The sequence below is a fragment of the Primulina tabacum genome, chromosome 6 (assembly GCF_025594145.1).
Source record: "Primulina tabacum isolate GXHZ01 chromosome 6, ASM2559414v2, whole genome shotgun sequence".
Lineage (NCBI taxonomy): Eukaryota > Viridiplantae > Streptophyta > Magnoliopsida > Lamiales > Gesneriaceae > Primulina > Primulina tabacum.
Window position 1 is genome coordinate 40,044,703 of NC_134555.1, and position 144,179 is coordinate 40,188,881.

Sequence of the window (144,179 nt, forward strand, 5' to 3'; positions counted from 1 at the left end):
ATTTTCGGCTCTTCATCCCAAAAGCATGCTAATGATTTGTTGAATGCGTGTCTACTACATTTGAAATGAGCATGGTTGGTGAATTACACTTTTTTCTTGGTATGCAAATCAAACAAATGCATAATGGAATCTTCTTATGTCAAAGTAAGTATGCTAAGAATTTAAGAAATTTGCAAATGAAAACACCAAGCACATGAAAACACCTATGGGCTCAAATGAAAAGTTATCCAAAGATGTTGACAACACCCTTTACCGCAGCATCATAGGAATCCTTCTGTACTTGACTGCTAGCCGCCCAGACTTAATGTTTAGTGTTTGTTTGTGTGCTAGATATCAATCCAATCCTAAGATTTCTCACTTAAAAGCCGTAAAACGTATCTTACGATACATAGCCAGAACTATTGACTTAGGATTATAGTATACACACGAAACCAACTCAAATCTAGTAGGGTTTTCTGATGCTGATTGGGCTGGGGATTTGGATGATAGAAAAAGTACTTTTGGTGGGTGTTTCTATCTTGGAAATAATTTGATATCATGGTATAGTCGAAAACAGAACTGTGTATCACTTTCAACTGCTGAATCTGAATATGTGGCAGCCGGAAGTGGTTGCACTCAACTTTTATGGATGAATCAAATGATAGAAGATTATGGGCTTAAGAGTGAAACCTTAGTTATGTACTGTGATAATTCAAGTGCCATTAACATTTCAAAAAATCCAGTACAACACTCTCGAACGAAGCACATTGACATAAGACATCATTTTATTCGAGATCTTGTAGAGAAAGGATTGGTTCGAATGGAGTTTGTTGATACAAATAACCAACTGGCCGACATATTCACCAAAGCATTGGATTTTGAGAGGTTTTCCAACCTTAGGAAATCTCTCAGCATGTTTTCTGCCTAATCATTCTTGGATGTTGTCTCAGATGTTACAACATTCGGAAAACATCTCATTTGCATATGCATCTTTAGGACTTAGACATACTGCATTGCATTTATACTGTGATATGGTGTGTTGAAACTGTGTAGCATAATTTTCTGATGCACTTGCAATTCCTTGCTATATTCTAAGAAACTTCACACATATTCATGTAAACTTAGTCACAGAAGATTTGAAGTTTGGTCACTTGACTCTAAGCAAGGTGACAAATAACCCGAGACATTGAAATACAATCATGGGTCTGTGTTTAGAAGGAAAGATGGAAAAAGCTACCTAAAGTAGCTCAATGAAGGCTAGGACTTTAAGTGTGGGAGCTACCCCTTCTAAATATTAACGCAGAAATAGGAGAAAATGGAAAAAAGCTACCTAGGGGAGTCCAATGAAGACTGTTCTTCTAGTGTGGGAGCTACCACTCCTATATTCAGAAAATTGTTAAATCACTGTGTGTGAACAATTGGAAATTGTTCTTGGAATTGTGTGTGTCGTCAGAAGATGTTGCCAACATTTGTGACAACACTTCATTCGTACACATATCTCATATTTGCTCTCATGTTTTTATCTATGTTCCATTCTGTCCTTTTGTGGCATCCATAAGTCATGTATAAACATAACATTGTGCATTGAGTCATAAGGTTATTTGTATTTCAACAAAGACATTTTGTGACAAATCAAATTTTTGCAGGAAATCGAATTAATGTGCACCTTTATGGTAAATGGAGCTATAATTCGATGTGGGTTTTATGTTTGGAATTATTTTTGAAATGATATTGCACAAAATTATTGCGATAAACTCTGAAGCCAGTAACGGTTATTTTTCTGCCCGTTGTTTTTTTTTCTTTAAAGAATAATCTGTTACTGATTTTCTTACCGTTGTATTGTGCGCTCATAATTATCTCTGTGATTTACACCGCCTAATTCATCTCTGTTTACGTAATCAGTCCTCAAATTTTCGCACCGGCATCTCGAAATTTCTCTCTGAAGAAATATTCCATCGTTTCAAAATTTTTCGACTCTCCTCCCTGTTCGTAAACTAATCTTCGATCTACCATCAATGGCAGGAAAGGGATTTGACCCCCATGATATTCGAAGTGAAATAGGATACACAGATGATGTTGCCCCCAACACAACAACATCTGTTACAACACCCACTGTGGAACCGCCTCTACCATTGGTACTCGCTGTTGAAGACGCAGTGCCCCTGGAGATTATTAAGCCCGGTGAGCCTGGAAATCCACAGGATATTGATAACCCACCTATCATTAGGGTTTTCGATCCACCCTCTCCTCCAAAAAGACGCTCAAAACGACAAGCTGGGTATAACCCAGACCTCACGCTGGGCAAACGTTTCCGATACAAAGGTCAGTCATCCACTCGCCCATCGCTGATTGATCCAGCAGACATCTCGGGTGATGATTCTGATGATGCGAATTATGAGTTTGTGGCCCGCAAGAAGAGTGCTCCTCCGCCTACGGAAGGCAAGTCTCCCTCCAGCACTGCCACTAAAACTTCTGAGAAAACAATCCCTGTTCCTCCACAAGAGCCATCTCCCTCCACTGAAGAAGAGATCATGTTGGCCCAATTTATGGCCAACCTGAAAAACCAGAAATGTGAAGCCTCTGCCGCTCCTGTTGCTTTCCACAAGACTGAGAAGTCCACTGGTTCTAGCAGTTCTGCTGATACTCCTGCTGCAGTAAATGAAGCCCATGAAGCAAACGAGGCTCTGGACGAGGATGTTGTCAACGATGTTGCCGACACCTCTGACAACACTGATCTTAGCGAGTATGATCTGGACGGTAGCTACAATCCCAAGTTTTATACTGAGAAGTCATTTTCCCACTGGGATCTCTACACCAACATGGAGGTAATTGAAGAGCGCAACGCTGATATGGCAGCCTTCTCACGAAACAATTTGATCGAGTTTCTAAAAACTCGCGGCCTGCTCTCTACCGTCTCATCAGTATTGCCCTATTGCCATAAAGCAAGTGGTTGAATTCTATGGCAACCTCTCATCGGGGGTCAGTGATCCAAGATCGGCCAAATTTGGCAAGGTTTTTGTACGGAACAAGATATATAACTTTGACCCGCAAATCATTAATGATTACTACAGCACACCATTTGTTCCTGAAGGCCCTCCACCAGATCTTGATGAGGTAGTCTCTGTGCTAATTGGTGGATTGATTAGCAAATTTCCTGCCCATCCACACAAGGTCTCAGCTGCAAAACTCACGACATTATACTCTGTCCTGCACAAGGTTGCCACCCGGAATTGGACCCCATCCACAAACACCACGGTGGTTACCAAGTCTCAAGCACTGACTCTGTTTGCCATTGGCAATGGCACTCTGAATTTTGGACGTATGGTATTTTACACTGTTATGCAGTATGCTGATGGAGCATTAAAGTCATCCAAACTCCCGTTTCCCAGTCTGATCTATGGGATACTGATGTCCCAGGGATTTGTTCGCAATGTTGATGAGGGGCTGTCTGATTCTCGAGAAACAATCAAAATTGCCAAAGCCATGTTCAAAGGAAACCGCAAATTTGACCTTCCATGGAGAGACTCATCCAAAGCACCTTCTGCTACTGGACCAGCTCCTGCGTCTACCTCTCGTCCACCTAAACCTGGTTTTGTGAAGATCACTGTACCTGGTGCTCAGGCCCATCTGGCTCATGCTCTTAAGAAAATTGCACAAGCTAAGGAGGACTTGGCCTACTATGAGAATTTGGCTACTGCCATTCGCGTCATGTTAGAACTGGGTGTCGTTCATGGACAAAAAGGGGGAGATGATGACCAAACTGGTGCTGGTCCATCAGGGACCAGAAATGAGGAAGATGAGGATGACAGTGAAGATGAGGATGACAGTGATGATGAAGATGAAGATGATGATGTTTAGAGATGATGATGTTTAGAGTTTTTTTTTATTTCTTTTGAGGTTCTGTTAGCTCTGTTATTATTGCTAATGAAATTGTTTCAGGTGTTATATCAAGTGTTGGCAACAATTTTAACAACACACGTACTAACTGAAGTTAAGTCAGGGGGAGAAAATTTCTAAGTCAGGAGGAGAAAATTTCTAACTCAGGGGGAGTTGATGTGAGCCAGTCCAGGATAAATGGGTTTGATCTCATTTTGTCAAAGAAAGGCAAAAATGGGAGAGATTGAAGGGAAAAATAATTTTCTAATTTTAATTGATATATCTTATTGATTTAAAATTATTTCTCAAATATCTTGTTTCCTTATTGATCTCATTAAGTTTATTATTTTGCCTTTCTTAGATAATGAGATAATCATCCATATATATTCAACGATATGTTATTTATTGATGAGATATGATATTGGTATTTCAAAAGAGTTTATTTCTAATAAAACTCTTATCTTTCCTTGTGAAATAGGTTTCCTTATGGAATGAAACTCTACATCTATAAATAAGAGACCAAGGACATCATGGAGTCGCTTCTTCCCCCGGTCAATATTCACTTCTGTGTGCACGTTCAGAAATTCAGAGGAAACCCTTATTCGAGAAACGTGCTGTGAAGAGGGTGATAGAGTGTTGCTGTGAATGTTGAGAACATCTGCGGACAACATCTGAGAAGAAGTTGACCGAAGATTGCTTCTCGTGGATCTACTGTTTGGCAACACGTTTTTGCTTTCTTGTTTTAGTTTTATTCTGGTTTGTTTTAGAAAGCATTTGTTTTCTCAACTTGTTGAGGAAATTGATTTTTGTCATAATCACTAGTGTTAGGTTTTTGTAAACGATTGAGTTTTCTAGTGATTAATTTTTGCCATAAGGCACCGCACAAGTATTTATACTTGTGCATATTTAATCTCGTCAATCTGTTTATTTAAAGTGAATTTGTGTTACAAAATATAATATTCCGCTGCATGTTGTATGAAATGTTGTAACATCTGGCACAATATTTAATTCTGATAAAACACGAATTTACTATTTTAAATCATATTCTGATATTCTTATTATTTCGATCATCTGTCGGACAAAATAATCCTAACACGGACAAACTTTTTGGACACTTTCTATTATCTTTTGGCTGCTATCGAGCAAGCCGAGCTGTTTCAAGCCATCCAACTGACTTTTATTGTGTTGATATCTAAGCTTTACTGGCTGGGGCACTAGACAAGGAAAATAACATACAGCAGCTGAGCTACTCAAAGTATAATCGAGAATGTTTTCAAATAAAGACAAATTAAAGTAAACTACAGTCTTTTGACTCTTCTTGAACATAATTTATTGACAGTCGAAAGCTGAAATTAGCTAATATTAAAGAACATTATTGTTGCAGTCTAATTTTAGAAATAAGACAAAATAAAAATTTATAATATTAGGATTTCAGACATTTAAGGATGAAGACAATCAAGACTATTGAAACTTTGATAATTCATAATGAGCATTCATGTTCTAGCTAGTGCATTTATCAAAAGAAGATATTTTGTTGCTCCAAAATCTTCAAAGCACGCGCTGAAGTAAGGTAGACGATGGATGAGCGGTCACTCATCATGAAGTGTCTAAGACCTTAAGCGGCCTCCTAAACGGTTTTTTTTAATCTAAATATCTAATTTTTCTTGTTCTTTTTCATATATCTCCAATAATTCTCTATATCGGATTCAAAATCAAAATCAATGTCATATTTTTCATCTTTATACAATACAAATTGATTGAAAAATATCGAACAATTTTTTTTAAAAAATGGAAAAAAATCTATATATTAAATTAGGCGGCCGCCTAGGTGACTGATTTTTAATAGCTCCCAGAGTCAGAGGCATCGTCTTTCTAAAAATCTGGGCGGTGGACGATAATAAGAGTGTTATCTGGTTCCTGGTGTGAGTACACAAACCCATCAGCTCAAGACGATTATAGTTAATCCCCTCGAGGCTAAAATCCAACTTGATGGCATGTTGCACCGATCAAATTAGAGCTGAACAGTTTTTTTACCCAAAAATTCACACTGGATAATTATTATTTCATTTAGTTGCAAAAAATTAAATGTCTGATAAAGATATTTGTATGTGTATGAAGGAGTCGAGTGTTGCAAATATTGCAAGGTCCAAGGTCAGCGAAAATGTGAGGAAATTGCAGGTATGATATCCCTCTTTAATGGTCTAGGAGTTTCTTGTGTAGCTATGAATCATTTGTCGAACAAAATTTGATAAAGCCAAGTTGTCTCTGTAGACGTTGGCTTCCCAGACCAAGAAATTAATCATTAAGTTTTCAGTCCGAATCATTTGTCTTACCTTCTTGAATAAAACTAAACCATGACTCAACTTGTTATGGCAAGGAATAAAAGTCGTCCGAGCTTTGATACTAACATTTGTGATGTTGCGTACTTCGTTTAATTAATAAGGAGAACATATAGATGTTCAAAAATACATATATACTCATATAATAAATTAATATAAAACACTCGATGTACCGATATTTAATAATTAGATTAGTATATATGTGATGAAGAGATTTTATTATACGCTAAGTCAAACATTCAAATGAGAACATATAAGATGAATTAATATAAAATCTTTCGATGCTGAAGTCAAAATCATCCGATGAAATTTCCCAAAAATGAAGAGAATAATCAAATAAAAGGAACAAGAGCATACCTACTAATGTGAGAAGAGTTCCTACTTATAGTCCCCCAAAAAAATGTGGAATCCTCCACCCCAAAGACTCTCTGTTACCCCCTCCAAGCATATAAATTACGGCGATCAAACGACCTTTCAAGTGGAAAGACAAATATCCCAGAAAAATGAACCATGTGAGATTCGAACCTTGGTCATAATCTCAAATATATCACCTGAATATCAATTCAATTACGCTCAGAACAGATATCCTACTTATAGATTTCATAGGAGGTTTAGCGGGCCTATAACATATAATGATCTAAATAATTAAATAAATAAGTAACCCAAATTAGTTTGTTGGAGTGGAGTTAGTAATTAAATTGGATCATTAACTCATACAATATAATTGATTATAACAGATAAATTTAATACTCACTATTTTTTTATTACTAATAAATTATTTTTAAAAAATATTCAAACCAGATTAATTTTTTTGAGTGAACTTAGTAATTAAATAAAATCGTAACCCATCAGATATAATTGATTGTAACGAGGAATATATAATCAATTTTGACTAGTGTTAAAAAAGTGGTAGGCGGTAGGCGGGCGGTTACCTACCGCCTAGTCGCCTAGGCGACTAGGCGGTTGTTTAGGCGGTTTTTTTAAAGCTTAAATTCATTAAGTGGTTCATGAGTATTATGTTTGTATATTAAATATATATTATTATAAAATTTAAAATTGTAATAATAAATATATATTAATAAATTTTTATATATGAATCATCCACATCAGTTTACTACTTTACTACAACAGTTGTACAATGAAAATTAAATTTGTTCAACATTTTTTCCAACATAATATATTGATATTAAACCTAAACATCTAACTCTTCTAGTTCATCTCCATATTTTTCCAATACTTCTTCTGTATCGGATTCAAACTCAAAATCCATGGCTTCTTCCTCCTCTTCATCCGATACAAATTCTTCTTCATGAAGTTCCCTTATCTCTTCAACATTTGTCTCAACATCTTCATCTCCACCATCAACAATCCATCCTTATGCCATAGTTGCTTCACTAGCAAGTAGAACATCCACTTTTTTTTCTTCTTGCCTTCTCTTCTTGTTGATGATCTTGGCATTGAATTGAACATAAACTAAATTGTTCAACCTTCCGGTATCTAGTCTATTTCCTTTCTCAGTATGGATCTACATTAAAAAAATATTAATATTGAATACATATATAAAAATATATAATAATAAGTATAGAATAATCAATTAAGTAATTACTCATTCAAAAGTACTCCAATTAAGTGTAAAATTGTTCAACCTTCTGGATTTTTAATTGTAAAATCGCCTAGGCGGCTTTCGCGTCAGGCGGCGCCCGGACCGCCTAGGCGGCCGATTAATATGGTGGCGCCTAGAAGTTTCGACTAGCCTAAAAGCGTCTAGGCGCCGCCTAGACGGTCCTAGGCAGGGATTTTTAGAACACTGATTTTGACAATGAGTAAACGTATTTTTATCGTAAAAAATCGAGGTAATCTGGCCTACACGACGACGTTTCGAGGTGGCGCTTGGCAAACGCAAGGGCATTTCCGTAATTAGATATTGAGCACCAATTGCATTGTTTTTATCCGGTTTCCTCTTTCTCAATTTCATTATTTGAAATTTTTATAAATTAAGTTAGGGTTTCCTCGTCTTCTCCTCGCATCAGTCTCCACTTATGTTGCATTTGGGTCTCGGTAATCTGTTTACGACGTCGTTTTACGATTCTCCTTGGCTGCGCAGCCATGTACAGGCATAGAGGGTAAGTTAAACGAGCCTTGTTTGCTTTTATTGTCCTGGTGCCGGGTCATTTTGAGTTGATTAATGCTCATTATGTTGTTTTTTGGAAGTCGGAATTTGAATCTGTGGTATTTTGGTTTTTAAGCCTTTTTCGTGTGTTCGTTTTATACATGTTAATTGGACGGGATATTGATTTCTTGAATATGGGGAATTTTCAGGATTTTTCGTGTATTTTGTTTTGTTTGGTTTGCGTAAACACTTGGGCTTAAGACTTGATCGATTCAGGGAGATGCTTTTGTAAATTGATTATTTAGTCTGTCGTAGAAATTAGGCATTTCAAGTACACGCAATTACTTGGTGTGAATCTGTTCCAAGGAAATTATATTAGAAGTGGTCATGTTTGTCTGTGTTGTTCGTGGGACCTCAAGTAGGGTTGTCAATTCTGGAATCACAATTTTGAATTGTGGTAATCATAGCTTGTCCTCCATATTTACCTCGTATCTTTCTATATGAAATTTGTTTATTTTTAAAGAAATTTGAAATTGCCAGGTGTAAATTTCTTTTTCTGATTGAATCATGGAATATTTATATTTTTCCTACTATTTGCCTTCCGTTTCATTGTCCTCTGGGATTGAGTGAACTAATTAGGATATTTTGTGAGGGAAATGGAACAATTTTTGTTTATTACTGGGGTAACCTCAGGGTGAAGTTATCCTTTCTTATTGGATGAGACTGGTTGGTTGTCATTTTTCAAAAGCTTTGGCAGATGATCTGAACCCCCTTTGCATTGTAAGCTCATTATCTAGACTTTAAACTATATCGATATCCAGTGGATCTTGATTCAGCAACCGAACAATTATTTAAATTAGTGGCTCGATGTTGATACAAAATTAGGTCTGCTTATTGTTTAGGACTTCAGCTTGATTCAAAGTACTAAACAATATAGATAGCATGTCTGCCTTGGGACGTCCTGTAAACTGGAAATGACAGCTATTCTAAGAAAACATATTGTGTATTTGTTAGTTATTTCAATATTTATTTATTGGTAATAAGGGTTTCAAATATGACAAATGCATTTTGATGTATATTGACATGCGTCATGCTTATCTGGATTTCTTAGAACCATTTTTGAATAGCAATTCCCAGATTGACCTAGAGAAAATTGATGAGTGAAGCACCAAGTCATGCAGCTGTTACTCTTGGTAAAGATGAGAAATCATCTGGATGTTTTATGTTATATATATGTGTGTGTGTGTGTATTGTTTTGGCCTTTATTAAAATTATGTATGATTTAATCTGTCATCGAGTTCATGAGATATGGTTAAAATGCTTCAGATATAATTAGTAAAACTAGATTATAGGAGAAAAAATGGGTTGGGATTGGCTTTATTAACAAGGTTGAGCGGGGGGATTTTCCCTTCCTCGGGTATGAATAATTGAAGGGCAATGTTTGGGAGCGGGGGGGTTTCGGACGGGTACGAGATCGGATCAAAGAGACCAAGAATGATGGAATCAAATCCCTACTTCGCAGTGAGAAGCAGTTCAAACAGCCATCAAAGATATGGCTTTGGCAGCAGATTCCAGCCGGCTTCCTTTCCAGTTGTTCGTTTAAGGGGTCTTCCCTTCAATTGCACAGATGTTGACATTTTCAAGTTCTTTGCTGGAATGGACATCGTGGACGTCTTCTTGGTGAATAAGGATGGGAGATTCTCTGGAGAATCGTTTGTCGTCTTTGCTGGGAATATGCAGGCTGAACTTGCTCTTCAGAGAGATCGACAGAACATGGGAAGGAGATATGTGGAAGTGTTTCGTTGCAAAAAGCAGGAATATTACAATGCCATAGCCGCTGAGGTGAGTGAAGGAGCTTATGACGGGGTTGATAATTGTGGATCCTCACCTCCAGTTCGACGTAAGAGATCTCCAGATAAAGATAACATGGAATACACAGAGATCTTGAAGATGCGTGGGCTACCTTACTCTGTAAAAAAATCAGAAATCGTGAATTTTTTCGAAGAGTTCCATGTCACCGAGGATAAGATTCAGATCGGGTGCCGGTCTGATGGGAAAGCTACTGGAGAAGCTTATGTTGAGTTTGCTTCTGCTGAAGAGGCTAAGAAAGCCATGTGTAAGGACAAGATGCTGATCGGATCTCGGTATGTGGAACTCTTTCCTTCGACATCAGACGATGCTAGAAGATCTGCGTCAAGATCACGCTAGTGAGCAGAAGTGTGTTGTTCCTACCGGTTCTTGAAAGAAGTTGGTTTGCAATTTTAAATCTTTCCCATGTGATGCTATCTGAGTAAACATTATGTTAATCTAATTTCTTTATTTTTGTTTCCATGGCTGGAGGATTTGGGTTTGAGATATGAACTTTTACTTTGTCCTACTTTATGTTGTGAGATATATTACCCAAGTAAGTAATGCATCATTAAATGCAAGGGCTATTCATTTACATGGATATTGAAAAAAGTACCCGTCTTCTCCCGCCAAACAATCATACCTTTGACCAAAATCTATCTGTTGATTTTTTTTTTGAGTTCAATATAGACACCAAGTAGTTCAAATACGTGGGGATTTGATCTGCGATGAGATGATATTCCTATTGATAATTTCACTAACCCGTGTTTGTGATCGCAATTGAACTGGTGTTATCACAAAATATCAGTGATTCTTCAGCAATAACTATAATCTTTCATATGTTGAATTCAGAGCAATTGGGCACAACAACTTCCAGCATCTAAGTATTCAGCTTCAGTTGTGCAAGTCGCGATGGATGTTTGCTTTTTTCTAAATCATGAGATCAGTATGTCCTAGAAACTGACATGATCCACTTGTATTTTTGGGATTTAGCTTACATTATGCATAATATGCATCTGAATATCCAACTAAATTAAAAGTAGATTCTTTAGTATATCATAAACCCATATTTTATGTGCTTTTGAGATACTTCAGTTTGGCAACTAAGTCATTTCTTGTTTATCTATGGTCAAAGTGTTGCATGATAGCGATTATGATTTAGATTCTGTTCATGTTATGTTATGTGCTGTCATGTGATCCATCTCTTGGTTCATGTGGGTCAGAATGCTGCATGTTGGGAGTATGTGAGCCACCTCTTGTTTTCCTATGGTCAAAGTATTGTATGATAGAGATTCTTATCTGGATTATATTATTTCGTTCTTCTTGAATTCTAACATCTTATCTGCATGTGTATTTATTATTTGTTATTTTAAAATATTTTATCGTTATCCTTGAGATTATTTTAGTGTTGGATGCTGGATTGTACTAAATAATTTATCTTTAGGTAATGATCCAAATAATGAGGATGAATGCATAGAATATGTGGGAATATTGTCAAGGAAAAAGACAATTTGAGACGTCAATTTGTAGGGCTTGAAAATGTGATTATTTTCTTTTGTAAGTTTCAATTAATGATATCGGGTACTTAGTGTTGAAAAATATATTTAAAATGTGTGTATTGAATATTTGAATGTTGAATATTTGAATGTTGAAAATAAGAGTTGTAAATATTGAAAATTAGTGTGTGATGATGTAGGTAATGATGTATTTTATTTTTGGATTATTTGTAAAGATTTTCTATAAATAGATCTCTCATTTGTGAAGAAAATCACAATTGAGTAGAGAGAAAAATATTATAAAGTGTGTAGTTTGGTAAATTTTGAGAGTTTGAGATTTTTACTTTTTACCATAAATTTTTACTTTTTCACAACACGTTATCAGCACGAAACTCTAAAAGTCCTCCATCCTTTTCCAAGCTCCAAACAGAAGAAAAAGGTAACAAAAGTAATAATATTTATTTTACTGTTATTTATTTATTGTGTATATATTTAATATATAATATAATGTTATTATTAATAATAAAAATAATTTTTCAAAAACTTGTTATAAATCCTGGGAGGATGTTAAGACGACATTCCACACTCCCGGTAAGGGATACGACAAGTATAAAAGCCTATAAGATTTTTAAATAAAATATCTTATGACACATCATTATAATAATATGATATGATATACATAATTATTTAAATATGTCTAATATTATATACATCATATTATTACCATAAAATTATACAAATACATACCTTTATTTTTTTTATACACCAACGGTCATAAACGGTAACAAAACGGCTAGTTTTTGCCCTATAAATATGATCTCATAAACACATTCAATCACTCCAACTTTCTCTTCTTCTCTAAAAATTATTCTTCACTAAATTTTCGAAGAAAAAAGAAGATGGCTTTCTCAAGGTTATTTTTAATTATTTTGGTTATCATACTCACGAGTCTTTTATTTATCGGAGAATATCCTCCTTCGTGTGTTTTCTTTATTTTTACAAATGCTTGTACTTGTTGTTTATCCATTACTTTGTATTGCAATATTCATTAACTAATAAAATGCATCGTAATTTTTTTTAGTACCACCATGTCAAATTTGACAAAGCTCGAATTTGTTGCGCTCGACATCACGGGAAAAAATTATATGCCATGGACTCTCGATGTAGAAATGCATCTTGAGTCATTGGGTCTAAGTGAGACAATAAAAGAAAATGGCATATCGACATCACAAGAAAAGGCAAAAGCCATTATATTTTTGCGTCGACATCTCGACGAGGGATTGAAATGTGAATATTTAATTGAAAAAGATCCAATGGCTTTGTGGAAAGGATTGAAAGAAAGATTTGAACATATAAGGGAAGTTATACTTCCGACCGCCCGTGATGAATGGAATATGTTAAGATTCCAAGATTTTAAGAAAGTCAGCGATTATAATTCAGCGATGTATCGAATAATCTCGCAGCTAAAATTTTGTGGACATGAGGTCACAGAATCAGAAATGCTTGAAAAAACATTTTCCACGTTTCATGCATCAAATATTACTCTACAGCAACAATATAGAGTACGTGGATTTGCGAGATATTCTGAACTCATCGCATGTCTTCTTGTGGCGGAAAAAAACAACGAGCTATTAATGAGAAATCATCAGTCCCGACCCACTGGATCAACAGCATTTCCAGAAGTAAATGCTGTAAGTAAAAATGAATTTAAACCTGGAAACCAAAATCAAATTCAAAGACAAGGTTTTGGTCGAGGTCGAGGTCGAGGTCAGTGGACGTGGACGTGGACATGGAATTGGCCGTGGTCGTGGTCGAGGCCGTGGTTTTGAAAACAATAGAGATAGTTATTTTTATAATTCATCTCAAAAGAGCGTCCTAAACCATCCACAGAAAAGGCATCATGGGAATACAAGTGTTAATGAGAATCACTCAAAAAGATATGAAAGTTCTTGTTTCAGATGTGGTACTCCAGGACATTGGTCCAAAATTTGTCGAACCCCTGAACACCTTTGTAAACTTTATAAAGAATCATTAAAGGGGAAAGAAAAGGAGACCAACTTCACTGAACGCAGTGACCATTTGAGTGATTCAACTCATTTTGATGCTGGTGATTTTATGAATGATTTCTCTGGAAATGATCAATATGTTGGTGGGATAGAAATGAACAATATTGATGCTGCAGATTTTCTCAATGATTTCTCTGAAAATGAACAATATAGTGGTAGAATATAAATGTACAATAATTTAATTTTTTTTATGTATCCATATAATGTTTTATTGTATAATTATGATATGTGTTATATTTAAATATATATTGCCAGTAATTCTATTTCATTGCATATTTTTTTGAAGTTCAAAAAATGGAAAATGCTATGAGCAAAGCTGAAGTTTGCATACCCGATAAGTGGTACAACGCACACTATCCTCCGAGATAAAAGATATTTCTTGGAACTAAAACCAACAAAAACAACGGTGAATACAATATCAGGTCCTGTAGACTTGATTAAAGGATGTGGTAAAGCACAATTTTTGTTACCTAATGGTACAAAATTTTTGATCAATGATGCTTTATATTCAACACAATCGAAAAAAAATTTGTTGAGTTTTAATGATATATATTCCCATAGGTATGATACTCAAACAATGAATGAAGGGAATAAGAAATATAATGTGTCTTATCACATATAAATCAGGAAAGAAATATGTGATTGAAAAACTACCAATGCTCCCTACTGGATTGCATTATACACATATAAGTCCGATTGAATCAAACATGGTAGTTGATAATTCTTCAATATTAACCAATTGGCATGATCGATTGGGACATCCTGGTTCAACAATGATGCGAAGAATTATAGAAAATACACATGGTCATCCGCTGAAAGACCAGAAGATCTTTCAGAATAATAAGTTTCAATGTAAAGCATGTTCTCTTGGAAAACTTATTATAAGACCATCACCAGCCAAAATCCAAACTGAATCACCAATGTTTCTTGAACGTATTCAGGGTGATATTTGTGGACCAATCCATCCACCATGTGGACCATTCAGATACTTTATGGTATTGATTGATGCCTCCAGCAGATGGTCACATGTATGTTTATTGTCAACTCGAAATGTTGCATTTGCAAGATTACTTGCTCAAATAATAAAATTGAGGAATCAATTTCCCGATTATACAATCAAGAAAATTAGACTTGATAATGCTGGTGAATTTACTTCCCAAACTTTCAATGATTATTGTATGTCTATGTGAATCATTGTTGAGCATCATGTTGCTCATGTACATACACAGAATGGATTGGCTGAATCATTGATTAAACGTCTGCAAATGATTGCTAGACCAATGATTATGAAAACAAATCTCCCTATTTCTATATGGGGACATGCAATTTTACACGCTGCTTCATTAATTCGCATCAGACCAAGTGCATATCATAAATACTCCCCATTGCAGCTTGCATTTGGTAAAGAACCAGACATTTCTCATCTGAGAATTTTTGGATGTATGGTGTATGTGCCTATTGCACCACCGCAACGAAAGAAAATGGGACCTCAAAGAAAGGTTGGAATTTATATCGGTTATGATAGTCCATCAATCATTCGATATCTTGAACCTCAGACAGGCGACGTGTTCACAGCACGTTTTGCTGATTGTCATTTTAATGAGAAAATCTTCCCAATGTTAGGGGGAGAACAGAAACATACCGAAAAAGAAATTACATGGCATGTATCATCATTGTTACATCTGGATCCAAGAACAAAACAATGTGAAAAAGATGTACAACAAATTGTACACTTGCAAAGAATAGCCAATCAAATAACAGATGCATTTACTGACACAAAAGGGGTAACTAAATCATATATACATGCTGCAAATGCCCCTGCTCGAATTGAAATTCCAAAGAAACAAATTGAAGATACTCATGATGTCATTAAACGCCTGAAGCGTGGAAGGCCAGTCGGTTCCAAGGATAAAAATCCTCGAAAAAGAAAATTTATAGAGAAACACGATGATCACAAAATAAAGAATGATGTTCCTGAAGAAACACATGATGATCACAAAATAGAGAATGGTGTTCCTGAAGAAACACATGATGATGAAAATATTCTGTCAGAACCACAAAATGACGAGAATCATGAAATCTCTATCAATTACATTAATACTGGAAAAATATGGAATCGAAAAGATATAGAAGAAATTGATGATATATCTTCTTATAATGTGGCAATCGAAATCATAAATGATAATGAAGATCATGACCCAAAATCTTTTGGTGAATGTAAAAATCGGCAGGATTGGATAAAATGGAAAGAAGCCATCCAGGTTGAATTGGATTCGCTAAATAAACGTAATATTTTTGGACCTATAGTCCTTACACCCGAAGGTGTAAAACCTGTTGGATACAAATGAGTTTTTATTCGAAAGCGAAATGAGAAAAATGAAATAGTGAGATATAAAGCTCGACTTGTTGCACAAGGTTTTTCTCAAAGGCCTGGAATTGATTATGAAGAAACGTATTCTCCCGTGATGGATGCAATTACGTTTCGGTATTTGATTAGCTTGGCGGTATCTGAAAATTTAGAAATGCGTCTTATGGATGTTGTTACAGCTTACTTATATGGATCACTTGATAGTAATATATATATGAAAATCCCTGAAGGATTTAAGATGTCTGAAGAACAAAGTTCAAAACCCAGAGAATGTTATCCTGTGAAATTGCGAAGATCATTATATGGGTTAAAATAATCCGGCCGAATGTGGTATAATCGGCTAAGTGAACACTTAATGAAAAAGAGATATGTAAATAATTCAATATGTCATTGTGTTTTCATTAAAAAAACAACATCCGTATGCGTAATTATTGGTGTATATGTTGATGATTTAAACATCATTGGAACGAATAAGGAAATTCAAGAAGTTGTGTCGTACTTGAAGGAAGAATTTGAAATGAAGGATCTTGGAAAAACCAAGTATTGTCTGGGTTTACAAATTGAACAAAAAGAATGTGGAATGTTTGTTCACCAGACAAATTATACAGAAAAGATCCTTAAACGTTTTAATATGGATAAATCAAATCCTTTAAGTACTCCAATGGTTGTTAGATCATTAAACATAGAAAAGGATCCATTCCGACCATGTGAAGAAGATGAAGATATTCTTGGTCCAGAAGTACCATATCTAAGTGCTATCGGTGCCCTTATGTATCTTACAAATTGTACAAGGCCTGATATATCTTTTGCCGTAAATTTGTTGGCAAGATTTAGCACATATCCAACAAAGAGACACTGGAACGGAATTAAACATATATTCCGTTATCTACGAGGAACGACAGACTTGGGACTTTTGTATTCAAAAGATGCTAATCCAAGTATAATTGGTTATGCCGATGGTGGATACTTATCTGATCCACACAAGGCACGTTCCCAAACTGGATATGTTTTTACTCGTGGAGGCACTGCAATTTCTTGGCGTTCACAGAAACAAACGCTCGTAACAACTTCATCAAATCATGCCGAGATTATTGCACTACATGAAGCAAGTCGTGAATGTGTGTGGTTAAAATCAATGACCCAACATATCCAAATCTCATGCGGATTATCATTCGATGAGAAGCCTGTGATACTATATGAAGATAATGCTGCATGTGTTGCTCAAATGAAAGAAGGATACATAAAAAGCGACAGAACTAAACATATTCCTCCTAAGTTCTTCGCATTCACCAAGGAGCTTGAGAAGAATAAATGTATTGATGTTCGTCACATTCAATCAAGTGAAAATTCATCAGATCTCTTCACAAAGATGCTTCCTACGTCAATATTCAGAAAGCATATATATAATATTGAGATGCGCAATCTACGAAATTTGTGAAGAATTGTTCGTGTCAACATGAGGGGGAGTTTACGTGACTGCAATCTTTTTCCCTTGCTATGGTTTTTATCCCACCGGGTTTTTCCTAGTAAGGTTTATAACGAGGCAGTATAAAAACACGTAATGAAGACAATCATTATGATCATCATCACAAGGGAGATTGTTGAAAAATATATTTAAAATGTGTGTATTGAATATTTGAATGTTGAATATTTGAATGTTGAAAATAAGAGTTGTAAATATTGAAAATTAGTGTGTGATGATGTAGGTAATGATGTATTTTATTTTTGGATTATTTGTAAAGATTTTCTATAAATAGATCTCTCATTTGTGAAGAAAATCACAATTGAGTAGAGAGAAAAATATTATAAAGTGTGTAGTTTGGTAAATTTTGAGAGTTTGAGATTTTTACTTTTTACCATAAATTTTTACTTTTTCACAACACTTATTATATTAAATAAAACTTTGTATTCATAACTTAACTAAAAAAGGCGTGTTCAATTAGAAAGACAACTTGAACTGTATTTGTTTCAAATCCCTCCACCACACGATTACCTCAAAAAAATTCTACCAAATTTTTCTGTCAAAAAATAGCTAATGAAATTTAAAACTTCACAAAAATTTTTGTGTAAACATAAATGTTCGGGTAAGTATTGTCAAGATGGAAGCAGACTCCCTTGATCATTATCGTCTCATCAGCCCTCATCACCTACACCAATCAAACCTAGAAGACTCAAACCAATGTCCAAAGCACTCAACATGACATTATAGTTCACTCAACTACACGTCCAAATAACTGAGAAGGAAAGTTTGCAAAGAGAAAAATACAACACAAAATTGCGACATAAATATTGAAATGGTATAGTCTTGCAGTTCAGGCAACTACACAAAGAAAAATTCCAAGTGCAGTATTCTCTAATCAGCGAATTGGACATATATGAGCGAAATTTTTTAATGTGTTTAAGTCGTAAAAGCGGTTTTGGGAATATCCTCTGCTTTGACTTTCAGCTGATGATAACCTGATCTTATATCGAGTTTTGAGAAAACATTGGCTCCTTTTAGTTGATCAAAAGATCATCTATTATTGGGAGCAGGTACTTATTCTTTATTTTGATCTTGTTTAATTCTCTATAATCAATACATAGTTTCATGCTTCCGTACTCTATGCTTTGAATACTCTTAAATGCTTTTGATATCAAGAATGTTGTAAGATCTTATCTCTTAATAGATAACCAATGATGATATTTATAGCCTTTAGTCTAATGGTTAAAAAATTTTCCTGGGAACAAATCCGATTCAAAGTACTTTTTTTTCTAACTGATAGTATAAGGGTAATTTGTAGAAAAATACATCTGTCAATCATTGTATTTTAATACCTGACAAGTGACCAACTTAGTTTTTACTACATGTTTCAAGCATTTTTACTTTTTTTACCCTTTTTAATTAATAAAAATATATATAAATCCCTATTTTTGTTGGTCTATTCTCTTTCCACTCATCATTCCCGATGCATTTGGATGACATGTACATTGAATTAAATATTTTTTATTTAAAAAAAATTCACAACTAAGCATTGAACTCTTTGAAATACTTAGTTTTACTTGCGAAATACTTAATTTCAATTTTAAAATACTTGATTCGGTAAATAACATACTCAAAATATGTATTAAAACACTGGATATTCGAATATGTAACGAAAGTTCACCAAGTGTTCGTATTTTCATCCAAGATCCATTTGGATGACATGTTCATTTCATTTAATTATTTTTTTGTTTTTAAAAAAACAAATTCGCAACTAAGCATTGAACTTTTTCAAGTAATTGGTTTTACTTGCGAAATACCTAATTTCAATTTTAAAATACTTGATTTGGTAAATGAGATACTCAGAATGAGAATTAAAATACTGGATATTCGAATATGCAACGCAAATTCACCAAGTGCTCGTATTTCCATCCAAGATCCATTTGGAAGACTTGTTCATTTCATTTAATTTTTTTTATTTTTAAAAAAACAAATTTGCAACTAAGCATTGAACTTTTTCAAGTACTTAGTTTTACTTGCGAAAAACCTAATTTCAGTTTTAAAATACTTGATTTGGTAAATGAGATACTCAGAATAAATATTAAAATACAGGATATTAGAATATGCAACGTACTTTTCAAAAAAAAAAAATGAATAGGCAACGTAAGTTCACCAAATGCTCGCATTTCCATCCAAGATGCATTTGGATGACATGTTCATTTCATTTAGTTAATTTTTTATTGTTAAAAAAACAAATTTGTAACTAAGCATTGAACGTTTTTCAAGTAATTAGTTTTTTTGCGAAGTACACAATTTCAATTTTAAAATACTTGACTTGGTAAATGAAATACTCAAAATGTGTATTAAAATATTGGATATTCGAATATGCAACGTAAGTTCACCAAGTGCTCGCATGTCCATCCAAAATTCATTTGGATGACTTGTTCATTTCATTTAATTATTTTTTATTTAAAAAAAACAAATTCGCAACTAAGCATAGAACATTTTGAAGTACTTACTTTTAGTTGCGAAATACCTAATTTCAATTTTAAAATACTTGATTTGGTAAATGAGATACTCAGAATATGTATTAAAATATTGGATATTCGAATATGCAACGTAAGTTCACCAAGTGCTCGTATTTCCATCAAAGATCCATTTGGATGACTTGTTCATTTCATTTAATTATTTTTTATTTAAAAAAAAACAAATTTATAACTAAGCATTGAACTTTTCAAGTTCTTAGTTTTATTTGCGAAATATCTAATTTCAATTTTAAAATAATTGATTTGGTAAATGAAATACTCATAATGAGTATTAAAATACTGAATATTCGAATATGCAACGTAAGTTCACCAAGTGCTCTCATTTCCATCCGAGATGCATTTGGATGACATGTTCATTTCATTTAATTATTTTCTTTATTTAAAAAACAAATTCGCAACCAAGCATAGAACATTTTGAAGTACTTACTTTTATTTGCGAAATACCTAATTTCAATTTTAAAATACTTGATTTGGTAAATGAGATACTCAGAATGGGTATTAAAATACTGGATATTCGAATATGCAACATAAGTTCATCAAGTGCTCGCATTTCTATCCAAGATACATTTGGATGACATGTTCATTTCACTTAATTACTTTTTTATTGTTAAAAAAAAACAAATTCGCAACTGAGCATTGAACTTTTTCAAGTTCTCAGTTTTACTTGCAAAATACCTAATTTCAGTTTTAAAATACTTTATTTGGTAAATGAGATACTCGTAATGAGTATTAAAATACTGGATATTCGAATATGCAACGTAAGTTCACCAACTGCTTGCATTTCCATCCAAGATGCATTTGGATAACATGTTCAAGGACTTTTTAACAGCCACAAGGCTTTGAAAGAGAAAAAAGGCTTGGAGCGAAGATTTGAAGATTTTCGGACAATGTTCTTCGAGATAATAGCCCGTGATAGGAACGAGTAGCATAATTCATGGATTTACAATTTACATATAAATATGAAGTCGGATACATGTCGATAGTCATAGTCCAGTAGGTCGAAAGCTAGGGGATTTAATAAAACAACATGCAATTCACCCTTGATAGGAAATCTCGTCGAAAGCATAGATCATTGTCGAACGAATTAAGAAGATTAGCGAGGGGTAGGTGAACCGAGATTCTCAACAAATTCATTTCTCATTGAACTTTAATCAATCATTCTAGCTTTATTTATTTCATCATTTAATCCTTGAACCATTTCATTGAGTTTTTATTTAATAATTGTAGTAGTAAACAATCATCTGAAGTATCACTGCTAAAAATTGAATAACTGAGAATAATTATTGAGAAATACAGTCCTTAGAGGAACGATACTCGTACTCTTGTACACTATATTATTACTTGACATCGTGCACTTGCGATTATTTCGAGCTTGAATATTATTAATTTTTACTAAGAATTTTACAATGAAAGTTTTGCTCGATCACTAAGCATGAAACATTTTGAAGTACTTACTTTTACTTGCGAAATACCTAATTTTAATTTAAAATACTTGATTTGGTAAATGAGATACTCATAATATGTGATAGAATACTGGATATTCGAATATGCAACGTAAATTCAGTCATGGTTGGTTTTTTCAACTAAGATTCATTAGAATACTTATTCATGTCATTTATAGAAATGAACACAGTTCATTACTGATCGTGAAGTAAGAGTAAGTTGTTTGTAGATCAAAATAAGCACTTACTTTTAACAAAAATATAGTAGCATACTTGTCCCGGAGTAAAAGTAAGTTCTTTCTTTGTATACCGAAATAAATTGTTATTTTTATTTCATAGAGAGTGATGAACAATGTATTTGTTAAAATTTCAATTGCATTGAAATTGCATCATAATGCATATTAGAAATATTCAGTATTTTATTACCTATTCTGAGTATCTCATTTATGAAATCAAGTATTTTGAAACTGAAATTAGGTACTTATCAAATAAACTAAGTACTTTAAAAGTTTCATGCTTAGTTGAGAATTTGAATTTTTTTTTTTTTACAAAATAGATATCACATGAGAAGAATATGTCGTCCAAATGCATCTTTCAAAGAAAGACCAACATTTGGTGAATTTACGTTGCATATTCGAATATCCAGTATTTTAATACTCATTCTGAGTATCTCATTTACCAAATCAAGTTTTTTAAATTAGATGTTTCGCAAGTAAAACTAAGTACTTGAAAATGTTCAATACTTAGTTACGAATTTGTTTTTTTTAACAATAAAAAAAATAATTAAATGAAATGAACATATCATCCAAATGCATCTTGGATGGAAATACGAGCATTTGGTGAACTTACGTTGTATATTCTAATATCCAGTATTTTTATACTCATTCTGAGTATTTTATTTACCAAATCAAGTATTTTAAAATTGAAATTAGGTATTTCGCATGTAAAACTAAGTACTTCAAAAAGTTCAATATTTAGTTGTGAATTTGTTTTTCTTTTAAAAATAAAAAAAATATTTAAATGAAATGTACATGTCATCCAAATGCATCTTGAATGGAAATACGAGCACTTAGTGAACTTACATTGCTTACTAGAATATCCAGTATTTTATTAACTTTTATGAGTATCTCAATTATCAAATCAAGTATTTTAAAACTGAAATTTGGTATTTCGCAAGTAAAACTAAGTAATTGAAAAAGTTCAATGCTTAGTTGCGAATTTGTTTTTTTAAAAATAAAAAAATAATTAATGAAATGAACAAGTCATCCAAATGGATCTTGGATGGAAATACGAGCACTTGGTGAACTTGCGTTGCATATTCGAATATCCAGTATTTTAATATTCATTCTGAGTATTTCATTTACCAAATCAAGTATTTTAAAACTGAAATTAGGTATTTCACAAGTAAAACTAAGTACTTGAAAAAGTTCAATGCTTAGTTGTGAATTTGTTTTTTTTTTAAATAAAAAAAATTAAATGAAATGAACAAGTCATCCAAAAGCACTTGGTGAACTTGCGTTGCATATTAGAATATCCAGTATTTTAATACTCATTCTGAGTATCTCATTTACCAAATCAATTATTTTAAAATTGAAATTAGATATTTCGCAAGTAAAACTAAGTACTTGAAAAAGTTCAATATTTAGTTGCGAATTTGTTTTTTTATAAAAAAATAATTAAATGAAATGAACATGTCATCCAAATGGATATTAGATGAAAATACAAGCACTTGGTGAACTTACGTTGCATATTCAAATATTTAGTATTTTAATACTCATTCTGAGTATCTCATTTACCAATTTAAGTATTTTAAAACCGAAATTATGTATTTCCCAAGTAAAACTAAGTATTTCAAAAAGTTCAATGCTTAGTTATGAATTTGTATTTTTTTAAATAAAAAATATTTTAATTCAATGTACATGTCATCAAAATGCATCGGGAATGATGAGTGGAAAGAGAAGATGACCAACAAAAATTAGAGATTTATATAATTTTTTATTAATTAAAAAGGGTAAAAATGTAAAAATGCATAAAACATGTAGTAAAAACTAAGTTGGTCTTTTGTCAGGTATTAAATTACAAAAAAAAACTGTTGTGTACTGAATCTTAATTAAATCATTGACAGAGGTATTTTTCTCCAAATTACCGATAGTATAACCGAAAATTAATTAATGCACGTCAATTCTCGTACTATCTTTGCAAAAATTACAGGTAAGAGTAACAACTTTTGTCTTCTAATGATATACTGATCCTCATCTAATAGTTGAGAGATATTGCAGGTCACTGCATAAGGACGGTAAACTATCAAGTCTCTTTTCTGTTATGATCTTGAACATTTAAAAATATATAAGTGTTTCCAAAATATATTAAAATAAATCTATTCAAACTATTGAATCTTTGAAAGATTATCTGATTTGAAGCTCTTCAATCATCTGATCTGGTACAATAATATGTCTTGAGAGATCTTTTACTTGACACAAGTTTCTATTTTTCTTAGGTCAGTGCTTTAATATGATAAAGGACATGAATCTGATCTGGTTCGCAATGAATACTTCTTGTTCTTCAAAAGTGTTGGAACTTTTCAAGTTCGCAATCTTGATTTTGATGTTAACAAAACTTGTTATTGTGTTTCTAACATATTTACTCAAGTGTGAAGTTGCAAACACAAGAAGCAAGCTGAATCTGAATTTTGCACAAACTGAATTTCTGGCGAGCTTTGGTATTTTGATGATATCTCTCAACTGGATTATCCAAATGACAATCCGCCAACTGGACTGATTAGAAAACTCAATTTGGAACAAATCGTATTTCGCGTCAGTTGGGCAAAATCGGATGTTATCATGATCTAACTGATCGCTCAATTACCAAACTGATCACACGAAAACAACAATCAGTTGAGTTTGAGCAGCTGCGGTATTTTGGTCATATCTCTCAGCTCGGTTATCGAAATTGAAGCGATTCAGTATGCGTTGGAAAGATAAGACGATGATCTACAAATCATCTTCAAAAGTCAAAGTCTGAATCAAAGCTTAAGATGATGATAAATGACGATGAAGTTACTGGTTCTGCACAAACTGAAATCAGCTAGGCTGATTTCAGCACACCAGCTGAAACTGAACCAACTGCTGTCCAGCTGACCAACCAACTGAACTGAACCAGCTGCTGACCAACTGAAACTGAACCAGACCAGCTGAAGACCAGTTGAACCAGACCAGCTGAACTGAACCAGCTGAAACTGAACCAGACCAGCTGAAGACCAGTTGAACCAGTCCAACTGAACCAGATGAACTGATTGACCAGTTGAGTTGACCAGTCGAGAAAATGTCCAGCATGACGAATTTGACCGTTGCAATTCCAGAAACAGTACAGAAACTTTCCAACGGTCATATTCTTGTGTCTAACGTATATATCAGTGTTGGAGCCTATAAATACAACATATTGAAGATCAAACAACAGCTTTTGAAGTGGATTTAAAGCATGGGCAGTTAGCATGAAGATATCAGCTAGTTGAGAGCACAAGCCCTTGTGTGAGGATACATTTGAGATATACACTGTAAATGATAAATTCCCCACACACAATCACTCACACATATACAAGAGAGTTGAACTTCAAAGATTAGTTGAGTGAGTCTTGCACAAAGACAATAAACTTGTGTATGTAGTCTTTGCATATGAGACATTAAACAATATGCTGATTGTGAGGTGCTGCCTACAATCTTGAGTGCTAGGAGTTCTAGTTGGGTGCTGCCCTTCCGGAATGGGTTTGTACAAGTAGTTGTATAAATCAAAGTCTTCTAGTAGATCATTCCCAAGGGGAAGAAGGGGTGACGTAGGAGTGTTTGAAATCTCCGAACATCCATAAACAAATTCGTGTCTATTTGTTTATTGTATTTGCTTATCATTTTCACTGTTTTTAAAGATGCATTGTCGAAGCATTTTATGTGTTCTTCAAATATCAAAATATTGTATACCAAATGTTTGATAAAATGCTTCAACTGAATATTTTTACTCATTCAACTTGCATATATTTTAAATGGTTTACAAAATATTTAATCGGTTTCTACGAAGGATTATTTCGAGTATCTTCCGCTTGGTTTTTAACCAAACTCGATTTAATTCATCGGTGTTCAATATTTCAAGAACCGAGCTATTGTAGCTCAACGATTACCCCCTAATAGATCCCAACAAAAAGTCTTGATAAACTCTTCACTGATTAGATTACTGGCCTGGTGCACTACTGAACAAGTATTCTAAAATGGCCTTCTGTTCTGGTTGAAGTATCTTGAATTGATCAGTGTAAAGCTTTAGATTTCATGAATACTTGATCAATGATTTAATATGACGAACACTCGTTTTTGATCCGGCGATAGAACTATGATATGATACGTTGCTTTGTTTTGATGAGCTCTGCTCTAACCATAAGTGTTGACTCTTAACCTGATTCGACCACATCAAGATATTAGTTCACCATACTGTATCCAAAATTGATCTTACAACATTTTTAAATTCAAAATTTTCCTCGAAGATAGTAATGACGAGCAATACCTTGGTTGAGCTAACGATTTTTTATTTAGTCAAATACATTGGAGATGCTATTTGTTTGCCATTATATTTTCATTTAAAAATATTAGTTATGTGTGTTCTTATATATCAACCATCTTTTTTTATGGTATTTAATTTTTCTTAAATTATATTCACAAAAACTTTTGTAAGAAAGTCTCTTGAGTTAATTTTCTGAGACGAGTATCCTATCTAGGTCATTCATGAAAAATTATTATTTTTTATGCCAAAAATATTATTTACTATTGTAAATATGATCATGGTTGACCCGGACACAAAAAAAAAATGCTCACACATATGTATATATAGATACTTAATCATAAATGTCTTAACAATCTAACATATATGTTGTTACCAATTTATTAAAAAAATATTAAAACGTTTATTTTCTTAATAAATAGGAAGAACTATGATAACATTATTAAATTAAAATGGAATATTTTAAACATTAAAAATTTATGTGAAATAAATATAATTTTTTCGATCCTTTCGTGCTTATTTAATTTGATTGAATAATATAGCATTTATATTTCAATTTTTAGATTAAAAATATGTTGTTTCTATTTTGTATTTTTAATTGATATTTTTACTGTTTAAGTTTTTTTGTATTTTTATAATTTGATAAAAGAAAATTTTATATAAAATATTACGTGTTAAAAGTAAAAATTTACGGTAAAAAGTAAAAAATCTCAAACTCACAAAATTTATCAAACTACACACTTTATAAAACATTCTCTCTACTCAATTGTGATTTTCTTCACAAATTGATAGACCTATTTATAGAATTTCTTTGGATATAATCCAAAAATAAATACATTATTACATACATCATCACACACTAATTTTCAATATTTACAACTCTTATTTTCAACATTCAAATATATCAACTTTTATTTTTCAACACTTCCTCTTGTGATGATGATCATGATACAATGATTGTCTTCATTACGTGTTTTTATATTGTCTCGTTAAAAACCTTACTAGGAAAAAGCATTGAGATAAAAATCATAGTAAGAGAAAAATAGTACAGTCACGTAAACTCCCCCTCATGTTAACACGAACTATTTTTCACAAATTTCGTAGATTGTGCATCTCAATGTTATATATATGATTTCTGAATATTGTCGTAGGAAGTGTCTTTGTGAAGAGATCTGATGAGTTTTTACTTGATTGAATGTAACAAATATCAATATCTTTATTCTTCTCAAACTCTTGTGTGAATGCGAAGAACTTAGGGGGAATATGTTTAGTTCTGTCGCTTTTTTGTATCCTTCTTTCCTTTGAACAACATATGCAGCATTATCTTCATATAGTGTTACGGGCTTCTTGTCGAATGATAATCCGCATGAGGTTTGAATATGTTTGGTCATTGATTTTAGCCGCACACATTCTACAGTTTGATTCATGTAGTGCAATAATCTCGGCGTGATTTGATGAAATTGTTACAAGTGTTTGTTTCTGTAAACGCCAAGAAATTGTAGTGCATCCACGAGTAAATACATATCCGGTTTGAGAACGTGCCTTGTGTGGATCAGATAAATACCCAACATCAGCATAACCAATTATGCTTTGACTGGTATCTTTTGAATACAAAAGTCCCAAGTCTGTCATTCATCGTAGATAAGGAATATATGTCTAATTCCGTTCCAGTGTTTTTTTGTTCGATATGAGCTAAATTTTGCCAATAACTTTACAGAAAAAGATATATCAGGTCTTGTACAGTTTGCAAGATACATAAGGGCACCAATAGCACTTAGATATGATACTTCTGGACCAAGAATAACTTCATCATCTTCACATGGATGAAATTGATCATTTTCTATGTTTAATGATCTAACAACCATTGGAGTACTTAAAGGATTTGATTTATCCATATTAAAATGTTTAAGGACATTTTCTGTATAATTTGACTGGTGAACAAATATTCCACATTCTCTATGTTCAATTTGCAAACCCAGACAATACTTTGTTTTTCCAAGGTCATTCATTTCAAATTCTTCTTTCAAATACGACACAACTTCTTGAATTTTATTATTCGTTCCAATGATGTTTAAATCATCAACATATACAACAATAATTACGCATACGGATGTTTTTTTAATGAAAACACAATGACATATTGAATTATTTACATATCCCTTTTTCATTAAGTGTTCACTTAGCCGATTATACCACATTCGGCCGGATTATTTTAACCCATATAATGATCTTCGCAATTTCACAGGATAACATTCTCTGGGTTTAGAACTTTGTTCTTCAGACATCTTAAATCCTTCAGGGATTTTCTTATATATATGTTAATATCAAGTGATCCATATAAGTAAGCTGTTACAACATGCATAAGACGCGTTTCTAAATTTTCAGATACCGCCAAACTAATCAAATACCGAAACGTAATTGCATCCATAACAGGAGAATATGTTTCTTCATAATCAATTCCAGGCCTTTGAGAAAAATCTTGTGCAACAAGTCGAGCTTTATATCTTACTATTTCATTTTTCTCATTTCGTTTTCGAATGAAAACTCATTTGTATCCAACAGGTTTTACACCTTCAGGTGTAAGGATTATAGGCCCAAAAACGTTACGCTTATTTAGTGAATCCAATTCAACATGGATGTCGTCTTTCCATTTTTTCCAGTCCTGTCGATTTTTACATTCACCAAATGATTTTGGCTCATGATCTTCATTGTCATTTATGATGTCAAATGTCACATTGTAAGAAAATATCTAATCAATTTCTTTTGTATCTTTTTGATTCCATATTTTTTCAGTATTAATATAATTGATAAAGATTTCACGATTTTCATCAGTTTGTGGTTCTGACGGAACATTTTCATCATCGTGTATTTCTGCCAGAATAACATTCTCTATTTTGTGATTATCGTGTTTGTCTATGATTTTTCTTTTTCGAGGATTTTTATCCTTGGAACCGATTGGTCTTCCACGCTTCAGGCGTTTAATGACATCACGAATGTCTTCAATTTGTTTCTTTAGAATTTCAATTCAAGTAGGGGCATTTACAGTATGTATATATGATTTAGTTACTCTTTTTGTGTCTGCAAATGCATCTGGTATCTGATTTGCTATTCTTTGCAAGTTCACAATTTGTTGTACATCTTTTTCACATTGTTTAATTCTTGGATCCAGATGTAACAATGATGATGTATACCATGTAATTTATTTTTCGATATTTTTCTTTTCTCCCATAACATTGGGAAGATTTCCTCATTAAAATGACAATAATTAAAACGTGTTGTAAACACGTCGTCTGTCTGAGGCTCAAGATATCGAATGACTGATGGGTTGACATAACCAACATAAATTCCGATTTTTCTTTGAGGTCCCATTTTTGTGCGTTGAGGCGGTGCAATAGGCACATATACCATAGATCCAAAAATTCTCAGATGAGAAATATTTTGTTCTTTACCAAATGCAAGCTGCAATGGAGAGTATTTATGATATGCACTTAGTCTGATGCGAATTAACACATCATCATGTAAAATTGCATGACCCCATATAGAAACATGGAGTTTTGTTTTCATAATCATTGGTCTAGCAATTAGTTGTAGGCGTTTAATCAATGATTCATCTAATCTATTTTGTGTATGTACATGAGCCACTGGATGCTCAACAATGATTCCAATTGACATACAATAATCATTGAAAGTCTGGGAAGTAAATTCACCAGCATTATCAAGTCTAATTTTATTGATTGTATGATCGTGAAATTGATTCCGCAATTTTATTATTTGAGCAAGTAATCTTGCAAATGCTACATTGCGGGTTGATAATAAACATACATGTGATCATCTGCTGGAGGCATCGATCAATACCATAAAATATCTAAATGGTCCACATGGTGGATGAATTGACCACAAATATCACCCTGAATACGTTCGAGAAACATAGGTGATTCATTTTGGATTTTAGCTGGTGATGGTCTTATAATAAGTTTTTCAAAGAACATGCTTTGCATTGAAACTTATTATTTTGAAAGATTTTCTGGTTTTTCAGTGGATGAACATGTGTATTTTCTATAATTCTTCGCATCATTGTTGAACCAGGACGTCCTAATCGATCATGCCAATTGATCAATATTGAAGAATTATCAACTACTATGTTTGATTCAATGAGACTTATATATGTATAATGCAATCCAATAGGGAGCATTGATAGTTTTTCTACTACATATTTCTTTCCTGACTTATATGTGGTAAGACACATATATTTCTCATTTCCTTCATTTATTGTCTGAGTATCATACCCATGAGAATATATTTCATTAAAACTCAACAAATTTCTTTTCGATTATGGTGAATACAAAGCATCATTTATCAAAAAATTTGTACTATTAGGTAACAAAATATGTGCTTTACCACAACCTTTTATCAAGTCTATAGGACCTGATATTGTATTCACCATTGTTTTTGTTGGTTTTAGTTCCAAGAAATATCTTTTATCTCGGAGAATAGTGTACGTTGTACCACTATCAGGTATGCAAACTTCATGTGATTAGTTCCTTGTTTAGCTTTGTTTATAGCATTTTCCATATTTGAACTTCAAAAAAATATATGCAATGAAAAAAATTACTGACAATACATATGTAATTTATTGAAAAATATAACACTTATCATAATTGTACAACAAAACATTATTATATGAGTACATGAAAAATAAATTATTTTACATTTACATTCCACCAATATATTGTTCGTTTTCAGATAAATCGTTGAGAAAATCTGCAACATCAATATTTTTCATTTCTATTTCACCAGCATATTGATCATTTCCAGAGAAATCTTCGGAAAATCTGCAGCATCAAAATGAGTTGAATCACTCAAATAGTCAATGCGTTCAGTGAAGTTGGTATATTTTTCTTCCCCTTTATCGATTCTTTATAGAGCTTGCAAAGGTGATCGGGAGCTCGACAAATTCGAGACCAATGTCCTGGAATGCCGCATCTAAAATAAGAAATTTCAAATCGTTTTAAGTGATTTTCATTAACACTCATGTTCTCATGATGCCTTTTCAATGGGTGGTTCGTGACACCCTTTTGAGATGAGTTATAAAATAAATATCTCGATTGTTTTCAAAACCACGGCCGCGACCACGACCGCGACCACGACCGCGACCACTTCCACGTCCACGTCCACAACCACGACCACAACCTCGACCTCGACCAAAACCTTGTCTCTGAAATTTTGGTTTTCCAGGTTTAAATTTATTTTTACTCACATCATTTACTTCTGAAAATGCTGTTGATCCAGTGGGTCGGGACTGATGATTTCTCATTAAAAGCTCGTTGTTATTTTCCGTCACAAGAAGACAGGCGATAAGTTCAGAATATCTCGCAAATCCACGCACTCTATATTGTTGGTGTATAGTTATATTTGATGCGTGAAATGTGAAAAATGTTTTTCAAGCATTTCTGATTCCGTAACTTCATGTCCACAAAATTTTAATTGCGAGATTATTCGATATCGCCGAATTGTAGTAACTTACTTTCTTAAAATCTTGGAATCTCAACATATTCCATTCATCATAGGCGGTCGAAAGTATAACTTCCCTTATATGTTCAAATATTTCTTTTATTCTTTTTCACAGAGCCATGTGATCTTTTTGGATAATATATTCACATTTTAAACCTTCATTAAGATGTCGAAGTAAAAATATTATAGCTTTTGCTTTTTCTTGTTATGAAAAGATACAATTTCTTTTAATGGTCTCGCTTAGACCAAATGACTCAAGATGCATTTCTACATCGAACGCAACAAATTTTTTCCATGACATATAATTTTTTCCTGTAATATCGAGCGCAACAAATTCGAGTTTTGCCAAGTTTGACATGATGATACTATAAAAATAACAATGCATTTTATTAGTTAAGATTTAAATTTATTAATATAACAATAAAAAGTAACGGATAGAATATAAGTACAAGCATTCTTAGAAATAAAGAAAAAACGCGAGACAAATATTCTCCGATAAATACAAGACTAGTGAGTATAATAACCAAAATAATTATCAAAATATCCTTGAAAGAGCCATCATCTTTTTCTTCATCGAAAATTTTGATGAAAAAAATTTTAGGGAGGAAGAATAAGTTTGGAGTGATTAAATGTGTTTGTGAAGTCATATTTATAGGGTAAAAACTAGTCGTTTATGACCGTTACAAAATCTTAAAAAATAAATGTATGTATATGTAAATTTTATGGTAATATTATGATGTATATAATGTTAATCTTATTTAAATAATTATGTATATCATATGACAATATTATAATGAGGTCTCAGATACTCCTTTTATATAACACTGTGACATTATACAAATATATATAATTATTATATAACCCAATAAAAATATATAAATAGTGAAATAATCACATCACGTTATTATAATAAGATGTCATGGATTCTTTTTATATAATAACATAATATTATTCAAATATATATATATACAATAATTAAACAGTAACACAATAAAATTATATAAGCAGTGTAATCACATCACGTTATTATAATGAGGTGTCATAGACTCCTTTTATATAATAACATGATATTATACATTAAATATATATACAATAAAAAAATAAATAAACAGTAAAATAAATACTCTTACTTTTGAATATTGTTACCTTTTTCTTATGTTTTGGAGCTTGAAAAAATATGGAAAATCGAATCTTCGAGTATCGTGCTGATAACGTGTTAAAAGTAAAAATTTACGGTAAAAAGTAAAAAATCTCAAACTTAAAAAATTTATCAAACTACACATTTTATTAAATTTTCCCTCTACTCAATTTTGATTTTTTTCACAAATTGAGAGACTTATTTATAATTTTTTTTAAAAATAATACAAAATAAATATATCATTACAGAATAATTTTCAATATTTATAACTCTTATTTTCAACGTTCAAATATAACAACTCTTTTTTTTCAATATTCAAATATATCAGCTATTATTTTTCGAATTTACAAACAAATATTGATGCAAGGATTTATCATTCTTCTTCAACCTTGGATCCAATGGAGGAAGAAACGACGTCGTACGCACCCATTGAACCTTCCACTTTTGACCTCATAGTCATCGGCACAGGTCTTCCGGAATCAGTCGTAGCCGCCGCGGCCTCCTCCGCCGGAAAAACCGTCCTTCACCTCGACACTAACCCCTTCTATGGCGCTCACTACGCTTCTCTTCCCCTAAACGATTTAGCAACCTTTCTCCGATCCCATTCGCAGCCCCCCAAAGTCCCTGAGACCGATGGCTCCATCCCTCTCGTCACTCGGTCTCTCTACTCCTCACTGGAAATCAGCTCCCACTCCGACGAACCCCTACAGAATTCTAGAAGATTCAACCTCGACTTGGCGGGTCCCCGCGTTCTTCTCTGTTCTGATTCCATGATCGATTTAATCCTCAAAACGGGAATAAATCAGTACATGGAGTTCAAGAGCGTAGACGCCAGCTTTGTAGGCAATGCAGACGGGGAATTATTGAATGTGCCCGACTCTCGGAGCGCCATATTCAAAGACCGCAGCTTGTCCATCACTGAGAAGAATCGGTTGATGAAGTTCTTTAAGCTCGTGCAGGCTCATTTTTCGGAGGAAAATGAGGAGGATCGGATATCCGAAGGGGATTTGGAGAGTCCTTTTGTCGAGTTCTTGAGCAAAATTGGGTTATCGCGAAAGCTAAAATCGTACACTTTGATTCTGCGCCCTTTATCTATCAATTTTTCTGTTAGTGACTGTTATTGGCTTTTCCACTTTTATGCTTGTGTTACTAATAGTTTTTCAGTTCGGTCTGCTTCGCCTAGTTTTTTTTATGAGATATACCTAGTTTAAATTACAGTATGGTTTACATTTAGTAAGATTGATGGTGAATCTCTAGTTAATTGGGTATAAAATTCAGATGCTGGACAATCATGGACCATCAGTTGACCCCTTGAGTTACACTTAGTTAATCGCCATGTATTCTTCATCATTTTCCTATTCACAAAATGGTCATATTGAAAAAAATAGTATATCTAAATATTGGGTTTGCCGGGATTCTTTGGGATAGTAGTTGAAATCTCTCAAATTTTGCTTCAATTGACTAACTAATGTGTGAATAGTCATTCTTTGTTCCAGAAACTCGAAATTTGGATGAGAAACTTGTGTTGTTCTTGTGAACGTTTTTAATGGGATTTTTTTCGTCTGTCTCTCCTATTTTTCCGAAACCATCAGTATTGGAGAGGAAAGTACCGCCAACAAGTTAGTTCCATTAAGTTTTCTCATGGATTTTTATGATCATTCCTGTCACGCCCCGAGCCCGGGCCCGCGCCTGCGTGACTGCACAATGGGCCCCTATAGCAACTACTTCGTATTCGTCCTCGTTTTACGAAAATGATTAACCCAAGTTGCTATAGAAGTCCATTGTAAGACATTATAAAGTCATTTTAAATCTTTGATTTTTTCGATGTGGGACAAGGGTATCACAATTCCTGTTGAACACGAACTTGAAAATGGATTAATAGCCTGTAGTTTCCTGGTTTGGTTTATCTTTAATTGACTTGCGTTGGTTTTCTCTCCAGGATTATTTTATATGCTATAGTGAATGCCAAGTATGATCAGGACAACATCAAAGTATGTAAAGATGTTATAAATACTAGAAGTGGGATTAGCCGTTTGGCACTTCACCACTCCTCTGTTGGCAGGTCGGTTCTTTGCCTTATGTTTTATTTTTTTTAAGAGCTATCTGGTGATCCTAAAATGCTGCCGGCTTTCCTTGAACTGCTAGAATGAATATATAAAAAAGAAAGTGTATATTAGGCCCTAGCTTCGGCTTCATATGCATGTGGTGACATAATTTTATATGACCTTCCGTTTTACAAAAAAACATTCCTTGTCAACATTTGTTTGATTCTGTTGTTTGTCCACTTCATTAAGTTCATTTGATGTTTTTACCTCTAGATTAAGTATGCCTCCCTTAAAACTTCAAAAGAATAGCACAAAGATCTAACGGAAAGATTTTATTTTGAAGTGGATTCTTTATAAAAAAATTTAAATGTTAGTGTGTGTGTATATATATATATATATATATATATATATAAAATTAGAGCATAACCATGAAGGGGATGAGAAGTCTTTGAAAAGTTCGGTTTAGGATTGATAGATTGCCAAGATGTCTTGGACATTCAATGTAGTTGGCAATCAAACTGAACTTTTGCTATGGGAGTATGAAAAATTCAATGAGGGGTAGTGGGAGCAGGATGTGTCATGCTCCCATCTCATTCTTTTCACGTTTTGAAATATCATAATGTGTATTCAAATTAAAACAGGAAGGTTTTGAATTGAAATTTAGAATTCGGGAGAGATAAATGATTTAAATAGATTCCACATGCAAAATACTTGAGCTTTAGATTTCTTAGTTGTCTTGCCAATCACAAAATTTATAGTCAGTGCTCGGTCATATGCAAAATATTTTAGTAAATATCAAGTGTATTCTTTAAGAGAAAAATTGACTGAAATGAAGATCAAAACTTTATTAATATAAGGGGAATCAGCATAAGGAAAACAAATTTAATATTTTGGTAATTGGCGTACATATTGTTCTGTATCTCAACTGATTTTATTCGTTTATGGGGACTCAGCAGTCACACAAGTAAAATGGGGTTAAAATTTTGTTAATTGACATGCATATTTTGCTGTATCATTTATACTTCATAGTTGAGATAACCAGTTGTGCCTTAGTTGTGTAGAAGTAGAAGTGGAAGGGTTAGCTAGAGAGATTGAACGTGTAAAGAAGAATTGACCTATCAGATATTTAGGGTTCCATCGTCGAAGAAGTTAACGAGTTTGAAGAAAGCGTTTAACTCTGATTTCAGCAGTGTTGAATGCTCTGCCAATGTACTTCATGTCTCTTTTTAGGGTACCAAGAGGTGTAATGGAGGTTATGGAGAGGACTATGAGGGATTTTTATGGGATGAAGCTGATGGAGATTTGCATTGTCTTCTGGTTGCGTGGGAGCATGGTTGTAAATCGAAAGTAAGAGGGGGTTTGGGTATTGGGAACATTTGTTTGAGAAATAAGGCTCTTTTGTGGAAATGGTGATGGAGGTGTTCTGTCGAGGGTGAGCCGTTATGGAAGAAATTTATAGTAAGCAAATACGTGCTACGAGATAATGGGGATGCTGGCTTAGCACGGAATGTTACATTAGAAGCCCATGGAAGTATATTTCTAGAACTTATCCGGCTTTTCACCAGTTTGTGATGTCAGTGGATAAAGAGGGAATAAGATCGTATTTTGGGATGATATGTGGTGGAAGATTCATCTCTTAAGGATGTTTATTCTTCTTTATTTCAGATTTCATTTATTCATAACAATCCTATTTCTCATTTCTCATTTTATTAGTTGGAGGAATTTTATCGTTCTTCTTTTTTATCTCGGGATTTGCATTTTCGGAGTGACTTGAGGGATGAGGAAATGAATGAGTTGAGTTCTTTGCTAGGGTCTTTAGAGAGGGGCTGGTTGTTTGAGGAGGGTGTAGATATCAGGGTTTGGGATGGGGATCCTCAAGGTTTTTTTCAGTTAAGTCTTTCTATGAGTCCTTTCTGATCAACAATTTTCCTTTCTTTCCCCTGTTTCATGTTACTTGGAAAGCATCGACCAAAGGTTCAAGTGTTCTCGTGGAGTGCGGTTTTGGGTAAGATGCCAACTTGTGATATGATGCAAAAGAGGTTGCTTACTTGTGCTCTTTGTCCGAACTGGTGTTTGCTTTGTCAGAAAGAGGTGGAGACTTGGGATCACATACTTCTTCCTTGCCCTTTCACGAGATGTCTTTGGTTAAGAGCTTTGAAGGAGATGAGTTTGGTTTGGGTAAGTCCTAGATCTGCAGCAAAAAGTCCAAAATCTATGCACGAACTTTTTACTGCAGATTTTGGATGTGATCTTGGCTGGAGGGGTAGAATTTTTTGGACTGTTGTAGTTCATTGTATTTGCTGGTCAATTTGGCTGGAGCGGAGTAGAAAGATTTTTGACAGTTTAGAAGAGTAAGTTGAAGAATGCTGAGACAAGATTAAGATTTGGGCATCTGGTAAGATTGAGAAGCATTTAAAGATTAAATAATATCTTGATTTCAGATTTAGTGAGAGATTGAACTTATATTTGTTGTTGATATGATCATTGATTAGTGCTTTTGTTTTTCCTTTTTTACCTTGCTGTTTTTTTGTCCGCTTTTTGTAATTATTAGCTTTTAATTATTTAATATAATATCATTTCCTATCTAAAAAAGTTTAGATCACTAGTAAGCTGTCCCATCTTTAACTATTATGCATATTGACTCTAGGGATTGGGAGTTAATGCTGAGTGAGGTAAATTTTAAGGGAAAATACTCTAGAACCCAATAAAAGGATTTATATCCAGAAAGCCCTAGCAATTTTAATTTAATCTTAAAAAACCATTATATTATTTTTAATGCCAAAAATCCCAAAATGCAAACATATTGTTTTTGTTTCCAGAAATACTCATTTCAACTTGATATAAAAACTAAATAAATAAATTTTCAACTTTAAAGTTATTATATCAATATTAAATAAAATAAAGTTATAATTAATGAAACAACTTAATTAGGTAAAATTCTTTCTACTTCTCAAGGTATAGTGACAGAACTGGAAGTTCGACTAGAATGAATTAGTGGAAAAATTTATTTTTTAATACCAACTTATTATTATTTTTTCAAATATTAATTTTTATTCAATTCAGATTTGATTAATTATTTTGTTAATCCTAAGTAAAATAAATCATGTGCATCTAAAAGTGCTGATAAAATTATATAATTAAATAACAAATTAAAGAATAAAAAAAACAAATATAATTAGCATAATAAAAATTTGGATTAAACTTATTTGTCAATGGTAAAATATGATCAATAGTTTATTTGACATCTAAGTTAGGGGTTGTTTTGGGAACAAAAATAAGGCATGTTAACATTTTGGTTTTTTGTGATTAAAATTGTAGAATGAGGTTTTCAGATCATTTATAAGTTGGTAGGATTTTCTGGATATAAAGGTTTTATAATGGATTTTCAGGTAATTTTCCCAAATTTTAATTATCTTCTTGAAGAAAATTCATAGATTCAAATGGAGGTCACCACAAACATTTAAATGCTAATTGTTTAAACTTATATTATAGAATTGATTTTAAAACCATCTATTCAATTTTATTGACTCATTGTCCAAACATATGAATATCATTCAATTTTTTTATTTGAAATTATAATTGATATTACAAACGAGGTTTGACACGTGTCCGTGAAAATTTCATAACATCTCTTGTGTCATTCAGTTATTCTTTTTTCTTAATGTTTTTGGGTATACGAGTCTCTGATTGGTGAATATTATCAGCTCATAAGTGATTTAAATATTATTTATTTATTTTATTTTTTAACGAATAACATCCATTAAAATAAGATAAAAAGAGTTTTGTACAGGTACACTGGACATCCCTAGGAGATCGAAAAAATAGAACCAACGATACTATCACCAACTACACGTGGCATACCCCGGTTCTAGAAACAAGCAAAGATGATCATATCCACACAAAATATAAAAAATTATAATCAATCAAGAGCCTATATCTAGATGACTTCGCGAACAACGAAGAGTTAGAATCTCGATTTTCCTAATGATATCCCGGGACACGATATTTCTTATTAAAAAATAGCTCGATAGACACCTCGGAAAACTTTCAAAACCGATGTTGGAGATCCCATGATTTTATGCATTCTTAGCCACTCTTTGATGCCATTTCAGATTCTCTTCGACACACCACAAGTAAAGAAGAGATGACCAGCTGATTTCTCACTGTTATTACAAAGTACACACATCTTATTCTAATATCGCATTATCTAACTTTAGTTAGGAATTTACCGTGTGCAAGCAACCACATAGAAAAACAACGCTTGGTGAGTATGCTATATTTCCAAATGATAAGTTTCCATGGCCGTCGCCTATCTTTTTGAACAAAGAAATCATTAGCTCGAGCAAGACCACCATGACATCCGAACCAACTCTTGAGCAGCATCCCTTCACTCTCAGCCGAGGTTTGTCTAAGTAGAAGAACATCTCAAATTCTCAGAGTTTGTTTAATCAAAGGAGACTCATCTTTTTCCAATTCCATTCCCAAACAGTACCTAACCATACATGGATCTCATTCATCCATTTCAACCACATGCTATCCTTCTTCATATGATTCTTCCATAACATTTTTGCAATCAAAGCATTGTTCCAAGCAAATAAATTCTTAAACCCCATGCTCTCATCTTCCTTTGGTCTACAAAACATGTTCCACGAGATATTATGCTCATACGATTTAGAGTTTTTCTTAGAGAAATAAAAACTGAAATGGTTATGACATGTATTATACATGAAATTAGATACTTGACTATGTTTTCATTAATCTCGTTAATCCTATTATTAAAATCATATTAACTAGCTAATTATTTAATCAAAGCAACGGCCCTTGATAGCGTTTTGCTCAACTTTTTAGGTTTGCTAATGCAAATGGCGCTATGATCTATCCCATTTATGGTCAAGGGGAGCTTCCTCAAGCTTTTTGTCGTCGTGCTGCTGTAAAGGGTTGCATATATGTAAGCATAAATTACATCTTTTGGATCGTCAACTGTGTGCGCTTTGTTGGCATTAAAATTGACAAATAATCTCTCTCTCTCTCTCTCTCTCTCTCTCTCTCTATCTATCTCTCTCTCTCTCTTCTCTCTCTCTCTCTCTCTTCTCTCTATCTCTCTCTCTCTCCTTGGTCGATCTATTTAGCCATTTAACCTGTACTTTTAATACCACGAGAAACGGATGGCCTTTGTCTAATATCTAGCATGAGACGTCTTGGAAGGAAAAAATATATAAAAGAAATGAAACTCTGCAGAAAAAAAACAAATAAAATAAACTAATGATAAGCTAAAGATAAATTACCAGACATTATTTCTGTGTTTGTGCTTTTATTCCTAATGTTACTTGTCATAGGATCATGATTGCATTGTTTTTCATGAAATATGCCTTCAGCGATCATCGTTGTCAGATTGATAATGTTTTTTGTGTTTTCATGTTTGAGATGTGTGGTTTTCAGCCTCAGATGAATCTGCTTCAATGACAATTACAAGCCTGTCCGTCTTTTAATCGCCGTCTTTCAGCAAACTATTTCTTGAGTATTAACATTTGAAGGAAAAGGATACTAAAAACATGGTGCCTAGATAAGCAAACATTACGGGCTTATAAATGTTGCTAGTAGTGTTACTTTAGAATTTGAAATTGACTGTGTATCAAAATGATGAAGAAGGGCATTGTTTAGGAAGCTTCATAAAAGGATTTTGTTGAAGCATTATGATGTTAATGAATGTGGTAATTCTGTAATTGTATCTCAAGTCAACATGTGTAGTTGTAGAATGAAAGTCAGAAATTATAAGAATTGGCTTAAAGAAGAACACACCTTGAGGTGGTCAATGAGACTGGGATGTTAGGAAGGGTAGAGTGATTATAATTTCTAATGTTGCAATATCTTAACTTTACCAGGGCACTACCATCTGATCATTTTCTAACGATGCTCAAGGAGCATTAAACCCTAAAATGTTCTGCCACTGGTAAATTATTTCGTGTAATAATAGGGACAACATTAAAATTGAGAGCTCGTGACAATTATGGAATGACCTCAATACTAAGCTGAATCTCTGACTTTTTTCCAGTTTAGTTGTGCTCCCTGCTTTTGAAATAAAAACATTCAGTGAAAAGCAGACTTCAGGTAAAATTATATCACATTTTTTTGTAAACTAAGTGAGGCGAAAAATGTGCAATCAGAACTTGAAGTAAAGAACAATTTCGAGAGAAACTCTTGACTGAAGAAATCAGCGATAGCAAATACTGTGAAATAACAAAACAAACACCTTGTTCATTAAGTGAGTCGTGACGCAAGGAAGAAGCCTCTAAAAAAGAAAAAAGTTTGGAGAGAATGGTGAATAAATAAGGATTATCTTTGATGTATAGCTTTGCATCTTATCGGTTCAAGTCATTCTTATTTGTTTCTTTAGTAAAAATATGTCCCTTGCCTTTTTGTAAGATTTTAAATATGAAAAAATGGCACAACTTATGGTGATAAATATTTTTCCAGCTCTCTTTATGTTTAGTTATCTGCGAGTAACTGATATTGGTTCTTGTTTACCTTTCTTCTCTTTCGCTTTCTCTAATTCTTTCCTACATCAATTATACTGTACAGGTTTTGCGGATGCCCATAGTTTCTGTGCTCGTGGATGAGGTTTGAAATGATTTTGTGTATAATAAATTTATCTGGAGAGTGCACGAATCTAAACAAACGTGACATGTACATGTGGAAAGTTTGTTACATGGCATATCATTTTCAGTTGTCACATTCGTGCACTTGTGGAAGTTTGTTTTCATGGGATAGAGTGTATTTTCATACTACTTCTCATATGCCAGTATGAATTTTTCACAGGAAGATGGAACTTATAAGGGTGTCAAACTAGTTTCTGGTCAGAAGTTATTCAGCTCTCGGTTGATTCTTGCTCCCTCTTTCACAATTCCATCGCCATTGGTTCCTTCTGCTGCACAGGCATCAAATTCACGTGATGCTGGCCATATAGAATCCGAAGAGAAGGCTGCCCGGGGAATATGCATTGCAAATAACTCAATCAGACCTGAAGTTTCAAATTGTCTGGTGTTCTTCCCTCCCAAATGTAAACCTATAAAGCTTAACGTTATTTGATTGACCTGAACTTTCCAATTTTCCTTTCATTTATATTTCATATTTTTTAATTTGTTAGTTCTTCTCTATATGTAGCTTTATACCCTGAACAGATAGCATCCGTCCGTGTATTTCAGTTGAGTAGCAATGTCGCTGTTTGCCCCCCTGGGATGTAAGTTATACTTCACCTATTGTTTCCTTATGTCCTTCCAAATTTTGATTATGATTTCATTCTTCCTTCCTTATATTATTGTTGAAGAAGTGCATCAATTTTTATCCGGATGCTTCATTTTTTCATAGTGTTAGGTTGGTTTTGACAGGGTCAGCATACTTAATAATGCAAATCAATCTCCCTTGTGCTGATTCATCTGAGCAAATTTTAGAGTATTTTGGCGTGTTTACATTGACTTTCAGTATACACTGTGAAATGAAATTCTTATTCAGTACTTGGATTCTCATGCAATGCGAGTTACATCGTCCAATTTGTCATTCAGGTTTGTGACTTATCTTTCAGCAACATATATTGATGCTGTGGAAGGGAAGAAGTTATTAAATGCAGCCATAAATGCACTGTTCTCTATTCCTTTATCTGGTAACTCAGAAAGCAGTGGTGTCGATAATTCAAGTGACAATATAGAAGTGAAACCCCGTTTGCTTTGGAGCGCCTTGTATATGCAAGAGCTGACCAAAGTATGCTTCTTGTCTTTCACATTTTTTCCCATGAGAAGCTTAGTTGCATTATTAGTTCCATTGACCTCGTCTTTAATGTTTTTGTGATGTTCTCTCTGACTCTTATGATGTAATATTTTTATTTTAAAAATTTTCTATTGTGTAATATTTTGCTATCATTTTATGCTATTGTCCCTTGTACAGTTGTCGCAGATTGGGTGGGACAATTGTCACAAATAAAGAAAATTTGGATTGAATTTAATTTTGGGAAATAAGCATTTTCGCAAAAAAAAATAGGAGATAAATTTGTTACTCATTCATTGCTATGTCACTTTTCTACTAGTCTGTCGACCGTATCTGGTAGTTTCAAGCTCGAAACATATTATTTGTATCCTTAACCTTCGGAAATTCAATTTGTTGGATAAATATGGTGAATGATCAAATTCCGGATCTTTTTCGTAAGCAAAAGAATGTCAGTTATTTCTAATTGTTTGTCTTTGGAGTAGTTGAATCTATCCCCTTTTTACTTGTCTACTCTCTGTCAGAGATCCTTTCCAAGTGCAGTTTTTTGAGTAAATGGAAATTATATAATGTCTTACGAGCAATGGTTTACAGTAAAAACTGATGGCAAACACTAGTCCTCTGCTTCTACCAAATTGTCAGATAGAAAGCAGCCTTCTTGCACCTTTATAGATAATATACACTATGTGGTCATGATCGTTTATGGTGAAAAAGATGTGTGCAAGTTTGTGAAGTGGGATATCATTCTTTCCCAACTTGGATATTCTCGTCCTTTGTAATTCTGATTCTTCTTGTTTGTTCCGTGCTTGTAGCTTATTTTTTGTTCATCATTGTCAGTTTCAAGGAGCTTTGGATTCCATCAGCTCCACACCAATGCCAGACGAACATCTAGACTATAATCATCTCCTGGACGCTACAGAAAAGGTAAACAAACGATTGTTGTCTGTACTCTGCTCCTGGGTGGAAATAGAATACTTAACTTTCATAATATGACCGACCGCATTTGAGCGCATATGCGCCTGGATATTCAATTTTAAGTAATGGCTAAAAATAGCTAATTCCAGAAAGGCAATTCACGTATAAACAGGATCAGGGGCATGACATATTGTTTATCTTAGCTCCTTTCTGCTACATGTCAAGGTTAAATTCTGAAAACATGATGAACGTTTGCTGAATCCTGGCCAGTTATTTCAAGAAATATACCCTGGTGAAGAATTCCTTGCAACAACAAGCTTGTTGGATGAGAATTCGAATTACATCGACTCCGAGCTTGATTCATGATGAAGCATTTCTAAGACTGCTTGAAAAGTAACACTGCCGTTCAATATTCGTGGGAGGCTGAAATGGCAGAGTACGCCTATCGTTTTACCGAATAAAATGAGTCATTTTGCCATTTTTTCACTTGTAATGTTAATCATGTAGAAGGATAGGTGATAATTAAGTTAATATTTTGGGGCCGGAAAACTAAGTTGGCCTGATTTATTGATAATTTCCGTATGTACTATAGGCTTGATTTGTGATAATTTACTTAATTTACACAATGTATCAATTATCTAGGATTTTTTGAGCTGCAATTCTATGCTTTCTATTTGTTTGCAGCCTGGTGTTGGATCCGTAGTCAAATCAAATTTGGGGGACTCCTATTTTCAAAATAAAAATAAAAATTTGGGAGACTCTTTAAATGCAAAATCAGTTGCAATATCCCTCCAAGGAATGATTATTTCTTTATATTTTATAACATGTTCTCAGCCACGAATGAATGATAAACTCATATAAGATGAAGGTAGTGGCTTTGAATAAAATCAATTTGATTTTTTGCAGTGAGATTTCCAATCTTCTTCTCCCTGTGTTCCACGAGCCTTCTTGGAATTGTGGTAATAACTTATTTAAAATTAATCTGAAAAATCGAAAATTCAGTGAGATTTAATGGCCGGAGAAACCTAAAATACGCACAACAGAAAATGACACATTTAAGAATTATTTAGTGTCTCACTTTGAAACAATCTTTCATACTGAGTCAAAGTCTTAGCATAAAATCCATTTATTTTAAAGGCACTTCTCATCAAAAACTACGTACCACAATGATGGGTGGACCAAATATTGTAGCCGATGACTTGCAGACATTATTAAGATCTTATGTTTTGGATGAGTCTCGAACTTCCTTCCTCGTGCTAAAAAAAATTATTATAGAATATATTTAAACTTAAAAATATTATTTTTATATAATACTTTGATTTCTTAATTAGTTGTATTCTACCCGAAATCCCACCATTAGGTTAAATTCAAATAATTATATAAATCATTTTTAAAATTTATAATTTGGGGTAGAAAATCATATGATATGTGGATATATACAATGTGGGTACATAAATAAAAATCAATATATTTTTTAATAATTAAACTGACTTAAGATTAGGGATGACAACTTTCCCCACGAGTTTGGGGCCCCGCGGGGAAAAGCCCGAAATGGGGATGGGGATCCCCGATTTTTTCGGGTTCGGGTTCGGGTTCGGGTTCGGGGATTTAAAAAAATCCCCGATATAATTCGGGACGGATATGAGATTATTATCTTCATCCCCGAAATCCCCGAACCCACCCCGAAAATAATATCAATAATAATTTTAATAATAATAGATAATAATAAGTTTTGATATTAATATTATTTTTAATAATAATAGATAATAATAAGTTTTGATTTGAGAAAATATCTGAATTCGTCATCGTCTTGCATATTAATATTTTTGAAACGGGGATGAGGGCGGGGATGAGAAGTTGATCCCCGAAGTTTCGGGTTTGGGGATTCCCCGAACCCGAAAAAAGCGGGGATTGTGACGGGTATGGGGGTGGGGATGGAATTCGAGGATGGGGATGGGGATGGTAAACCCGCCCCGCCTCGGCCCATTGCCATCCCTACTTAAGATGGCTTACATGTTTAGTGTTTTAAAAATTGAGAAAATTAGTCATTTTTATTTGTTTTCACATGCATGCTTTTATATTCATAGTCAATGGAATCAAAAATCTTTATCAGAGTAGGTGTCCAACGAGCTAACTTTATTATAATAATATTTTATGGTTTTATTTAATTATGTCATTTACCTCATGCAAACGACATTGATAAAGTCTTTAAATAAATTATAGTACCATGAAGTCTATCTCGCAATGTAGATCATGAAATTTATTAGGAAGTGTATTGTGTATTCTAGAAAAGTTTCTAGTTGATTCAGTCGTCCAAAATAAGGATAAAATTCGTTCGAACTCGAGACTGACATATGTGATTAACGTCATGTTTCATTGGTATTTGCATGAAGATGACCAATCATACAGAGGTGTGATCATATGATGATTGTCATGAACAACTCTCCCTCAGACTTTCCAAATAATTATCACTTATCGAGTAGATTAATCCGTAATTATGGTTGTACATCATTTGTTCTTTGACATGGGACAACATAGAGGCTCTACGTACTATAATTACATTTTGATTCATTTACCGATTCTATGAGGGTCATCAGATGACGAAATTAAGTGTAATTTCGACCTATGTAGGAGCCGATGCGTTATAGTCGATGATTCACCGATGCATTATAGTCGATGATTCACCGCTCACCTACGGGTGTGCAGATTCTCTTTCATATGATAAGTTCATATTAAATATTCTCTGACCATATTAAGCGATGTGTATTATGGAAAGTTGTTCCTTAGTTGCACATACATTGCCACTATGATTACACAAAAATATATCTCATCGTTATTGAATTCATTAGCAACTATCGATATATCAATGATTGCATAGTTGATCGGGATATATGTGTTCAACGGACCATATTGTCCGCGACCATAATTTACTTGTTCTTGCGGTCACTATAAGTGATGTCTATGAGATTATGAGACAATGCTAGTAGAAGCTCTCACCAGTATCTGATTTGTACAATCGGAATTGAGTTCTGACGTTCTTGATCAATTAGTTGATGAAAAGAATGTGACTAATTATTATAAGCCTGAATAAGGACAAGTGATGTTCTGAATCACATGAATTTGTGAACTCATGTCTAGTTATATCCCCGAACCATTTAGAGTCATATAACTATTGGATTTTGTGTTCCCGTTGAGATATTCAAATTTAAGGAGTTGAATTTGGCTACTGTAGTTTGATGAAGATCAAACAGATTGCTTATAAAAGAGTTTATAATTGTATTTCATATTTGGAAGTTGTGGAAGTTAGTTTGACTGCTAATTTAGTAAGGACAGTGCAAGCCTAATTTAGTGAAGGGGTTACAAAATAAGAAGCAGCCAAAAATGAGTTAGTTTTCACTTTGATCTTTGAAATTTTCATTTTTCGTCATAATAATGATATTTTATACCATCGTCACATCGACGTTGTTTGATCGTCGATCAGAATTATAATGAAGTCACAATTATTTAATTAATAAGTTTTGTATATGCTAATTAAATATCAATTAAGTAATTTTTTCTACTATGTGAAATTTTTATGAAATATTGGATCTATAATTCATTAATTGAATAATAATATTTAATTATATAATGTATTATCATAAATTGAAAAAATATTACATGAGATTTGAAGAATCGAGTGTGCTAGTACTTTCGAAGGCATTTCAAACACTATATTCTGCAATGAGCTGCAATAGCTCGTGTTCTAAGAATATTAACACCGATGAATTAAATCGAGTTTGGTTAAAACCAAGCGGAAGAAACTCGAAGTAATCCTTCGTGAAGAAAACTGTTATATTAGAAAATATTTTAAGTTATGTAAACTGAATAACCGAAAAAGGGTATATTAGTTTTTGCATTCATCAGTTCAGTTATGGTGACAACTGAACTGACGGATACTCTAACTGATCCAAACAGTTTGAAAATAATAGTTAATCAGTTAAATACACAAGATATGTTTATGGATGTTCAGAGACTTCAACTGCTCCTACGTCACCCCTTTTATCGCCTCGGGTAGGATCCACTAGAAGACTTTGATTTATACAAACACTTGTACAAACCCACTCAGCTAGTACTTACACTACTGCCTAAACTGAACTCCTAGCTACGACTGAAGGCAGCACCTTCCAGCCAACACTTCTTTAACGTCTATGTGTCAAAACTATATACACAAGTTTAACGTCTTTGTGTAAGGCTGTATTTGAGTGATTGAGAGTGTTTGTGTGTGAGAACTGAACAAGTAAGTTCTCACACACCGAGGGAAATAAGCTTCTAATCTAAGCTGCTATAACTGTGAAGAGTTCCCTCTAGGCTGATTGCTTCTGAAAGCTGATGTGCAATGAGTGTGCCCTTTCTTTTCTCTTGTATATGCTTAAAAGCTTCTTTTTGCTCATTCTTCTTATTGAGTCTTCACTGATCTTCTCTTTATATAGGCGGGAAAACTGAAAGTACAGTGAGGTCATTTGTTGTATCCGTTGCATCTTGAATTCGTTTCTTGGACTTTGTGTCTCGACTTTTCGACTGCCCTTCTGAAACGCTTTGTCTTTAATACTCTGATGCAACGTCCATTATTGTCCTTTGACTGGACAATGGCTTTGTAACTTACGTACAGTTGGACTCCACAGAAATAGTTTGTCTTCTTCCATAACTGAAAGATTCTGACTGATGCTTCGAGCTGGTCAGCTGAACTGATCTTCAGCTGGGCTGGTGAAATCAGTTGACTCGTCAGTTGAACTGATTTCACTCTTGTTCAGTTGAACTGATCAGCTAGGTTTCTTCATCAGTTGAACACTCATTCGGCTGGCCAGGCTTTTGAGGTTCTCCTGCTGAACCACCTATCAACTGGATAATCAGCTGGACTACTCAATTGACGTAACAGTTAGACTGATTCAGTTTGTGCGATCAGTTAGGTCTTCAACTTGTGATATAAACAGCTCGTGAGTGATCCTAGCTACTGCACACTAAGGTAGATTATTAGTAACATAATTAACAAGTTTTGTTATCATCAAAATTAAGATTGCGAACTTAAAAAGTTTCAACAAGATTAAAACTCATCTATGGATTATTTGATAGGATCAAAGAATCTTAATATAACTCTAATTTGTAGGAGTGCTAGTTAGACAATTAAGCATAGTGGGGATTTTTGACAAGGTGAAAACTTCAAGTAAGAGTCTTATTAGGATTCAAACTTAAAATTCCCGATAAGATAATAATTTAGAGACCTAGTATGGTTCTAACTAAGGATGACAACGGGTCAAGTTCAGTGCAAGTTTGGCCAAACCTACGATCCAACCCGCCAACCATTGGGCCCGCCCTGACACATGAAGCCGACAAATCCAATCTTGGTCAGACCCGTTGACTCGTCAAATTTATTTATTTATTTTATATATTTTTCAAATATAAAATAAAATTTTTAAAAATAATTAATCATTGAAGTAATTTTCAATTTTTTTATTAATAAACGTTTAAGAACAAAAAAATATTATCAACAAGTTAAAATCTATCAAATTTTTTATTCATTTAATAATTAATAAAAAAATGTGTAATTACATTTTTTCATATTAAATATATTTATTTCAATATTAAATATTATAAAATAAAATTTGAATAAAATAGTTATTACTAAATATAAGAAAAATTATAATTACATTAATAATGATATATATTTATTTATATAAATATATGTACGGGGCGGGTCGGAGCGGGCCAGACTAACCAGCTTGGGACCCGTTTAGGCGGGTATAAACTCTTTCTACCGAGACAAGTTTAATAATACGAATCATTGTCGTCCCTAATTCTAATATAACACATGAAAATTATAAATGTGACAATATAATGTCATATTAAGATGTTAGAATTTTTTTTCTCTTCTCACAACTCTCAAAATCATCCACCATCTTGTACAAAACAAAGTCTACGGCTGAACGTCGCCTACCACCGCGTCGTCGTCCAATTCCGACGATTGATTCTCAACACAAATTTGTCTAGTTTTCTAGTAGAATCTAGACAAGGAACTCAGTCTTTATCGTTGACCTTATTAGACGATTGAAGAACGACGTTACTTCTAGTTGAGCGTTTGTAGGGATTTACAAGAAGAACTATCTTCGCTTAAAATTCATATTAGTTTGATGTCCACCCTTTAGATAAAAACTCTAAAACATCCTTTGCATAATTTGAATTATACGATTCTCAAGAATATTTTGATTGTCAAAACAAAATTTTTTTGAAAAATTTTAAACTGCCACCGCGTCATTGGTGCGATAAAACGACACTCCAACAATTTTGCATACAAAAAGGCCACCAATTAAAAAAAGTATATAACATCATAAAAAATAAAAATAAAAAAATTTGACCAAATCATGTGTCAAACTAACGCAATCGAATATTTGTTCGTGCTCTTTTTCTTTTCTTTTTTTTTTCTTTTTTCTTTTTTACATTTGTTGAATTTTTTTTAATTATTTCTGAAACCTCTCGGCTCTCTCGTTCTACATGTAGAAAAATCTTCAGACTGTATATATATGTTAATTTGAGCTCAACACGTCGGTCGACCCAACCGACCATCAAATAATGGCAAGTTGGGATATTATTTTAGCACTCGTTTGAACATTGATCAGACCAGGTTAGTCTGCTCGGATTGTGGGCTGAGACGAAACAGAACGTTTAGGCAGCTCCATAAAATACACCGTCGTTATAATCATTGTACCATATTTTAAAAACAACGTGGTTGTTTTTTTGTAAAATTAAATTTGTGGGAAGTCATATATCAACCTTTTTTTCTTTCTCAAATGGATTTTATTTTCTTGATCTACTATTAAGGATAACTGGAATACTAAGTAAAAAATCGAAGTAGATCAAATAGGGCAATCCATAAAAACATGACTTACATTTAGATAAATTCTACCACAAGAAAACATATATTATCAATTGACTTTACCTAAAAATGTTATGTTTACTTGCTATGATAAGCATATGACTAACGAATAATTTTATCAATTTCATGTTTATTTTTTTTATGGCACATACTAACTCGTAAAGTCTATCCCTACTTACCTAATATAGTCTTTAAAACTTAATGATTTATCACAAATAAAATATGTGATTAATTATCATTTTTTTCCTAATACTCGTTGGAACTAAGAAAGATTACATTAATACCTTTTACTTCCAAAAAAAATAATGTATGAAAAGCTAATTCATAAAAATTATAAAACATGAATAAAAAAACCAAATAATTTAATATATTATTTAATACATTTCATTTGATTTTATCCTTATTCAAGGAATTTTTTTAACTCAATTTAATAATTTTTATTATTAAACGTCTATATATCCAATAATTTTGTTAAATTAAAATAATGTACATGTGAATTAATAATAATTTATATTTTTCAATAAAAGTCACAATCTTAAAAATACAAACTAAAAAATATGATTATTTATTATAAACATGAGACAAATTGTAACTCGTCACTTAATCATAATCTCAATAATAAAATTAATCAGTAAACATGTTATTGTATTCATCATTATTTCACATCCTATAATGTTAGTTTAATAGTTTCGATATAATTTATCGACATATAATCACATCTAACTAAGTAAACGCAATCTAACAATACATAAACATCATAACTCAAGGTTCATGCCTTAAATTTGTTTCTAATTGAAGATATTTGATATAATAGTCAGATTATAGTTATATTCTAATATGAGATAGTAGTGTCTCTTGTGAGACGATATCACAAATCTTTATCTGTGAGATGTGTCAACCCTACTGATATTCATAATAAAAAGTAATATTCTTAGCATAAAAAGTAATACTTTTTCATGGATGACCCATATAAGAGATCTGTCTCACAAAATACGACCCGTGAGACTGTCTCACACAAGTTTTTGTCAATATGAGAAATTCAAATTAAATGAGGAATAAAACTTCTTGAGTTTAGAAAATCGACCAATAAAAAAGTTTAAAAATAAAAATTAAAAATAGATTCCTAATGGATGGTGTAGAGGGAAAATTACACTTGGCAAACAAGCATTGTGCACAAAATTTATATGAGACAGTCTCACGGATAAGTGTAAAACATTCGACAAAAGATAAATTTTGTATGATAATTGAATAACTTGAAATTTAAATCAAAGTGAAGAGTATTATTTATTAATTAATTTTTTTTTTGGAAACAGTTTCAAACTAATTGAATTTAAAAATAAGAAATAATGGCTTGTTTTAAATAAATTTGAAATTTATTTACTAATTAGTTGTGTTTATGCTTATGCAACTACAAATATCCCTAGTTATATAGCATAGGCATGCTATAAATTATTTGGTCTGAATCTTTGTTTTTCTTCCCTGCTATTAAGTCAATAAAATTGACTATAATTCTTTTTTTTTTTAAAAAAAACTAATTTTACAACATATAAAAAAATAAATTCAAATAATTTTATAACATATTAAAAAATAATTTTTTAATATTATAAAAAAATATTTATCATGTAATTATTTTGATATCAGTTAATATATATTACCATATCACATGTATTTGGATTTAAAAAAAAATAAAAAAAATTCTATGTGATCGTTTTAACGAATTTATTACCTGAAATAACGACCTTCTTTATTTTAACGTTGTGATAGTGATGAAGAGAATTTTGATTTCAAAAAATAAAATAATATAAAATGAAGAATGGTTAGAGTTGATTGAAAATCAGTCCACCATTATCTTAAGTTGGGGGTCGACCTTATACTAAAAAAATAATGACAAAAGTTCAACAGCAGGGAACCAATATATATATGCAATAATGGATTTGAGGTTCTAAAAAGGAAGCACCTTTACTGATTCTTATATATATGTATATATATTATACACACACACATACATACAGAGAAATAGCAAGTGTTTTGTTTTTTGTTTAGCAATTGTTTGTTTATTTGTTTTAGCTGCTGCAAATGATGCTTGTTTTCTGAATCCCGTTGAATTTTTTTTGTGGGATTTGGTTGGAGAGAGTTTCTGATGGGAAACTGCTTTGGATCTCAGCCTGCTGTTGACCCTAACCCGAGCTCCACGATACCCTCCACTCAAGGTGATATTAGGAATCAATTTTTAGCTCAAATGCGTTCTTTCTTTTTTCCGGGTTGTTGGAAAGTTGCTCAGACTTTAGTTGTATTTTAGCTTTGAAAAGGGATCAACCTCTTCTTGTTTTTTTTGTTTTTGCTTAAATCGATGCTTTTGTTGACTTGTTATTTTCTTGTTATTGCTTATCGCATTTTGGGGTTATCTTTAAATGTCTTACCTTTTTTAACATGTTGTCCGGTTTTGATTTTAAGAATATAGACTTTGTGTCTCCACAAAGGGAGTCGACAATTTATTTAAGAGTTATCAGGTCTGTAATGGATTGTATTTATGGTGAAAGTCATGTATTTCGAAAAATTGCATGTGAATTGGGAAATTTTAAAGTTAAGTTCCAAGCTTGCTCTGGGGCTCATGGTCTTGGTATTTGTGCTTTATTTAGATCAAAGTGAAATATTACGGTGAATTTGATATTTCCTGTGCGATATGTTATTTAGGGACATCTCGGAATTATAGTAATGGTGGAGGTTTTTCTGCCACGAGTAGCAGTCCTGGCCAGTTTTCTGCTGCTTTGAGTGATGATTTGCATATGGTCGGAGAGATATTACCCACTGCCTGTATGAAAATTTACAGCTATTCTGATTTGAAGAGTGCCACAAGGAATTTTAATCGTGATATGGTGTTGGGAGCTGGAGGTTTTGGGACTGTGTATAAGGGATGGGTAGATGAGAAGACCCTGGAGCCTTCTAAACTTGGAACTGGAGTTCTAGTTGCTGTCAAGAAATTGAACTCAGGGAGTGTCCAAGGTTTTGATGAATGGCAGGTAATACAAATGCCAGTGATAGATTGAAACATCTGCATCTTATAGTTGCTTTGTGTGTCTAGTTGTGATCATCGTGTGACTCGATGGTCAAAAAGGGGACTACGGTGAATTAGTACCCAATTGAACTTTGATAAAGTTGCAACGGTGATAAATATTAGTTTGTTTGGTCTATTTGGACAGTCATTATATGCAGGTATAATAATGAGAGTGGCCTCGACCCTGGTCCACTCTTTGCCTTAAGATCTCTTGTTGATTGCTTATCAAGTGCGTTAAATTTCAGAATATATTTTGCAATTACAGACTTGAACTTAAGAACAACGATTTATGTAACATTGTCCGGTTCAAGTGACTTTCATTCATTGACCAGTCACTATATGATATATGTAACTGTGCTGCTTTGAGACCCAATCTAACAGAACTTATACTTAAGGTCCATCCAGGTCTCCTTTAATAAGGTAATTTTTAATTAGATCTCAAAGGTCTAAGTTAGCATGCAGGTGCCCATACATGAATTGATAAGAAAATCTATTAGAAATCTTTTACTTTTGTTGTACTAACTATCTTATTGGGTTGGTGAAGCAAAAAAGTAAACAGCGAAAAAGAATAGCATTTCTATCCAATTCGTTTTTCAATGGTAACAAACTAGATAATCATAAAATTTCTGCATCACTACTCTTCAAATGCCATTGTTTGTATCTATTGAAAACATGTTGAGCTGGATTTGATGGCATTATTTTATTTATTGAAGATTTTTAATATTCATTTTAGTGCAAACCCAAGTACGTGAATATAATTGGCAGTAGTATGTGGTGTGTTGCTTTGGTGTATGTTTTGACTGATCTGTCTTAATTCATTTTTTGTCGCATGTTTGTTTTGTTGATTAAAAACGTATATGACATTTATGTATGATAAGTATTTTCTTTTGTATTCTTTCTCCATGTTATTGAATTCGGACGGCTTAGTTGATTCTTTCATCGCTTAATTTGAAAGTGCAGGCAGAAGTGAACTTTTTGGGAAGGTTCTCACATCCTAACCTGGTGAAGCTCTTGGGATACTGTTGGGAAGATAAAGAGCTGCTACTTGTCTACGAGTTCATGCCAAGGGGAAGCCTGGAAAACCATCTTTTTAGAAGTAAGAACTTGTCTCTTTAAATAAGGGTAAGAAAGACCAGATAAGAAGGATTTGCTTAAGCCGAAATCTGTCTTGTTTGAAAATGCAGGGATTACTGCCACAGAGCCATTATCCTGGGATTTACGTCTCAAAATAGCCATCGGAGCAGCAAGGGGCCTGGCTTTTTTGCATACCTCAGACAGGAAAGTCATTTACAGAGACTTTAAGGCCTCAAATATTCTTCTGGACGGGGTAAGATTCTAGCTAAGGTTTTTCTTCTGTTTCTTGAGGTTTTTCTTCTATTTCTTGATGGTCTTTTACCATGTGAAACTAGTGTTGTGAATTTTGCGTGTGTACTGATTGGGGCTGGGGTGGGAAGAACGCGTCCTTTCATGATCCTCTGGTGGCAAAAAATAAGTGGATGTGTGGGGCTTCTCTTAAAAGTTTAGCTGAAAATAATTCAATTTAGGGTGATAACTCTTTTTGACACTCATTCTATTAAAGTAATTTCTTTAGGTTTATATCACCAGGGGGACGACTTGTGTTCTGAAATGCCGATTCGTGTCATTGTTTTCACTTTTGTACTAAATTCGATATATCAACTTTAAGGATCCATTAGTTTTTGCTTTTCCCATCACCCTCTGCCCAACGTACCTTTTCATTCTTTTTTTTTTTCTGCGTGAAAAAGTTATAAGTTCTCCTGTGGTGTTTTTCTTGCTTTTATAGGGTTATAATGCAAAAATATCAGATTTTGGATTAGCAAAACTGGGGCCCTCTGGAGGGGATTCTCATGTAACAACCCGAATTATGGGAACACATGGATATGCTGCTCCTGAGTACATTGCTACGGGTAAGTGCCTGACTAGATCTCATGTTACATGTGTTGCTAATAGATGATCATACCGAGTAAAATTGTGACTAAAATCGAACGTGCTCGAAATTTCATGGTATAATCTTATGAAGTTCCGTGCAAAAATGAAAAATATCATGCTTTTAACATTATTCGTATTCTTTTTAGTTGCAGTACTCACTGCTTCACCATGAAATGTGCAGATTTGAACGTTGGTAATGCTGTTAAATTTTTTGCACATGCACCCGCTCTTGTCATCTTGTGTGACGCGAACGGCTTTACTACTGGGCGAATTGATTGGCCAAAATACTTTTACTAATTTGGTATTGCTATTGCCGTAGAAAAAATATTTGCATTGTATTTTGCCTTTATTCGCATTTTTTCATTGCTACCGGACTCAGAAGCGCTGAATACATTTCCTGGATTTTAAAACCAGGGCATCTATACGTGAAGAGTGATGTGTATGGCTTTGGTGTGGTGCTGCTAGAGATATTGACGGGCTTAAGAGCCCTAGACACGAGACGGCCAAGTGAGCAGAAAATTTTGGCTGACTGGTTGAAACCCTCTCTTTCCAGTCGACGAAAAGCGTTGTCTATTATTGATCCAAAAATGGAAGGGCAGTATTCATCTAAGGCCGCACTACTAGCCACTCAGCTCACTCTCAAATGCTTGGAACAAGAACCTAGAAAACGGCCAGCGATGAAGGAAGTTGTGGATGGTTTGGAACAAATTGCAGCTATGGTAAAACAGAGAGAATCTAAGAATAAATCGAATCGTTCTTCTTCTTGTCAACACGGGAAATCGGAAAGAACTCTTATCTCGCCATATCATGGCACTGGAGTGGGAGCTAGAAGATGACCGAGCCCTTCTATTATGAGCCAGGGGTTGGTAGTTCTTGATTCAACAATTTATATGTGATTAGATGAGTTCTCTTTTGAAATTGAAAGAAGCGAGAACAACTCTCAAGGGGTGTTTGGGTTGATGGAATAGGTGAATGCTTGGACAATGACCTGGAGTTCAATTCTCGTTACCAACAAGACGAGTTTATCACACATGGTTTGCCTAGTGTGTTTTACTTTGCTAACATGGTTTGCAGGCTATTGCGTTCGTGCAAAAGTTTACTCAGTTAACACCAAAAAATAGCGTGCGACGTCATTAAAAAAAGAAGAAAAAACGAGAACACATAGTTCGATCAAAATACTTATGTCTACGAGGCCACGTCAAGATATCGAGCATGTCTAATAAATTTGAGTAATTAAAATCATAGGCTTAAACAATAAAAATACTTGTAATCTTACGACACCTTTAATATGAACATATTTAGTAGATTTTTCTTGGTGAACACCACTAGGCTTTAAAGATTCGCTTAGTCGAAGTCTTTTTTATGACAAAAACTTGTGTGAGACGATTTCACGGGTCGTATTTTGTGAGACAGATCTCTTATTTGGGTCATCCATAAAAAAAATATTAATTTTTATGCTAAGATTATTACTTTTTATTGTGAATATCGGTATGGTTGATCCGTCTCACCGATAAAGATTCGTAAGACCGTCTCACAAGAGACCTACTTTTTTTTGAAATTGCATATTATTCTATCCTGATGATTAAGCCAGGAGACACTAAAGTTGAATATGCACCATCTGGAATGTTCTCACAAACTCTAATATGGTGGCTTGAAATCAAACCCGTCACTGAATATTTTCAACGGAAAGTAGTGACAACTTATAATCTCTCAATTTTGCATTCCAATCACGTCTGCTACTTTGTCACTTGTTAACTCACGCAGCAAGAATAATAGCATATCTTTTTCAGAAAATAGAATTTAAAATCAAATCTTACCAATGATAAACATTTACTATCCAAAATATTTTAATAGAATTATGAAAATGTCAGAAAGACAGTAAGCAAATTTTCCATCAATCTCATGCATGTCGCACGTCCACCAAGATAAAAAGGTAGAGGGTTTGGTGATCTATTTCAGTGGATAGTTGATCACGGGCATGTTGAGGATTCGGAAACTTTTGTTCTGATTTGCTGGAGTTATGGATAGAACACAATCTAGTGGTTTTCCAAAGTAAGATTCAAGATTGGGAGGATGTGTTAGCTCGTGCTAGAAGAACGAAAGCTCAATAGCATGTATTCTTGGAAATACCAGTTGCTTATGGAACACAGCCCAGTTCACATCATTCTTAGCCACCATCTAATGGAATTCTAAAAGTTAATGTTGATGCAACCATCATTCAATCTTCGAACCTGCAGGTTCGGGTGAGAATTGTGGGGCGGGGCGTGACAACAATGATATTTTGATTTTGGCTGAAGGTTGGATTATTCATGGAGCTCTATCTTCTCTTCTCATATGGCAGAGATAATGGCAGCAAGGAGGGATTGAAGAAGGCAATCAACTCGGGATGGTCGAAGGTGATAATCGAGACAGACGCAGCCCAGGTGGTGCGAGAAATCAGTGAGCTGTGTTCTCTCCTACTGAACCAATTGCCGAGCAAATACGCAAGCCTAGTTTCAAGACTTTCGGAAGTAAAGATTCAACATTGAAGAAGTAATGTGAACTAAGTGACGAAGGAATTGGCTTGACATAGTTTGCAGAGTCATCGACATTTTGTGTTTTCAAAAGCGATTTCGTTTTTTTATAGCTAAATTTGTTTGTAAAGATTTATCAACTTTCTAATGCTAATGATTTTTTTCAGAATAAAAATAAGTGAAGGTTTAGGGCACCAGCTAACACAAATTATTAGAGTTTAAAATTTATTTTTAAAAAATAGCTGGAAAATTGAATTACGAATCAAAAGAAAAATGTTATTTAATAGCTTCTCTCTCAGATTTTCTCTTCCTAATGATAACTAAGTTCTTTTTACTTCTATGTTAAAATGTAAACTTATCAGGTTTTTTTTTAAAAATAAATTTTTAGTTGGATGTAATAATTATGTATGTTAGGTAGAGTAATTGGAACATGATGTTTGAGCTGTTATACGGTTTAAAAGACTTGAGTTATACAGTTATCACCCGCTATAGTTTTTGATAAAACGACGAGCGTTCGATCCTACAATTTTAAAAGGTTTTATCCGTGTAAACATAACCTAATAAATTTTTTTTGAAGATCGTAACCTAATAATTGAAGGCGATAAAAATGTGGATTATTTATGTTGTGTCATTTGGTTTGATTTTAATGTCTAGAATTAATTTTATATTTGACCTAAATAATCTAGCAATTAACAAAGTATCATATTTTATTCCAACAACCCTTGAAAAATGTTTTTGCTTTATCGTTTTATTTCTTCTTTTCCTTTTCGTTTAGAAGGATATGGGCTAATTCTAATGCGGCAAAAACTTGTGTGAGACGGTCTCACAGATCGTATTTTGTGAGACGAATATCTTATTTGGGTCATCCATGAAAAAATATTACTTTTTATGCTAAGAGTATTACTTTTTATTGTGAATATCGGTAGAGTTGACCCATCTCACAGATAAAGATTCGTGAGACCGTCTCACAAGAGACCTACTCTGCTAATGCAACGAGGTAGAATGGGGTACTTAACCCAGACCCGATGCTGTTATTTCGAGTATAACACCAGATAAACGGATATTTGGTCGGGCTTTTAAAATTAACTTTTATAACCAAGCTGGTACGGGCCAAATCTCGTAGGATCCGACCCATTATATATTCGTGAAATTAAAATAGCTTATATTGTTAGCTTGGGAGATAATTTTATTGTCACTCTGCACCTATCTAAACTAGTATTTTTCTGGTTCAATGGATTTATTGCCTGAAAACATCCGCTTCACTAATTTCTAGATATTATCCTCCTTCCCACACTTGACCTATTTTGCATATATTTTTATTTAAATTTATTAACTAAAATTTAAAGATGTCAATCAGACCCATTGCTCGGATATGGGTTGGGCGGGTATAAGAAATGAGCTCCCACACTTGACCTACTTTGTATATATTTTTATATAAATTTATTAGTTAAAAATTAAAGATGTTATCAGACCCATTACTTGGGTACGGGTTTGGGCGGGTACCCACAAGGAATGAGCTCTCAAACTTAAACAGAAGAAGGGATATAAATAATCATTTTTTTTATTATGACGATGACCAATAAGCGCCCTAGTGTCTCATACTCGGCTTCCTCGATTGATGCTTGCAGAGTGTGCATCAATCATTTTTTTCAGCAGGAGATTGATTTTTCAACACGACAATTTGGCAAAAAAAATTATACGTCCAGGATAAGCTTTGAAATACAATAAAAGGCTAGTTAGTACATGTTAGATAACAACTAATCTATATCTATCTATATTATTACCTATAAAAGTGTAGATACTTGAAAAGTTTTTCAATTGTGAATGGACATAATTACCCTTTCACATGTTTTATTATTTTCATCATCAAGTAACATATGTGGTAACTAATACTAATTAACCACATTTTATGGTTATGGTTTTGTGTTTTTGACTTTCTACCCTTATCTTTTTTTCGTTATAATATTTAATTATGTCATATTTCGTTCTATTTCATTTTTAAAAAAAATTTCGTTCTATATACATATAGTTGTGTGGATTTTTTCAATTGTAAACGAGCGTAAGAGAAATAAAATTGAATTATATTCATAATGAAATGACTCATTATAAAGTATATAGATTTTTAAAAGGGGTGGATCATTGATTTATTTTCCAATCCAATCAAATCCAATTGTGAAAAGACACAAATGTCCTTATTAATAAAATCTCAAAAACTCAATAAGGATATATATGTAAAATTCTAACAAATTGCTAATGGATTATCACTACAATTACATTGATTGTAGTAATTTATAACATTTCAAGAATAAAATGTATATCCTAATTAATTTTATCAAATAATTCATCTTTAAATTACCTTTAAATGTTCTATCTTTTTCATTTTAATCCTTATAATAAATATAAATTATAAATATCATTGATTAACATTTTCAAAGTATTAGAACTTTTACGTATGATATTTTAACGTCTTTATTTATTTTGAAATCAAACTAACTAATTCAACAAATACAAAATATAGCATTTTTTATGCAGGTTTATTTCTTTGGTTATATTTCAAATTTTTATTTGAAAATCATACCAGTAGTTTAAAATATATATTTAATAATTATTCTATGAGTTTATTAGATTTTATTTGATATTTGCCATATAATCTTATTTAAATGTGTATTTTATCACATATGTTTGATTTATTTATTATTTTAAGTTTATATTTAACAAGAAATTAATAATCATCGATGTAGTTTATAAAAGATAGACTCTGATATAAAATTAATTATCTATGATATAAAATTCTAAAAACAAAAGTAAAACAATTATGTAGGTGTTTAACTATTATATAAATAGAATATTATGAGTTATATTTTACTATCAATATTATTATTTCATTAGTTTTGATGTTATTTGGATGAGTTAGTCACGATATTTTAAATTGATAATTATTTATCGTTATTGTGCTTAATTTATGTAAATTATTATTTATGTATTGATAAAGTCCATAATTTGATTGAGTTTTAGTTTATTATGCCTTATATATGGTGTTTAGATATATTTTTTTAAAAATTTATTTCAGTTGATTTTATTCTATATATTATGCTAATTATAATTTATTATATATCATAAAATTAACAATTTGAATTTGAATTTGGCAAAATGTTCGAAAGTAATTATATAAGTTTTTAATTAATTTATTCGTCTAATATAACAACATATTAAAATCAAATAAATAACAAAATGATTCAAATTATTTTTTAGAAAATCAATTTTTTTTATTTTTATCATATAATTGTTATTTACGTGCATCGCACGTGCTTCATGCTAGTATGATAGGTGACTATATTTGAAATACAAAAAATAACAATCGAATTACCATGAATCTCATTGTTAGCACTTGGTGTTGCAATTTCGTACGACATTGATTGATCAGAATCAACGCCTAGGTTGGTGCAGACGAGGACGATTACAGAATGTGCGACCATTGGTCCTCACGAATGCTGCTAAACCCAAACTCATGCTTGCCCACATGATTGAAAACAACAAGTTCCACATGTTATATTGAACTGCAGACATATATACAAGTAAAGAAATGAATTAGTGTAACTTCCAAGAGGAAATTAAGTAAATCATGACTTCAATCAATTTGCAAATGGTTTTCAAATATGTAGCCGTATCTTTTTTACTGAACATATGTATTGAGTCGTGCCTTTACATGCAACACATCTCTCATGATAGTAACTATTAAATTTAACAATGACCCATAATCCATATTTACCAAAATACTAGTACATCTATGTACGCACATCTACATAATGTAGGAGGAACTAGATGCAGTTATAACTGTTAGAATAATATTTTTGTAACCATTTTCAGTGAAATCAAAATCTTAGAATTGTAAACTGCTGTATTTTCTTCGTATTTTGTTCTCTACAAATTCAAGAGACTGAAGCTAAGCAAGGATTCTGGCTTAGACGTTCAATTTCAGATAAGATAAAAACAAGACTTGAGAATTGTCATAGATATTAAAGAATAAGAATATTTAGACAGCAAAGAGTATGACTAACAAAGCCATTTCAGTAGAAGTAAAGCTGAATAGTTTAACTACTTCAAGAAGCTATCTTTAAGCAAGGACAAGTATTTCCAACAGAGAAAATTAAATTGGCATAGTTAGTGTTTCTCCTTTCTAGACTTACAGTTCCATCAGACAAGGAATTTCATCAAGGATGTCAGTCCAGAAATTCCAATTGATAATGTTATGATATTTTTAAAGAAATTAACGTCAAAAATTTTATGCTGAATTGAGCTATAGGACAAAGACTGTTAATGAACTCTGCTAGTTAGTAAGTCGTTACCAATATAATACACAGTTAGTCGCGGAATTAGTGTATACAATTAGATTATGTCAAGTGGATCTTTTTTTGTGAATGTTGATGATTACTCATATCCGTCTATCAATAGCCAAAGAATTTCAGAGTTGAAAGCTAATGAAACAACCAACTAAAAGAATGATTCACGAGCAAACATGAATTATTCAAGCATGCATAAAATATTTTGTCTCTAAGCTGTGAAATCTGATACTGAGCTTAGTTGTTCTAGGACTTAGAGATTTTACTCCTCATTGATTATTGTGTAAAGAGTTTAAATCATTTTTATGTTGAGCTTTATAGAGATAGAGTGATTCTTGGGTCATTTTTGTCGACACATAAACTTTTGTAACTGAGTGCAATACTGATGTAAAGCCAGAAGTTGGTGGTTTGTACTTGCAAATTGTACGTAGCATTTGAGTCTTGCAAATTCAGGGATTGGTGAAGGCTTTGGAGATCGGTGTAGATCAAAGATTACCAGGAGATTCCTTGCTATTGGAAGAGAAAATGTAAAAAATTACTCACCATCAAACCTCTATAATATTGCGTTCTTTTTGTTGTTTTCAACATCATTACTTTACTGCTTTCATGATCGCATACATTTTAACTTCCACGCTGTTTCAAATACTTAAATGAGTTTTCAGAGGATTAGTTTGAGTGTTTTTCACTCATGTTGAATGAGCAAACTCAATCTAATTGCTCGTTGTTTTGTTGAAGATTGAACTTTTCAAGAATAGGGTTATTGCAACTTGTGGCCCCTTCACCCCCACATCGATTTAATGGTAAAAAGATATAGTTGATAAGAGTGCGAGGTAAAACAACATTTCAACTATACATCGATCCCAGCATTGTTTTTGACAAAAGACACCTGTTTAGTTGGGACATACTTCTCCAAACAAATAAGGGAACAAGTTTAAGATTTTAATGGTAAAAAGATATAGTTGATAAGAGTGCCTTCTTACCTCGTCTAAGTGAAATTGTGGCAAAGAAGAACCCGGTCATAATCATCGACAAAGCTAGTGGAAACGACTGCAGAAATCGAATAACATAATGCATATTTGATATGAAAAGGTATCATAAGAAAACTAGAGTGGAGTATCATTGTAATCAGAGGGAAACTAGATTTTTATCAATGCCTACGGAAGAAAAATGGGGTTAAGGTGGCAACTGTATGTATTGCTTACAGCTATAGCCTCAATGCCACCTTTCTGTGTTGTAGGGGGCATGCTTCGGGAAACAGAAACAATATAATGTCCTTGTAATAAATCAATTGCATCCTTTAGAAAAATGAAAGGAAAATCATCAGCATTTCAGATGAAAAATAAGTAAGACGAAAAATAAATTTCAGTGCCTAATAATTTTACGCCCAAAAATGTTTATGTTAAAAATTGTAGGCGTAATTTGCTAATTTTTTTCTGAAAAAGTGAAGCACAAATCCTACATACTTGGTGTTCAAAGAAAATTTTGAAAAAGAATCATTAACTTCATGGAAGCATAATTTGTACACAAAAGAAGAAAGAACGTCAATTGGAGAAATCCATCAATACCATGATGCAGAAACATCAGACGTCACTAGTATACTATAAGATAATAAAACTGAATTCCACAATGATAGCTGAACAACTGTACAACTTCAACAATCTGCAAGCCATAAATAACAGAGAGGCAAGTATGTGAACCTGCTTTGTGCCATCACAGAAGTTGTTTAAGTAGTAACGCATGATAGCATTCCATCCATCTTTCATAATACCTTGCATTGTCCTATGCCCAAATCTGAATGTAAAGAAAACATCAACCTAGAAAAATATATTTCACATTGTTGCCACATTAAAGTTAATGGTGAATCATAAAAAAGATACAGCAAATCAAATTTTGGTCAAAAAAGGAAATAAAAGTAAAGGGAGATGAAACACGTGAGAAAGGGTTCTGAAATGAACTGATTTATTTCTTTATTCTCAAAACAAGTGCAGAACTCAAGCTGATTATTGAGATTTATCATCCACAAATAACTTCAGAAATTGCTTAGCCTGGTCAATTGTTCCAAAAATACAATGCTACTATTTTTGCTACATTGGAAGTGAAAGAAAGTGACTAAGCATATAGGTAGCCCCACAGCCAGAGTTCCTACTGTGTACGAGATTCATATTCATGTATGTCTCGGCATTCATTAATCCAAAGGGTGAGAGTTGTGGAACAAAATCGAAGTTCATTTTTAAAAAAATATTCAGAATATTTAGTCAGAATCATCAAAATATTTCATGCGATTAATAAAAGCCAAGATACATTGAATGATTGTTAGCTTAAGACATTTGTTTATGAGAGTGGTTCCATGGATCAACAAGAAATGGAGCAGAACTAACAGCTTCTCTGCCAATTTACTCGTCATATATGACAAATAAACATCAATGTTTCTCCGAAACACAGTCAAAATCAAGTCATGTCATAAAGAATAACATTTAAATAGATATAACTCAATAAAGTATACCTGACAAAATCTCCTTTTAAGGCTGGAGTACCAGAGTACTGAATGCTTATGTCATCCCCATGGTCAGCCCACACTGAAAAGTAAATTTCAAGCAAGAGAAATGTGCAAAAAGAATAAGCCATCAATAATCTGAGGAAAACATCAACATCAAATCCCCACAATTGCCAGTGAAGCTAATGAAAATTAATAAGTCATTAAAAAAATTATTAAAGTTAAAGCAGTACTGACAAATTTTGAAGTTTTCATCAAAATTCGGATGTGTAGCAATAGTTTCCTCGGCACTAAAAATACCAAGTCTGCGAAGTTGAAACTCAAGCATTTTACGCGCTATCATGCTCTGCAAACAATAAAAAAGGATGAAAAAATATTTCGCTGAAAGCTATTGAACAAAAGAATTTTATCCGTAGGTAGTAACTGTATTAGATTATGAATGACATCCTCTACAGAAACAAAATAGAAGTTGACGTTCAAGCTAAGCCATTCCACTAGATTAATCTGTCAATATTTTATCAATGGAAAAATGCATAACTAATGTAATTAGCAGACTGCAAACTGCAGCCTAGTTAGAATTTGTCAGTGGTTGTCGTTAAGAGTATAACTGGCACCAGTAATGATTTTCTTTTGACCCATATAAGAGAACCTACACTAGGTCTCTATTCATTTCAATAGTAGGGGAGATGATGATCTCCACAGATATTGCACGTGCCACATGCTCTTATTTCCATCCATCAAAGCACACCTTAGTTCCATGGTTGTAAGTTGACTTTGTATTCCAAGTTGCACAATATTCCTTACCTTCGCAGGGAGTTCGAGGTAAAACAATCAAATCAGAACTTGTCCTAAGTCCAGCAGGGAGCTCTAGAAAAAAGCTAATATGAAACTTGTTCCAGTTCTATAAATGATGCCTCTCAAACTAGAGGGACTTAACGAATTTGCAACCTCACACATAGAATGTTTATGTGCAGACCCTCACACTATTTTCTCATGCGTAACATTCTTACGCTTACAAAGAAGGAAAAATATGTATCGTGGTTTCCTCATAAACAATGGATATCAATTGTTCACATTTCTATTTTAGAACAAAAAAGAACATGCTAAAAACATCTCAGAGAAATTGGGCAGTGCTGATTTTTATTTTCAGGTCTTTGCGGATATTTTTCATATTTCTCTTCAAATAATTGGTAAAAGAAAGCCCTGGAAAAGACAAGTAATTTCCTACCCTGCAGCATTTGTATGAGCTCATATTCAAAAATTAAGTTTCAAGTCAAAAGAAAAACAAATTATACCTGGGTGACATTTGTACGGTCCAAGCAGTCAATGCAATTTGTCCTCACAATTCCAACTTGCCCCTCAACTTTCTCCCCCTTTTCATTTAACAAAAGATACCTATCATCCCCAACAAGTCCACAAAGAATTTGAGCAACACAACCATATAATCGATATCAGACAATGACTAAATGCCGAGTGTTGGCAAGTTACTATTTTTTATATATAACCAATGCAAAACTCAGTAAGTACGTCCAATATTTTAGAAAGGATCCATATACTGTACGAAGCAATCCCATATTTCAAAAGAATTAATAAGAACTGTCCATAACATTATTCACCTAATGAATATGGTGATTATGTATTTGATGGAGTTCATTGAATACGGTGTAAATTGTAAATAAAGCAAATTGTTTTCGTGTTGGAAATGAGAATAAGATATTTAATTTTTGTTAATGAAATCCTTGATTTTATGGAGTGTCCGTGTTTATTTTTTCTATTTTGATGTATTGGTCAATTTATGGGAACTGCTGTATACAGTGCAGTTTATTTCATCCAAAAAACAGAAAACCATTCCTTCCTTCTCAAAATACTTAAATCACAATTTGAGATAAAGTATGCAGACAATCTATGGAGCAAAAATTATATGTTTCTTTGGAATGGAAAAATACCTGTTTTTAATGAGAAAATCCTCACTTTGATCATAAAGAATGGAAAGGCGTTCAAAATGAACATGGCCGCATACTTTATGAAAATCGAAGTGAAGATATCTGCAGAACATTACAAAGTTTTGGAAAAAGTCAGATGGCATTAATGCGATCATTGGATGGTAAATTGACAAGATTGGTCGAGCACATCTACCTTATATCATCACTAGCAACTTTTTGCATTTCATCACCAAACTTTTCACATAAGCGTCCCTCACCTCCATGCTGTTAAAAGTTTAGAAGAAAAGGACAATATACCGAGAATAACAGCACACAAATATATTGCATGGAAGTTATAAATGACATGGACGAGTTAGGTACCTTATTGACAAGATCAACCGCTAGAACATTTCCATATTTCTTTCTTAAATCCAAAAAATGTCGCTCAACTACTCTAGGCTACAGATGTTGAGTAGCGGAAGAAATTAGCTAAGCAGAAAAAAATACATCACTAATAAGTATAGTTCAGATTTCAAAACATTAAAATCTGGAGACTACTCACTGCTTCCTCAGGTGTCACGATTTCAAATTTAGGCTTGTATGTCAGATCAACAACTTGATCCCAAAGTAATGGGATTGACCCTCGGACCTACAAGAAGAAATTACCCAAAAAAATTATGTAATGCATCAGAAAAGGACAATAAAATTTAGAAAAATGAATGAACTTAAAAATTGAACAGTTATTATTCATACACACAAAATGATAATCACATCATATATGATCACTATATTCAGCTCCTACTAACAGGAGGACCCGATGTACTAGTAAGAGGATTTTATATAAAGTTTTGAATTTTTTTGGTATAACCATGCCCCGGGCTCAGGCCCGCGCAAGCAAGTGCCTTGTATTTGTCTTTGCATTAGGAAATGTTTAACTCAAGTTGTTATACGAGTTCATTAAAACCATTTTAAACTCTTATTCTCAATCAATGTGGACAAGGGCATCATAATCACCCCTCATTCAGATCTTGACGTTCTATTGCTGCCTAACAGACCGATCCACCATTGTAAGGAATTTAAAGGCGGCTTCTACAATTTCAAGATGTGGCTCTCGTGAATGTAGCAATTTGCCCTGCCGGTTTAAGAAGCCAGCTCGCATTCACGTGGCACATTGTCCCGAGGGTTCAATAGGCCAGTTCTCATTCACGTAGCACTTTGTCCTGCAAGTTCAATAGGTCGGCTCTCATACATGTAGCACTTACCTCTTGGTGTATTTCTGTGGATGTTCATCTCTAATACCATTCTATCATGCATCAACTCAGGCCAGTGCAGGTGAGGCTACAATGAGTTCATGTAGCAACTACTTTGTTTTCGTATTCGTCCTTACTTTATTAACCCAAGTGGCTAGGAGTCTGTTACAACCACTTATAAACCATTTTAAACTCTTATTTTCAACTAACGTGGGACAAAATCATCATGCGTATGAGGTCAATTAATTCACACAAATTATGTTATATAATCAAGGGTAGCAAATGGATGCGCAACCACAAACATCTTCCTTTGGTGATTGAAAAGTGGGTAAGGTCACATAGAGGTTGTCAAATCATTGAATCACTCAACTTCATGCTTTTGTGACATTTTACATTTCGAAATAGGTCCGGTTTAGGCAAACACACATAAAATGAATGTGTTATTTGTAGGAAGCAAATTGCATTACTTGTAACATAATTAATCATACTAAGAAATTACACCATTACACGCAAGTCATAAGCAACCTACTAGAACCCATGCTCGTTCCAAATAACCAAGGATTAGATCCAATTTTTATGAGATCTTTTCACAATCTAAAAACCAGGTCTGACTATGGTTCGAAAATTGATGGTTCTGGTTCTAGAACAGACGGTTCTGATTCTGTGAGGCCCAATAACTATAATAGGCCCAGCCCATTTCTATAATATATTAATCAACCCATTTGAGAAATCAGTGAGCGGCTCAATCCAGAAAGTTTTTTCATCCCCTGCGTTGCAACCCGTCGCTTCTCTCCATCTTTCTGCTTCAGTGCCGTCGCGCTGCCAGCTGCCGGAATGTTAGTGCAACAGGTTAGAAATCTTTTTCCTCATTTCCATTTGCTTATTTCCTGCCATGAATCGGAAGGTGACGAGCTCGATTTGGTTTGTTTTCCAGCATCAGTGCGCGTAGACTTTGATTTGGTTTTACGTAAGCTTTTGGCTTCGAATTTTGGTTGTTCTTGGTGTATTAGTTTATAAAAGTGAAGTTATTGAGCTCGATCAGCCCTGTTTCCAGCAACTGTTCGTGTGAGCTTTGATTCGGTTTTAGGTAAAGATTTGATTTCAATTCTTAGTTGTGTTTTGGTGGATTAGTTTGTGTAGTGGAAAATTAAGCTTTTCCCCTAATTTTCAGCTCGTTTTTCAGATCGTGAACAGTGTTTCCGGCGGGCCATCTTCGCGAGATCACCATTGTGTGTTTTAGTTTTGATTCTTGAGGTATTAAGCTTGAATTTTAGTTTTTATAAGGGTTTATAGGCTGCCGAAGATTCGAATTTTAACCGAGCCGATTTAATTTGTTTTAGTCGGTTAGAATGCAGTATATTGAAGTGTATAGCGAATTTATATTGTAGGTTATATCGTTGGACGAGTTCATCCGATATTCCTTAAGATTTTCTGTGGTATTGTAAGTTGAAGTTGAGGTACGCTCAAACCTATATCATTATGACGCTTATATTGGTGTGTAAGAATACTCGGTGAATGTTGTTTGCTACTATGTGCCTTGAATGTTTATTCAGTTGCATTCATGCATTGATTGTGTTGGCATAACAAATTGAGCCTTGACTCCTTTGACGGCGATTTATGTTGATTCTGTTGAGATATATTGAGTCATCAGAGTGATGAGTGGGTTAGGATTAGCCACATTCCCAGATGACAGCTAGGGACGAGCGACTTAGCTACTCGCATTCCCGATGCTACGTGCATGGACGAGCGGAGATTTGATGCTGCATTCTTGGCACGGGTGGCCACTGTTACTGTTGATGATGCTATTCGTTTGGAGTCCATTTAGTATCCGTTATTCAATGTTACCATTCATGCATCGCATACCATTGCATTTACTTGGTATTATTACATGTCTTTTATATACGTCGTAATTTTACTGGTTTGTCGTACTTGGGTCCGACCCCTGTTTTCTTTTTATGTTGTGGTTGTTTTTTATGACATAGCAGGTCATTCCAGGGGATTTGACGCGTCAGCGAGTGGTACCCAGTACTCAATTGGTTTGTGTCAGAGTTCCCAGATATTTATATATATTATGCTGGTTTAATACATTTGCCAGGGAGATGCCCTGTGTAGCTGTATGGTTATGTTTGAATGTTGTTTGGATTTTATTTGTGGTATGTTGTGTCTAGTCCTGGCCAGTGCGGCTATAGGATATTTGTTTGGTTGATTGTGAACTTGATGTTATTTTCGAGCGTATATTATTGTTGTTGTTGTGTTTTGAAATTTTTGGGATGTCCTACTTACGGAGAGGTCATGCCGAAATTTCTGTAGGCCCAAATGAACGTTTTAAACTCGTTTCCGCTGTTTACACCATTTAATTCTTGTTGTTTGGTAATTAAATATTAATTAAGAGCACGGGCCCTGACAGATTCTAATGTAAGGTGGAACAAGAACCAAATGGTTTGGATATGGTTTTTATTTTGGTTCCTAATGGTTTTTATTCCTATTTAGTTATGGTCTGATTTCTTTTTGACTGAAATTTATTCATTTGAGTTTTAAAGGTCAAGGAAAAAAATAGGGATATAATTCATAGAGGTAACCAAACTAACTAAACTAATTGTTTGATCATTATATTATAAAATATCATGAATATTTAAAGTTTTGCTAACAATGAATAAAATTAAAAGATTGAATTGAATTATATAAACTGAGTATATATATATATATATTATTGAATGCATTAACTACAAGATCTTACAATTTAATATTAAATTACGGTTACAACTACGGTTCCACACAGTTGCAGTTTCGATTTCTTATGTTTAGGATTCAGAATTGAACCATAAGTCCTCATTTCCAGTTTCTGTTTTGGAACCGAACAAGAAAAGGTTTTAGTTTCAACTTTTAAGAGATGGATCCAGTTTCAGATTACGATTCCGATAAAAACCACAGTTGGGTCTACTAAAGAGTGTATCTTCATCCATATATTATGTTATTGGGGGTATAAGTAGGTAGATGGTTGTTGATCGGTTGATCCATATCACCACCCATACATAATGATAATTAAAGTCCATCTAATAAATAAAAATAAGATGAATAGCACATGTTTCACTTTCAGGACCGAGAATGGCATTCCGAGGATAACTACCATAATTAATTATTTTGCGAATTTGCAAGATATATGAAGGTGATTTCACATTAGAGGAAAAAACCTTCAGTAGGTAAAATATCAAGCTATCAGAATCATTGACACTTGGGTTCATCATGTGACACTAAATTTCTTATTTCGGATTTGTGGCATCAACTAACATATCTGATCAGAAACAATGCTATATGAGGACTTCGAAATCAAATAGGATATATTCTTTTCATTCCTCGTGAGCCACTTAAGGTCCGACACTCAATACTAATGCCTTTGTTTAAAGGCACTTAGCCAGTGCTATATTTTATGTAAAACAAGAGTCTTATCATGGTGATGTATGTACAACCCAGAAATTAATATTGCAATTAATTTTTTTTTAAAAAAATCCACATCCGAAGTATGAACAGTATAATGTCGAAATAAAGCAAAATAAAATATAGTCAACATCTCAGCTCTAAAATAGTTAATTTCAGCCTCTAAATTTACTAACATAACAATGACATTTTCAACACCATAAATTCATGAAAGATCTATGAGGAGATCACCTGAATAAATGATGCAGTGTACCCGTTCAGTTGCATGATTTGTTCGGTTTCCACAAAGTTTGCAACAAAACCATCAGAATCAGCTCCTCTTCTCCACATGCGGGTACCTTCGGAGAGAGGCAAAATTGGAACCACAGGAAATATATAAGACATCATGTAAACTAAACAAAAGACTGAAGAATGTGTATATGAGACAAATCACACAATATACCACCGATAAGATTTAATGGAATTTCACATACAACTAACAAAATATCCACAGCACCTTTATGAAGGTCTAATGGGCAATAAACAATAAAATACATCAAATAAGAGGGGAAGTGGATGGAGGTGGAGGCACAAGGCTATGAGAACTACAGTTGCCTCGACACCTGTTCTCCTTGTGCATCTTCGTGCAATAAGTGTAACATCAAGGATATCTTTCACAATGGCAGTCTGGAAGTTTTGAAAACCTGATGACCAATTAAGGCTAAACTTCATGAGCAAAGATTGATGATATGGATTATGGACTGTATGGTATGATGAGCCAAATGAAATAAGGTAAAACGAGGTGAACTATAAAGGATACTGCCTTGCATAATAGGAAGTAAGTATGGGTCAAGCTGCATAAGGCAATAGCATATCAGTTATTATAATATCAAAAGGATGTTTCCTGTGAAAGAATATATAACTAGTTTAATTCAATTGGAAAGCTGACCTTGTTATCTATAAGCACTTCCAACATATAGCTGTTCCAAAGAAATCTAGGATCTGCCTGTAGAAAAATTTTAGTTGCCATGTTGATGTTTGAGACACTAAATGCCACACACGTTGCAACAGTGAAATAAGGCCAATAAAACAAAGATATATGAGGACTAGAAGCTAGTGAGTGTGATCTAGAAGCTAATGAGTGTGATCTACATTTTTTACAGTCAATGGAAACAAGCATATAGTAATGTTGAGAAAACACTTACTTGTCTCCAGAGAGGAAGCAACTTCGATTCGTCACCCAAATCATGCAACCGCTGAGAACTGCAGGATGAGTCAAATTTTATAAACTTAAAATAATTGCTAAAAGTATCAACACATGTTTCAGATATTAACAACAAAAATCTTTAGAGCCCTGTAATCCCATAAATAAAAGGAAAAAACTTTGAATATAGAAGATTATACCAGATAAATACCTCAGCAAAAACAAATTAAAATATTATGCATTAGAGGAATTAGGCAATACTTAACCAAGTAGAAAATTCGCATGCCCAAGAAATAGTCATCTCCTATGTCAAAAAGAAAGAAAGGAAACCGTGTTTACTATAATCCTATCAACTCACTTCAACTTAGTGGAAAGGCATTATGTAAGAAAAAGTAGTGGGATGAGTATAGTTGTTTGCAACTATCATATTCTTCACAACATAAACACTTGATGGCCTAGGAAACAAACAAAAAACATCATCAATGATGAATAATATGTTCCCGTTTTCTCAATCCTACAAACGAATTGTTTAGAAATTACTTTTTCTAGAGAGTTCATTGACAAAATTTGGCTAAACTGATTCTCTTGCAATTGAGTGGTCAGCTTAGCGGCTGTGATTGAGAGAGAGAGAAAAGTGATTTGACTTTATATATGAAAAACTTATACAAACTATCCCAGAAACTGAAAATAATACTGTAATACCAAATAAATATTTAACTGCATATAATTCTTGGTATTAGCTTTTTACAAACACCTGCCCAGTTAATGGGTTCCACATTTAGCCATTCAAGTAGGAAGCATGCATACCTTTGGGGAAGGTTATAAAATCATGAAAATAAACAGCTAGAATTTTCCAACAAGATCTGATAATTAAATAAAATATAACGAATCATTCACCATCTGATTGACGGTGGAAACTGTCAAGTTGTTTATCCATATCTTTAAATCCTATTATATACTATTTAGTCATCTATAATGTTCGTTGCCTACTATCTTTTTGTTTTGGTAGTTAATATAATCTAGAATTTGCACCCAATCTTTCACAAATAGACATGCTTTATCAGTTGCAATCCTAATCCAAGCCATCTTTTTAACATGCTATGACGATTTTTGCTATGTGCCAATGATGAGGAAATTGCTCACAGGAAATTTGTTGGAAACACATTTATGATGTGATACCTCAATGTTATATTCACATCATAGGAAAAATATAGACCATTAGTCCCCTCAGCAACTTTTAGCAAGTGCAAAAACTCGCTCTCCATCTTTTTCTGGATAAGAAAAGGTTCTCAGTAATGGAAACAACATACTTATGCTTCAAACATGAAATGAAAAAACTTGGTTATTTATAAACCTGTTCTTCCGGAGAATTCTTGAGAGAACTATCACAAGGTAGAACCTTCATTGAATTAATTTTAAAGATAGGGTAACCCAAATAAGATCCAACACATTCACGTTCAGTGATCACGAACAAATATGACCCTGGAAAAGTAAGAGATATTACCACTGAGATTATGGAAACAAATATCTAAAACTTAAAGAAACAATATGACAAAGTTTGGGAATTTCTATTTTACTATTTATAGAAAAATCCTATCTTTGTGGCTGTCACACGAAAAGTAGAAACAATATCGCACGTATTTGTACACAACTTTCATTGTGGATTTATTAAAATTCTTTACAGTTCCCATCCAATCCTCAAACTCACTATTCTAAACTAGGATTTTCTTCTTTATAGTAAAACCGAGATGAAGATATTCTAACCTCACAGAAAAAGTTTAGCTTTGGAAAAACAATCTTCAAATAATTTAATATGAAAAAATATATCAAACCAACTGGCATTAATGAATACTTCATATTTGGTTATTATTTTCAATAGACAATTGATTCCCTAAGTTCAAATAATATATGGAACAGATTCAGGTTGGTTTATTGGCATCAAACAGAAGGTGACACAGGAAGAGGGAAAAGCTTTTAAAAGGGCACTGGATTTAATAAATAATAATTTTATGGCAGACAAGCAGGAGGCAATGAGGAAGAAACCAGCAGGAAGAATAATGGTCAGCAATAGTTTCCCTAAAATCTCCAAGCCATTTCTTACACCTCCCAGCTCTTAATTGAAAAATATGGCATCCTACTGTAGTCATCAACCCAATAATTAGCCTCCACCTCCATTCCCAATGCTGAAGAAGCACCTTTTTTCCCTTCCGATCTACGTCATTCTCCATTTGTCCTAGCAGCAATGGTGTCAATGGCTATAATAGTGGCTAGAGGAAATTTCCAAATTCCAAAGCGTGACTTTCCAGCTCACTCAGATTTATCACATGAATAGAAAGCCCGTAGATGAAATAGATTGCATGAGGATAAAAAAATGTCACTTAAAAGGCTTGAAATCTCCCAGAATAAAACATCCTTGCAAAAATCTGATGATAGACTCACCTACCAAGCAATGGATATAATTTCTTCATATAATATGAGATTACATCCTTTACACCATCATGTGGGAAAAGAAACTCAACCACCCATCTCGATCCTAAACAAATTCACCCTTCAAGTACCTAACTCAAGTTTTCAGCAAACTGATGAACAAAATATGATACTAAAAAGGAACAAGGACCTTCATCAATAATAATCTATGCATCATGCCTCGTGGCACGATATAGGGGAAACAAACCATTTGAGCATCCATCCAGATGATCCGAGAGGAGAAAGGAAACGAGCTCGACGCACAATATCATTCATCGCACAGAATTAATAAAGCTTAAAACTTGCCAGCCACTAGCTTGAGCATCCCAATCACGCCAAAGATGGTCCGAATTTGAGGAACGCGAAGCGAGCTGCACTGAGGTATTTCATCTGCACAACAAACCATCGGAAAATAAAAACACTATGCAACTACAAACAACAAAAGGGAAAAAAATGTTGTAGAAAAATCATTGTATTACCGATAAGATTCATGGAGCCGTCGAAGCAACTGATTGCCAAAAAGGAGGCTGAAGATCCATCAGTAGGCTCGATCACGTATTGATCCGGGAATTCCCACAGCCGCATTCTGTTGTACAGCTTCTGGGCAGGATCAGCCTTCTCCATCATTATCAGTATTAAAACTGAAAACCCAGTTCAGCACAAATTCAAATCGATTCGATCACCTGCCATAAAACAAATCTTGGAACAATTAAAAACAGAAACCATTAAAAGGAATGAAATTTGAAGATTTCAGAGGAGGCGCTTGCCTAACAGCGAGGGAGCACGTAGAAGGGAATTCGAAGGAATAGAGAAGTATGGAAATTGAATAGGGAACGAGTCAAATGAAGAAATTGGAAATGGCGGTATGAAAACTGAATTAACAGAAACGCCGTACTCGTTGCTATTATTGATGTTCTTCCATTGCATGCTTTATTTTTTCAGTCTAGATATATTATTTTTTGTTTTTGATAACATGGACGTGTTTGGTGTAAGCAATATTTAATATAAAATGCAAAAATTTATGTGAGACGGTCTCACTGATCGGTTTTTGCGAGACGAATCTTTTATTTGAGTCATCCATAAAAAATATTATTTTTTATGCTAAGAGTATTACTTTTTATTGTGAATATCGGTAGGATTGACCCGACTCTTAATTTTCTAGACATAAAAAATGCAAAACAAGCATGCAAATATCTCTTAATTTTCTAGTTATCTCTATATATTTTCCAAAATTTACAAGATTCAATCAGTAATTGAAGCGTAAAAATACAGTTTTTTCATCACTCTTTAATTAGAGTATTTATGAGTAATTAATTGTATTAACTATTAACAAATAATCCAACCTACACATCTACATGTGAACTGAGCTATACTAAACTTTGTTATATGCTCGGATTGGTGTCGTTTTTTTTAATACCTGAACGGTATAAAGCACCCAACCTTTTTTTTAAAAAAAATATATGCCCAACTACATTTAAATTTCTCATACTTCATGACTAGGAGTCCAAACCCAGTATACCAAATTTCTCTCTTGATGGTTTTAGAACAATCTTTTGCTGTTTTTATTCGATTTTTAGAATAGCTTTTTTGTTGTTTTAGAAGAGTATTAAACGCTTCACGAGCAACTATTAGATTTGACCAAGTACACTTGTGACAATTAAAATCACATTTATGATGTTTAGGAAGGTTCCAACGACCCAATAACCGAAACTAGAATGAGGAAAAAAAGTTGTATAAAAGCAGGCGTCTAAACTATGGGCAAAAATACAATTTTTGCAAATAACTTGTTCATTTTCCATTCTTAGTCCTAAAAACTTTCAATTTGTTGTTTCAGTCCAATAAATTGGTCCGTATTTCTTTTAATCATTTTTTTCGAAGTGTTGATGTATCAGATCAATAATTTTCTATGTCGTCACTTCATTTTTCGATGTCACGTGTCATCATATTTTTGACCTAGTTAGCATCTATACAAAAATAAGGTAACGATTCGAGGAATTTAGTACTACTCCAATATGACATCATTAAAATAAGAACATGTATTATAATGAGTGATATATAAATACAATGTGTGTCCACGCAGATAATCGGAATAAGAATAATTGCACAATCGTTAAATGTACGACAACAGCAGCTCGAGCTCAATAGACAAGGCTTGGTCACACCGTCATAACAATCACTCCTTTGCTAGTCTAATATGTGCCAATCAGCTCGTTGGAGTTTACATACATAATATGCCTTATCGGCCGACAACATCTCTCAAACTAGTCGCAACTCCATATGATTCAACGATCACATCGAATCCACAAACATATTAAAATGGGTAAATCAATATAATAAAGGTACAATATGAAATTTATTGTCATGCATTGGTGCTACACATAGACAAAAAATATGCATGTATAAAATATTTTATTTTTACATTCATTCTATGTTTATGAAATGTCACGATGAACCATTAAACACATAAATTTCACATATCAAACGCTAGAAGTTATTTACCAAATCAAAGCACAGGTGACATTGATCTGCAGAATGGATTAGACTTCACTATAACATCCACAATAACAAATTGTCAACACATTGTTGTTCCCACGTGTGGAATTTGAGATAATAAAACTCGAAAATAATGAATAAATTGGACACCGAGATTTACGTGGAAAACCCCTAAAAATTATTAGGGTAAAAACACGGACAAAATGAAAAAAATTCCACTATAATATTTTGTGGTGTACAACTCACTCACTGTGTTTCCAAAGAGAATACACACTCTCTTAATACAGGAGAACAAACACCTCACAAATATTATAGAACTAATAGGATGAGAGAAAACTCGAAGAAGGGATGATTTCAGAATGAAAGAGAAGCTCTATTTATAGAGCCCCTTGTCCGTGTGAAAACGCATATAAAAACGCGTTTTCTCCTCTGAATTTTCCCGAGTCAAATAATGTCAACCCCACGTTTTTGTTTCCGTTTTCAAATTCTTCAACCCCATTGAATGCTTCCATCATACATGAAATATTTCCTGTACTTGCCGACACACATAACCAATTTAAACTCCCTTGAATTTATTTACTCTAATATGGTTTGAATCAAAGAGCCCATAACTAGGCACGCGTGGCTTGATTGTAACACATAAAACTTGGTATAAAGCTGTTGTATTCTAACACGGACTCAAATCACTTGGACCTAAGCGAAGTTTGAGTCGGTTTGGCCAAAACATGTTTAATCCATCCAAAACCTACCACTTATATTTGAATTCTAGACAAGGTTACATCCATAGCCATTCACCAAGACACGATACACTCGTTCAAACAACTCAATGGAAATGTATATTACAAACTTTATAACCTTTTGGTAAATCTTTACACACAATTGAATAACAGATATTCGAAAAATGTATTTTAAAAGTTCAGCAACAAACTTCGAGAGAATGAACTTTGGTGCTTTTGTTTATAGTGCTTAAAAAAACTTCAATGTTTTCGGAAATTCTTGCTGCCGTTGACAATACTTTGCCTAGTACACTGAACGAATTTTGCCACGTGTCGCACTGTGAGATGGGACACGGGATTGTCATATTATGTAGAAGAAATATCGCATATATTTTATATACAGGTTTTACGCAAAATTTATATGAGATTCATAAATATATCTAATGGTATATAAAACACACAGCAGAATATTTCTCTAAATGTGGTATAAATGAAGCAAAACTTGAACCCAACGTAGGCTACGTAGCTGCAATGATACAAAACCAACTGTAGCAAAACATTTTAACATAAATTGATCAAGAAGTGGCCCAAGGAAACTCGGCAGATTCAGCTTTCGAGCCGCATTTAATCGAAAAGATTCAGAAGGAAAACACAAATAAAAAATTCAAACGCAATGACATTCAGAGATGAGAAGATCAAGGCAGCTAAGATATAGTACGTTGAGCTTGATAACAATAAGTCTGTAACAGACAAAAGTGCCAAAACATAATAGGAGATAATCTACCTTAATCCAAACAAAGCATTACCAAGAACTCTTTGAAAAAAAGACTTAGATCTAAAATACAAACATGATTAATGTGTTTGTCCGTTCACCTGAAGCCAAGCACGTAGACGATTGAAAGCTATGTCATGGAGAATACGACCTGTCCCTCTTTGATCTTCTGCCAGCAGGTGAACGCCGAGGAGAGTAATCACGCCCACCTCCATATGGAGAACGTCTCGGAGAGTAATCACGTCCACCTCTATAAGGAGAACGCCTAGAAGACCTTTGGTATCCATAATCATCACGGCTCGAACCTCCACGATATGTGCCACGGTCACCTCGATAACCTTAACAAAAATGATGAGAAAGTTTTCACCATATCCAAAGACAAAGTTAAACTAAATAACTTACCACCATCACCCCGAGTGCTTTTGAGTCCAAGGTAATGACCAGGGGTGGGAGTCCTTCCACGTTTCCTCCGGGACTGCAGGGAAATAAATGGCCTCACTTCATGTACTCTAGCGAAGCAGTATCTATACTTAAATAAGTTGAAATAGAAACAACGCATATCTCACAGAATGGGAAAGAGCGGAGAAATAAAACCTCAAAAACATGAATGTAGATAAAACAGAGAAATCATATCTAACTTTCCCTGAATAGTTCAAATCTAGGAAAAGAAACATTGCAGAAAGATATACTAAGAAAGTCATTTCTCTCATTTGCCTAAATCAGAATCCAATAAAAAGAAAAAATGCCAGGTATGAAATACCATAAATGCTTGATTACAATGTTGATAAAGACCGTTGTTTATTTGAGAGTATTTGCTGAGGTTGTAAAGTTGTTGGACAATATAGTTGATATTTAGTTGATCAGATGCAAGTGAAAAGCTGTTTTAGCTTGTTCCAATGACTCATCATCTTTGGTTTCTGCCAACATAGCTAGCGCAATGTCTTCTGAATATAACCAGAAAACCTTCACGTCAAACAGACTATAATAGAATTAAATAGTCCAGGCAACCGTTTCTTAACAGACAGCTTACCCTCTCCACAGTTATGTACCGGCCTTCAAGAACTGATTGATCTAGGTATTTGATACAGCGGGTGGCATCATCAACAGAATCCATTGTGATAAAAGCAAAACCACGGGAAACACGGGAACGCGGTTCCACAACCAAAAATACTGATTTCACCTGTAATAAAATAGGGGAAAACAACAAATATTAACATGATAAAAGAAATCTAAGCTAAATCAAGAAAACAATTATGTGACACTCTCTATGATTGACAATCATTTCAATGCAGACATTTCAAGGGCTAAAATAGAAAATTATGCTTGTATGTCCGAAGGGGATTAATTCAAATTAAAATTAAGTTTCTTTGTTATGGGCCATATTTATTTAACAAATTTTTATTAGGAGCCTAATTACATCTGTCTTGGGACTCTGGACTTGTTCACGCTCTTTTATGGGCAACTTTAGCTTAAGCCGATATCACATAGTTAGTTTAGGATTTTCATATATAATTATGTAAACATGTTCAGAATATATCATTCATTTTTATCAAGAAAATTGCAAGATTCTCTTGAATTCTTATTGAACAAATCAATTGAACTTATCAAGATTCATTCTTATCAGTCATCTTGTGGTGTTGAATTTGGACTCGTTATCCTCAAATCTTCAAATGAATGGTATCCAAGAAATCAAAAACCTTAGCGAAATTCAGTTTGTGGTGGTTGTATAATCATTCGGTTGATTTTCCAACTTAAACCAAGATCTATCTTTTGGGATCATGGTTTTGTGGAGTTTCTGCAATTGAAAACATCCTAAGAAAGTATTTGGATTATTGATAGAGGTCGTTTATCATGACTCTCGTCAAATACACTTGATCAAAACAATTAACTACTCATGATCAGTTTGGTATGGAAGCACTTAGCCTAAAAGAATCTTTCATTAAGAAAAATATTTTTACGTGTTTTTATATAAAGCAGAAACTGTTTTCTATTTGGAGGCCTCTTGCTTGTTTAAGTGCTTTTTTTAAAAAAAATGCCTAACCAACTGTACTTTTCAGCAAAAACGCTTTTTTGACAAAAGTTAGAAAATTATTCTCACTCCAAAAGCTTCTGTATCCAAACACAAACTTAGAGCTTGAACAGCTCAACTCTAGGTAATTAAAATATCTTATAAGATGTTCGCAAATATTTGTTAAATTATTTTGAAAATATGATGTTTAAAAACAAGTTATTCACATCTCATAATTTTTTTAAAAGACGTAAGATCATGCCAGTCGCCAGATAATTTCTTTTAAAACCATGAAAGTTTTATTTAAAATAACCTTAATATTTACCTTACATATCCCAAACTATCCTCCAATCCTTTCCGTCTCACTTTTTTCCTTCCTCCAATTCACTTGATTTGTTCCTCTTCTCTCTTCAATTTTTCCTCTCCAGTGACTTGTTTTATCCAAAAATTTAAGAGCTTAACTTTAGAAATAAATTTAAGATTATTATAAGTTGCTGTAAAATCTAAGTTCCAAATGCTTATATGATGCTTAAAATAACCTCAGCTACATGGGCTCTTGACAACTTTTCGAGCAAAAAAAAACCTCAACTCCTCAAGTGCTTCACTCAATTGCATCTAAAAGACATTCTAATGATAAAGTTCCACACAAAATCAAAACATGCCATACCCAATTTGTTAGTTTCAATTTTTCATAAAAGTGAAAAAATAAAATAGAAGGAGCAATTCACCTTTCCTTCTTTTGAGAAATGATCCTCAAGGTCTCGCTCAGTGACCCTCGTAGAAAGTCCCGTAACATAGAGTGTGTCTCCTTTGTTAACAGCTTCAGTCCTGCAGGACAGATCGAGAAGAATGTCAACTATGATCGATACATCAAATGACAATCTACAACACGAGAAAACTGCAAAACTGAACGCAACACATATTGTAACTTGCCTGCCACGATCTCTAGACCCAGACCTGGACCTAGACTTGGGCCTTGGCCTCGACCATGATCTAGATCTAGATCGAGATCGAGAATTAGACCTTGATCTTGACCTCGATTTCATTTTTTTTTCTTCCCATGGAGGAGAGTGGGCATAGCTAAAGCAAATATGAGGTAGAACAGAAGGTCAAACACTTAGTATGAACAGAAGTAGCAGTAAATACGACTGAAGACAGTTAAACTTCATCTTTTTGTACAATAACAAACCACGTCAAGAAGTATCTTTCAATGAAAACAAAGACCATCCATGGCTACCAGATCGAATCTAAAGAGTGAAACTTATACAAGGTTTATTAGCAATCACATTGGCTGTTGAAAAAGCTATAGCTGAACTGGATATGACAGTGAGAAGTGAGAACTAGATTCAAAAAATAAAAAATGCTTGGTAACAGCTCAGACTATTGCAACGTTTTACCTACAGCAACAGCAGACTGTAATATATAAGTCCGCTTTCCTATATGATAGTTTCTTCCAGAGAACTGTGACATACAAATGGTTGGTGCATTACTTTACTTAAATAAGAATTGAAACCAGCCATGGTACATCTACTCAATTTTCGCACTTTTGAAGTAGGAGGGCAAGAAAAATAAAACATACATCAATTATATCATAAAAGTGACTGGTCTGTCTCTTAAATAAAAGTGGATCATGTCCCCATCTTTTCTAAACAACGGAAAAATCCAATTTAATATGCTAATACACAAACCGATGCAGTATCCAGGTGAAGTTCCAAATTCCCTTCTCTCCATACATAAAAGCCTGAATTTATTTCATTCCGCTGACATAATACACATCACATTAAAATTTTGAGCCACTAAAATCTAAATATTCTCACCATGAGAAACAACCACCGCACATAATACCAGGCCTTCTAGGAACCACAAGGCCAGCTCATTCCGTGGCGGATATGGCACCCACCCCAAAAATAAGAAAATTCCCGAATTTGACATGTTATTTTTCCATAAATAGGAGTTTTGTCTGCAAAACACATTGGCCCACAGACGAAAACAGCAGACGACAAACATCACAATGCCAATTTAGCTATTGTTTTTCACGCAATCGGAAAACCAAAATATAAAGCCCCCTTCAACTGAAAGAATCTGGTCAGAAAATCCTAAATTAAATCAAAACGATCAAAAAGCGATGTCAAGGAAGCAATTAAAAAAATTACCGTGCACGAGGAGAATCAGCCTGCAGAATGGAAAAACAATCTGTTAAGACTTATTGAAAAGCACAAAAAAATCGATATTTGACTGAATTTCATACAAAACAACATAAGAGACGGAGATCTTGCCATGGTGGGGGTAAAACCCTAAATCGCGAGTGCTCCAAGGGCTTCGAGCAGTTAATTCAACTTTCTGCGCAAATAAACGAAACCCGGTGCAAATGCGCTATGGAATTAGGTTCTATTTATACGTAAGTGCAATGGAATTAGAAGAAAATTAATAATAATACTAATTTAAAAAAACACATAAACTTGCGTGAGACGGTCTCATGGATCGTATTTTGTGAGACGAATCTTTTATTTAGGTCATCCATTAAAAGTATTACTTTTTATGCTAAAAATATTATTTTTTATTATTAATATCGGTAGAGTTGACCCGTTTCACAAATAAAGATTTGTGACATCGTCTCACAGAAGACCTATTCTTTTAAAAAAATCCAAAGCTCGATATCAATAAAAACTTCTCCCAAAAAAATATTTATTAACTCTTTGTTTTTAAGTTTTAAGCACAAATTTTTATTTATACATATTTTAAATTCGTACTCATTTTTTCATAGAGAATTTTTAACAATCTCTAAATTTAAGATATTGATAATTTATTTATTAATTTAGAAATCTGAGTGATCAAGTGTAAGGCCATCTACAATCCATAAATATATTTTGGTGCAGTTTCTGTACCAAAATAGTGCAGTTTCTGCACCAAATATAACATTCATCTTCAACACATTTACTTCAAATCTTACCCTAAAAAGTATATTCCTAGAATATTCTTTTTGTTTACTATTTATTATTTATAAATTTAATAATATAATTATAATTAATGTTAATATTAGTATTATAATTATAATTTTATTTATATTACTAGTTAAATTTCTTTATTTGATTTTTATATATATTGACTCTAATATTTATAATACGAATTAATAAAAATGCTTCATTATTAAAATTGACATAATTTTAATACAAATAATTTATTTTTAGAACTTAATATGAATCCAAATTCAAACATCTTAACAACTATATTCCTTCCATAAATGATCAATTAAAGCGTTTCGTAGTGCATAGTGAGCATCTTTGTCTTTTATACTTTTATATTGAGCGAGAAATTCTTGAAATCTGATATTCTCATCGACAATCATTTCTACATCCGGAGTTGGTGCTTCTCTCATCAACAATCTGATATATTTATAAATTTATATAATTAAATATTTTAATTTTTATGATTTTATATTTAATTATTAAAATAATACAATAAATATTATCTAATTATTAAAAAAAGAAAAATGCCCTGCGCCAAATTTGGCGCATAGGAAATGGAGCTACGCTATTTTGCTCCATTGGAGATGATCCCTGCACCAAAATAGCGTAAAAACGATATTTTGGCGCAGGGTTGGAGATGACCTAAAAATATAATGAATAGCTATTTAACATGTACAGGGTTTTTGGAAAATGATTAGAAAAATAAATATCATAAGAAAATCATTTGAAAATTTTTGAAAAATGGTGTCAATGTCCAAAATTTATATTTATACTATCTATAATGGCCGAGCACCAACTTTTCTTCCAACTCCGCTCAAAAACTATAATTGGCGGTATGTTTGCTATATTTTTTGAAATAAAATTTGCTGGAGTTATCAGTCAATTTACCACCAAATTTGTTATACTGTTTATGGCTTTAGTTTCATTCTTTCATTTTGGCATAAATTATTCGTTACAAGTTGAAGAAATCTCAGGAGAGGGGCAACTTAATCCCAACATCATATTGCTAAGTATTATATCTCAAATTTCTCAACCATTCAAAAATTACACTTATATATAAGAAGCATACATAATATGTATTCTATTACTGACTATGTACATTACGGTGTCATGGTCACTGATGTATATATTAGTGGTCGAAGCACAAATGTTGCATATGCGACGTTGTTGGATTATAATCTATAATTGGGTTGTGTGTGTTAATGTGGTTTCATTTGTGTAGATGAAAATTAGGGAGTGATGAGTTTGTCTCACATAGGAAAATAAAAGTGGTATAAATGAACTTATATTAAATTACACTTTATGAAAAATATAAGAATGATTGGTCAACATTTTCTCTCTTTCGCATGGAGTGTAAATCAAGGGCACGATTTGCACTGGAAAATGCTTGACTTGGGTGCAAGTGTATGAACACGACATGTGTGCGTCGAGTGTTGGATATTTAAGATCATGTTATAATCAATCGTTTATTGGGCTTTGATCTCACGCAATAGTGTAGTCTCTCATGTCCACTGATCCTTAGTATGGGTTTTGCGCTGCCACGATGTAAGGAAATAAAGTTGTGTATCTGCTAACAGATATAATTTTCGACATGTGGTAAGTGTTTGATCTTAAAAATTGGTATTATAATGAGGTCAAAAGTTCGAGTCACCCCAAAAGAAATTTCTGGCTGGGTGTTGGAGTGTCCATGGTAGCACCCATCAATTATTATGTATGCTCGTACGCAGCGTGGTCTGCACTGCCTAGGGCTTAACATCTCGATCCAATGGCACCCACAAATTGCGGTCTCTTATGTCTACTCATAGCTTAATATGAGCTTTGTGCTGCCACAATAATGTTGTAAATCTGCTAACAACTATAATATTTTTTCTAGTGGTAAGCGATTGATTATAACATGATGTTAAATATCAATGCCAATAAATTAAATCATGGTAGAAAAAACATCTTTATTTTTATCAAATACTTGACGTACAATCACATTATTTTCCTTCTATAATAGCATATGGTAATGATAATTTTTATTTTTCAAAGCTCAATGAAAATAATTTAATATTTATAATACACTATTAAAATTTGTAACAATGAAAAGCAATTTTTTTTGTCAACTATCTTATCTTATTTTGAGTTTAATCTATTAGTTATAAAACTTTAACCTTGGTGCACTAACTTTTGACACGATAGTTTTCAATGTTATGTCAATATTTTTTAACACCACGTTAGAACTCCAATTAAATAGACTAAAAGCCAAAAAAATCAAATTTACAGTGTCAGAACAAAACTTTTAATATACAGTCGACAAAAACTCGAAATGAAATTCCACAACATAATATTAGATTTTATTTATTATTAGTACAACCTATAGAGCGTTAACCTAATTTTATTTTATTTATTGTTAGTGTAAAATTATTAAAAATTATTTTGTCACTGGTCCTTTTCATAGCCTCATCTTATTTTATTTATTATCAGTACAACTCTCACTCTTCCCACACCCCCTTCACACAAGCATCTTATTGTGTTATCAAGAATTTCAATATTTTTCGTAATGACCTCTTTCGCATATTTTGACCAATTTAGGGTGAAAAATGGGGAGTTGATGGTTCAGCTTTTCCGTAGAGTTGACATGTGTGGTTTAATTTTTTTTTTTTTTTTTTTGTCTCAATGTTTTTGTATATTGTGCCCTTCTTGGAATTGATGGATGATGTCAATTTGTTCAAACTGCTACATTTTTTCTCAACGATATTTTATTGTTTTATATTAGGACAGACCACCGATCCAGCTGTTGTTCGAGTGGTCGTCTCCTCCATAAAGACCCTTAAAGCCTCTTGAGTGACATAACAATGGTTGTTGAAGAGCAAGAAACTAGCATTTATATTTGTTGTTCGCACTGTGGCTCTTGTGACTGAGTTTACATTCTCAATTATGAGATAAATTTTCCACAAAAGGCCAGGGGTGGACGTTCACGATATATGGAATATCATATCCAGATATGATATTTTTCAATATTTTTTTTAAATTTCTAATATTATTTAAGAAATTTTTGCTAAAGAAAAACTTCATATCAGTATAACATGTTACATTTTTTTTATGTTTATATTATATGCATAATTTGAAACAAATTATGCCCAATACATTTAAAATCTCTAGCTCCACACCTACAAATGATGCCATCAATTTTCGAGTACGAGCTCGAGAAACTCAATATTTATATGAGTCAAGTCCGAGTTTAAAATTTAAAACTCAATCGAGTTCGAACCTATAAAATTTAAATTGAATCGAGCTCAACTAGTGTGATACTCGAGCCCGACTTTCATGTGCAACCCTAGTTGTGACTGTTGAGTCAAATATCTCTATCGTAATTATTATTCAATTTACAGGATCTTATTTTCCAAAAAAAATAAAAATAAACATACACCACACACTTGACCTTTTTACTAAAACTCCCGAGTATTTTTAGAACAAAAAATTGATGATGCTTCTTAATATTTTTTTTATTAGTTGTATAGAATATGAATAAAATTAAAATTTTCTGATTTTTAATAAGTTTTTAGTTGTAAAACAAAAAATATTTGGGGTAATATTTCGATTTACCCCAAATATTTTATATAAATAAAGATTTTATTTCATATACTTAATAATATCGGCAATGGGTGGGCCAATAGATGGCAGACCATTTTTGGTGGAGAAATGTTTAAAAAACGTGGGCTGCTCAAAATAATGCGAGGGATTTCAGACGGAAATTTAAGAAGACGTGTTTTATACGCGTCTTCACATTGACAGGAGGCTCTATAAATAGAGCTCCCCCCTTCATTCTGAAATCATCCCTTCTTCGAGTTTTCTCTCATCTTATAAGCATTTGAGTGCTTAGTTCTATAATATTTATGAGGTGTTTTGTTCTCCTGTATTAAGAGAGTGTGTGTTCTCTTTGGAAACACAGTGAGTGAGTTGTACACCACAAAATATTATAGTGGAATTCTTTTCATCTTGCTCGTGGTTTTTACCCTAATAATTTTTAGGGGTTTTCCACGTAAATCTCGGTGTCCATTTTATTCTTTATTTTCGGGTTTTATTATCTCAAATTCCGCACGTGGGACCAACAAGTGGTATCAGAGCCTTGGTTTAAAATTTCTTAAAATTCTGAGTATGCTCTGTGGTTGCAGCCTAGACTGATCTTCCACATCAGAAAAATATTTTTTGAGATTTTTTATTTAAGGGGGGATTATTTTGTCCGGTCTACTAAATTGTTGTAGGCATAATGGCGGGAAGGTACGAGATAGCAAAGTTCAATGGAAGCAATTTTATGCTGTGGAAAATAAAGATACAAGCAGTTTTAAGAAAGGAGAATTGCTTGGCGGCTATTGAAGATAGACCGGTGGAGATTGCAGATGATGGAAAGTGGAACGAGATGAATGATAATGATGTTGCCAATTTACACTTGGCTATAGCTGATGAAGTTTTGTCAAGTATCTCTGAGATAAAAACAGCCAAAGTTATCTGGGATACTCTGACAAAGATGTACGAGGTCAAGTCGCTATACTACATGATTTTCCTAAAGAGAAGGCTTTATACTCTTCGGATGGCGAAATCTTCATCGATGACCGACCATATCAACACAATAAATACTCTATTTGCCCAACTCACTTCCATGGGGCATAAAATAGGGGAAAATGAACATACGGAGCTTCTACTTCAAAGTCTACCAGATTCATATGATCAATTTATCATCAACATAACCAACAATATTCTTATGGGCTTTCTAAAATTCGACGATGTCTTGACTGCGGTTCTCGGAGAAGAAAGCCGGCGCAAGAATAAGGAAGACATGTTGGTAACTTCGAAGCAGGCAAAGACTTTGCCGATGATAAGAGGAAGATTTATGGACCGTGACTCCAGTGAGAGCCAAAGTCGAGGTAGATCAAAGTCGAGAAGTAAGAAGAAAAATATTTAATGCTTTAAATGTGGCGGTAAAGGGAACTTCAAGAAAGAGTGTACGAGAATCGATAAAAGCTCTCAAGGAAATGTGGCCAGTACTTCAGGCAGTGATGAAATATTATTCAGTGAAGCAGCAACTGTTGCAGAAGGCAGTCACAAATTTTGTGATACATGGATTATGGATTCAGGAGCGATGTGGCACATGACGTCTCGGAGAGAATGGTTTGATCATTATGAACCAGTCTCAGGAGGATCTGTATTCATGGGAAATGACCATGCCTTGGAAATCGCTGGGGTCGGTACTATCAAAATTAAAACGTTTGATGGCACCATTCGCACCATACAGGAGGTACGACATGTGAAGGGACTGACGAAAAATCTTTTGTCCTTGGGGCAATTGGATGATATCGGGTGCAAAACTCGGATCGAGGACGGGATCATGAAAATTGTGAAGGGCGCGCTTGTGGTTATGAAAGCAGAAAAAGTTGCTGCAAATCTGTATGTACTATTGGGGAAAACACACAAAGAGGCAGAACTAGCTGTTGCATCAATTGGTTCAGGAGAAGAATTAACAGTGTTATGGCATAGAAAGCTCGGGCATATGTCAGAACGAGGGTTGAAAATTCTCTCAGAACGGAAGCTGCTGTCGGGACTTACAAAAGTGTCACTACCCTTTTGTGAACACTGTGTTACCAGTAAACAACACAGATTAAAGTTTGGCACTTCTACTGTCAGGAGTAAAAGCATATTGGAGCTGATTCATTCGGATGTTTGGCAAGCACCGGTTGTATCCCTAGGAGGAGCGAGATACTTTGTCTCGTTCATTGATGATTTCTCTAGGAGATATTGGATGTATCCAATCAAGAAGAAATCAGATGTTTTCCAAGTCTTCAAAGATTTCAAAGCGCGAGTTGAACTTGATTCTGAAAAAAATCAAGTGTCTGAGGACGGACAATGGAGGAGAATATACCAGTGACGAGTTTGATGCATTTTGTCAACATGAGGGCATCAAGAGACAATTCACGGCGGTTTACACAACTCAACAGAATGGAGTGGCGGAGCGGATGAACAGGACCTTTTTGGACAGAACAAGAGCTATTTTGAGGACTGTAGGTCTAGAAAAGTCATTTTGGGTAGAAGCAGTCAAAACCGCTTGTTATATTATCAATCGTTCTCCTTCAGTGGCGATTGATCGGAAGACTCCGATGGAGATGTGGACCGGGAAGCCGACAGATTATTCTCATTTGCATACATTTGGAAGTCCGGTGTACGTTCTGTATAATGAACAAGAAAGATCAAAGTTGGATTCGAAATCCAGAAAATGTATCTTCTTGGGTTATCCTGATGGAGTAAAGGGGTTTCGCTTGTGGGATCCTACTGTTCACAAGCTTGTCATCAGCAGGGATGTTATCTTCGAGGAAGATAAAGTAAAGGGAGACAAAGGCACATCGAATTCAGAAACTACTATTTTTCAGGTGGAAAATAAGACGGACGAAGGTCAAGTTTCTTGTGAAGCAGTACCAGAGCATGAAGAACAAGAACATGTTGAGTCTGAGGTTTCTAATGTGAGGCAGTCAACTCGAGACAGAAGACCACCAGGTTGGCTTTCAGATTATGTTACTGAAAGCAACATTGTATATCGTCTATTATCAGAGGATGTTGAGCCATCGAGTTTCCACGAGGCTACTCAAAGCTCGGATGTATCTTTGTTGATGATAGCAATGCAAGAAGAATCGGAGGCATTAGACAGGAATAAAACTTGGGATCTTGTTACACTACCACGATGGAGGAAAGCCATCGGTAACAGATGGGTCTATAAGATCAAGCGAGATGGCAATAACCAAGTGGAGCAGTATCGTGCTAGATTGGTGGTAAAAGGGTATGCTCCGAAAGAAGGCATTGACTTCAATGAGATATTTTCCCCTGTGGTTCGGCTTACAACAGTCAGAGTGATGTTGGCATTGTGTGCGGTGTTTGACCTACATCTAGAACAACTAGATGTGAAAACGGCGTTTCTTCATGGAGATCTTGAAGAAGAAATCTATATGCTCCAGCCAGAAGGTTTTGCGGAAAAAGGCAAAGAGAACTTGGTTTGCAGGTTGAAGAAATCTCTGTACTGTCTCAAACAGGCGCCGAGGTGTTGGTACAAGATATTTGATTCCTATAGCATGAGCCTTGGATACAACAGACTGAGTGCAGACCCTTATACATATTTCAAGAGGTCTGGTGATGATTATATTATTTTGCTGTTGTATGTGGACGACATGTTGGTAGCAGGCCCCAACAAAGATCAGGTCCAAGGATTGAAGGCACAGTTGGCTAGAGAATTTGATATGAAGGACTTGGGACCAGCAAACAAGATTCTAGGGATGCAAGTTCATCGAGATAGAAGCAACAGAAAGATTTGGCTTTCCCAGAAAAATTATTTGAAGAAAATCTTGCACCGCTTCAACATGCAAGATAGTAAGCCAATTTCGACCCATCTTCCTGTTAACTTCAAGTTATCCTCCGAGATGTGTCCTAGCAGTGAAACAAAGAGGATGGAGATGTCTCGAGTACCATATGCATCAGCAGTGGGGAGTTTGATGTTCGCCATGATTTGTACAAGAACGGACATTGCTCAAGCAGTGAGAGCAGTTAGTCGGTATATGGCGAATCCTGGACGAGAGCATTGGAGCACTGTTAAGAGGATCCTTAGATACATTAAGGGTACCTCGAATTCTGCATTATGTTATGGAGGATCGGATTTTACACTCAGGGGCTTTGTCGATTCAGATTATGCAGGTGATCTTGATAAGAGGAAATCTACTACTGGTTATGTGTTTACACTAGCAGGGGGAGCAGTAACCTGGGTTTCAAAACTGCAGATAGTTGTGGCATTATCTACAACAGAGGCAGAATATATGGCAGCTACTCAAGCTTGCAAAGAGGCAATATGGATCAAAAGGTTATTGGAGGAGATCGGGCACAAACAAGAGAATGTTCCTTTGTTTTGTGATAGTCAGAGTCCCTTGCACATCGCAAGGAATCCAGCCTTTCATTCCAGGACTAAACACATTGGAGTGCAATTTCACTTTGTACGAGAAGTAGTAGAAGAAGGAAGTGTGGATATGCAGAAGATTCATACGAAGGACAACATAGCTGATTTTCTGACGAAGCCAGTGAACACTGATAAGTTTGAGTGGTGTAGATCCTCAAGTGGCCTAGCAGAAACGTAAGCAGCAGGTAATGGCAAGATTGAAAGGATGTGTGGAGATGTGTTTGATTCTCAATCAAATCTCCAAGTGAGAGAAATATCGGCAATGGGTGGGCCAATAGATGGCAGACCATAGTTGGTGGAGAAATGTTTAAAAACGTGGGCTGCTCAAAATAATGCGAGGGATTTCAGACGGAAATTTAAGAAGACGCGTTTTATACGCGTCTTCACATTGACAGAAGGCTCTATAAATAGAGCCCCCCCTTCATTCTGAAATCATCCTTTCTTCGAGTTTTCTCTCATCTTATAAGCATTTGAGTACTTAGTTCTATAATATTTGTGAGGTTTTTTGTTTTCTTGTATTAAGAGAGTGTGTGTTCTCTTTGGAAACACAGTGAGTGAGTTGTACACCACAAAATATTATAGCGAAATTCTTTTCATCTTGCTCGTGGTTTTTACCATAATAATTTTTAGGGGTTTTCCACGTAAATCTCGGTGTTCATTTTATTCTTTATTTTCGGGTTTTATTATCTCAAATTCCGCACGTGAGACCAACAATTAATACTTTTAACATACCTCACAAAATTTTCTTCTCACTTCTTACGACCAATTTTAAATATTTTATAAATAACTTTTTAATATTTTATATTATATTATAAAACTTGATGTCATTGGAGTAATCATTTTAATATGATCTAAGCATACATTTTTTTTTCCAATTTTAGCCAACATTCTATATAAACGAAAATTTTGTTTTTATGTATTTATTAGTACTTTTAATACATTCACAAATTTATTTTCACATGTCTCTCATCCAATTCCTACCTATAAATACCCTTTTTTAATATATTTAATCATAATTTAAAATAATTATATGAAAAAATATAAATATATTACATATAGATAACAAATAATATTACTTACTATATGTATTATATTCACGACAATAATTATCTCACACCCAATTATTACAAGGTAAAAGAGTACAACGGCTGAAGAAGCAAATTTCCTGACCCCCGCCGCGTAACCACCTTATATTCGACCGTTGAAATAACCTTTCCCAAAATAACCTTTCCCCAAAATAAAACCCCTCTCTTTTTCTCACTGCAAAGGCTTCTTTTCCTCTCTTCGGCAACATAATGGTGGTGGGAATCGCCGGCGGCAGCGGCGGCGGGTGGAGACAGGCAAAGAGATTGGCTCTCTTATTGATCCGCCCTGCTTTCAAATCATCCAAATGGTACTAAATTTTTCTCTTTTTTCCTTCGGAAGTTTTTGTTTATTTCAATTAATTATTCATGCGAAGCCAAAAACTGTAGCAAAGCAACGGCGAAAATGGCGGTGGCGAGGAGATGCTAAGAAACAAGAGGGACGTGGTAATAAGGCAGATGAGACATGGCATTGCTATGCTCCTCGAGTCTCGTCAAGATGCCACTGCCCGTATTCGAGTAAAATATCATTTATCTGCCTTTCCCTCATATTTTTTTCGTGGTTTCTTTCTTTTTTTTGAGACTGAGTTTTATGGGCTGGTAGAGGTATGTTTGAAAGTTAATGTGTTTTAGGTGGGACGAATCTTCCATTCTTTAAAATATTACAAGTAAAAGTTGTGAAGGGCTGTAGCACTGCTCTTTACTGGGTTGACCAAAATTTTCCAATCTCTGCGATCGAGTTTATGGAAATTGAAAAAAATTAAAATTTCAATTAGTGCTTATTGCCAAAGAACTGCGAATAGACGCTTAAGAATGAGAATTGTAACTTCTAGAATTTGAATCCCATAGAATTTTTGGTCAATTGCTATTTTAGAAGCTCGATTATGTGAAGGCAAGGTGTTCCAACTTGCGGATGGGACAATAATCATGTTTGGTTTCTCAACTATCTGGTCTTGAAACCAAATAGATCTGCCTTAGATGAATGGGACTAGAGAAATATTTTGATTCTTCTAAAAAAATATTGTCAAGATAATATAAAATAAGTGTAAAAGGAAAGAAACCTGAGAAAATCGTTAGCAAGAAAAAGTCTATAAATTTGGTATGTTTCGCTAAGCAGTGAGAAAAGGGCTAGGACCAGAAAAATCTGCAGAATTTTATGAAAAATGTCTTAATTTTTATGTCTTCTCATTTTCTGTTTCAAATCTGAAAATTATGGGTCGTGTCTTGGTGCATATATTTTCAGATTTGTGAAATCGTTTTTACGTTTAGCCTCATATCACGATTTCTACATTTGAGGCTTTCAAGAAATTGAAATTTCACTCGATTTTCATGACAACTTAAAATTAGCTCATTTCTGTATCGTAAGATGGGACATTTGCTTGTAATTAACCTCCATGATTCATCATTTGAATTTAACTAGCCCGTTCACATAGATAATTTTCAGAATTTGTGTGATCTTTAATAATTCAAGTATTAGTTAGTCACGAGAACATAACTTTTTGTGTATTTTAGGGTCAAACTAATTTTCTCGTGGGTTCACCCTTTGTATTATCGATGACTTAATTCAATTTTGGGTTTAGCCTGCTGAATTCTAGTTCGTGCCTAGCAACACACTTCATTACTTCTAAAGTGTCTTAATCTGTCTATACGTGATTGGAGAAACTCTTTTGTCTAAATCATACATTAATGTGATCAAATATCCTAGGATTATTAATTTGGTAGAAAACACAGGATATTCCATGTGCATATGCGAATTGCGAGTCCATAACCATAATGCACAAACTTCTATCTAGATTACTTTTCACCTATATGAGGATTAATGGTGCTAGTCGGCCAGTGGGAGTCATTTGGAGAATTTGGGTGAGGGTTGTTAAGGAAATTCATTATGTGAGCATTTATTCATATGCGCAGATGTCCCTACACCTGTGCTGATGAAATGCAACGACGACACAACAAGAATATTAATCTTTCTCGTTAGACTATGCATTTACTAGGCACACATGTAGGTAGAGCATGTCAAAATAATAATATTTGAAATAAGAAATGTTCAAATTAAGTAATGAAATCATTGAACAGATTGAAATTTGAACGTAGCATCTCTAAGACTTTAATTCAGTTAATCAAATTTGTCTTGGTCACCAAAAATTCTTTTCAGCAGTATTCTTAGGTTAAGTTGTCTGAAATTTTTTTTTTTGAAACTTCTCACGGCTTTTGAATTGCGAACCGATGGATCTTAATAAATCAACATTTTGCTGAGGGGGTTCCCAAAGCCAAAATTGGCCAATCTTAAGGCTTTCAAGCCCAAGCGTAAGAGGAAGTTGATCATACATCAAAGTGACACTGAAGCTACACCTCCTCCACCAGTCAAGAAAGCCAGGACCACCAAAACCGAACCAATCTCAATGCCAAACAAACTTGCACCATTGCATGCTTAGAAGAAGAAGAGGTAGGAGATCAAAGCTCAGCAAACTTGCACCATTGCATGCTGAGAAGGAAAACAGGCAGAAGATCAAAGCTCAGAGAACTGATACATCATTGCCCAAAACTGATGTCAATACAACTACTGCCGAGACAGCCAAAATTGGTCATCTTTAGGCTTTCAAGCCCAAGCCTAAGAGGAAAACAAACTTGCAGGCATGCTTAGAAGGGAGAAGAGGCAGGAGATCAAAGCCCAATAAACTTGCACCATTGCATGCTGAGAACGAGAATACGCAGGAGATAAATCAAATCTCAGCAAACTTGCACCATTGCTTGCTGAGATTGAAAAGAGGCAGGAAATCAAATATCAGAAAACTGATCCATCACTACCCAAAACTGATGTCAATACAGCTACTGCCGCGACAACTGACAAGGGAGATTTTGTTGATGTTCCCAAAGCCAAAATTGGTCCCAGGCCTTGGAGGAAATTGATCATACATCAAAGTGATACTGAAGCTACACTCTTCCACCAGTCAAGAAAGCCAGGACCACCAAAACCAAAGCAATCTCAACGCCAAGCAAACTTGCACCTTTGCATGCTGGTCCATCATTGCCCAAAACCGACGTCAATATAGCTACTGCCGAGACAACAGACAAGGGAGATTTTTTTGATGTTCCCAAAGCCAGAATTGGTCAATCTTGAGGCTTTCAAACCCAAGCCTAAGAGGAAGTTGATCATACATCAAAGTGATACTGAAGAGTCAAGAAAGCCAGACCACCAAAACCAAACCAATCTCAACTCTAAGCTTGCATCATTGCATACTGAGAAGGAGAAGAGGCAGGACATCAAAGCTCACCAAACTTGCACTATTGCATGCTGAGAAGGAAAAGTGGCAGAAGATCAAAGCTCCGAGAACTGATCCATGCATTAAGACTGACCAATTTTGGCTTTGGGAACATCATCAAAGCTCAGCAAACTTGCACCATTGCATGCTGAGAAGGAAAAGTGGGAGAAGATCAAAGCTCCGAGAACTGATCCATCATTGCCCAAAACTGTTGTCAATACAGCTGCTGTCGAGACAACTGAGAAAAGAGATTTTGCTGATGTTCCCGAAGCCAAAATTGGTCACTATTAAGGCTTTTAAGCCCAAGCGTAAGAGGAAGTTGATCATACATCAAAGTGATACTAAAGCTACACCTCCTCCACCAGTCAAGAAAGCCAGGACCACCAAAACCGAACCAATCTCAACGCCTTGCACCATTGCATACTGAGAAGGAGAAGAGGCAGGAGATCAAAGCTCGGTAAACTTGCACCATTGCATGCTGAGAAGGAAAAGAGGCAGAAGATCAAAGCTCAGAAAACTGATCCATCACTACCCAAAACAGCTATCAATACAGCTACTGCCGCGACAACTGACAAGGGAGATTTTGCTGATTTTACCAAAGCCAAAATTTGTCAGTATTAATAAGGCTTTCAAACCCAAGCCTTAGAGGAAATTGATCATACATCAAAGTGATTCTGAAGCTACACCTCCTCCATCAGTCAAGAAAGCCAGGACCACCACAACCAAAATAATCTCAACGCCAAGCAAACTTGCACCTTTGCATGCTGAGAAGGAAAAAAGACAGGAGATCAAAGCTCAGTAAACTTATCCATCATTGCCCAAACCGACGTTAATACAGCTACTGCCGGGACAACTGACAAAGGAGATGTTGCTGATGTTCCCAAAGCCAAAATTGGTCAATCTTGAGGTTTTCAAGCCCAAGCCTAAAGTTGATCATACATACATCAAAGTACACCTCCTCTAACAGTCAAGAAAGCCAGACCACCAAAACCAAACCAATCTCAACTCCAAGCAAACTTGCACCATTGCATGCCGAGAAGGAGAAGAGGCGGGTCATCAAAGCTCAGCAAGCTTGCAGCCACCCAAAACTGATGTTACTGCCGCGACAACTGACAAGGGAGATTTTGCTGAAGTTACCAAAGCCAAAATTGGGAAGTATTAAGGCTTTCAAGCCCAAGCTTCAGAGGAAATTGATCATCATACATCAAAGTGATACTGAAGCTACACCTCCTCCACCAGTCAAGAAAGCCAGGACCACCAAAACCAAACAAATCTCAACGCCAAGCAAACTTTTGCACCATTGCATGTTGAGAAGGAGAATAGGCAGTTGATCGAAGCCCAGCGAACTTGCACCATTGCATGCTGAGAAAGAAAAGAAGCAGGATATCAAAGCTCAGAAAACTGATCCATCATTGCCCAAAACCGACGTCAATCAGCTACTGCCGAGACAATTGACAAGGGAGATTTTGCTGATGTTCCCAAAGCCAAAATTGGTAAATCTTGAGGTTTTCAAGCCCAAGCCTAAGAGGAAGTTGTTCATACATACATCAAAGTGATACTGAAGCTACACGTCCTCCAGCAGTCAAGAAACTTAACCATCAAAACCAAACCAATCTCAACTCCAAAGAAACTTGCACCATTGCATGCTGTGAAGGATGAGAGGCGGGTCATCGAAGCTCAACAAACTTGCACCATTGTATGCTGAGAAGGAAAAGACGCAGAAGATTAAAGCTCAGAGAACTGATCCATCATTTCCCAAAATTGATGTAAATACAACAACTGTCGAGACAACTGACAAGGGAGATTTTGCTGATGTTACCAAAGCCAAATTGGTCAGTCAAGAAAGCCAAGACCACCAAAACCGAACCAATCTCAACGCCAAGCAAACTTGCACCATTGCATGCTGAGAAGGAGAAGATCAAAGCTGAGAAGGAAAGAGGCAGAAGATCAAAGCTGAGAGAACTGACCCATCATTGCCCAAAACTGATGTAGCTGAAGCGTAAGAGGAAGTTGATCATACATCAAAGTGATACTGAAGCTACACCTCCTCCACCAGTCAAGAAAGAGAGGACCATCAAAACCAAACCAATTTCAACGTCAAAAAAACTCGCACCATTGCATGCTTAGAAGGAAAAGAGGCAAGAGATCAAAGCTCAGCAAACTTGCGCACCATTGCGTGTTGAGAAGAAGAAGTGGCTGGTGATCAAAGCTCAGAAAATTGATCCATCATTGACCTAAACTGATGTCAATACAGCTACTGCCGAGATAATTGAAAAGGGAGACTTTGCTGATGTTCCCAAAGCCAAAATTGGTCCGTCTTAAGGCTTTAAAGCCCATGCCTGAGAGGAAGTTGATCCATACATCAAAGTGATACTGAAGCTACACCTCATCCACCAGTCAAGAAAGCCAGGACCACCAAATCCGAACCAATCTCAAAGCCAAGCAAACTTGCACCATTGCATGTTGAGAAGGAGAAGAGGCAGGAGATCAAAGCTTAGCAAACTTGCTCCATTGCATGCTGAGAAGGAAAAGAGGCAGAAGATCAAAGCTCAGAGAACTGATCCATCATTGCCCAAAACTGATGTCAATACAGCTACTGTCGAGACAACTGACAAGGGAGATTTTGCTGGTGTTCCCAAAGCCAAAATTTGTCATTCTTAGAGCTTTGAAGCCAAGCTAAGAGGAAGTTGATCATACATCAAAGTAATACTGAACCTACACCTTCTCCACCAGTAAAGAAAGCCAGGACAACCAAAATCGAACCTATCTCAATGGACAAACTTGCACCGTTGCATGCTTAGATAGAGAAGAGGCAGGAGATCAATGTTTAGCAAACTTGCACCATTGCGTGCTAAGAAGGAGAAGTGGCAGGAGATCAAAGTTCAGAAAACTGATCCATCATTGCCCTAAACTGATGTCAATATAGCTATTGCCGAGACAACTGACAAGAGAGACTTTGCTGATGTCCCAAAGCCAAAATTGGTCAGTCTTAAGGATTTAAAGCCCATGCCAGAGAGGAAGTTGATCATACATCAAAGAGATACTGAAGCTACACCTCGTCCACCAGTCGAGAAAGCCAATACCACCAAATCCGAACCAATCTCAATGCAAAGCAAACTTGCACCATTGCATGCTGAGAAGGAGAAGAGGCAGGAGATCCATCATTGCCCAAAACTGATGTCAATACAACTACTGCCGATACAACTGACAAGGGAGAATTTGCTGATGTTCTCCCAAAGCCAAAATTAGTCATTCTTAGAGCTTTCAAGCCCAAGCGTAAGAGGAAGTTGATCATACATCAAAGTGATACTTAACTTACACCTTCTCCACCAGTCAAGAAAGCCAGGACCACCACAACCAAAGCAATCTCAACGCCAAGCAAACTTGCACCTTTGCATGCTGAGAAGGAAAGAAGGCAGGTGATCAAAGCTTAGAAAACTGATCCATCATTGCTCAAAACGGACGTCAATACAGCTACTGCCAAGACAACTGACAAGGGAGATTTTGCTGATGTTCCCAAAGCCAGAATTTGTCAATCTTGAGGCTTTAAAGCCCAAACCTAAGAGGAAGTTGACCATACATCAAAGTGATGCTGAAGCTACACCTCTTCCAGCAGTCAAGAAACCCAGATCACCAAAACTAAACCAATCTCAACTCCAAGCAATCTTGCACCATTGTATACTGAGAAGGAAAAGAGGCATAAGATCAAAGCTCAGAGAACTGATCCATCATTGCCCAAAACTGATGTCAATACATGTTGACGCAGTCTAGAGAAATCTTAGGCTAATTGTTGGAATAATTGCAATAGTTTAGGTCTAGAGAAATCTTAGGCTAGAATAATTGCAATAGTTTAGGTCTAGAGAAATCTTAGGCTAATTGTTAGAGTGATTGCAATATTTTAGGATGTGATTAATTAGTTTTATTCTTTCCTTTTTTATCTCTTGTAACCTACAATATAAATAGATAAGTCTGTATCTTAATTTTTTTTTATGAATGAATCAAAAATTATCATCTCCTGTTCTAGTGCTTTTATGGTATCAGAGCAATAAAAGCCTTTTTTGAATATTTTTTCATCTATGGAAAAATCAGAGATGCAACCTGTTCTCAGTGCCTCTGATAACTCCCTTCCATTCCAAATTACCAGCTTTAAACTCAGTGGCCGGAACTACTTACAGTGGTCTCGTTCCGTCCAACTCATTATCCGCGGGAAAGGACGATTTGGATACCTTGATGGTTCCATTTCGACACCAAACCAATCTGATCCTTCGTTTGCAGCGTGGGATATTCAGAATTCCATGGTTATGGCCTGGCTTCTTCACTCTATGGACGACTCCATTGCAGAGATCTACCTCCATTACCCAACAGCAAAGGCTATTTGGGACGCTGTTGCCTTAGCCTACTCAGATCTTGAAGACTCGAATAAGATGTTCGACCTCCGGACTCGCTCTCGTAATCTGCGACAAGACGATGGTACTGTAACTCAGTACTTCGTTTCGCTAACAAAACTGTGGCAAGAACTCGATCTTTTCACTCAACCTGAGTGGACCGATGCTGCCAACCGTGAGATCTACCAAAAATTGCTCGCCAAAGAAAGAACCTATGACTTCCTCACCGGCCTACATCCATCCCTGGATGATGCTCGTGGACGGATTCTGAGTATCAAGCCATTACCGAGCCTTGATACCATTTTCTCCGAAGTCCGTCGAGAAGAACAGAGGAAACGAATTATGCTCGGTGAAGCTACCATACCCGTTGCCACCAATCATGATGCCTCTGCCATGGCCGCTCGAGGATCCCGCAAACCGCAGCTGTGGTGTGAACATTGCAACCGACCTAATCATACTAAAGCCACATGTTGGAAGCTCCACGGCAAGCCAGCTGACTGGGTGCCACGCAGCCAGCGTAACGCCGAGTCCACCAAGCCAGCCGTACCGGTGAAAGTCGACAACAACACACCATCATCCGCTGCAACATTCTCTCAAGCACAACTCAATCAACTTGGCCAGTTCCTTTCCACCTCGACTTCACTGATGGCGCACGGTACTTCTTCCTCTGTTACCGACCCTGGTAACTCTGGTGAGTGTTGGATTATTGATTCAGGTGCATCCGAACACATGTCCGGAGTTCGCACCCTTTTCTCATCATATCAACCATGCCAAAGATCTAGATCAGTAACTTTGGCAGATGGTTCAATTTCTCCTGTTCTTGGTATTGGCACTGTTTCGTTGAGTCCCCGTATGATATTACAGAATGTCTTGTTTGTCCCTCAATTGACTTACAACTTGCTGTCGATCAGCAAACTCACCCTTGACTCCGATTGTATTGCCAATTTTTCACCTAAGTTGTGTATTTTTCAGGATCGGGCCTCGGGGAAGACGATTGGGCGTGCTGCTGAGGTGTCGGGTTTATATCACTTTCTACGAGCTGATTCTACTGTTCGGTGCTGCCAAGTGGTCCATGATTCTACACATCAATCTCGTCCCCAACAAATAATGTTACTTCATCAACGCCTTGGTCACCCAAGTTTTTCTTATTTAAAACATTTGTTTCCTTCGTTGTTTCACTCTTGTGATAGGTTTGTATGCGAAGTATGTCAGATAGCTAAACATACTCGCATACCTTTTCCCATTCATCTTTATCATGAATCTAGGCCATTCTCTCTCATACACAGTGATTTGTGGGGTCCGTCTCGAGTCGCTTCAATTTCTAATAAAAAATGGTTTATTACATTTATTGATGATCACTCTCGTGTCTGTTGGATTTTTCTCCTTCCTAACAAATCTGAAGTTTTGAAAATTTTTGAACAGTTCTACAATATGATCCTTACTCAATTTAACTCTAAAATACAAATCCTTCGGTCTGACAATGGCACCGAGTATTTCAATTCATCACTCAATGAATTTTCTTCAAAACATGGTATTATTCATTACAGTTCATGTGTTGATACCCCTCAACAAAATGGGGTTTCCGAAAGGAAAAATCGACACCTTTTAGAGGTCGCTCGCGCCCTTCTTTTCACAAACAATGTTCCAAAAATCTATTGGGGGGATGCTATTTTAACCGCATGTTACCTAATCAACAGACTTCCGTCTCGGGTGTTAAAATTCCAAACACCATTAAATACCCTCAGAAAATCATTCCCAAAGTCCAAAATATTCACTGATCTTCCTCTACGTACGTTTGGATGTTCGGCGTTTGTTCATATTCATGATAATTCTAGGTCTAAGTTGGATCCTCGTAGCCACAAATGTATGTTTGTTGGTTATTCTTCTACACAAAAAGGTTATCGATGTTATTCTCCATCCAAAAGAAAATATTTTATTTCACGGGATGTCACATTTCTTGAATCGCAATCGTTCTATCCCCCTACTCCGAATCCAATTCTCATCTCCCCTCATAATTATGCTCCCGATCCTACTTCCTCGCCTAGAACCAAAAATTTTTTTTGGGAATATTTATGGGAACCGAATCCAATACAAGAGTCACAAATCCCACCTCCATCCCAACTTAACACTCAAATCCCACAAAATCAGGCCTTAGAGCCAGAATTATTTTTGGGATTTCCGTCCACCTTGGAGCCACATTTAATTCCAGAAAATCCGCAGCCTTCACCCAGTATACCACAAAATCCGCCTACTACTCCTGCTCCAAATCCAATTCCACCTTCAAGTCCACCCGCTGAAATTTCTGTAACACCAACTCATCCTCCTCGTGGAACCACTGACCGCTTTGCAGCAACTTACAGCAGACGCAAGCACAAGAATATCGAACCTGCACCTTCTGCATCGCCCCCGTCAAACCCAGCGCCCGATCCGGATACCACCGAATTGGCAAATTTGGATATCCCGATCGCCCACCGCAAAGGTACTCGGGTATGTACTCAACATCCTATTTCACATTTTTTGGGGCATTCTAAGTTGTCGCAGCCGCTACAAGCCCTGGTCACTAACCTGTCACATTCCACCGTTCCCTCAACCATTGATGACGCCCTTCGCGATGACAAGTGGCGTACAGCAGTATTTGCCGAGATCAAAGCCCTCGAAAAAAATGGGACATGGGAGATTGTTCCGAAACCCGATGGCAAGAAACCGGTTGGTTGTAGATGGCTGTTCACCATCAAGTGCAATAGTGATGGGAGCGTTGACAGATATAAAGCGCGACTTGTGGCTAAGGGATACACGCAGACCTATGGTATCGACTACCTAGAGACATTTGCACCGGTAGCCAAAATCAACACTATCCGAGTGTTGCTTTCTCTCGCAGCAAACTTGGATTGGCCACTTCACCAACTCGATGTCAAGAACGCGTTTCTCAACGGCGATCTCGTTGAGGAGGTGTACATGGATCTACCACCCGGTTTTCACAATCAGGGAAGTAACGACAAGGTTTGCCGGCTAAAGAAAGCTCTCTACGGTTTGAAACAGTCTCCGAAAGCTTGGTTCGACAGATTTTCCACCACTGTTCATCTTCTCGGGTACAAACAGGCTCATTGTGATCATACATTGTTCTATCATCGGGTCAAGGATAAGATTGCTATTCTTATTGTATATGTTGATGATATTATAATCACCGGGAATGACGTGGCTGAAATAGAGCGAATTAAGAAGAAATTGGCCACTTCTTTTGAAATGAAAGACCTCGGTCACTTGAGATACTTTCTCGGAATGGAGGTAGCTAGAAGCAAGGCTGGAATCTGTGTTTCACAGCGACAGTACGTCATTAACTTACTCAATGATACCGGATTGATGGGTTGTAGACCGGCCGATACCCCCATGGATCCTAACATCAAACTCGAGGCCAAACCAGATGATACACCTGTCGACAGGGGGAGATTTCAACGGTTAGTCGGCAGATTGATATACCTCTCGCACACCCGGCCGGATATTTCCTTCCCCGTGAGTTGCATTAGTCAATTTATGCACTCACCATACCAATGTCATCTTGATGCTGCAATCAGGATATTACGGTACTTAAAGGGCACTCCGGGCCGTGGTCTCATGTTCAGAAAGCAAGAAAAGAGGTGTGTTGAAGTCTTTGTTGATGCCGATTGGGCTGGATGCCCAAATGATCGACGCTCCACGTCTGGTTATTGCTCCTTTGTCTTTGGAAATCTGGTTACTTGGCGCAGCAAGAAGCAATCAGTTGTTGCACGAAGTAGCGCGGAGGCAGAACTTCGATCAGCGGCTCTTGGAATTTGTGAAGCTCTTTGGATCAAACTGTTATTGGAAGAACTGAGAATAGAGAAAAAGAGCCCTATGCTTATCCTATGCGACAACAAAGCTGCCATAGCTATTACTCACAACCCGGTTCACCATGATCGTACCAAACACGTTGAAATTGATCGGCATTTCATAAAGGAGAAGATTGATAAGGGGATACTTGAAGTGTCCTATATTCCTACGTCGCAACAAACTGCTGATATCTTAACAAAGGCTTTGTTCAAGCCTATGTTCGAAAGACTGATTGACAAGCTTGGGATGTACAACATTTACCATCCAGCTTGAGGGGGAGTGTTGACGCAGTCTAGAGAAATCTTAGGCTAATTGTTGGAATAATTGCAATAGTTTAGGTCTAGAGAAATCTTAGGCTAGAATAATTGCAATAGTTTAGGTCTAGAGAAATCTTAGGCTAATTGTTAGAGTGATTGCAATATTTTAGGACGTGATTAATTAGTTTTATTCTTTCCTTTTTTATCGCTTGTAACCTACAATATAAATAGATAAGTCTGTATCTTAATTTTTTTTTATGAATGAATCAAAAATTATCATCTCCTGTTCTAGTGCTTTTAATACAGCTACTGCCGAGACAACTGAAAAGGGAGATTTTGCTGATGTTTCTAAAGTCAAAATTGGTCAGTCTTAATCCTTTCAAGCCCAAGCGTAAAAGGAAGTTGATCGTACATTAAAGTGTTGCTGAAGCTACACCTCGTGCACCAGTCAAGAAAGCCAGGACCACCAAAACCGAACCAATCTCAACGCCAAGCAAACTTGCACCATTGCATGCTGAGATGGAGAAGAGGCAAGAGATCAAATCTCAGCAAACTTGCACCATGGCGTGCTGATGTCAATACAACTACCGCCGAGACAATTGACAAGGGATATTTTGGTGATGTGTTCCGAAAGCCAAAATTGGTCAGTCTTAAGGTTTTCAAGCGCAAGGAGAAGAGGCAGGACATCAAAGCTCAGCAAACTTGCACCATAGCGTGCTTAGAAGGAAAAGTGGCAGGAGATCAAAGCTCATCAAACTGATATTTCATTGCCCTAAACTGATGTCAATACAGCTATTGCCGAGACAACTGACAAGGGAAACTTTGCTGTTGTTCCCAAAGCAAAAATTGGTCAAGTCTTCCCAAGCCTGAGAGGAAGTTGATCATACATCAAAGTGATACTGAAGCTAAACCTCCTCCACCAGTCAAGAAAGCCAATGACCACCAAAACCAAACCAATCTCGACACCATGCAAACTTGCACCAATGCATTCTGAGAAGGAGAATAGGCAGGAGATCAAAGCCCAGCGAACTTGCACCATTGCATGCTGAGAAGGAAATGAAGCAGGAGATCAAAGCTCAGAAAAGTGATCCGTCCCTGCCCAAAACTGATGTCAATACAGCTACTGCCGTGACAACTGACAAGGGAGATTTTGCTGATGTTACCAAAGCCAAAATTCAGGCCCAAGCCTCAGAGGAAATTGATCATTCATCAAAGTCATACTGAAGCTACACCACCTCCATCAATAAAGAAAGCCAGGACCACCACAACCAAAGCAATCTCAACGCAAGCAAACTTGCATCTGCATGCTGAGAAGGAAAAAAGACAGGAGATCAAAGCTCAGAAAACTTATCCATCATTGCCCAAAACCGATGTCAATACAGCTACTGCCGAGACAACTGACAAGGGAGATTTTGCTGATGTTCCCAAAGCCAGAATTGGTCAATCTTGAGGCTTTCCAGCCCAAGCCTAAGAGGAAGTTGATCATACATACATCAAAGTGATACTGAAGCTACACCCTCCTTTAGCAGTTAAGAAAGCCAGATCACCAAAACCAAACCAATCTCAACTCGAGGCAAACTTGCACCATTGCATGCTGAGAAGGAGAAGAGGCAGGACATTAAAGCTCCACAAACTTGCACCATTGCATGCTGAGAAGGAAAAGAGGCAGAAGATCAAAGCTCAGAGAACTGATCAATCATTGCCCAAAACTGATGTCAATACAGCTACTGCCGATACAACTGACAAGGGAGATTTTGCTGATGTTCCCAAAGCCAAAATTGGTCATTCTTAGAGCTTTCAAACCCAAGCGTAAGAGGAAGTTGATCATACATTAAACTGATACTTAACCTATACCTTCTCCACCAGTCAAGAAAGCCAGGACCACCACAACCAAAGCAATCTCAACGCCAAGCAAACTTGCACCTTTGCATGCTGAGAAGGAAAGAATGCAGGAGATCAAAGCTCAGAAAACTGATCCATCATTGCTCAAAACGGACGTCAATATAGCTACTGCCAAGACAACTGACAAGGGAGATTTTGCTGATGTTCCCAAAGCCAGAATTTGTCAATCTTGTGGCTTTCAAGCCCAAACCTAAGAGGAAGTTGATCATACATCAAAGTGATGTTGAAGCTACACCTCCTCCACCAGTCAAGAAACCCAGACCACCAAAACTAAACGCACCATTGTATGCTGAGAAGGAAAAGAGGCATAAGATCAAAGCTCAGAGAACTGATCCATCTTTACCCAAAACTGATGTCAATACAGCTACTGCCGAGACAACTGAAAAGGGAGATTTTGCTGATGTTTCTAAAGTCAAAATTGGTCAGTCTTAAGTCTTTCAAGCCCAAGCGTAAGAGGAAGTTGATCATACATTAAAGTGTTGCTGAAGCTACACCTCGTGCACCAGTCAAGAAAGCCAGGACCACCAAAACCGAACCAATCTCAACGCCAAGCAAACTTGCCCCATTGCATGCTGAGATGGAGAAAAGGCAGGAGATCAAAGCTCAGCAAACTTGCACCATTGCGTGCTGATGTCAATACAACTACTGCCGAGACAATTGACAAGGGAGGGATATTTTGCTGATGTGTTCCCAAAACCAAAATTGGTCAGTCTTAAGGTTTTCAAGCCCAAGGAGAAGAGGCAGGACTTCAAAGCTCAGCAAACTTGCGCCATTGCATGCTTAGAAGGAAAATGGCAGGAGATCAAAGCTCAGAAAACTGATATTTCATTTCCCTAAACTGATGTCAATACAACTATTGCCGAGACAACTGACAAGGGAAACTTTGCTGATGAACCAAAGCCAAAATTGGTAAGTCTTCCCAAGCCTGAGAGGAAGTTGATCATACATCAAAGTGATACTGAAGCTAAACCTCCTCCACCAGTCAAGAAAGCCAATGACCACCAAAACCAAACCAATCTCGACATCATGCAAACTTGCACCAATGCATGCTGAGAAGGAGGATATGCAGGAGATCAAAGCCCAGCGAACTTGCACCATTGCATGCTAAGAAGGAAATAAAGCAGGAGATCAAAGCTCAGAAAACTGATCCGTCACTGCCCAAAACTGATGTCAATACAGCTACTGCCGCGACAACTGACAAGGGAGATTTTGCTGATGTTACCAAAGCCAAAATTCAAGCCTAAGCCTCAGAGGAAATTGATCATTCATCAAAGTCATACTGAAGCTACACCACCTCCATCAATAAAGAAAGCCAGGACCACCACAACCAAAGCAATCTCAACGCAAGCAAACTTGCATCTGCATGCTGAGAAGGAAAAAAGACAGGAGATCAAAGCTCAGAAAACTTATCCATCATTGCCCAAAACCGACGTCAATACAGCTACTGCCGAGACAACTGACAAGGGAGATTTTGCTGATGTTCCCAAAGCCAGAATTGGTCAATCTTGAGGCTTTCCAGCCCAAGCTTAAGAGGAAGTTGATCATACATACATCAAAGTGATACTGAAGCTACAACTCCTTTAGCAGTCTAGAAAGCCAGATCACCAAAACCAAACCAATCTCAACTCGAGGCAAACTTGCACCATTGCATGCTGAGAAGGAGAAGAGGCAGGACATTAAAGCTCCACAAACTTGCACCATTGCATGCTGAGAAGGAAAAGAGGCAGAAGATCAATGCTCAGAGAACTGATCCATCATTGCCCAAAACTGATGTCAATACAGCTACTGCCGATACAACTGACAAGGGAGATTTTGCTGATGTTCCCAAAGCCAAAATTGGTCATTCTTAGAGCTTTCAAGCCCAAGTGTAAGAGGAAGTTGATCATACATCAAACTGATACTTAACCTATACCTTCTCCACCAGTCAAGAAAGCCAGGACCACCACAACCAAAGCAATCTCAACGCCAAGCAAACTTGCACCTTTGCATGCTGAGAAGGAAAGAATGCAGGAGATCAAAGCTCAGAAAACTGATCCATCATTGCTCAAAACGGACGTCAATACAGCTACTGCCAAGACAACTGACAAGGAAGATTTTGCTGATGTTCCCAAAGCCAGAATTTGTCAATCTTTTGGCTTTCAAGCCCAAACCTAAGAGGAAGTTGATCATACATCAAAGTGATGCTGAAGCTACACTTCCTCCAGCAGTCAAGAAACCTAGACCACCAAAACTAAACCAATCTCAACTCCAAGCAAACTTGCACCATTGTATGCTGAGAAGGAAAAGGGATAAGATCAAAGCTCAGAGAACTGATCCATCATTGCCCAAAACTGATGTTAATACTGCTACTGCCGAGACAACTGAAAAGGGAGATTTTGCTGGTGTTTCTAAAGTCAAAATTGGTCAGTCTTAAGGCTTTCAAGCCCAAGCGTAAGAGGAAGTTGATCATACATTAAAGTTGTCACGTCCCGGGACGGGGGTTGGTTGACACCGGCGTTGCTCTCAAATTTACATTCGAAAACAACCAGCCTCAGAGTACAGAATTCAGAAACCAGTCTTTTATTCATAATACGAAATAAATCAATTGTCTGTTACAACTCGAATACTGATGTTTTACAGCGGAAATGTAAAACCAGACATAACAGTGTCTTAACAGATACAGCGGAATTAACATAAACATAAACTGAAAACAATAATCTTCTTCACCAGCCCCAGAACTGGATCTGCTCTTCTTTTTCTAATATTTCTTCCTCGTTCTTATCTGAGATGGGTTTGGTGGGTGAGTGATATGATTGTCACTCAGTAAGCAGGGGCGGGAATAACTCCCAGTTTTCGAAATCCTTTTCAACAGAAACAGTAATACAATAATATACAGAAAACTCGTATTTTCCGAACAGAAATCAGAATTCAGAAATCACAGGTTTCAGAACAGAAATCAGAATTAATAAGCACTGAACACGTTAGTGAATTTCATGGTTAAACTGATATCAGTCCCCTATATGTTCTCTCCTCTAAGGGGTGAGGCCAGAATCAGAATCAGAATTCAGAAATGTTCAGAATATATATTCCTACCATTAGTTCACTAGGGAGTTTCAGTGCTTCAAAATCATATATCAGAAATTAAACATTCAGAACTTTGCTTTAAAACAGAAATTAACAAACTGATTTCAAGATACTTATACATAAGCCCACTTACTGTAATTTGCTGGAGTTTCGGTTGAAGTCTACTGAAAATCTGGTTGCCTCGCTACTGGTTTTTACAGTTCGAAAATACACTCTCTTAGCTAAATTTTCAAGTGATAACTCAAGAATTGTGTAACAACAATCTAAGAGACTTGAGAATGTTATTTATAGGCCAAATTCTGACTGTTAGCCTCCGTATTAATGACCATAATCTACCATTAACAGCCTCTATTCCATGTTAATGCTTCAGTTACAAGTCTAAGCTGAATCAGTAACTGTCTGCTGGAATATCGTTCTTCTGCTGCTGGATTTTATCTGTTGTCTGCTGCTGGATTCTAATCTGCTGGAAAAGTATCAGCTTCCGAAATATTATCTTCTGCTGGAAATTTTGCATTGCTACTGAAATGCTGAAAATGCTGGAAATTCGGGTTCTCACAAAAGTGTTGCTGAAGCTACACCTCGTGCACCAGTCAAGAAAGCCAGGACCACCAAAACCGAACCAATCTCAACGCCAAGCAAACTTGCACCATTGCATGCTGAGACGGAGAAAAAGCAGGAGATCAAAGCTCAGCAAACTTGCACCATTGCGTGCTGATGTCAATACAACTACTGCCGAGACAATTGACAAGGGATATTTTGCTGATGTGTTCTCAAAGCCAAAATTGGTCAGTCGTAAGGTTTTCAAGCCCAAGGAGAAGAGGCAGGACATCAAAGGCTCAGCAAACTTGCACCATTGCGTGCTTAGAAGGAAAAGTGGCAGGAGATCAAAGCTCAGAAAACTGATATTTCATTTCCCTAAACTGATGTCAATACAGCTATTGCCGAGACAACTGACAAGGGAAACTTTGCTGATGTTCCCAAAGCCAAAATTGGTAAGTCTTCCCAAGCCTGAGAGGAAGTTGATCATACATCAAAGTGATACTGAAGCTAAACCTCCTCCACCAGTCAAGAAAGCCAATGACCACCAAAACCAAACCAATCTCGACGCCATGCAAACTTGTACCAATGTATGCTGAGAAGGAGAATAGGAAGGAGATCAAAGCCCAGCGAACTTGCACCATTGCATGCTGAGAAGGAAATAAAGCAGGAGATCAAAGCTCAGAAAACTGATCCATCAGTGCCCAAAACTGATGTCAATATAGCTACTGCCGCGACAACTGACAACGGAGATTTTGCTGATGTTACCAAAGCGAAAATTCAGGCCCAAGCCTCAGAGGAAATTGATCATACATCAAAGTCATACTGACGCTACACCACCTCCATCAATCAAGAAAGCCAGGACCACCACAACCAAAGCAATCTCAACGCAAGCAAACTTGCACCTGCATGCTGAGAAGGAAAAAAGACAGGAGATCAAAGCTCAGAAAACTTATCCATCATTGCCCAAAACCGATGTCAATACAGCTACTGCCGAGACAACTGACAAGGAGATTTTGCTGATGTTCCCAAAGCCAGAATTGGTCAATCTTGAGGCTGGAAAGTGGAAGTTGATCATACATACATCAAAGTGATACTGAAGCTACACCTCCTTTAGCAGTCAAGGAAGCCAGATCACCAAAACCAAACCAATCTAAACTAGAGGCAAACTTGCACCATTGCATGCTGAGAAGGAGAAGAGGCCGGACATTCAAGCTCCGCGAACTTGCACCATTGCATGCTGAGAAGGAAAAGAAGGCAGAAGATCAAAGCTCAGAGCAGAACCAATCCATCATTGCGAAAACTGATGTCAATACAGCTACTGCCGAGACAACTGACAAGGGAGATTTTGCTGATGTTCCCATAGCAAAATTGATCAGTCTTAAGGCTTTAATGCCCAAGGCGTAAGAGGAAGTCGATCATACATTAAAGTGATACTTAAGGCTTTCAAGCCCAAGAGTAAGAGGAAGTTGATCATACATTAAAGTGATACTGAAGCTACACCTCTTCTTCAGGTCAAGAAAGCCAGGACCACCAAAACCGAGCCAATCTCAACGCCAAGCAAACTTGCACCATTGCATGCTGAGTTGGAGAAAAGGCATGAGATCAAAACTTAGCAAACTTGCACCCATTGCATCCTGGGAAGTAAAAGAGGCAGAAGATCAAAGCTCAGAGAACTGATCCATCAGTTCCCAAAACTGTGTGAATACTGCTACTGCCGAGACAAATGACAAGGGAGATTTTGCTGATGTTCCCAAAGCCAAAATTGGTCAGTCTTAAGGCTTTCAAGCCCAAGCGTAAGAGGAAGTTGATCATACATCAAAGTGATACTGAAGCTACACCTCCTCCACCAGTCAAGAAAGTCGGGACCACAAAAACCGAGCCAATTTCAACGCCCAAAAAACTCGCACCATTGCATGCTTAGCAGGAGAAGAGGCTGGAGATCAAAGCTCAGCAAACTTCCACCATTGCATGCTGAGAAGGAGAAGTAGTAGAAGATCAGAGCTCTGAAAACTGATCCGTCATTGCCCTAAACTGATGTCAATACATTTACTGCCAAGACAACTGACAAGGGAGACTTTGCTGATGTTACCAAAGCCAAAATTGGTCAGTCTTAAGGCTTTAAAGCCCATGCCTGAGAAGAAGTTGATCATACATCAAAGTGATACTGAAGCTTCACTCCACCAGTCAAGAAAGCCAGGACCACCAAAACAAAACCAATCTCAACGCCAAGCAAACTTTGCACCATTGCATGCTGTGAAGGTAAATATGCAGGAGATCAAAGCCCAACGAACTTGCACCATTGCATGCTGAGAAAGAAAAGAGGCAGGAGATCAAAGCTCAGAAAACTGATCCATCACTGCCCAAACTGATGTCAATACAGCTACTGTCGCGACAACTGACAAAGGATATTTTGCTGAAGTTCTCGAAGCCAAAAATGGTCAGTATTAAGGCTTTCAAGCCCAAGTCCTCAAAGGAAATTGATCATTTGCACCTTTGCATGCTGAGAAGGAAAAAAGACAGGAGATCAAAGCTCATAAATTGATCCATCATTGCCCAAAACGGACGCCAATACAACTACTGCCGAGACAACTGACTATGAAGATTTTGCTGATGTTCCCAAAGCCAGAATTTGTCAATCTTATGGCTTTCAAGCCCAAGCCTAAGAGGAAGTTGATCATTCATCAAAGTGATGCTGAAGCTACACCTTCCTCCAGCAGTCAAGAAACCCAGACCACCAAAACCAAACCAATCTCAACTCCAAGCAAACTTGCACCATTGCATGCTGAGAAGGAGAAGAGGCAGGACATTAAAGCTCGGCAAACTTGCACCATTGCATGCTGAGAAGGTAAAGAGGCAGAAGATCAAAGCTCAGAGAACTGATCCATTATTGTCCAAAACTGATGTCAATACAGCTACTGCTGAGACAACTGACAAAGGAGATTTTGCTGATGTTCCCAAAGCAGTCAAGACCACCAAAACCGAACCAATCTCATCGCCAAGCAAAAATTCACCATTGCATGCTAAGAAGAAGAAGAGGTAGAAGATCAAAGCTCATCAAACTTGCACCATTGCATGCTGAGAAGGAAAAGAGGCTAGAAGATCAAAGCTCGGAGAACTGATCCATCATTGCCCAAAACTCATGTCAATACAATTATTGCCGAGACAACAGACAAGGGAGATTTTGCTGATGTTCCCATAGCCAAAATTGGTCAGACTTAAGGCTTTCAACCCCAAGCCTTTGAGGAAGTTGATCTTGCATCAAAGTTATCTGAACCTACACCTTCTCCACCAATCAAGAAAGCCTAGGACCACCAAAATCGAACCTATCTCAATGCCAAACAAACTTGCACCGTTGCATGCTTAGAAGGAGAAGAGGCATGAGATTAAAGTTCAGCAAACTTGCACCATTGCGTGCTGAGAAGTAGAAGTGGCAGGAGATCAAAGCTCAGAAAACTGATCCATCATTGCCCTAAACTGATGTCAATATAGTTGTTGCCGAGACAACTGAAAAGAGAGACTTTGCTGATGTCCCAAAGCCAAAATTGGTCGGTCTTAAGGCTTTAAAGCCCAAGCCTGAGAGGAAGTTGATCATACATCCTCCTCCACCAGTCAAGAAAGCCAAGACCACCAAAACCAAACCAATCTCAACGCCAAGCAAACTTTTGCACCATTACATGCTGAGAAGGAGAATAGGCAGGAGATCGAAGCCCAGCGAACTTGCACCATTGCATGCTGAGAATAAAAAGAGGCAGGAGATCAAAGCTCAGAAAACTGATCCATCCCTAGTCAAAACTGATGTCAATACAGCTACTGCCGCGACAACCGACAAGGGAGATTTTGCTGATGTTCCCAAAGCTAAAATTGGTCAGTATTAAGGCTTTCAAGCCCAAGTCCGAGAGGAAGTTGATCATACATCAAAATGAGACTTAAGCTTCATCTCCTCCATCAGTCAAGAAAGCCAGGACCCCCACAACCAAAGCAATCTCAACGCCAAGCAAACTTGCACCTTTGCGTGCTGAGAAGGACTCAGAAAACTTATCCATCATTGCCCAAAACCGACGTCAGTACAGCTACTGCCGAGACAACTGACGAGGGAGATTTTGTTGATGTTCCCAAAAACTGACGTCAGTACATTGATTCTGGAGAGGTGTTCCGGCCAAGTGTTGCAACACTGGAGGCGACACCTAGCGGATTAACTTGTAACCAACGTCTTTCTTCCAAGAGTGTTGTCAACGACGTGTGATTTTCTTCTTGATTGGGTTCTTCCTCCTCATCAGATTCCTCGTCACTTAAGAAAACATTGAATCCTTTATTTTTGCGAAGGCTATGCGCACATTCATTCCCTACATTGCACAAAATCAAATCTTCTGGAATTAGATTGATTCGTACATTCATTCCTTTGCCAAATTTGTCCTTGTTTAGGAGACTTTTGATTTTTTTCCGGAGCTGTTAGACTAGAAAACTTAGATTGTTGTCCTGTCTTTTTTTGTCTTTGATTCTTTTTAAATAATCTCCAAATTTCTTTGTGATATAGGAGATAAGTCTTCACTTAAATCCGACTCATTGACTTCGTGTGAGTATTGAAGAAGATCATTTTTTAAATAATCTCCAAATTTCTTTGTGATATAGGAGATAAGAGTCTTCACATAAATCCGACTCATTGACTTCGTGTGACAATTGAATAAGATCATTGTATGAATCATTTGATACTTGGTAAGCAATTGTCTTACCTTTGTCCTTCTTCTGCATATCCATATTATATTCATATTGAAAGTGCATTGTCAGCTTATCAGATCTTCGAATGCAATTTGAGTTGTGTCTTTTGCTTTTTCAATTGCAGAGATCTTGATATTGAATCTTTCAAACAGAGATCTGAATACTCTGCTAACAAGACGTTTGTGCTTAGGGCGCTGTCATGACCAAAATCTCACCCCAGGTGCAAAATGACCATTTTGCCCCTGGAAACCCAAAAATTATCGTTTTAACCCTGGACCTCTAAAATCGACCCGAAGCTTACCAAACTCCTTAAAATATCCCAAAAATCTTTAAAAGCATCCCTAGACGTAAACCCGAGCTCATTTCATAACTTAACCGATTCGTTTTAAAACTTGAGCCGGGGTCCCGGTTTTAACCCGAATCGACTCGAAACTTAAACGAATCTTTCCCAACTTTTTAACATATCTTAAAAACACTATAAAGCTCCTAATAGTATAATATCAGCCCCAAAAACTCTCGGCTACTATTCCATAAAAAGCACAAAGCTCTCGGTCACCCCTTTTTTTGTGCAATCAAAAACCCACACATGTACAAATCATACGTATAACCCAAACGCAACTATCGCACCTTCTCCCTATCAAGCTATACCTCCAAGGACCGAGCTTCTCCCTCGTCCAAGTGCCTATGGTCCACTCCTAATCATCACACCAGACATTACAAGGACTGAGACATGGCTGGATTTGAGCCCATGCACAGCCGCAGCCCCTGCCCGACAGAGCTCGCACCAACCCAAGCCCCCAACTCTTGGCTCCCTCACCCCAAGTGCAGATCGCGGCTCCAGGCTTAAACGACAGTAGCTTACCCCTTCGTACAGCCCCTTACGAGCAAGAACAAGGCATCCCTTTGCACAAATCAATACACACGTGAGATGGAAGGAACTTTGCAACGTTTTTTTCATAAAAAGAATGAACAAAAATGCAAGCATGCATTAGATCATGACATACACGCTCAAACACATACATATCAATATACTAATGGCATATGTGATGAGAAAAAGAATGCAAGCGTGCCTGATGATTATTAGAACAACCGATCGAAGGACCCGAGACGTGGGAAAAGCTTGAGGTTGAAGGAAGAGAAGAACCGAAATTCCTTGCTGCAGCACTCACAAAGAGAATGACCGATTGGAGGGGGTAGGCGGCTGAGTGGAGTGATTAGGTTTAGTAGGAACGCTTAGGGAATAATTAGGTGCTATATATATAGTTTAAAATTAAATAAATGGGCCCTAATTTTAAAAAAAAGAATTAAAAGAGTTTTAAGCCCAATAAGCTTAAAAGTAGGTCCATTAAATCCAAACACACTCCCGTAAAATATTTCGTGTTGGAAAGATTTTGAAAATATCAGCCGAACTCTCAAAATATTTCTCGATTCGATAAAATTTGCTTATCGTTAAAAATAGAAATCCTGCGGGTAAAATACCCAATAAAATCTCATTTTTGAAAAATACCCTTAAAACACCTAATATTAATTTATAAAAATTAATCATGGAATAAAATAATTTTTCCTGATAATACTCCAGCTCCGTTTCTCGTTCGAGCGTGAAATGCATCTAGAAACCCTAATGCATAGGACTTTTAAAATTTCATGAATTAAGTCCTATCATGCATGAATTATGCATAATATGCATAAAAATAATTAAACATATAATTTAGAATAAAACCCTAGATTTCATGCATTCAGGTTACGTGATTTAAATTCATGGACCTTACAACTCTCCTCCCCTTAAACTAAATTTCGTCCTCGAAATTTAGAACGTACCGAATAACTCCGGGTAGCGACTCCTCATCTCGGTCTTTGTCTCTGTCTCTGTCTCCCACGTGGTCTCCTCTTCAGAATGATTCAGCCACTTGACTTTGACCATCTGGATCACTTTATTCCGGAGTCTCTTCTCCTGCCTGTCCAGTATCTGGGTGGGTTTCTCCTCAAATGATAGGTGAGGTGCGGTGTCAGCTGAAGTGGGTCGTAGTTAAGCACATGTGAAGGATTCGACATGTACTTACCGCCAGATTCGGCGGTAAAGCAACCCTGTAAGCGAGTGTCCCAACTCTCTCTAGGATCTCAAATGGTCCGATGAATCTAGGGTTGAGCTTGCCCTTCTTCCCGAACCTCATCACAACTTTCATCGGTGCGACCTTCACAAACACATGATCCCCTACTGCGAACTCAAGATTTCGCCATCTTTGATCAGCATAACTCTTCTGACGGCTAACTCAAAATCTCGCTGTCTCTGATCAGCATAACTCTTCTGACGGCTCTATACAGTCTTCATCCTGTCTCTAATCCTAGCCACTAGATCTACTGTCTGTCTGACAATATCCGGACCCAACTCTGCTCGCTCACCTACCTCATCCCAATAAACTGGCGACCTACACTTCCTCCCGTACAGTGCCTCGTATGGAGTCATGCCTATCGATGCCTGATAACTGTTGTATGTGAACTCCATAAGAGGTAACTTCGGCTCCCAGCTGTCCTGGAAGTCGATCATGCAAGCTCGGAGTAGGTCCTCCAGAATCTGAATCACCCTCTCTGACTGTCCGTCTGTCTGAGGATGGAAGGACAGTACTGAACAATAGCTTCATACCCAACGCCTGGTGAAGACTCTTCCAGAATGCAGACGTGAACCTCGGATCCCTGTCTGACACTATGGACACTGGAATCCCGTGCAGTCTGACTATCTCTCTGATGTACAGCTCTGCGTACTGAGTCATGGTGAACGTCTTCCTGATCGGTAAGAAATGAGCTGCCTTAGTGAGCCGATCAACAATCACCCAAATGGCATTGTATCCCCCAGTAGTCCTCGGAAGCCCTGTCACGAAGTCCATAGTAATATTCTGCAATTTCCATTTGGGAATAGGGAGTGGTCTCAGCTTCCCCTGCAGGTCTCTGATGCTCTCGCTTCATGCCCGGCCACCAGTAAAGAGTATGTAAATCCTTATACATCTTCTTACTCCCTGGATGGATGGAGTACGGGGTGCTGTGGGCCTCGCTCAAGATATCTGCTCGAAGGGAATCACTGTCAGGAACCCATAGGCGGTCCATATATCTGACTATGCCGTCCACAACTGTATACAGTCTCTGGCCCTTAGCCTCGTCCCTCTGTCTCCACTTCTGTAACTGCTCATCAGAAGTCTGCCCTGCTCGAATTCTGTCTCTCAGAGTCGGCTGCACTGTCAGAGTAGCTGCACTGTCAGAGTGGCAAGATTCGGGGCCTCGCCCCTGGCATAAACTGCAAGCTCAAATCTCCGAATCTCAGCCTGTAGCGGTCTCTGCACTGACAGATGGGCAATCACTGGGTGCTTCCTGCTCAGAGCGTCTGCAACTACATTAGCCTTACCCGGATGGTAGATAATGTCACAATCGTAATCCTTCACCAGCTCGAGCCATCTCCTCTGTCGCATGTTCAGTTCTTTCTGAGTAAAGAAGTACTTCAGGCTCTTATGATCTGTGAAGATCCTGCACTTCTCCCCATACAGATAGTGTCTCCAGATCTTCAGGGCAAAACCACTGCTGCTAGCTCGAGGTCATGAGTCGGATAATTATTCTCATGAACCTTCAGCTGTCTGGACGCATAAGCTATCATTCTGTCCTGCTGCATCAGCAGCACGCCCAACCCAAGCTTAGATGCATCTGTATAAACCACGAACTCCCCTTGCCCTAATGGCATAGCTAGCACTGGTGCTGTGGTCAAGGCCTGCTTCAACCTGTCAAAACTCTCCTGACACTCAGATCCCCAGATGAACTTGGCATTCTTTTTCGTCAAGACGGTCATAGGTACCGCAATAGAAGAGAAGCCATGAATGAACTTCCTGTAATAACCTGCCAGTCCCAAGAAGCTACAGATCTCTGTCACACTCTTCGGAACTGGCCAATCTTTGACTGCCTCTACTTTGCTAGGTTCGACCTCTATGCTATCTTGAGATACAATGTGGCCCAATAATGCCACCCTGTCAAGCCAGAACTCACACTTACTGAAATTGGCATACAGTCGTCTATCATGTGGAGTCTGCAATACCGTCCTCACGTGATCACTGTGCTCCTCCCTAGTCTTCGAATAGATTCAGAATGTCGTCAATGAAGACTATGACGAACTGATCCAAAAATGGCTGAAACACACGATTCATGAGATCCATGAAGATCGCTGGCGCGTTCGTCAAACCGAAAGACATCACCAAGAACTCATAGTGCCCATAACGTGTCCGGAAAGCTGTCTTATGCACATCTGACTCTCTCACTTTTAGCTGATGGTATCCGGATCGAAGGTCTATCTTGGATAACAGTGAGGCTCCCTGAAGCTGATCAAATAAGTCCTCGATCCTAGGCAACGGATACTTATTCTTAACTGTGACCCTGTTCAGCTCTCTGTAGTCAATACACAGTCGCATGCTGTCATCCTTCTTCTTAACAAAAAGAACTGGTGTGCCCTGGGGAGAAAAACTAGGGCGAATGAAACCCTTGTCTAGTAGATTCTGAATCTGATCCTTAAGCTCCTTCATCTCTGCAGGCGCTAACCGGTAGGGTGCCTTAGATATCGGCACTGTCCCTGGCATGAGCTCAATAGAGAAGTCCACATCTCTGTCTGGTGGAATGCCTGCAACATCGTCAGGGAACACACTGGAGAACTCACTGACTACATCCCCACATCCTCCAGCCTCTGACTATCTGGCTCTGACACTGACATGTTGCTGGCTAAGAACGCCTGGCAGCCTCTCCTGATAAGCTTCCTCGCACACATGCAGGAAATGACGTGCGGGAACGCTGATGTCTAGGTGCCTAAAAAACAAACGGCTTCCTACTGGGCGGTCTGACAGAAACTGACCTCTGTCGAAAATCTATGACTGCTCCATGAGAAGAGAGCCAGTCCATACCCAAAATGATGTCGAACTCCGGCAATCGTAGCACTATCAAATCTGCGTGAACCGAATACTTCTGTAACCGAAGCTCCAATCTCCTCACTATCTGGGAAGGTGAACATCTGGGTCCCCAGACGGGATCGATACTCTGAAACCCAAATCCATCGCTATTGGTATGATTCCTAGTCGCTTCACGAAAGATTCGGATATAAACGAATGTGTACCCCCTGAATCTAGCAATGCATGCGTGGCTATGTTAGGATAGGCAATTTATTAGAGTTCTGGTTGTTATTCCTTTTCTTATCCTGTTATTGTTTTATTTTCCTTGATTTCCTCCTTGATTGTTAGGAGGTTTGTTAGTTGTTGAGTTTGTTCCTAGTTTTATGCTAGGTTTTAGTTTCTATCTGTTCTCAAATGTACTATATATGCTAGGGTTGATGATCAATAAAGTATGTGAATTTTATTCCTAAAACTTACATGGTATCAGAGCCAGGTTCCTAACCTCTCATGGCCGCCAACAAAGGAATAAATTTTGGCTCGTTTGGGCTATTCTCTGAATCAAAGGCAACCTCTAGAATTTCTACCTCATCCTCTCTCACGACATGACACCTACCTCGATACAAATTACTGTCCATCGTCTAAATGGGCAGAATTTCTTGGAGTTGTCACAGTCCGTAAAACTTGCAATTGATGGGCGTGGAAAACTGGGGTATTTGACTGGAGAGGCAGAGAAACCGGCTGAGACAGAGTCAACATACAAAACATGGAGATCAAAAAACTCTCTTGTGATGGCGTGGCTTCTCAACTCCATGGACACCTCAATCGCTAGACCATATATGTTCATGAAGACTGCGAAAGATGTGTGGGACTCTGTAAAAGAGACATACTCAGACTCCGAGAATTCATCTCAGATATTCGAGTTGAAGGCAAAACTCTGGAATCTGAAACAGGGTGATCGTGAGGTAACCATTTACTACAATGAGATGGCGGCTTTGTGGCAAGAGCTGGATCAACACTACGATGATGTCTGGGCCAGCAAGGATGATTATGCGAGACAAAAGAAGAGAGAGGAGAATGATCGGGTATACATGTTTTTGGCTGGAATGAATCAAAATCTCGATGAAGTTAAAGGGCGAATACTTGGAAGAAAACCACTTCCGTCGATCAGAGAGGTTTTCTCTGAAATTCGCCAAGAAGAGAGCAGGAAGAAGGTGATGCATAGCCAGGCCGAGAACAATATTGGCCCGGTGAGTGATAACTCAGCCTTGGTATCTCGAGACTCGGACTCAACTCCGAATACTGATAAGAAGAAGAAGCCCTGGTGTGACCACTGCCAGAAAGCCTGGCATACTCGAGAAACTTGCTTGTAAGCTTCACGGAAAGCCACCTGGTTGGAAGAAACGGTCTGAGAAGGCGCTACAAACGGTGACTGAGATTTCTCAAGGAACTCCAATCAACTCTGGACAGTTTTCATTCACTCAGGACCAAGTAGATCAACTTGTTAGGTTACTCCGAACCTCAAATCCAACCCCATCTTCCACCAACTGTTCTGTCGCACAAAATGGTAAACGTCCTATTGTTTCTCTCATGTGTTCTAAACCCGAATGTACCTGGATCATAGATTCAGGTGCAACCGATCACATGACTGGTTCATCTTCTTTTTTCTCCATTTACAAACCGTGTGCAGGTAATAGAAGAGTTAGGAATTGCAGATGGTTCCTTCAACCCGATTGTAGGAATAGGAGACATCAAACTCTCACCATCTCTTACCCTTTCAAATGTTCTCCATGTTCCTAAATTGTCTTGTAACCTTGTATCTATTAGCAAGCTAACTCAAGATCTTAAGTGTCAAGCTAAGTTTTCAAACTCTCATTGTGTTTTTCAGGAGGTGGACTCGGGGAAGATGATTGGCAATGCTAGGGAATATGGTGGACTCTACTTCCTTGATGGGGAAATCGACTCTTGTAAAGTTGCTCAAGCATTCTCTGGTTTGGAGACTACCTCTATTGATCTGAATAATGAAGTCTATTTATGGCATTATCGTTTAGGACACCCGAGTTTCTTTTATATGCAAAAGTTGTTTCCAAAGTTGTTTCTGAATAAAAATCCTTCATTGTTTAAATGTGAAATTTGTGCTCTAGCTAAACATCATAGATCTGTGTATCAACCAAAAATGTATCAACCTAGTAGACCCTTCTCACTAATCCATAGTGATGTTTGGGGTCCTTCTAGTGTTACAGGTCTTCTCGGAAAAAAATGGTTTGTCACTTTCATAGATGATCACTAACGTGCTTGTTGGGTTTTTTTATTGAAAGAAAAATCTGAGGTTGAAGCGATTTTTAAAACTTTCCACAACATGATTGTCAATCAATTTCAAACAAATATCCAAATGATAAGAAAATGACAATGGAGGGGAATATTTTAAAGAGACCTTAGGCAAATATTTTAAGGAGCATGGTATCCTCCAACAGAGCTCATGCACTGATACTCCACAACAGAATGGTGTGGCTGAGAGAAAAAATAGGCACATATTAGAAGTCACCAGAGCACTTATGTTCTCTAATCAGGTCCCGAAATATTTGTGGAGCGAAGCAGTTCTAACAGCAGTCTATTTAATTAATAGATTACCATCCAAAGTCCTCAGTTTTAAAACTCCACTGGGTATTCTCAAAGACATTTTTCCAAACTCGAAATTGTTCTCTTCTTCTCTACCTCTGCGAATGTTTGGATGTACTGTTTTTGTGAGAAATCTTGATCGAAAAATGAGTAAATTAGATCCTAGGGCTAAAAAATGTGTTTTTGTTGGCTACGGTTCCACTCAAAAAGGGTACAAATGTTTTGATCCAACTTCAAAAAAACTGTATGTGTCTTTTGATGTTTCTTTTTTTGAAGAAATACCGTTTTTTGGGTCTCATCTTCAAGGGGAGATAAGGACTAGTGAAGATGATGGTTTAAGTTTTTTGTCGCCTCCTTCGGTTTTATAAATGAAAATACTAAAAGCCCTAATATTTCTATTGAATTAACTCCCAAAAATAAGGAAACTATCCCTGAATTACATGAGGACTTGGTTGTTATACCAGCAAGTCCTAAAATTGTGGGAAACATTGACCACATAAATGTGGACTACTCAAAAATTTCGCATAATAAAGAATCTAGTCCTACTAGCCCAAGTATTCCTCAATCTTCACCAATTGATAAAGGTAGTACTCAAAGAGGAAAATTCTATGAGCAAGTCTACCGGCGAAGGGTTTCACATCAAGGAGGGAGAGACATCATATCTCAACTTGACCATGAGTCCAACTCAGAGCCATCTTCTGAAGGTAAGTTCCCTACCCCTCTGGATCTCCCAATTGCCCTACGAAAAGAAAGAAGATCTTGGTGCACTAGAGAAAAATCAGACTTGGGTTCTTGAGAAGCTGCCTGTGGGGAAGTCTACCGTTGGGTGTAAATGGGTATTTACACCAAAATTTAATGCAGAGGGGATACTTGAAAGACACAAGGCACGCCTTGTGGCCAAGGGCTTCACACAAACATACGGCATCGATTATTCAGAGACCTTTGCACCTGTTGCAATGATGAATACTATCCAGGTGCTGCTGTCCATTGCTGTAAATTTGGACTGGCCTCTTCAACAACTCGACGTGAAAAACGCCTTCCTAAATGGAGTGTTAGAGGAAGAAGTCTTCATGGATCCTCCTCCCGGATTTGAAAGTACATGTGGTAAGAAAGTATGTAGGTTGAAGAAGGCTCTATACGGTCTCAAGCAGTCTCCAAGAGCCTGGTTTGGAAGATTTACCCAATTTGTGTTGAAACAAGGCCTATGTGCAGGGGCAATCCGATCACACTATGTTCACAAAGTTCTCGGGATCGAAAGTCTCGGTTTTGATTGTCTATGTGGATGACATTATTCTCACAGGTGATAATATTGAGGAGATGAGTTCGTTGAAGGAAAAACTATCAAAGGAATTCGAGATCAAAGATCTAGGTGGGCTTCGGTATTTTCTAGCTATGGAGTTTGCTCGGTCGAGCAAGGGGCTGGCTGTTTCCCAACGCAAATACATCATGGATTTGCTAAGAGAGACAGGCATGAGCGACTGTAAACCCGCTGAGACTCCAATAGATGCAAATAAAAAACTCGGGGAGACCACCACTCAGAATGCCGCAGATGTGCATCAGTATCAGAGACTTGTAGGTAAATTGATTTATCTATCTCACACTCGACCAGACATAGCATTCGCTATGAGCCTAGTGAGTCAGTTTATGCACGCTTCCTCTAGAGACCATCTTGAAGCGGTTAACAGAATCCTAAGGTACCTAAAGGGGTGTCCAGGAAAGGGCTTATGTTTCAAGAAGAGTGATAGCAAGAAGTTGGAAGTTTACACAGATGCTGATTGGGCTGGGTCCATTACTGACAGGAAATCAACTTCGGGCTACTGTACTTTCTTGTGGGCGAACCTCGTCACATGGAGGAGTAAGAAACAGAATGTTGTAGCGCGTAGCAGTACCGAGGCCGAGTTTAGAGCTATGGCTAATGGGATATGTGAGGCTATTTGGGTTCAACGAGTGTTACAGGACCTGAGAATTGAGGCTACTCTTCCGATTAGACTGTATTGTGACAATAAGGCAGCAATTAGCATAGCTCATAATCCGGTTCAGCACGATCGGACTAAACACATTGAAGTGGATCGACACTTCATAAAACAAAAGCTAGATAATGGGCTGTTTTGTACTCCATATGTTCTATCAACCGAGCAAGCTGCTGACATCTTCACCAAGGGATTATTTAGACCGATGTTTGAGAGTTGTATAAGCAAGTTGGGCATGATAGACATTTATGCACCAACTTGAGGGGGAGTGTTAGGATAGGCAATTTATTAGAGTTCTGGTTGTTATTCCTTTTCTTATCCTGTTATTGTTTTATTTTCCTTGATTTCCTCCCTGATTGTTAGGAGGTTTGTTAGTTGTTGAGTTTATTCCTAGTTTTATGCTAGGTTTTAGTTTCTATCTGTTCTCAAATGTGCTATATATGCCAGGGTTGATGATCAATAAAGTATGTGAATTTTATTCCTAAAACTTACAGGCTATACCTGCAATATGTATCCTCTCTGCTACAAAACATACCATCAAATCTAATAGAGTTGAACTTAAGGATCTCTTATCAGCAATTAACCCAAAATCCTCGAGAAACCACTGAATTAACACAATCATCATTCCCCAAATTTCGAAATTCAACCTCAGAAAAATCGATAATTGCAAATTAAACCCCTAAAAGTTCGAAGATTGCAAATTGGTCATTAGTTTACCCGCTATTACAATTGGGTTCCTAAAATTCACAGATCAAACGATTAAATTCTTAATTCCAATTAAGTAGAGCATGCATCCTAATTCATTCTATGTTATCAATCCCATCAGTAAATCATCAAGCAAGCATTAAACCCAAGCAATCATGCGAAAATTAAAACCTTAAACAAAATGATTACCGGTAATCAGTGTCGAGTCTGGCGCTGCCTCCGCCTCCATGGCATACATCACATAAGCCCGACCAGTAGTGGGGCCCTTGTTCCTAGGGCAATCCGCTGCTTTATGGCCCTCCTGACCGCATACAAAGCACTTGAAGGTTCCCCACCTGCACTCGCCGAAATGGAACCTGCTGCACTGAGGGCACGGCTGCCTATCATATGGCTTAGGCGCCAGGGAGGTCTCTGCTGCTGCTGCGTCCTCCTACTCTGCCTCGGCGGCCTCATAAATTGTTTCTTCTGTGGCTGAGCATTGGACTGGGCCTGATGCCACTTCCGCTGCATCTCAAAGTCTATGTCTCGCAGTGCCTGCTCTGCCTGAAAAGCGCGCCAGTGGCCTCATCATAACTCGTCGGTCTCATCAGCATGACGTCCCGGCGGAGAGTGGGTCTCAGTCCATCAAGGAAATGCCTCAGCTTCTGGGCGGCATCCCCTGCTATCATGGGCACGAAGTGGCAGCTCCTGTCAAACTTGCGGATGAACTCCGCCACTGATAAATCTGCCTGCCTGAGGCTCATTAACTCTCTTGTCAGGCGGCCCCTGACGTCATCTGGGAAATACTTCCCGAAGAACAATTTTCTGAATCTAGCCCACGTGAGTTCAGCCGCATCCACAGCATGTGCGGCTTCCTCCCACCAAAGGGACGCATCATCCCTCAGCATATAAATGGCGCACCTGGACCGGTCTCCATCCCTCATCTGGAGGTAATCGAAGTGAAGCTCCAGCGATCTGATCCACTCCTCAGCTACGAATGGATCTCTGGTACCCCCGAACTCCTGCGGGTTGAGCCTACGGAACTGTTCAAAAACATCCACCTGCGGTCTAGGAGCCTGCTGAACCTGCTCCAATAGTCTAGTCATACCCTCTAGGACTCGGGTAGCTGGGTCCCCTGGCAGCGGCGGTGGTGGAGGTCCTCTGCCACCCTCAGGGATTTCATCCACTCTGACCATCCTGGGTTTGCGTTTGGGAGGCATATCTGAATACAGTCCAATTAAAACGTAATCCATCATGCATTTTATCTAGTTTTTTCTAAAACAATAAACCTTAAAGCGTAAAAGCTGTTAAACATGTACAGTAAATCATGATGGCATGCAGGTGATAACAGTAAATCGATGAATCCATCTACGTATAACCACAGTACCGGGCGGCGAGGGACATCAGCGACAGCATTACCCGTCCACTGAGCCCGGGCCTCAGCTCATCATATCTCATATCATCGTATACATATACATCGTCAATCACAACCAAATTCCATCCTTCAAAAATAACATCATGATCACCACTTAATAAAAACATGCATAAATGTTACTTTTTCCTTAAAACCAAGCATGCAACGTATTTATCATTATTGCATAAAAATCGTAACCATGATGCATAACATTTAAAATATCATAAATTTGTGCTCAGGGTGCTGTCATGACCAAAATCTCACCCCGAGTGCAAAATGACCATTTTGCATTTGGAAACCCAAAAATTATCGTTTTGACCCTGGACCTCTAAAATTGACCCGAAGCTTACCAAACCCCTTAAAATATCCCAAAACATGTTTAAAAGCATCCCTAGACGTAAACTCGAGCTCAATTCATAACTTAACCGATTCGTTTTAAAACTTGGGCCGGGATCCCGGTTTTAACCCGAATCGACTCGAAACTTAAACGAATTTTTCCCATCTTTTTTGCATATCTTAAAAACACTATAAAGCTCCTAATACTATAATATCAGCCCCAAAAACTCTCGGCTATTATTCCTGAAAAAGCACAACGCTCTCGGTCACCCCTCTTTTTGTGCAATCAAAAACCCACACATGGCTCCCCCCCTTGAAATATTCGGTCCACCTCCTATCACCCATGTCGAGCCTTTAAATCTCATCCTTAAGCCCGTAAGGGACCTTCTAAACTAAGCCAAACCAAAGCAAAAGGTTGCTGTACAAATCATACGTAGAACCCGAACGCAACTATCGCACCTTCTCCCTATCAAGCTATACCTCCAAGGACCGAGCTTCTCCCTCGTCCAAGTGCCTATGGTCCACTCCTAATCATCACACCAGACATTACAAGGACTGAGACATGGCTGGTTCGAGCCCATGCACAGCCGCAGCCCCTGCCCGACAGAGCTCGCACCAACCCAAGCCCCAAACTCTCGGCTCCCTCACCCAAAGTGCAGATCGCGGCTCCAGGCTTAAACGACAGTAGCTTACCCCTTCGTACAGCCCCTTACGAGCAAGAACAAGGCATCCCTTTGCACAAATCAATACACACGTGAGATGGAAGGAACTTTGCAACGTTTTTTTCATAAAAAGAATGAACAAAAATGCAAGCATGCATTAGATCATGACATACACGCTCAAACACATACATATCAATATACTAATGGCATATGTGATGAGAAAAAGAATGAAAGCGTGCCTGATGATTATTAGAACAACCGATCGAAGGACCCGAGACGTGGGAAAAGCTTGAGGTTGAAGGAAGAGAAGAACCGAAATTCCTTGCTGCAGCACTCACAAAGAGAATGACCGATTGGAGGGGGTGGGCGGCTGAGTGGAATGATTAGGTTTAGTGGGAATGCTTAGGGAATAATTAGGTTCTAATTATATAGTTTAAGATTAAATAAATGAGCCCTAATTTTAAAAAAAGGAATTAAAAGAGTTTTAAGCCCAATAAGTTTAAAAGTAGGTCCATCAAATCCAAACACACTCCCGTAAAATATTTCGTGTTGGAAAGATTTTGAAAATATCAGTCGAACCCTCAAAAAATTCCCCGATTCAATAAAATTTGCGTATCGTTAAAAATAGAAATCATGCGGGTAAAATACCCAATAAAATCTCATTTTTGAAAAATATCCTTAAATACCTAATATTAATTTATAAAAATTAATCATGGAATAAAATAATTTTTCCTGATAATACTCCGGTCTCCGTTCCTCGTTCGAGCGTGAAATGCACCTAGAAACCCTAATGCATGAACTTTTAAAATTTCATGATTTAAATCCTATCATGCATGAAATATGCATAATATGCATAAAAATAATTAAACACATAATTTAGAATAAAACCCTAGATTTCATGCATTCAGGTTAAATGATTTGAATTTCTGAACCTTACACTAAATGATTCGTTAGCAATCTCTCTGAGGCGACAGTCATAGTCTTTTCCATCCTCAGATTTTCTAATTTAGTTGTTAGCATTCTCAATTTTGTCCTTCGCACACTTTCAGATCCTTCACAATGTTTTTGAATGATTTCCCACGCATCTTTAGCGATACATAATTTGCAACCAATTAAACATGTTTAGGTCAACTGAGGTAAAATTGGCATTCAGGGCCTTTGAATTGTGGTTCGAAACTTGTACTTCATCATGCTCTTTCATCTACGGACTTAATATATATTGTGATCTTGAACTTCCATTGACTATAGTTGGATCCATCGAAGATAGGCGGTCGCAGTGCTACGTTTGTAAGTGACGCGTCCATTAATTAGGCTGTTAAACAAAAAAAATAAGATCAACACTTAGTATATCAAAAGTAGTATCCGATACCACTTGTCGGGATTTCTATTTAACGTATGCTGTAAAAACATTGTGTATATCAGATATCAATGTTGTCACAGATGTTGTAACACCTAGTGACAACACGCAACGGAATAGTATATCACACAAATAAATAACTTAAACAAAAATAACTCAGAGATAATTATGCATAAGTATAATTATTTACGCGATGCCTCAGGGCAAAATAATAACTAGAAAAACAACTTGAGTTTACGCAAACCAACACAAGTGATTTTATGAAAATTATCTTCCTTAAGGAATCAAATTGCATCCTAAAAGAAATAATCAGATTAAAAACATATTTAAGGAACGCAAACAGCATGCCAAAACTGGAGCAACACGATCTTCAATCAGCACTTTCACAAGTGTTGTCTTCAAATGTCTCTAGCAATCACGGCAACACGTTGTTGCAACACTCTTCAGACGACGACACTCTTGTTAATCGAATTTTCTCTCTTGATCTCTCTCGTGCAAAAGCCTTTTTCAGCCACTAACTTCTCTTCTTTTTATAAACTCATTTTCTTCTAGAGTTTATCCCAAAAAAGAATCCTGCAAAATATGGAAACAAGATTTTTATCAGAAGTAAACTTTTTTGAACAGTAATATCATATCATGATAATCTTAACATAATCATTGAAGATCTAGAAAGGAAACACCCTTAATTAATTATTTCCAAAATCTTATCAATAAGGAAAAAATAATTTTAAGGAATAAATTATATATTGGAAATCAAGAATTATTTTTCCTTTCAGTTGTTATATGTCTCGAATGATCCCTCTACATATTGAGTATTTCCCAAAATACCCCTTTCATTCTCACCCAGATAAGGATGAAGAACACATTGAAGAATAAGAACAAAAAATTTTTTGGGGATGATTATGAAATCCCTGTGCCATCAAGATCAGTCTTTCATTTTCGTTATTTGAACTAAGTTGTAAAATGCTTTTGCTTTTGCATTCACATTCAATTTCATTTTGGAGTTTTCAGTTGTGAAGGAAAGATAATTTTTTGTTATTTATGAAATAGACTGGTTTGGTTTACAATGTGTTACGAGGCTTGTTGTTTTACGATCGTGTGATTGTTGAATAACGCCGGTGTCGACGTGCCTGGATCTCGGTGCGTGGCAAGCACAACAAAGAATGACGAAACATGTGAATGCTCGAAGGCGAGATGTATCATTTCAGGTGGGTCATATGGTTTCTTAAAGCTGCGGTCGCATAGGAAATAATCAGTGTGTCGTAGAGTGTTTCAGAAGTTAGCTCCTCGATGCTATGGTCCATTCAAAGTGTTGGGGAAGGTGGGCACATAGGCATACAAATTACAGCTGCCGGCAGAGTCTCAAATACATCCTGCGTTCCATGTGTCGTGGTTAAAAAAGCAGTGGGAGTGGGTCAACCATCACAGGAGTTACCAAGAGGATTAGAAACAAACTTTATCGTCGGATTTGAACCAAGCAAAGTGCTGTCTGTAAGGTACAAGAAAGCGGGCAACGACTCGAACAATCAGCCTACTGAAGAGGCAACATGGGAAGATGCAGCTGAGGTTTCAGTATTGTTAAGGGCCTGGAGGATCATCCAAAGCCCAACATAAAGTTTTTTACACTAGAAAGGCCAAGAGACCCATTTAGGATATCACGTGAGAAAGGAGAAATATCAGTGGCAAGAGGGGGGTATTGTTTAGGGGCCTGGAAGATCATCCAAAACCCAACATAAAGTTTGTTTACATAGAACCAGCCTAACACTTCCACTCCTAGTCCTAGCCAAAAGCTAGCCATAACAGAAAAACGACTGAATTTGAATTATCATGTTCCAGCTTTGCTTTACTTTAATGTTATTTTAGGATCAATTGTATCATAAAGTGGATAAAATTTCAGATCAAAGTGTTTAGTGTTTTTGTTCATATAAAGAGAACTTTGGTCTCACTTTGCTTTAACATTATTTTAGGCTGAATATGAATTAGCATGTTCCAGCTTGACAGGATTGGTTATGATTCATGATTTTAACATGTAGGATTGCTTATTCTGAAACGGAGATGTCCTCTTATTCTGGTAGGAAGAATCTGTTGGGTGACAATTATTCTGCTTACCATTTTTTGTTCCATACTTTTCAGTATCTAATCTTTAATTGACTAAAAATATGATGAATTTTTTTGAACATTCTTGTCATCTGACATCAGTTTCTTGAATTAATTCTCACACACACTCTTTTAGTTAATTTTTACATTATGTTGGAGGACATGGCGAAATTTTTTTTTCCTTTTTACTTTTACTCTATGGCCTGTCATCTTTTGTCAATGTTTTCATGTTGTGTTTCTGTGGCGCTCTTAGGTTGAACACGTGATAAGGGAACAAAATATTATGGCTGCAAATGAGTTGATTGAGCTTTTCTGTGAGCTTGTGGTGGCCAGACTTTCTATTATTGCAAAACAAAGGTGTCTTATCAAAGCTTAAGTTTGATATCCTTATAAATTAATGTTGTGTATATAACAAACTGAAAAATAATCCGGCTGTTTGAATATCTTTTATAGGGAATGCCCAGCCGATCTCAAGGAAGGGATATCAAGTTTAATATTTGCGGCCCCTCGATGCTCGGAGATTCCAGAACTGTTGTCTATCCGTGATGTTTTCCAGAAGAAATATGGGAAGGATTTTGTATCTGCGGCTACCGATTTAAGGCCCAATGCCGGCGTGAATCGCATGGTATAATTTCATTCCTATCCGTTAAAATGTAGCATCAGTGAAGTAGATATAACTCACTCATACGTATCAAGGAACAATTTTGCTGGACCTTTTCCAAATGAGAGGCCTTGCTTAGTGTTTTTGCCTTCTGCTGCAGCTTATTGAAAAGCTATCTGTTAAGACCCCAGCTGGTGAAATAAAATTGAAAGTTTTGAAGGAAATTGCGAAGGAATACCAGGTTGAGTGGGACACAACAGAATCCGAGACAGAGTTATTGAAGCCCCCGGAAGAGCGTATCGTATACCTCTCACTCTCTTAACACATGCACTCACAGTTCTGTCTCTGTGCAAAACTGACTGTACATGAGTATTATCGGATAGGACTAAGTCTATATGAGACCTATTATATCTAGAATGATAATTGTGTAATATTGTGTCCGATTTTTTACTACTTGCTTTTTATTAGGAAGGACCTGTCAATTTTGCAAGTGCTACCAGTTTACCTGTAAAATCAGTTTCGAAGCGGGCTTCCGAATCAAATCATACAGCTGGCTGGTAATTACTTAAATTTGTAAATATCCTGCAACTTATGTTATATTGAAAGTGTTTTTTAGAAAAAGATCTGGCAGATTCTTCCATTTTCACCATAAAAATCTATATTCTTGTTCAGTGAACCAATCAATGTCACATGTTTTAAAGACTTGGCATCTGCTGCGGAAGCGGCTGCAGAAAAAGCACTGGCTGCTGCTGAAGCGGCGGCCGACCTAGCCTACAAAGGAGCAAAGATGACTGGCACGCATAAGAATCTGAATGAGGCTAACTTTCACACTAAATCTTTTAATTTCACTGGGTACTTTCTGCCAAATAGTTTGCCTGCTTTGCAAGGTTTGTCTGATCGGTTTGATGATCAGATAAGGAACAAGACAAATGGTTCTGAGTATTCTTGTTCTGTTAGAGTACAAGACAAGCGATGTGGTGACGATGCTAGAAAGATCCTCAGAAGACGAAGCTACAACTGTCAGACAGCACCAAGTTCTGATATCAAGTTTGACGAATCAGACCGTGATGATGAAGATATTGAGATGGAAAATGCAGCAAGAGATATTGACACGAGGAAATTATACAGAAGGCTCAGCTACAATGTTCGATCTACTGCACGTTCTGATATCAAATTCGATGAATCTGATTATGAAGTCAACTCAGAGGAGATGGACATGCCTACTAGGGGGGATATGAACAACCTCCACCTAACCGCCAGGCTCCACAAGCTCCAGTTGCTCGAGCTCATCCAAAACTACCTGATTATGATGCCCTTACTGCTCGTTTTGAAGCTCTGAAACATCACAAGTCACAAACCTGAACAGCTGTTTCTGATGATGCCTTTTGTAGTCTGCATGCATATATATGGATGGTATTGTATACATCATAATGTCGTGAAGCAAAGATTCATATTAATTCATGTTAAAATAATTGCAGTATGCAAATATATCGAGTCTGCTATAAATTTTGCTGGGATTTCAAATAAATTAGAGTTGGTTAAATATCCGCACACAACTTGTGTTTTCGGACACGACAAGGTGTTGTAATATCAATGAGAATCAGGGTATCTCAAATCATTTCTGTATGGCATTGATGCATCGACCACACAGTCTTAAACTCGAAATGTTGTGTTTGTTGGATCTCGGTTTTCTATACGCCCAAACGCAGCGGAAGTTTTAAATTTTTTTTTTTTATTTTGACAATCAAAATATATTTTGATTTGGGCGCTCGTATGATTTTAACAAAAACATTCATAGGGTGTTAGAATTATATCTTTAGTGAATTAAATCACTTGGCTCCAACTAATCCGGTATGAACGGATTAGCTCTTGATGAATCCCTACGAACTTTCTTCGATTCTTCTAATTAGGTCCACGACTAGAAGATTTGTTCCTCTTCCAAATAGCACTAGAATATTTGGAAGAAGTTTCAACGTTGGAGACTAAAATCGAGAGACGGCTCAACTATCTTTTTCTTGAAAAGTTGGCAAAAGAATTTGGAGGATTTTGAATTGTGATTGCCGAGAATCACAATTAGAATTGTGATATGAGATTCTCGAAAATCCCAATTCTAATTGGAGGCTACCTTTTATTTTTTATTTATATATTAAAAACAAAAACTTTTAACCTAAATTCCACAATTATGGATTTAGATTCCTTAATTAAATCCAATGGGCTTTGTTAATTAAATGGACTAGTCAAACTAGTTTAATTAATTATATTGAAGTCCATTAAAAACTTTAATCATTTAATATGTTGGACTTGTACTCCTACAACCCCATTAAACAGATCTCCCATCATATTTAATTTAATATTTAATAAACTCAACTTTTGAGTTTAATAAATTAAATTTATTATAAATGTAACATTTGAATTTATTATTAAAATTATAAATTCAACTCCTTGAATTTTATCACCTCCAAAATTTAATATTTAATAAACCCAACTTTTGAGTTTAATAAATTAAATTATCAAATTTTATAAATTCAACTCCTTGAAATTTATTCTCTCCAAATTTCATAAATTCAACTTCTTGAATTTACTATATCATAAATTCAACTCCTTAAATTTATTTTCTCAAAATTTAATTATCATAAATTCAACTCCTTGAATTTACTATATTATAATATAAATTCAACTCCTTGAATTTATTCTCTCAACGGGAACAAACGATCTAGTGCTTGTATGACCCTCAATGGTTCAGGGATACAGCTAGCCGTGGGTTCACAACTCTTTGTGATTCAGGACATAATCCTTTATCCGGGCTTACCCTAGTTAGCCCCATTCTTTTCATCAACACCTTGATCAAGAATGTCAGAACTCATTTCTGATTGCACCCATCGGATCATGGTAAGAGCGTCTAGTAGCATTGCCCCATGATCCCTTAGGTATCACTGATAGTGCCTGCAAGAACCAGTCGATTATGATTAACGTACAGTACGGTCCCTTCATCTCATATATCCCGATCGAATCTGCAACCATTGGTTCATCGAGTGTTGCATATTAATTAGATAACTATGTGATAACTATAATAGTGGCATCGCGTGTACTATTTGAGAACTCTTTCTCTAACGTACATCTCATACTCTGGCCAGAGATTCCATACACTATTATTTCATCAGATCACACAGGATATCCACACCCGTAGGTGAGCGGTGAATCCCCGACTACAATGCACCGGCTCCTATATGGTGTCGCAACTGTACCCAACCTCGCCACCTGATGACTCTCCTGGAGCCGGTAAACGAGTCAAAGCACAGCCCCTAGCATATAGAGCCTCAGTGTTGTCCCGGGTCGTAAGGACTAATGGTGTATAATCATAACCACGGACTTATCCTCTCGATGAATGATAACCACTTGGAAAGTCCGAGGGAGGGTTGTTCGGTATAATCATCATATGACTACCCATCTGCATGTTTGGACATCTCTATGCCCTTACTAAGAAACGCAGTACACAACATCACAGATGCTAGTCTCGAGCTCAAGCGGCCTTTATCCCTGTTTTAGGCGGCTGAATCGACTAGGAACGAATTTAGAATATGCAGTGTTTACAAATGAGTTTCAACATCGAATTACGATTCATTTGTATTAAAGCATAATCAAGGACTTTATCTATGCTGTTTGCATGGGTATACAGATAAAGTATAACGAAACCATTAAAAGTTAAATTATATTAAAATAAAGATTGTTTATTTCACTTGAGTCAATAAATTCCCTAGCCAACCGTTGGCTTGCAGGGCATCTACTCTAACAATCTCCCATTTGCCCTAGAGCCAACTACCCTTATTCCCATTGTTTCGCGATGCTTTTCAAACAATGGTCCTGGCAAGAGCTTTGTAAGTGGATCAGCAACATTATCTGCAGAGGGGACTCTTTCAACTGATATGTCTCCTCTACCCACTATCTCCCGTATGATGTGGAACTTCCTCAGTACATGTTTGGATCGCTGATGAGACATTGTTTCCTTTGCTTGCGCAATGGCACCAGTGTTGTCCCAGTACAACGGGACTGGATCAACTACATTAGGAATAACGCCCAACTCTTGGACAAAATTTCTCATTCAAACTACCTCTTTGGCTGCATCAGATGCAGCAATGTATTCAGCTTCAGTGGTGGAATCCGCAACGGTGTCTTACTTGGAACCTTTCCAATAGACAGCCGTACCATATAGCATGAATACAAAACCAGAGGTCGCTTTCGAATCATCTACGTCACATTGGAAGCTAGAATCCATGTAGTCTTCCAATTTCAATTCTCCACCCCCATAGACCATGGACAAGTTCTTAGTCCTTCTCAAGTACTTAAGAATATCTTTCACGGCCTTCCAATTTCATTGGACCAGGGTTCTCCTGATAACTGCTTGTAACACTCAGAGCGTAAGCAACATCAGGATGTGTCGATATCATACCATACATGATACTACCAATGGCTGACGCATATGGAATACGTGTCATCGTCTCTATCTCATCATGAGTTTTGGGACACATAGCTTTAGATAGAGTAATACCATGACACATTGGTAAGTATCCTCTCTTGGACTCTTCCATGGAGAATCGTTTTATAATGGTATCGATATAGATGGCTTGGGTGAGTCCGAGCATCCTCTTTGATCTATCTCTATAGATTTGTATTCCCAATACGTAGGATGTTTCACCCATGTCTTTCATGGAGAATTTACTTGCTAACCATATTTTAGTTGATTGCAGTAATCCTACATCATTCCCAATGAGCAGGATATCAACATAAAGTAATAGGAATGTCACTGCACTCCCACTAACTTTATTGTACACACATGGTTCCTCAGGATTCTTTGCAAAACCAAACTCTTTGATAGTGCTATCAAATCTGAGGTTCCAACTCCTTGATGCCTGCTTGAGACCATATATTGATCTCTAAAGTTTGCATACCTTATGCTCACTTCCTACTGATGTGTATCCCTCGGGTTGAGACATATAAATTTCTTCTTTGATGTCTCCATTGAGGAATGCAGTCTTTACATCCATTTGCCATATCTCATAATCGTACCATGCTGCTATGGCTAGTAGTATTCTAATGGACTTAAACATAGCAACTGGTGAAAAGGTTTCCTCATAGTCAACTCCTTGCCTTTGAGTATATCCTTTTGCAGCCAGTCTTGCTTTGAAGGTCACTACCTTCCCATCCGCCCCAAGCTTTCTTTTGTAGATCCATTTGCATCCTATGGGAACGATTCCCTCAGGTGGATCCACTAATGTCCAGACTTGGTTTGAATACATAGAGTCCATCTCTGACTGCATGGCTTCAAGCCATTTGGTTGAATCAGTATCAGATATTGCTTCTTTGAAATTCATTGGATCACATCCAACACAAGACTCATCATGGCCTTGTTCATGAAGAAGCGTATATCTTGCAGGTGGTCTAATAACCCTATCAGACCTTCTAGAAGCTTGTACTTCAACTACTGGTTCTTGGGGATTAGGTTCAACTTCTAAAGTTGAGGGAGTATCTTGAATTTTTTCAAGTTCTATCATCTTGTCTTTTCTATCTAATAGAAATTTCTTTTCCAAAAAGGTGGCATTTCTTGAAACAAACACTTTTGCTTCATTGGGATGATAGAAATAATACCCAACAGAATTCTTTGGATATTCTACAAAGTAGCACAAAGTGGATCTACTATCCAATTTGTCTCCCACTGTCTGCTTCACGTAAGCAGGACATCCCCATATTCTCTCGTAAGAATATTTGGGAGTTTTTCCCATCCATATCTCATATGGTGTTTTATCAACTGCTTTAGCGTAGACATTATTCAACAACATTGCCGCAGTTTCAAGTGCAAAGCCCCAAAACGATGTAGGCAATTCAGTGAATCCCATCATGGATCGAACCATGTCCAACAAGGTTCGCTTACGACGTTCAGAAACACCATTCAATTGTGGTGTTGCTGGTGGAGTTCACTGTGAGAGAATCTCATTCTCTTTTAGATAACCCAAAAATTCAGCACTTCAGTATTCTCCACCTCGATCAGATCGAAGTGCCTTAATACTTCTTTCCAGCTGATTTTCTACTTCAGATCTGAACTCTTTGAACTTTTCAAATGCTTCAGATTTGTATTTCATCAAATAAACGTACACATACCTCGAATGGTCATTAGTAAAGGTAATGAAGTAGGAATGCCCATATTTTGTGCTAACACTTAGCGGGCCACAAACGTCTGTGTGGATCAAATCCAGTAGACCATGCGCACGTTCCACGTTTCCATCGAATGGAGTCTTGGTCATTTTTCTTTTAGACGGGACTTACAAGCAGGTAGAGAATTTTTGTCTGACAATTCAAACATGACTTCTCCCACTAGCTTGTGCATCCTTCTTTGAGAAATATGACCTAGTCTAGCGTGCCATATTTGTGTGGGATTTGGATCATCTAACTTTCTTTTGTTTGTTGTTGAAATCAAGTTTACTTGAACATTCACTTATCATTTCCAGAACATTTCTGGCACAAATAATTTCTTATGTCCGGACTTCTTGCAGTGAAATAAATATGTTCTGACTTATCGGGTTTTGTAGGCCTTTTAAGTGTCTTTCAGAGTTTGCCTCTTATTGGGATTGTTTTTCCTTGTAAGGGGCAGAACATTTCTTTCACTTACCTTGTGGGCTATTTTTCGTCCGACGAAAGGCCCATTATAAAAACAACAATTTTTCTTATTTTATGGTGATCTCATAAGTCATAATCATATTGATTAGCTCTTCAAGGCTATCAAATATCTTATTAAACTTGAAGTTCACCATGACCCCGTCAAATGAGGAATAGAAAGACAACAAATTGATGTTATCAATTAACTCATTATGAATCACATATTCCAGGCCCACCACATTCTCAATAAGCACAGTCATATGTACACCATGCTCATGGGCTAGAGCCCCATCTTGCATATGTGTAGTCATGAGCTCCTTGAAAATGGTGTGCATAGTTTCATGCACCATGCAACTCTTGCACGTGCATTCGAATGTCAGCAGCATTCAAAATTTCCTCAAACTGTCCCTACAGTTCATTTGACATAGAAGCAAGCATGTTACACTTTAGCATGTATACTATGGTCTTACCATCTTGCATGCTTTGTCAGTTCAGCAGGACTGACAATAGTGTGTATGTCGTTTTCTCCGAATTCAGAACAATTTTCCCAACCAGTCTTGAAAATTAGATTCGATTAGCTTGTTGATAATAAAAATGGATTACGTGACGAAATCGAAAATATACTGATACGGAAACAGAATAATGGTTGCTGATTATTTTAAAATAATTTTAAGATATTAAATATGGATTTTATTTTATAAATCTCCCTCCCACTATTTTGACATTTTCACCACCCTCTGATGAAAAAGGGAAATCGTATTTTCTTAGTGGGCACGTAGAGTCCAATTAGCCAATTATAATCCCGAATAATATCAGCCAATTATAATTTCTAAAAGGTAGAGTCCAATTGCATTCCTATGCAACCTCCACGTGTTTTGCCTCACGTTTAATAAGGGCCCAATAATATGACGTCGTTTATTTTCACGTGTCAAACTAACCCATCAATATTGAATTGTAGTAGACAGTCGCCATGAGTTCCCCCAATAATATGAGCCGAAGTCATGGGAGTTCCATTCAATTCACATCATATGTCCGGTGGAAGTCACAGCTTTCCGGCGTACAGGCCTCCCCAATAATATAAGCCAGACACTGTCCGCGGGTAGCGATCAACATGCAACCACGGTTGATGGGAGGCAAGGAAAAATTACTCTCTTTTAATTTTTACTTTTACTGTTTGATATGAATTTTGAATCATATTCAAAATGAGGGATTTTAATTTTAAAATTGTCTCATCATTTTAATTTCAAATCGCGTGCCACGAGTTTGTATATTTGCCGGGTCTATGCAACAATATTATCTAATAATATACATACATGCATACTACTATATATCACATATATCATAATATGACATTCAACAATAAATAAGGATGATCGATCGCCAACACTATTAGATCCATGTGAGCCAAACATGGATTCAGGTCCAAAACCTAGGTGAATGCAGGGATGCAAATGCAATTATTACAAGAGCTTCCAATATTTTACATGTCTTCATCTCGTTCATCGGGCCCACCATCGTCCAGTCTTGATCTCCCACTATTTCTAATAATTACATTTAAATAGACATGGCACATAAGGGATACATCTCATGGGGTGGGAACGGGCTATAAACCAGGCCCACTTTAATAATATCAAATATTAACAAAACGAATAAAACAGTAAAATATCCTAACATACACCTAACACATTGGTCAAGGCTCTCGATCATCCTTCATGCATTTAATATCAAATAGGTTAGAAATAAATTATTTAATATCAAAATCATACGATTTAGAAAAAACTTTGGCTCTGATACCACTGTTGGATCTCGATTTTCTACACGCCCAAACGGAGCGGAAGTTTTAAAATTTTTTATTTATTTATTTTGACAATCAAAATATATTTTGATTTGGGCGCTCGTATGATTTTAACAAAAACATTCATAGGGTGTTAGAATTATACCTTTAATGAATTAAATCACTTGGCTCCAACTAATCCGGTATGAACGGATTAGCTCTTGATGAATCCCTACGAACTTTCTTCGATTCTTCTAATTAGGTCCACGCCTAGAAGATTTGTTCCTCTTCCAAATAGCACTAGAATATTTGGAAGAAGTTTCAACGTTGGAGATTAAAATCGAGAGACGGCTAAACTATCTTTTTCTTGAAAAGTTGGCAAAAGAATTTGGAGGATTTTGAATTGTGATTGCCGAGAATCACAATTAGAATTGTGATATGAGATTCTCGAAAATCCCAATTCTAATTGGAGGCTACCTTTTATTTTTTATTTATATATTAAAAACAAAAACTTTTAACCTAAATTCCACAATTATGGATTTAGATTCCTTAATTAAATCCAATGGGCTTTGTTAATTAAATGGACTAGTCAAACTAGTTTAATTAATTATATTAAAGTCCATTAAGAACTTTAATCATTTAATATGTTGGACTTGTACTCCTACAACCCCATTAAACAGATCTCCCATCATATTTAATTTAATATTTAATAAACTCAACTTTTGAGTTTAATAAATTAAATTTATTATAAATTCAACATTTGAATTTATTATTAAAATTATAAATTCAACTCCTTGAATTTTATCACCTCCAAAATTTAATATTTAATAAACCCAACTTTTGAGTTTAATAAATTAAATTATCAAATTTTATAAATTCAACTCCTTGAATTTATTCTCTCCAAATTTCATAAATTCAACTTCTTGAATTTACTATATCATAAATTCAACTCCTTGAATTTATTTTCTCAAAATTTAATTATCATAAATTCAACTCCTTGAATTTACTATATTATAATATAAATTCAACTCCTTGAATTTATTCTCTCAACGGGAACAAACGATCCAGTGCTTGTGTGACCCTCAATGGTTCAGGCATACAGCTAGCCGTGGGTTCACAACTCTTTGTGATTCAGGACATAATCCTTTATCCGGGCTTACCCTAGTTAGCCCCATTCTTTTCATCAACACCTTGATCAAGAATGTCAGAACTCATTTCTGATTGCACCCATCGGATCATGGTAAGAGCGTCTAGTAGCATCGCCCCATGATCCCCTAGGTATCACTGATAGTGCCTGCAAGAACCAGCCGATTATGATTAACGTACAGCATGGTCCCTTCATCTCATATATCCCGATCGAATCTGCAACCATTGGTTCATCGAGTGTTGCATATTAATTCGATAACTATGTGATAACTATAATAGTGGCATCGCGTGTACTATTTGAGAACTCTTTCTCTAACGTACATCTGATACTCTGGCCAGAGATTCCATGCACTATTATTTCATCAGATCACACAGGATATCAACACCCGTAGGTGAGCGGTGAATCCCCGACTACAATGCACTGGCTCCTATATGGTGTCGCAACTATACCCAACCTCGCCACCTGATGACTCTCCTGGAGCCGGTAAACGAGTCAAAGCACAGCCCTAGCATATAGAGCCTCAGTGTTGTCCCGGGTCGTAAGGACTAATGGTGTACAATCATAACCACGGACTTATCCTCTCGATGAATGATAATCACTTGGAAAGTCCGAGGGAGGGTTGTTCGGTATAATCATCATATGACTACCCATCTGCATGTTTGGACATCTCTATGCCCTTACTAAGAAACGCAGTACACAACATCACAGATGCTAGTCTCGAGCTCAAGCGGCCTTTATCCCTGTTTTAGGCGGCTGAATCGACTAGGAACGAATTTAGAATATGCAGTGTTTACAAATGAGTTTCAACATCGAATTACGATTCATTTGTATTAAAGCATAATCAAGGACTTTATCTATGCTGTTTGCATGGATATACAGATAAAGTATAACGAAACCATTAAAAGTTAAATTATATTAAAATAAAGATTGTTTATTTCACTTGAGTCAATAAATTCCCTAGCCAACCGTTGGCTTGCAGGGCATCTACTCTAATAGTGTTGTGTTGGAACATTAAATGTCACCGAATCAAGAGGCACGTTAACGGAAGTTTAATGCTATGTGGATCAAAATGATGATGACATTGCAAAACTGCATATTTTGCCGGACTGAGCCGATTGATATAAAAAGTTTAAACTAAACGACATTCAAGCACAAACATAAATTTAAAATAATAATATATAGTTCGTTATTACTAGAATATAAAGTAATTTGAAATAATTGCTAACCTATTTATATACAAAGTGAATACATTATCTACATAAATTGCAATTGTGTTTGGCATAGCTGCACCATTACTTTTCTTAAAAATTCTCCATATCGAAATAATAATTATAAACTACCATAAGCTAATTACAAGATTGATTAATGTCCTCAATGCATGTAGCGGAAGTGATGGGCATTTGGGAAGCACTAGCTGGCTTAAAGGATTGCAAATTCATAATGTTTCAATTTCAAAATTTTCAAACTTTGAATTCCTTCAAGGAAATTCATAATGTTATTGTTGAATATGATACTCAAATGGTCGTGACGATGCTAAATGATTCAATTTCAGAGTCTTCAAACTTTGAATCAATTATAGATGACTGCAAAACTCAAGTTTTGGACGTTTCAAATTGTATTTTCAGTTTTTGCTAATAGATCAACGAATCAAGTAGTTCATGTTTAGTCATGACCACTGCTTCAATGTCTGGTCAAATATGATGAGTCCATCCTTCTCTAATTTTATTTAAGATGCAATTGCTGATTCAAAAAATAAAAGAAATACACAATATAACAAAATAATACACATATTTTCCATGTAGAGTCGGGATTTACAGTGTGTTTGACAACCAACCAGGTTTTGGGAGGATTTCATGAGATTTGGATTTCAAAATCCTATTTTTACTGTTTGGTAAGATGATTCAAAAAAAGAATTCGGATTTGTTTAGAATTTCATGGGTTTTCAATGAGTATATCCAAATCTCATCAAATTTGATAATATTGGTGGGATTTGTATTTTAAAAACATACAATTACTTTTTTATCCAAATGAAATTGATTTAGGGAAGATAACATGATTCACGCAAACTTCAATGCACTTTTGGTGATTTTGTTAATATGCTTCTTTGCTCCACCACCAAGCCTCTCTCTTGTTTTTTTTTCTTTTTTGGATTGTTTTGATTTCTTTATTGATAATTTTTCTGGATTTAAATTTTCATATTTTGAATTTTTTTTGATGATTTTTTAATTATTATTTTATGTACACTATAATTAATAAATAATAATTAATTTTTGAATTTATATACACAAATAATATAGAAGAATTATTAGTTTCTAAACTTCTTTGGGTTATTTATGTTTAGATGATTTACAAGAATAGCTTAGTAACATTTTAAAATTCCAAATCCAAATTCTTTTTTCTCTAAACAAAAAATGGATTTGTAAATATTATTTTTAAATTTTAAACCAAAGACCAAATAATATTTCAGATACTTGAATTTACAGATCCAAATCCAAATTTAAATCCAAATTTTGGAAGTAACAAACACACTGTTAGTAAATGCGCTATGTAAGAAGTGTAATTCAGGAGTTTTTGTTAAGTGCACTTCACCAAGTACGACGCGAGAATACACCTTCGATTGCGTGATGAGGACTTCTGCATTCTTCAGCAGCATATTATCCCCCTGTCTTCCCTTCAATCGAACTCCCTCTTTATCTCGTCCATTTTATGCTCATTCAATTCCACGTGGAAAGGTTCGTATTCTGTCCTCTTTTCTCCTTGGGAATGGTTATTTTTTTGGCGATTGATTGTTGAATTTAGTCGATTTGTGATGGTAGAATGGGGATTGGGGACGGGAAGTATTGCTTCTCAGATTGAATTGCGTTTCCGAGCGGAATAAAGGTGCTGAACCTGCTCAATCTGAGTTCGAAACGACGGCGCCGGATCCTGCACCATCGGAGTCGTCATCCTCTTATTCGTCAGGAAATCACGGTGATGATGATACTGGCATTTCGGTATACAAATGGTGTACGGTGCTTGGAGGCGTTGGATTTTTGGAGACT

The 144,179-nt window shown here is 36.2% G+C and overlaps 7 protein-coding genes, 1 long non-coding RNA gene and 1 pseudogene across 15 annotated transcripts in view; 6 read left to right on the forward strand and 3 right to left on the reverse strand.

Annotated features, from left to right (window-relative positions):
* The first annotated feature begins 8,114 nt into the window (after window positions 1-8,114).
* LOC142549512 (uncharacterized) lies at window positions 8,115-10,733 on the forward strand. 2 transcript variants are annotated; one of them, XM_075658490.1, is made up of 2 exons: window positions 8,115-8,317; window positions 9,738-10,733. In XM_075658490.1, the coding sequence occupies exons 1-2, from the start codon at window positions 8,301-8,303 to the stop codon at window positions 10,510-10,512; spliced, it is 792 nt and encodes a 263-aa protein (XP_075514605.1). In that variant the 5' UTR covers window positions 8,115-8,300; the 3' UTR covers window positions 10,513-10,733. The 2 variants fall into 2 exon arrangements, with proteins under 2 accessions (XP_075514605.1, XP_075514606.1); XM_075658491.1 differs by having other exon boundaries at window positions 8,119-8,317; window positions 9,827-10,733.
* Window positions 10,734-33,075: 22,342 nt separating this feature from the next.
* On the forward strand, window positions 33,076-44,115 carry LOC142549513 (rab escort protein 1-like). The gene is made up of 9 exons (XM_075658492.1): window positions 33,076-33,783; window positions 34,657-34,779; window positions 39,611-39,710; window positions 41,342-41,380; window positions 41,579-41,819; window positions 41,924-41,999; window positions 42,322-42,517; window positions 43,355-43,441; window positions 43,703-44,115. The coding sequence occupies exons 1-9, from the start codon at window positions 33,116-33,118 to the stop codon at window positions 43,796-43,798; spliced, it is 1,626 nt and encodes a 541-aa protein (XP_075514607.1). The 5' UTR covers window positions 33,076-33,115; the 3' UTR covers window positions 43,799-44,115.
* Window positions 36,485-37,157, reverse strand: LOC142549514 (uncharacterized). Its single transcript, XR_012821215.1, has 2 exons — window positions 37,042-37,157; window positions 36,485-36,860 (listed from the first exon to the last, which is right to left on the reverse strand). It is a non-coding gene; the product is annotated as an uncharacterized LOC142549514 (long non-coding RNA).
* Window positions 44,116-52,182: 8,067 nt separating the features above from the next.
* Window positions 52,183-57,966, forward strand: LOC142549518 (putative serine/threonine-protein kinase PIX13). 3 transcript variants are annotated; one of them, XM_075658494.1, is made up of 7 exons: window positions 52,183-52,278; window positions 52,407-52,549; window positions 53,034-53,359; window positions 54,355-54,490; window positions 54,579-54,721; window positions 55,196-55,319; window positions 55,756-56,521. In XM_075658494.1, exons 2-7 carry the CDS (start codon window positions 52,480-52,482, stop codon window positions 56,175-56,177), a joined length of 1,221 nt encoding a protein of 406 aa, XP_075514609.1. In that variant the 5' UTR covers window positions 52,183-52,278; window positions 52,407-52,479; the 3' UTR covers window positions 56,178-56,521. The 3 variants fall into 3 exon arrangements, with proteins under 3 accessions (XP_075514609.1, XP_075514610.1, XP_075514611.1); XM_075658495.1 differs by adding an exon at window positions 57,639-57,966 and having other exon boundaries at window positions 52,198-52,549; window positions 55,756-56,203; XM_075658496.1 differs by adding an exon at window positions 57,683-57,965 and having other exon boundaries at window positions 52,198-52,549; window positions 55,756-56,203.
* A 3,189-nt stretch (window positions 57,967-61,155) lies between these two features.
* LOC142549519 (phosphoinositide phosphatase SAC7-like) lies at window positions 61,156-75,904 on the reverse strand. 2 transcript variants are annotated; one of them, XM_075658499.1, is made up of 21 exons: window positions 75,840-75,904; window positions 75,424-75,627; window positions 75,251-75,334; window positions 73,833-73,960; window positions 73,658-73,749; window positions 72,480-72,537; window positions 72,224-72,280; window positions 72,095-72,128; window positions 71,898-71,978; window positions 71,527-71,633; window positions 67,173-67,259; window positions 66,992-67,069; window positions 66,825-66,895; window positions 66,635-66,733; window positions 65,984-66,083; window positions 64,926-65,034; window positions 64,698-64,770; window positions 63,892-63,985; window positions 63,397-63,489; window positions 63,175-63,241; window positions 61,156-61,411 (listed from the first exon to the last, which is right to left on the reverse strand). In XM_075658499.1, the coding sequence occupies exons 2-21, from the start codon at window positions 75,569-75,571 to the stop codon at window positions 61,281-61,283; spliced, it is 1,791 nt and encodes a 596-aa protein (XP_075514614.1). In that variant the 5' UTR covers window positions 75,572-75,627; window positions 75,840-75,904; the 3' UTR covers window positions 61,156-61,280. The 2 variants fall into 2 exon arrangements, with proteins under 2 accessions (XP_075514614.1, XP_075514612.1); XM_075658497.1 differs by having other exon boundaries at window positions 75,712-75,897.
* Window positions 75,905-78,858: 2,954 nt separating this feature from the next.
* Window positions 78,859-83,327, reverse strand: LOC142549520 (putative RNA-binding protein C25G10.01). Of its 3 annotated transcripts, none has more exons than XM_075658502.1 (7): window positions 83,210-83,327; window positions 83,087-83,106; window positions 81,867-82,013; window positions 81,662-81,761; window positions 79,956-80,105; window positions 79,331-79,400; window positions 78,859-79,263 (listed from the first exon to the last, which is right to left on the reverse strand). In XM_075658502.1, exons 1-7 carry the CDS (start codon window positions 83,210-83,212, stop codon window positions 79,061-79,063), a joined length of 693 nt encoding a protein of 230 aa, XP_075514617.1. In that variant the 5' UTR covers window positions 83,213-83,327; the 3' UTR covers window positions 78,859-79,060. The 3 variants fall into 3 exon arrangements, with proteins under 3 accessions (XP_075514617.1, XP_075514615.1, XP_075514616.1); XM_075658500.1 differs by having other exon boundaries at window positions 79,328-79,400; XM_075658501.1 differs by lacking the exon at window positions 83,087-83,106 and having other exon boundaries at window positions 79,328-79,400; window positions 83,190-83,325.
* A 9,741-nt stretch (window positions 83,328-93,068) lies between these two features.
* On the forward strand, window positions 93,069-133,124 carry LOC142548214 (uncharacterized; annotated as a pseudogene).
* LOC142549521 (uncharacterized) lies at window positions 120,133-123,201 on the forward strand. The gene is made up of 2 exons (XM_075658503.1): window positions 120,133-121,396; window positions 121,718-123,201. Exon 1 carries the CDS (start codon window positions 120,435-120,437, stop codon window positions 121,200-121,202), a length of 768 nt encoding a protein of 255 aa, XP_075514618.1. The 5' UTR covers window positions 120,133-120,434; the 3' UTR covers window positions 121,203-121,396; window positions 121,718-123,201.
* A 10,562-nt stretch (window positions 133,125-143,686) lies between the features above and the next one.
* Window positions 143,687-144,179, forward strand: part of LOC142549522 (thiol-disulfide oxidoreductase LTO1-like) — a 4,614-nt gene continuing 4,121 nt past the window's right edge. For both annotated transcript variants that reach the window (XM_075658505.1, XM_075658504.1), the window contains exons 1-2: window positions 143,687-143,870; window positions 143,955-144,179. The exon at window positions 143,955-144,179 is cut by the window's right edge and continues 103 nt beyond it. In XM_075658505.1, coding sequence (XP_075514620.1) covers window positions 143,763-143,870; window positions 143,955-144,179 — 333 coding nt within the window. In that variant the 5' untranslated portion in view covers window positions 143,687-143,762. The remainder of the gene's footprint in view (window positions 143,871-143,954) is intronic.

Bases quoted from the DNA above. Each gene is read 5' to 3' on its own strand.
- LOC142549513 (XM_075658492.1), top strand. From the start codon at position 33,116: ATGGAGGAAGAAACGACGTCGTACGCACCCATTGAACCTTCCACTTTT. The intron at 39,711-41,341 runs GTAAGCATAAAT...TATACTGTACAG, and splicing joins CTGTAAAGGGTTGCATATAT to GTTTTGCGGATGCCCATAGT. The intron at 43,442-43,702 runs GTAAACAAACGA...AATCCTGGCCAG, and splicing joins TCCTGGACGCTACAGAAAAG to TTATTTCAAGAAATATACCC.
- LOC142549518 (XM_075658494.1), top strand. From the start codon at position 52,480: ATGGGAAACTGCTTTGGATCTCAGCCTGCTGTTGACCCTAACCCGAGC. The intron at 52,550-53,033 runs GTGATATTAGGA...TATGTTATTTAG, and splicing joins CACGATACCCTCCACTCAAG to GGACATCTCGGAATTATAGT. The intron at 55,320-55,755 runs GTAAGTGCCTGA...TTTTAAAACCAG, and splicing joins TCCTGAGTACATTGCTACGG to GGCATCTATACGTGAAGAGT.
- LOC142549519 (XM_075658499.1), bottom strand. From the start codon at position 75,571: ATGATGGAGAAGGCTGATCCTGCCCAGAAGCTGTACAACAGAATGCGG. The intron at 73,961-75,250 runs GCAAGTTTTAAG...TTACTTTTCCAG, and splicing joins GATGCTCAAGCTAGTGGCTG to GGTCATATTTGTTCGTGATC. The intron at 72,281-72,479 runs GTAAGTGTTTTC...ATTTTTCTACAG, and splicing joins TGCTTCCTCTCTGGAGACAA to GCAGATCCTAGATTTCTTTG.
- LOC142549520 (XM_075658500.1), bottom strand. The intron at 80,106-81,661 runs GTGAATTGCTCC...ATTTTATTACAG, and splicing joins ATTTCTCAAAAGAAGGAAAG to GTGAAATCAGTATTTTTGGT. The intron at 79,264-79,327 runs GTAAGTTATTTA...ATTTTTGTTAAG, and splicing joins AAGCACTCGGGGTGATGGTG to GTTATCGAGGTGACCGTGGC.
- LOC142549521 (XM_075658503.1), top strand. From the start codon at position 120,435: ATGACACCTACCTCGATACAAATTACTGTCCATCGTCTAAATGGGCAG.